The sequence below is a fragment of the Pleurodeles waltl genome, chromosome 12 (assembly GCF_031143425.1).
Source record: "Pleurodeles waltl isolate 20211129_DDA chromosome 12, aPleWal1.hap1.20221129, whole genome shotgun sequence".
Classification (NCBI taxonomy): domain Eukaryota; kingdom Metazoa; phylum Chordata; class Amphibia; order Caudata; family Salamandridae; genus Pleurodeles; species Pleurodeles waltl.
In genome coordinates this window covers 155,234,994-155,379,172 of record NC_090451.1, presented here as the reverse complement: position 1 = coordinate 155,379,172, position 144,179 = coordinate 155,234,994, and the positions used below count along the sequence as shown (strand labels likewise).

Here is a 144,179-nt window from a genome sequence, read left to right as displayed (position 1 = left end):
TCCTCCTAGTGACCAGGCAGGTCACAGGTCAGCACAGCAGCAGCAGTCCAAGGAGGGTCCAGGTGAGTCCTCTCAACAGCGTCCTGTGTCCAATTCCCAGCAGGTTACTGGAGTCCCAAAAATGTTCAAAGAATGTCCAATCATGTCTAAATTGTGGGGCAAATTCCCCTGTACTTATACTAAGTTTACAGTGTGGTTTACAATGGGGAGTAGAGGGGATTCCAACCAGTTACAACTGGTTCTGGGAGTGCCCTTTCTCTCCTCCAGCACAGGCTCCAAACATCAATGGGGGGTAAACGACCCTATTGTGTGAGGCCAAGGCACAGCCTTTACAAATGCAGGTGTGCCCCACCTCTCCCTTCTCTCAGCCTAGGAAGGCTTTACAATATGTAGATGCACCTCTGTGACACCTCCACCCTCCCTGTGTTCAGGCTGTCTGAGAAGTATGCACAAAGCCCCAACTGTCAGTCTGCCCAGACGTGGATTGGAGGCAAGCTGCAAAACACCAAAGTCATAAGCACAGATAAATGCGCACTTTCTAGAAGTGGCATTTCTGTGATAGTAATAAAAAATACACCTACACCAGTAAGCAGCATTTCTCACCACTATCACAACCATACCAAACATGCCTACCCCTCATAAATCAGACAATACCCCTTACACATAGGGCAGGGAATTTCCAATGCAATCCTATGAGAAGGCAGCACTCACAGCAGTGAGACTCCAAGTTAGGCTGTTTGCCACTACCAGGACAGGCCACGCAACATGGCACATGTCCTGCCTTCTACATACATGGCACCCTGCCCAAAGGGCTGGCTAGGGCGTACCTTAGGGTGACTTACATGTAGTAAAAGGGGAGTTCTGGACCTGGCAAGTAAATTTAGATGCCAGGTCCCTGTGGCAGAAAACTGCGCACACAGGCCTGAGATAGGTTTGACAGGCTACGTGAGTAGGTGGCGAAAGCAGTGCTACAGGCCCACTAGTAGCATTTAATTTACAGGCGTGGGTATAGGGATTCCTCTTTACAAGGGACTTATACTAAGTTTACAAATATGCCAATTAGGTATAATCCAATCATACCAATTTTGTAAGGGAGAGCACATGCACTTTAGCACTGGGTAGCAGTGAAAAAGTGCTCAGAGTCAAAACGTCAGCCAACAAAGGTCAGAAAAATAAGGAGGCAAAAAGCAAAATTTTCGGGGAATGACCCTGTAAAAGGGCCAGGTCCAACATAACCCCCTACCAGCCTAAAGCCAGGGGAGAACAATCAATACCTTGATATACTTCCCTGCTTATGGCGATAGAACCAGTACCCTGGCCCGCAACTGCAGGGACATGATCCAGTTCTATGCCAATCTGAACCCAGTTGAATTCCTCTGTCTATGCTCCCAAGATAATCTAAGCTAACCCATGGAGGCATCTTAGTTATCTGTGGCCAGAGCCAGGTCCCAGGCCAGCCCGGGGCCTCTATTCTCTGAAACCTCTCAGAGTGGGGGGTGGGAGCCCCAGGTGCATAGCATCCTGCCTCCACTCTCCTTCCAACCAGTTCAGGAGTTACCCCCTGCTACTGGTCTTCTAGCCTAGGGACTGGTCCCATAGCCTGAATAGGGTCCAGAGGAGAGTGTCTCCTCCTGCCCCTCCTTCTAGGGTTTCGCCTCCTCCTCCGAGGAGTGTACCCCCAGAATCCAGAACTGCCACTGCGCTGGTTACAGTCGTCCTGGTCAGTTCACCCACCGGTTCAGAGGACGCCCCCTGTAACTGGTCTCCCAACCCAGGATCCTTCCCCTCTGGCTGAGCTGGGGTCAGGAGAGAGCCTTTCCTCCTCCTGCCCGTCCTTCTAGAGTTCCGCACCCTCCCATCAGGATTGATACCCCCAGAAGTAATGGTAGAGAGGCTGAGTACAGCCTTCTCCACCTCCAGGTCAAGGGAGCTACCCCGGACCTGGTTCTCCAACCTAGGGTCGGTAACCTTGGGCTGGTCATGAGTTAGGGGAGTGTCCTTCCTCAAACCCTCCCTTACAGGAACTGAATCGTTGGGGATTGCATCAGTAGGGATGCTGGTTACAGCAATCTCTACTCCCAGATCTAGGGGGTTGCCCATGATCTGGTCTTCCAACCTAGGGACGGTACCCTAGGGCTGGACAGTGGTTAGGGGGGTGCCCTTCCTCAAACCCTCAAAAGGAAGCATCCGCACCGCCTTCTGCGGGATGGTGCTGCTGATCTCCAGAGTTGGAGCAACCCTGTTTCCAGGTGTCCCCTCTTTCCCTTTAGACTATAGGGGATCCCTTTTAGAGGATCAGCCTTTTGTAACAACTACCCTCCCACCGTGGGGCGCGGAGGAGGACAGGTCCCTGTGGATCCTGCACCCTCCCCACTCTGAACGTTGTCGGGGTCGGTTAAATTCTCGCCTTGGTGCACCAATAAGGAGCCCTCTAAGACATACACCAGAGAATAGGTCCTTTGCGATCCTACTCCCTCCCTGGTGAGAACTTGGCATGGACTACCCAGAACCTCCCCCACCCCTTCCAGGGGTGAACCTAAGACGGCCTTTGATGTCTGTCCAGTTCCTCTGGCACTAAGCCAGAGGTCAGCCTCCTTTGCAAGCTCCCTGGGGTCAGAGAACTCACAGTGTGCCAGGTGTTGGTGTAGCTCTGAGAAACAGCAACGGAACATGTGTTCTCTTAGAATGAGACTAAACAGCCCTTCATAAGTGGTTGCTCTGCTACCGTCCACCCATCCTTTTAGTGCTTTGCAACAAGTCCCCATGAAATCCTCCCAAGACTGGTGAGACCGCTTCTTGCTGCCTCTGAACCTCAACCTGTAGTCTTCAGGGCTGAAACCATACTTTTCTATCAGGGCCTTTCTGATGTGGGGATACCCCTGCCTGTCACTCCCTTCTGGGGCCAGTAGGACATCCCTTTCCACCTCAGGAATATAGTTCTCTAGGACAGCTCCCCAATCTTTCTCAGGAATCCTGCGCGCAACTAGATCTTCTTCATACTCCCTCAGCCACTGACGTATGTTATCCCCCTCCTTGAACCCAGGTATTATGTCTGTGGGTAGATAAGGATTGTGCCCAACACAACAATTTATGCTGCCACCACTGGACTCCACCTGCAGTACTGATGAGTCCAGATTTGTAAGACTGCGCTCTAGAGCAAGTCTGTGGTATTGTGTTAAGAATACGTAAGGAAAAAATAACTTTCATGTATTTAAAATGTATCATATTACTTGTGTAAATGTATTTCATTGTTTTACTCTTTGTTTATTTGTAACATGTTACTTGGTTTCTTCCGGCCGCCCCTGCTCCATCAATGGGACTGTTTGGAATGTTGGTGTGGACAGTTGGTGAAGGAGCAGAGCAGGAGTGGCTGGAGTTTCCTTTTCTTGGTTTAGAATAATTCTTCAATAAATACAGATGACTATTTCCTGGTTTCCTGCATCCAAATTACTTCAATTTTGGCAACGAGGATGAAGACTTTCAAGCAAGGAAGTGTGAGATCATTTGTTTATGAAGAGAGCTATTACAGGACTGCTTTGGCTGCCTGCCAACATTTCCTCTCAGATCAACACTAACATTGCTAGGCAACACTTTGTGTCTCTACTGGCTGCTTGCCAAAGCTTCTCCGGCACAGAAAAGGATTGCCGTGTGTATTTTGTTTGGCTGCTTGCCAAGGTTTAGCTTAGAGCATATTTTTTAAGGATTGATTTTTGTTAACAATCTGCAGTTTCTTTTGTTTAATTGTTTATTTAAGCATTTTAAATATTTTGGAGAAAGGTTTTCTTATTTTACCTGGCTCTGCTACAAAATATATATATTACTTTTTGGTTCTATATTTTTTTTTTTTGGGACAATTATTGTTAAAGAGGCATACATGTTTTGAGGGAATTGGAGTTTTTTTTTGTTGATAAATTATATTATTGTTGGAAGAAGAAAGCATGCAGAACATTGCACCACCTCCATTTTTTTTGCCTTTGCCTGGTGAACCATCTATACCGTGGAGTAAGTGGAAGAAGGTCTTTCTAACATACATTCGTGTTTGTGGAAGCAATTTGTCTGCAGACCGGAAGACTTATGTTCTTCAACACTGTCTTGGGGCAGAAGGACAGGAAATTTTGGAGAATTTACCTGTTATCAATTCGTCAGATGGTGGAGAAGGGGATACAAACTTGAATGAGTTTGAGTTAACATTACTCAGATTAGATAGGCACTTTTTACCAAAAGTGTCAATTATATTACAGAGATTTTACTTTGGAAAATGTAAACAGGGTGAAACTGAGACAGTAGAAGATTTTGTTACAAATCTTCGCAAATTGGCGGCCCAGTGTAAGTTTGGCGACACTGTAGAGGAACGTATTAGAGACCAATTTATGTTGGAGTGCAGAAGCGACAAGATAAGAGAGGCCTTGTGGTCCAAAGGTGATCCAAATTTGGAAGAGGTTTTAATGGTCGCAAAACAAATTGAACATTCAGAACTCTGCGTGGAAGATTTAAGAAAATCCAAGAATACGTTAAAGTCTGTTCAGATTGTTGAGACGAGGTTGCCAACTAAAAAACACTCTGGTCCGTCGAAAACTAAACTGTTATGTTATAGATGTAATTCATCATCACACTTAGCCAATAGCAAAGATTGCCCAGCATTTAAGGTGTTATGTAAAAAATGTGGTAAAAAAGGGCACTTTGCTAGGTGTTGTAAGTCTGGAGACAAAGGGGTGGTGAAGTTGAATGAAGTTGGTGATGGGGGCAGTGATGATAATGATGAAGAAAGATCATTCATTTTACAAGTTGTAAATGATGTAAACTGTATTGCTAAGGTACGATGTGAATATCCTATTGATGTGGTTGATGTTAATGGGGTCAAGGTTTCCATGATGATGGATTCAGGTGCAAAATTGACTCTGATTTCACAGTCAGACTTTTTAAAACATTTTGAGAACAAGGTTACTCTTCAACCCCCAGATGTTTTGCCTTTTAGTTATGGGGGAAAACCTATTGAGTTGAGAGGATATTTTGATGCTAAGATCATGTTCAAAGGGAATACCATTGAAGGGAAGATTTATGTTCCCATAGTAGGGAATACCATTTTGGGTTGGCCCCATCAGAAATTACTTAATATTGTATTGAACCCTAATGCGGTTCCACAAGTTCAGGTTCAAAAGGTCTGCTCTGGTAGTGATGATCTTATGAATGAATCTCCTGAAGTTTTTTCCGGTAAGATTGGGTGTGTAAAAGGATACAAGCACCGCATTGTGTTGAAAAAAGAAGCTATTCCTGTAGCATGTAAGGTTAGGAACATACCTTTTAGTTTAAGAGACAAGGTTAAGGTGGAACTTCAGAGATTAGAATTGGAAAATATTATTGAGAAGGTGGAAGCTGCAGAATGGGTGGCCCCAATTGTAGTTGCTTCTAAAGCCAACGGAGATATTAGGCTTTGCATAGACTTGCGAAATTTGAATAAAGAAATAGTTGAGGACAGATTTCCCTTACCTAACATTACAGAAATGATAAGTTCTTTGGGCAATGCTCGTTTCTTCACTACTTTGGATCTCAGCTCAGCTTATCATCAGGTTTCACTGTGCGAAGAATCTAAATTGTTGACTTCATTTATCACTCCTTTTGGTGTTTTTAAATTCAACAGGATGCCGTTTGGCTTATGTTCGGCGGCATCCGTTTTTCAAAGGCTGATGAATGGGTTATTAGGTGATTTGCCTTTTGTGAAATTTTTTCAGGACGATGTTCTTGTTTTTTCAGATACTTTTGAACAGCATAGAACATCTGTCAGGAGTTTGCTTAACATTTTCCGAGACAAGGGGATAACCTTAAAAAAAGAGAAGTGTAAGTTTTTTAGAACAGAAATCTCCTATCTTGGTCACATAATTTCTGCGGAAGGAGTAAAGCCTAAAGAGGAGTTAGTTCATACCATTATAAAGCTAGCAGCACCTGAAAGTAAATCTGATGTACAGTCTTTTTTGGGTATGGTGGAATTTTATGCTAAGTTCATTCCTGATTTGGCTAAAAGAACCTGTGCTATTAGGAGTTTACTTAAGAACCGATCTGAATTTAACTGGGACTCTGAGTGTCAGAGAGAATTTGAAGATTTAAAGATGGGTTTGTCTCCAGCTCAATTTCTTAATAGTTTTCAACCAGGTCTACCTTGCTCAATTACCACAGATGCATCTGAGAAAGGATTAGGATGTGTTTTAAGACAGTTTAATGAGGATAAAATTAATACAATTGCTTTTGCGTCTCGTAGTTTACGTGGTGCGGAGTGTAAATATTCGACTATCGAAAAAGAGGCATTAGCAATTTTCTGGGCTGTAAGAAAATTTAAACAATTTCTGTGGGGAGTCAAGTTTGAAGTATGCACTGATCACAAACCTCTACGTGAGATCTTTGAGAAAAAGGGGTTGGATAATGTTTCGGGTCGCATTTGTAAGTGGATTGTTGGATTACAGGATTACCATTTTGATGTGAGGTATGTTCCGGGGTGTGAAAACAAAGCAGCGGACTGTTTATCTAGAATGAAGAATGTTGATTGGGATGGTTATGACTCTGATGATTCCTGGTGGGTTGACGAGGATGTTAAGGTGTGTGCTGTCACTGATGGGTGTGTTACAGAGGATGAATGGTTACAAGGAATGAAGGATGATGTAAATCTTTCCTGTGTCAGAGATTTACTTTTGGATGGACGGGTCTTCAATAAAAATGAGAATATGAGTGAGAATTATAGTAAAATTTGGCATGAATTGTCCATTCAGAATGGGATAGTATTGAGAGGAGAAAGGTTAATTCCCCCGTGTAACTTGCGTGAGCGCATCATGGATTTTGCCCATAGTGGTCATCATGGGATTTGTAAAACTAAAGAAAGACTGAGAGGAGTATACTGGTGGCCGGGTATGGACTTAAATATTGAAAGAAAAGTACGTGATTGTGTGGAGTGTAATGTTGCAGATAAGTCGTTGAAAGTTAGAACTCAACCTATGATACTCAAGAAAGCTCCTAATGAAGTGTGGGACTCAGTATCTATTGATATCCTAGGACCATTGAACTATAAATCACATTAAAAATTTGTTGTAGTTCTTATGGATGAGCTTTCTAGGTGGCCAGAGATCATGATCTCTTCAGAAGTGTCCTCTTTGACTGTGGTAGAATTTCTCACAGATGTTTTTAGTAAAGAAGGTAATCCCAGGTCCATTATGACTGATAATGGGGTTCAATTCACATCTAGACTTATGCGTGAGTTTTTAAGTAAAAGAGGGATTTTGCATAGAAAGAGTGCCTTGTACCATCCTGAGACAAATGGGATGGTGGAACGTTTTAACAGGACATTAAAGGAGACTATTCAATTGGCAAATCAGTTAGGGTATGATTGGGAATTCATGATTAAGAAGAAGGTGGAGGAATATAGGTTCACGCCACACACTAGCACGGGCCAATCCCCTTTTGTCATGTTCAAGAAACGTATACCACATACTATGGTGTATCCTCCATGGGTTAAAGTTTATACTAAGGAACAACTCAATTATGAAATTAGGAGAGATTCAGCAAGGAGCAAACATTTGTCGTGTCAGGAGAAAAGAAAACAAGTGTATGATTTGAGGAAATCTGTAAAAGAGTTACATATTGAGGTGGGTGATTTTGTAAAGGTCAAGTTACCGGGGAAAATTACAGGAGGGCAATCTCACTTTAGTAGAGTTTTTAAAGTTATTGAAGTTTACAGTGGTGCTGTTAAATTAGAGGATGGTCGTGTGTGGAATCTCAATAGAATTGTCAAAGTCAAGTAATGTAGATGCATATATTTTTATTTTTCTGGAAGAGGAAGGTGGTGTGGTATTGTGTTAAGAATACGTAAGGAAAAAATAACTTTCATGTATTTAAAATGTATCATATTACTTGTGTAAATGTATTTCATTGTTTTACTCTTTGTTTATTTGTAACATGTTTCTTGGTTTCTTCCGGCCGCCCCTGCTCCATCAATGGGACTGTTTGGAATGTTGGTGTGGACAGTTGGTGAAGGAGCAGAGCAGGAGTGGCTGGAGTTTCCTTTTCTTGGTTTAGAATAATTCTTCAATAAATACAGATGACTATTTCCTGGTTTCCTGCATCCAAATTACTTCAAAGTCCTTCTCTGGCAAAGGCCCTTTCAGCCTCTGCCATCCTCTCCTGGATTAAGGCATTTTCCACCTCAACCTGTCTCTCTTCTACAGCCAGCCTGGCTAGCTGTAGCCTCAGATTCTTCTCTTCCCGCCTAGCTCTGAGCTCCTCAGGTGACAGGGAATGGGAGGTGGCGCTGCTGCTAGGCAAGGACCCAGTAAGGGACATCCTATCTATGGGGTCCTCTCTCTCTACTGGCATCACTGGCCAGTCATGTTCTCCCTCAGTGTCTAACTCTTCGGGGTCACTGTCCCCCTGGGGTGTGGACTGGGGACCCTCCTCTTCAGAGTCCTCACTACTCTCATGGGTCTCTCTAGGGTCTCCCTCAGAACCATCCTCCCATTGGGCCTCTTCTTGTGCTATAACGTCTGCCTTTTCAAAATTGAACAGGGCTCTCCTGAGGGCTCCTATATTGGATTCACCCTCTATAACAGGTATCCCTCTCTCCCTGTAGAATGCCTTTAACTCTTCTAGAGTGTACCACAATAACTCATCCATGTCAAAGGTAGGCTCCATTTTGTAAAGAGCACAACACTAGCGTAAACAACAAGAGTCCAAAATGTGAGTATACAACACAGGAGTAAAAATAAAAATGACTAGCTTGAGAGAACAGGAGAATAATAACAAAAAAGAGAATTAAAACATGTAATGGTCTAAGTGCAATTTGCGGTGCAAAAATGAGTCACAAAGGTACTGTGCAAGCGCAAGTCCTATCCTCACCACTGACAACCAATGTTAGAAATGGGGTTTCTGGTTGTGTAGGGTATGCACCTCAGCCAGGCAGAACCTACCCACTCTAGTCAGGGCAAGGGAGTTACACGTCCAAGATAACCCCTGCTCACCCCCTTGGTAGCTTGGCACAAGCAGTCAGGCCTAACCCCGAGGCAATGTGTAAAGCTTTTGCACAACACACACAACACACAAGATGCAAAATGTACACCACAAAGTATACACAACACTGAGCAATGTAAAAATAAACTGTATTGCACAAAACATAATTAGACCAACATTACATGTAGAATGCACTGCTACCTTAGCAGTAGTCAGAACGTTACACAAGTTACTAATACTCTGCAAGAATACACAGATGTCACATTAGAACACGTAAGTACTCAGGATTCTGCAACTTAAGCAGTAGTCAGGAATTACAGTAAAAATTCTATGCATTTGCAATGAATAACTTCAGTGGGTTGCGCAAGCAGTGCTGCAGGCCCACTAGTAGCATTTAATTTACAGGTCCTGGGTATAGGGATACCACTTTACAAGGACTTATAGGTAAATTAAACATGCCAATTAGGTATAATCCAATCATACCAATTTTGTAAGGGGGAGCACACACACTTTAGCACTGGGTAGCAGTGGAAAAAGTGCTCAGAGTCAAAACATCATCCAACAAAGGTCAGAAAAATAAGGAGGCAAAAATCAAAAAGTCTGGGGAATGACCCTATAAAAGGGCCAGGTCCAGCACTTAATATAAACTTTTTTGCAATTTTCTTATACTCAGATGCACATATAATGTTAATTATTGATCGACTGTCCAAAACAAATGGTGCTTTGTGAGAACCAACAAGAATATCAACTATGGCTGTCTATTTGATATGATCCCTTTGTGTGAAACATATTTGTTCTGAATTTGTGTCAAGTGTTTCTTTCATTATATTAGGCAATTCCATTGAATTATTTGTTTCTGAAAATTCTTGTACTGACTCCAAAGCAACATGCTCTTTAATTTATCTCATGTATTTGTCACGTCTTTACTTGTCACTTTCTTATATCCTTTCACATCTCTTTTTTATGGTTTCCATTCCTGCTTTGCACACAGACGTAAAGTGATTCATTTTTCCACACTTTCAACATGTTTGTCCCATAGTTGGACAATTTCCTGTGTGTGTGAATTGTAAGCCACATCTGTAACACTGCTTTTTTTCTCCTTTTTGATTTTTATTGACATCCTTCTTTTTGTACTTAGTTGACATTTCAGAGTTGTTTTATTGTTTTCAAGGGTCCTTATTCCATGTTTGCTGCATGGGTCATTGGTCTTACTTCAGGGTGAGCCATCTTTTGTATAGCTGGCAAATAATGCTTTTTCCCAAAATTGTTTCCTGAATTCTGTTAAATGTTAAATTACATCCTCCAATTATAATGACTCTCACAGCTTCTTCACTATTAAACTTGTCAAATGTATAGAATATAACTAGCTTACATAATCTTGTAACAAGATTGTAAATGGATTCATCTTCTGTTTGACATGCAGTATTGAAAGTGTTCCTCTCAAAATCTATATTCAGTTGCGTCAAAACTTTAATTAGGCATTTTATAAGTCCTTTATTAGTTCTTGCAGCCTCATTGAGAAATGTAATGATTACATCTTTCACTTAATCTCCTATTAAATAGAGTAGCAAATCACTTTCTCTTTCATCAGCATTTTTTGGAAATAGCATTCCATACATACTCAAAGCTTCTTCTCCAACTTTCCTACTTTAGAGCTAGGATTTGTTTGCCAGACACGTCAAAACACATTGGCCTGTGAAATATAACAGAAGAAACATTTTCTTGCTCTTCATCTATATGTATTTGCTGTTTCCATCAGCTGTGAGTTGGTGAAGATTATCCATTTTCCTGGAACATGCTCTCTCTTTAAATATATTTAATTTTTCCTATTATAAATTATTTGGAGCCAGAATGTCAGAAACGATGTTCTTTATGCATTACCAGAATTTAACATGGTATTTTCTATTACTCCATAAGGCTCAGCTTTTTTGTCTGACCTAAAAATGGTGTATTGCTACATGCACTACGTGCAAGGTAAACAGTGGTGCAGGGTACATGCACTATGTGCAAGGTAAACAGTGGTGCAGGGTGTGGACCATTGGCCTCTGCTTCCATTGGCCTTCGCTTCCATTTTGGTTCACGACTCTATTTTGTCGAGTCTGGTTCTGTGCGTAAGGCACTGTTCAGTGTTTTTCCACAAGCTTCGGCAAGCTGCAGGGTGGGGTGTTTTTCTGCTCAACTTCGCTCCATCTGCCTGATACGAAGGGTGCTATTTACATTCCACGAGCTATCAGTTAGGACAACAGGGGGATGCGCCTGTACTCAAGGAGAAATGCAAGCTTCACCTTGGAGCCCTCTCCTGGGAACCTGGCCCGTTCTGAGGAGACGTCTCGAAGGGTGAACAAGGTACCGCCGATTGCACAATTTGTAAAGGAGGGGGTCTTTTTCTAGAAAAGACTCCTGGGCGTTAGTAAATACTATAAAGGTCAGGAGCCTGGATGGACTGGTTTAGGAACTCTCTTCTGGGTTGGACGCAACGCCAGGAGGACTGATTGTCCCGAAGGAGACTCCCTGTGCCAGTCGATTTGGGTTCCCCGGCTTGGTGTGCGGCGGAGGGATGCAGAATCTCTTTTCGGTGAAGCCTTTCAATTTATAAGCATTGAAGTATATCGTGTGTGCGTGTGTTATATGCACTTATTCTTGCAGTTATTTTCATGCTATTAAGCATTGAAGTATATTGTGTGTGCGTGTGTTATATGCACTTATTCTTGCAGCTATTTTCATGCTATTCTTCATGATATCACAGAGTGCTTATATTCTCACCATTATTCTCATGTTATTCTCTTGATATATATATATATATTAGTGTGGTTAGTTTTGCCATATGAGAACTTGCCCCTTAAATAAACTTGATTATTCTACTCCCTAAGGTGTCTGAGAGTGATTGCTTTACATTGTGCCTTAAACTATCCTGAAGTGCATAGTTCTGATATTCTGAAGAGTACAAGCAACACAAATGGCCGCCTAAGGGAATTCTTGCTCATAATCTTGTGATACCTTGCAAGTGGAGAAGACATTTCTTTTGCTGTTCTGAGTGACAAGCCTTCTTTGTTTCTGACCTCTCACAAGCAATCCCACTATTTTATAGTTCAGCAATGATTTGCCGATGTGCCTCCTTTGCATCACCATTTGTATTCCAAACCTGATGTTTGGCTTAACTGCCCACTGCAGAGCACACAGGACTCAATTCTTCAAAAGCTGGATTCCTGCAAAAATGATAGCCAGAATTCAGAGGTTATACAAAGGACCCCGCAGACTCCATGGTGTGGAGGGCCCGAGCTCCAGGGGGCCCCTCAGCAAAGTACCCTGGCCTGAAAGCTTGTGAGAATGTCCGAAGGGTGGCTCCTCCATGTGCTTTACGCGGGGGCCCTCAACTTTCGTAACTCTACTGTCAGAAGTGCCCACATACTGTCATGGCTTCACAGCTCATTGTCTCAGGAGCAATACCACATCCTCAGCACATTCTAGGCCCATGCCACTTTCATACGTTTACAATATCCTGGTCTCACAGCCTAGTATGCTCACTATGCCTGTGCCCAGATCATGTAACATAACCTGCACCAAATCCTGAATCAAGTCCTCAATATGTCCTACACCTAAGCCCCACACAGAATTTCATACCCTCACCAATAGACTTCCTTAGATTTATTCACTCTTCCACACCCACATCACATGCTGACTCACACTCTACATGAAATAATCACTAGATTTTTCTTCAACTCCTGACTTCTGCATTATATGATTGGACCAAAGTGCATCTTACCTCATAATCATTGTCACTACAGACTGAATAAAGACCTTCCAACCTTACCCCATCTTTTCCACAAAGTACCATAAATGTAGCACATCATGGCCTCAATCTTAGCATCAGAACACTCAGCAACATAACCCTACATTATACTTTATCACATCTTCACAACAGAACATTCTTTCACAACAGCCTGTTTCAAATCCTCACCACACCCTACTTTCACTTTCTCATCACACCCTGATCCCACACACACTGTTGTATCTCACCTGTCCCATACCCTCACATTCTTACATCCCGTACACTACACCTACCACTCCTATACTCAACACCCTGTATCATAACTTCATGCTACCTTAGTCCCACATTTCGTATTACATTTTCTCCACTCACTATCCCCACACCATGCATCATAATTTACATCACTCGGGCCTCAAAGATTGCATGAGATTCTCAATAGAACTTGTCCCAGAGCCAGAATCATTCCCCATCACACATTAGTCACATACCGTAGCTACATTATCCCAGACCCATAGCTTCCTCTGTTCACTCACTACATGCTGCTTCCTATTCTGACTCTGAGAGTCACTTTAACGAATTTTAAGAAGAAATGAGTAGCTGCTTAAAAATAGGTAGCATATAGGTGGTTTCCAAAAGAGTCCCAGGGCAAGTGTGAGGAACTGTTTTTTCTTTGCAAGTTCAATAACCTTATGGTGCTTATGAACATGTGTATCCATCAGTGAGTGAGGAGGAAAGTGCTTGATAGCCAAGTTATATCATTTATTTTGTGGTATAAGAAGATGATTGTTCACATTGTAACATTGCCATTCAGAATGTGTATTATGCCTCATATGTGAACATGATCAGATGTATTTCTATTATATAAAGTAATCAAGAATCATAAGGCCTCCGACTTAGGTTCATTTTGTGCAAACAATGGTTTATTCCCTACTTCAGAGTCTGTGTATCCAAGCTGGTTAGGCTGGTCTGGCTCAGAATATAATGGCTTGTCTCTAACCTCAGGAAAGGTCAATGGGTATTAACTGCTGACCACTTGTCAGGGAGTAGCTATTGGACAGTGGACAGAACACAAAAGGAGATGAGTGAACTATGAGAAAATAGTTAGGTTTGGGTGGTAGAGTGTTTCCAATCACTGGCTAGTGCATAGGGTAAATTTGGCACATCTACACCACATTCTCAGAGCATTCTTGGACAGGAGAATCCCATGTGAAGAAGATCCTGCAGAAAGAACAATCCTGACTTTTGACTCATGACTCATGCTGGAAGAAGAGGACCGCACAAGGCCTCAGGAATGCCTGAATCCTAGCATACAAGCACTGGACCACTCTCCAAGGGTCAGGTTCTTGATCACCTGTTTACCTGCTTCAGGGATGCAAAACGCACCAGGACGCCTGACTCCAAAAGGACCCACCTGACTAAAGAGAACTGGACACAGCTGGAGAGATACCTGGTGCCCAGAAGCCTATTCTGAGGAGCTAGGAGCTGCAGTACTGACCAAATGTTTTCCCAGCAGATGACCAAGTCTGAAGGTAAACCCTTTATCTGGGACAAGCCACTTGATGTATCAGACCTTCACTCCAACAGAGTCAGCCTGAAATTGTGCCTCGGTCCCAGTTCACTGTAAACTGTTGTTTTTCCATAGTGACTATTATTTTTTATAGAAGCTTTTTTATTTTGTTGATATGCACAATAAGAAATTGAAATGCATAATAACAAAATAGACAAACAATTGTTCTTGTTAAATATAAGGCAATTAAACAATACCACTCACCTGTGGGGCCCTCCACTCCATTGTACAATATTACCCATGCAGCGATTCAGGTTAATAGTCCAACTCTTTATTAACCTTCCAAACCATGAGATAGCCACCATTTCACTCAGATTCTTTCATATTTATGGGGCTAGCCTCTAGCTTCATAAATTGTCTCTTCCAAATTTCTACACCAATCCATGCCCTTCATCCAGGCTGCTACCGAAGGGGCCATGGGGGAAGTCCATTATCTAACAATATCTCTTTTGTCTATCACTGCTCCCAGGCCCACTAGCATCCTGTTCCCTTGGAGCACTTCCACATCATCCAGTATGTCCAGCAGTGCTTTCTGTGGCTCTATGTGAATCCCTACTATGTCAGACAAGATGGACATGGCTGTGTTCCAGTAATTATGCATGACTGGGCACTTCAACACCATATGATAGAAGTCCCCTTAGTGTTCCTGGCACTGATAGCAGGCTGGGAAGTCATGGATGCCAGCTTTTCACAATCAGAGGGGTGTTAGGTAGGCCCGGTGGAGATACTTATATTGCACTAGACAGTCTTGCGGAAGTCATCACTAAGCAGGGTGCCATGCATGTGTCCCTCCAGTCTGCCTCATCCAGTGCGCAAACCCTTCCCTCTCACTTCTCCCTCAGGGGCCCCGTAATTTGGATGAGTGCATCACAAGCATTCTGCAGATCTGTTAGATCCGCCCCTCCTCAAATGCCCATAAGCAGTTTGCCCTCTAGTGGGCTGTACTCTGGGATATTATCCATTTACTCTTTGTAAGCAGAAAGGGCATGACAGAGTTGAAGATACTGGAAGAACTGTGAGGCTTGCATTTGGAAGTCTGTGCTCAGGTCCTGGAAGGCCCACACACGGCCCCGTTCTCAGACATCACCCACCTTCAAAATACCTATACAGTCCCATCCTTTAAAGTATTTTAAGGATGACACCTGGGGCAGACATCGGCTCTCCCACTGTGGAGTTTCCAATGTAAGTTTGCGGTCCCACCTTGTCCACCTCAAGGTGGCTTTCAGTGCCCCAAACACTACTTGTGTTACATCCAGGAGGAAGGCTGGCATGGGTGCCCCGTATAGGATACTTGTTACCTTGTCCAGGCCTAGCACTGATACCTCACCCTGATAAGCAGGGTTGTCCCATACCCTGTGCCTTGAGTCAATAACAGGAAGGAGTTGAGTCACCTACTAACATAGTCAAATGTCTGCCATGGCCAGGCCCCCGTTGTATACCGGGTAAACACATTTGCCGAAGGCCACCCTAGGGGCTTTACCACCCATTTAAAGTTGTACCCCCTGGCCATTACAGATCAAACCAAGCCACTGGATTGTGCACAGGATAATTCTGAAGAACATACCAAAGCCTCGGGAGGATCATCATTTTAAAAGGCGCTGTTCTGCCCAGAAGGTTGAGAAGGAGTTTGTCCTTTCGTGCCACGTCCTCCCAGGTCTGCGCATCACAGGGCAAAGGTTCAGGCTCCATGTAAGGCCCGGCTCCCAGGAGATGTGTATACCAAGATATTCAAAGCTAATGCAGCGTATTGAGATACGGGATTGCCAGGCTTCATCTCTGTGGTTTTCCCTCAAAGAGACTGTGAGAAAACTGGGCTGATTGCAGAGGCCCCTAACTTTTGTGCCCCCATTTTCACTTTTTGCTGGTGTTTTCCTGACTCTGATGGTGCCCTCGGTACTACTAACCAGTACCTGGGCCTGTGCTCTGTGTAAAATGAGTATGCTAATTATTATTGGCAGTATCAACCTATCTATAAGTCCCTAGTATATGGTAGGGCATGTAGGTTTAATGACTCCAGCATAGGTAGTGCACCCATAGGTGCACTGCTGATGCCCAGTGTCATTTTAAAGGGAAGACTGCCTTGCTGGTTGCTTTTAAACTAAAGTTATATGCAAATTCGACTTTGGAATTAAGAGTACTTCCAAAGTCTTAATCAACCTTATACATATAAGTCACCTCTAAGGTGTGCCCTAAGGGGCCCTAGGGTTGGCTGTCATGTGATTATAAGAAAGGAACTTATAAAATTGTTTTTTAAGCCCTGGTGAAGTAAAATAGTCAAATTTGTTTTCCCTCACTGTAGTGAATGGCCTCCATGGGCTACAATGGGAAGACTTTATTTTAATTAACAAAGTCCCCATAAGAGACAGATACCTTGGGTGTGGCATCAAATTAATTGTTATAATAAATCCCACAACTTGCCATTGTTGGATTTAATATAACTAGTTCAGGTAAAGAGTTTTACAACTCTACCTGAAAGTTGCCAACTTCAGCTCTGTAGTGCCCTCCTCTGATTGGGCTGCCTTGATGAGGTGTGAAGTGGCCTGGGCTGAAAAAGGATGTGCCTGGGGGAGGAGTTCTGCCTCAGCAGATGGTGAAATAGGATGGGGAAGAGCAGCCAAACTGGTCTTCAAAGGCAGGGAAGTACATTTGGAGAAGCTCAGGACATCCCCATTTCCTGCAACTGCAGACAATTAGGTGCCCTCTTGATTAGATTAGGAGAGAGCAGGAGAGGGGTGTATTTAGGATTGTTAGCCACACCAGTGGGTGGGCACAGCCAGATCTAACCTCCAGAAATCAGTTTCAGCCATGTTGGATTTTTGAAGAATGTTGCTCCCTGGAATTGATTTTTGCCACACTTCCCAGTAAGTGGTCATCAAAGGAGAAGGGAGCCTACCTGTGATTGGCCTTTCAGGCCCCCTTGCTTTCCACCCAAAGAGCAAGGATAAATATGGCAGAGCTGCACCCACACCTCAGATCCCAACAAGTAACGAGATAAAGAAGAAGAAGGACTGCCCAGCTGGACCCCTGATCTGCACCTGGACACTGCACTCTGAAGGACTGCACTGGTTGCATACTTGGGCTTAACCACTAAAAGGACTTTGCCAGGCTTCTACTGCTTCAGAAAGTGACTCCCTGTTTGCTACAGGTACAAAGCAGCTGCCCAGAGTCCCCTGCATCAGGTCCAGCAATAAGAGCCCAGGTGACCAGCGTCCAGCGGCCATTTGAGGATCCTGACCATATGCATTCTGGGAATTGTATTCCTAACTCCCAAGGAGCAACTCAGAGCTTCTGGAACCTTGGATCAAGTTGTGGACTCTTCAAGGGCCCAAAAAGGACCTCTGGAAGAAGATCCATAAGTTTGGAGATGTTCTGATCAACTCCATAAGTTGAAGAGGTGCATTGTGGGAGTTGTAGTCCCAGATCCCAAGAGGCAAACCAGAGCCTCTGAACCCATGGCTTGTGCTGTAGACAACTTTCCTGAATGAAGAAACACTTCTGAAAGTAAGTGTAATAGTGTTACCTCATGGGTGGCCTGAACTCTGGACTTTGTCCCTGTCCAGTGTGACCTTTTTTAACCCTTTGAGCGCTAGTTGCTTCTATGCGCTAGAAAACATTACATCTTTAAAAATTCCTATCTCCGATTCCCCTTATATGATTTTATTCATTTTGGTGTTATTTTAAAGATAAAAATATAATGTATTTTTATAAATTGGTGTGGATTTTTCTTGTGTTTTGTGTTTTACTTGTCTACTGTTTTGTGATTTTAAAATGCTTTATACACTTGTCTCCTAAGTTAAGCCTTGTCGCCCATTGCCAAGCTACCAAGGGTTGAGCTGGGTTTAATTTTTGGAGACCTAACTGGACCTAAGTGGAGGTTAGTGGCCTATTGCTAAGTGTAGGTACGTACCTGCCTTTACCAGTAATCCACTTTCCAAAAGAGACCAGCAGGGATTTGTCCCAGCTGGCCTTAAGTTCGGAGGCTGCCCCAAAGATTTCCTAGATATAGAGGAGCCTGGGTTGCGACTCAGCTGGGCAGGACAAAAACATCAAGACATTGTTTGACTAGAGTGCTATTCGGTTCGCTGTCAACAGGGCCCAGTCAAGGCCCAAACCTGACGTTCCATTGGATACAGACTGCAAGAGGCTTTATGGCCAAGGCAAACAGGAGAGGAGAGAATGGGCAGCCCTGCCTGGTGCCCCTACCAATTGAGAACCTACAAGGCAATACTTTGCTAACCCATACTCAGGCTTGTGGACCAGCGTAGAGGACCCTAATTTATCCATGAAATTTAGGCCTGAATCCCATCTTGAAAAGAGTTTCTTCTAGGAATAAACAGGTAACCATGTCAAATGCCTTTTTGAAATCTATTAAGAGTAGGACTGCTGGGCTGCCCAGGGCCTGTATGCAGGCCAATGTCAGATACACTTTGCAGATGCAGTGCCTGGTGCTGCAGCAAGGAATAAAAAGCCACACTGGTCTGGATGGGCCAGGTGAGGGATGACGCTTAGTAAGTGAATGGCCAAGAGTTTCGTGTATAGCCTAATCTCAGTGTTAACAAGGGGAATGGGTCAAAATAAGGCAAATGTTGAGGGCTGCCCCACTTGGGCAGGACCACTATTATAACCTGGGCAATATCACGGGAGAGAATGAACCATAGCAATAGCCTCACTGTATAAATTCAGCAGAGGTCGAGAACATCCAGTCATAGCCTGTGCTAAAACTCTACTGGGTATCCATCCGGTCTTTTCAGAGTTTAGGTCCTCCTTCGTCTCACATCTCCTCCACCATAGTTTAAAATTAGTTTATTAGTTAATTAAAACCATAAACATTAAATACACATGCAAATCATCAAGAAAATCCACTTAAAAACGACATATTTAACCTTCACAAAAAACTGACACTATTATCTTAAAAACTATTATTATAAGCTTAAAACCTCCATTTGGTGCCAAAAAGCTCTATCTTTATACCCAATAACACTGCACATGGACACAGAGTGTTAAAGTGGTAATATGGACAACTAATATTGCAGGTGCCGCCTAGCTACTTCGCCTTGATAAGTTATTTGGAGCCAGAGGGACAAAGAATGGGTCCAATGCGCTCCATCGCCCCTTTGTCTCTCAGGACCAGCCAGCTTACTTGTCTTGTGGCTGAAACAGTGGCCGTTGTTTAACAAGATCTTTAAAAATATTTTTAAAAACTGAACAAATTTGATTAAAGGTTGTATTCGCTGGGTTCAATGACTATTACAGCTGCCGTACATGTTCTAATTCCCAGCATCTGAAACTCTCTCCTAACCTAACAAGGGTTCTCCGTGGTTGATCCAATTGGGGGCAGATGTACAGGATATGGGGCAAAGACTCCTTTGGTGACACAAACAACACTCAATATTCCTAGTGTCATCATTTTCTTCCCATTTTGGTATAAAGTCCAGTTGAGGGAATCAGTCCTAGCCTTAACCTCTGAAACTACTGCTTAATTTCCATAGAATATGTAATCTCAATGGCAGCAGAAGCTCTCAGGCTGTTATAGGATTTTAATACCCACCATCTTCTGTGATCGTTGGCCGATGATTGCCTTATCCTCAGCCCGACTTTGCCACTTTACCGCTGTGTTGACTAGACTTTTGAAGTTCTGGACAGTAGTATCCAGTGACCATAGATCACCCAACCCTAGCTTTTTTATGCATCCAGTAAGATAGTATTTGTAAACATCATTTCCTCTTGAAAGGTTAATTTCAGACTAGACTGAGCTGGCTAATGTGCCTTCAGTCAATCTTCTCAGCTAGTAACAACATTTCACAAAAGCTCCTGCCCTGGCTAGATCCTGTCTGGCTAGGGAGAACTCTAAACAAATCTAGTCGGTTGCCACCAGTCTTGTCAGCCAAAATACAGATTTATATATTTTTGTAATGTTTCTCTCCATTATCATAGCGTCAGCACCTGCCATTATTTCTCCCACATTTGTAAAAGTTGGTAGCAACTTAGCCTTCATTACTGCCACAAGGGGTTGGAGTTTGAGGCCCTGCAGGGTTTTTGCCAGTGTTGTGAATGCAAAATGTAGTGCTAACGCTTTCCCCCTGATTGCTTCTTTTTGGGGAACAAAGGTATTCCTAGAGCCAATGTTAATGCCGAAGTGTGTATGAGTTGGCGTTTCCTCTACAATCCCACTTCATACAAGATACTAGAAAAGGGGACATCACCAAGGCTCAGGCGTGTGATATCACCGCATCCAGCTCTGTGGAGGGATCTGAAATATATAGGTTGAAGAGAAGGGGTGCAAAACGCATTCCTGCTTTAGCCCTGATGTGTTTTTCATTGCTCTTGAAAAGTAGGTGCCACTGCTGAATCTAACTTTAACCCAGGTGCTGTAGAGAGCATGATAATGTCTTCTAATGAATTAGGCGTCATCCCCCACTGCTTGAGCTTCGACCATAGTTTGTCACGCGGAACGCTGTCAAATGCCACCTTAAAATCAACAAAACACATATAAAGCTGTGTATGGGTGGCTTTTGCCCTGTTAATGATTAACCCTAGTGCCATGAGATTCATTAATGTGCCTTGCTCACTGACAAACCTGGTCTGGTTCAGTGGTATCCTGCCAGCAGATGCTGCCCATTGCTCCAGATCCTGCAGAAGCAAGGTTGCAAAGAATTTGATCTGCACCCAGTAGTGCTATCAGGTGATAGTTGCTTGGTATGGATGCAACTCCTCCTTTAAAAATGGGGTGGATGATAGAACCTTTCCAGCTTTCTGGGATTTGGCCTTCTATTAGGATGAAGTCATGCTGGCAAAAAAGTTGGCCCACCACGTAATATGCTGTTTAAAGATGGTTTGAGGAATTTGTTTGGGCTCTGGGTACAATCTGGACGAGATTTCTTAATAATTTTTAATATTTCAATGAATGTATACTCGGGTGATTAACCCTCAGGATTTCCTGGCATCACACATAGTCTAAATAGGAGAGAGATGAGCTGGCTGATCAAGGCCATGACGGCAGAGTATCTCCTGGTAATCAACCATTCAGGTTGATTAAACCAGTCAGTTTGCATGCTCTTGTGAGTTTCTCCCCAAGTTTATCTCACCGCTTTAAGTTTGGCAAGAATTGTACCGGAAGCAGTCCTGTGATATCAATATTCTCACCACTTGGGGGATGAAATAGGGTCAAGTTAAAGTCTCCAGTAAGTAGGAGATTGACAGGCTGACATATATTCCTTAAACTTAACATATTTGCAATGAGCTTAGTCACTGAGTTGGCTTTCCTCCTCAGATTGATGTAAATATTTACAAGGACCAGTGTATCCCTTGGTCTCAGACCAATTATCCATGCGCAAGGCCAGGATCCAAGATTCTGTATTTATGTCTACAAGTTTGCTGATAAATTTGCATTAACATAAAATATAAGCTACCCTTAACCCTTCCCTATGGGCAGCTTTTCTGCGCAAACTTGTTGTACTCAAAATATCCTATGGGGGACACTAATTTGCGACCATGTTTCTTTCAGCACTGCTATATCAAAAGAACCAAGAAACCGGACAATAATAGGATCTGCAATTTTTGCCTGTAGCCTGCTGTTGTTCCATGAGCATATGGACAGGCCAGCCCATTTGCTGGTTTGGACTTCAGACATTCATCACTTTGTTTGAGTTGTAATTGATAAGGCTGATGGGAGCCAGCTTCATCTATCCTGCTCCTCCTGCAGCCTTATGGACCTTTGCTGCCCCCTGGAGGAACCATCTCTACTCATTTGAATAGTTAACCCTGGGGTGCATACTCAAGAAGATATCCAGGGCTCAGACTGGTGACCCCCTATCGCACTTTTCAGAACAGATCCAGTAGATCTGGTCTCCTTTTCATTGTAAGACAGCAACAGGTATGGATACCCATCTCCCTGGACAACAGTTACTTCTATTCCCCATTCCTTCAATAATTTCTTATTTTCTAAAGTTTGTACAGTGAAGGCCGATGTTGCAAGCATATCGAGTGTAGGTTCCGTGGACTGAGTCCTTCTAGGTGTTAGGAATCTAATAGAGTAGTTATCGTCTGACAATTCTTCATTCAGCCTCAGCAGCACTCTCAATAGTTTTAAGGTGTTTGCACGATTTAAAACGCTGTGGTTGCCTCTAGACTTATACTCAGAGATCCATCAGAGCCGGTTTTTGTGGCCATTGTATTCAGGATTGCCTTTGCTCATGGCAGGTGTACTCAGTGTGCTCATTGGGATGTCCATTTGTCCAGGGGGGCAAGAGCAATTTGCTATTAGGCCGTCTTCTATTGTGGGCCCTGTAGATATCAACTCACTTTGCTATCTAGTTGATATTCTACCCTTACAAGGGGTTGGAGCCCCACCTGGGGATGGGCCACCTTCTGCCTGAAAGTAATTAATCTCATTGGTAGTTGTCTCTTCGGTGGGCCCAATCACTGAACCTCCAGATTTAATGCACTCTTTGCTGGGGGAGTATTGCCACTTTTCAAAGCAGAGTCCCCACTAGACACTGATGTTTCTATCAGACCCTGATGGATCTCCTTATTGTTTACCTTCACCTCCTCCTCCTGGATGGTCTGAATGGATGCTGGTATTCCAAAACTAGAGGCGCTTTGGTTGGACTTATTCTTGCCCTTTCTTGCTCACTTTCATTCACTCTTTGTTTGGTGCACAAAGAAGAGAGGTGCATCCTGACATTGACAGGGTGGGCAGTCTGTGACTTGTGGCAGATTTGATGATTGGGCCAGCTCCAAATCTCTATCTGCTGTAACTGAATTTTGTGGATCCTCTTTTCTCTCCCACTCAGCTGAGGGCTCTCTGGGAGGCATGGGTCAACTAATTGCAGGGGTATCCAGTAAGGTGTCCAGCTGTAGGCGAGTCGGGCACCTTGGATGCAGAGATGTCTCTTTTTTCCAGCATACTGTCAAGCATAGCCTCTAGCATCCCCAGGAGCTGCACCAGCTTATTGATCACCTCTTTGCATGAGCATATGATGAAATCAGTGTCCTTATCAGCCTCCACTTGAGTGATCAGGGCATTAAGTTTTTCAAGCTTGTCGTCTATGCCCGACATAAACACCACAAGAGTGTTCAATAGATCTATCTGTATGTCCATCTTGTTTGCATGATGGTTAAGGGCCGCTACCGTTGCTTGCATAGAACTCAGTATCAGTCCATAATTCATTGGTGTTTGACATCCGTTGAAAAGTGCTGTTCGTCTTGTTCATTCGTAGACTTGTTTTCATGGAATGAAGACATGACTGGTAGTGCAATGTCAACTTTTCCCTCTACTGGATAGCTGGGGCTATTCTTTTGCTCTATAGACAAAGGCTTTTTTTGACCCTCTGGCAATTCAAGTTTAACTAGGTGTTCAGGGTCCACAGGTTTAATGCTTCTAAATGCCTGGCTGGACCAGTATGAGGATTCAGGGGATGTCGTAGTGCCAGAAGTACGGTCATCATGATGTAAATGTATTCCTGAATCACCACACACCCAAGTGGTTGATTGTGCTATAGGATGATCCTCCCTTTTATGGTTCCAAGCCTATCTCCCACGTACAGCTTCTCCTTGGAGGGCATTGGCCCTTCAAGATGATTATACTGGGTGAAAACGGAAATTGGGTGACATTTCCTTCTACAATCAAATTTTCAACTTTAGGGTCAGCTGAGACCCATGGGTTGCATCTTCACGCGTTCCCAGTGGCTGGGTAACATTGGCTCGGTCTTTCAGGGGCTTGAAAAAGTCAGTTATCTTCTTTGTACTAGCTGGCACCATCAGGCCTGCATTGCTTTCCTGGATCTGGGTAGCTTTTAGCATTTCTGGGATTTCCGGGGTAGCCGGCAGCTCCAGGGTCTCCAGGATTTCTTTATCTGACGGGCTCCCAGGACTCCCTGCCACATGGTGGTACTCCATTTTTTCATGATCACCACTATCGTCAAATTGATGGATCTCTTCTGGAGCACTTCTGCATCTCCTATTTGCCATTGTTCCCACTGATTTGGTCTCCCTTTTCCTTTTATTAGATTGTAGTAGCTGACCCCTAATTTCCCCTGACTTCATCCTCCTGGCAGATGTTGCGGCTCAAGCAGGAATAGTTGTCTTTTCTTAAGCCCTTTTGAAACATTTTGCACCCTTTGAGTCCTTTTATTGAGCTTTTTATCCTTTGTAAACCGTGCTGGGCTGAGCCGTCAGGCCCACAAGCCACTAGACCGCTGCCCCCCCTTAATCCTGAAAGGGGAGGGGCAGAAGTACACTTTTGGTGCTTCCTCACAACCCAGCAGGTCTCTTTGTATTTGCCCAGAAAGGTCTTTTTGTTGTTCAGATGTCCTTACAGGATGGATGGGGAGGGGGAAGGGGCACAAGCACACCGCACCGGTTACAGTGAGTTATTTTGCAGCTCTTGCCCCTGGTGGTACTAATACTCGTTGTGGTGGTTGTGCTGATAATGCCTGTTTCAACTTGCAAGTTGTTGATTGAAACAGAGCTGGTAATAGAACCTGATAACTGAGCAGGTGGCTGGGATAGCTAGGAAGATCAACACAATGTTTTTAATGTCTGTTTTTGGCATGTCCATAAAATGTAAAGCACAGAGCAGCCTGGGCCACACAGTTCGCATAGGGCAAGGGGCATGAGCATGAGGAACACAAGGAAACTGGAGATACTGCAGGTGAGAGAGTTGAGAGCCAAGTCAAGGCCAAGCCATGTGCCTAATACACCTGCAGGCCACTCCCCCTGCAAGTCATGCTCCCATGGCTCCACATCTCAGGTGCCTCCATGTGCTGTCTCCTTACTTTGTGCAGCGGGATGTAGTATGTGCAAATTGGCGAGTTGTGCCTCCTTGCTGCACGGTGGTGGGGCGTGGACCCACTTGCTTCACCTCTACTGTGATGTCCCAGTCTTTGGCAGCCCTGCCAGAGTCAGTTAGCCAAGGTAACAAGAGTTCTGCCACCGAAGGGTCAGTTGATTCGTACTCTGGGTGGGCCCACACTGTGTATAACTCCTGATTATATTAGGCAACTACTGCTGTGATGCCCTGTGAGTCTTCAAGCCACTGTCCAGCCTCATCCATTATGGAAGGTATCACTCTAGTTTCAGAATCTTTTTTAGCCAGCCAGTGCTAAAGCTTGCTGGACTTGTCCCCCATTCATAAACCCGGTGTACGGACACCATCAAACAATTACAGGCCTCCTCCATGCAGAGATGGTGTAACGCTGCTCAGTCAAGTTGCAACAGGTGTCTTATCGATTCAGTCTACTTATCTGGAGCCTCTCTCTCTCACTAGTCAGTATCAAGACTTCCAGGTCGGTGATCGGCTGTGTTTTCTGCTCAAACATATGAGTGGGCAGTACCCCTAATGGAGGCCTTGCAGGCCTCCCACAAGGTTCCCACTGAGTCAACAGTACCTCTAGTCAATTTTAGGAAGGTTTTCAATCCTTCGAGTAGATAATTTGCAAACTGGTCATCGATGAGAGCCAGGTGTTAAGGTGCTACAGGAGGCACGCCCCTGCATGCTTGGAGCTGAAATAGATAGGACTGGAAAATGATCCGACAGCCTGCGTGGGAGGATTTGCGATCCTGTAATGTGAAAAAGGTTGACAGCTGGGAGAAGCAAGTAATCTGTGTGGGACAGCGACCAGTGCGCTGAAGATGCATGCGTGTATTCTAATTTCCCAGGTTTCCATGCCTGCCAGGCACCCTCTGGCCCAATCCGCCAGGCCTCTGCCCCATCGCAATGAACCCTCCCCTGGCACCTTCAGGTCCATCCGCCCCATGACATCATTAAAATCACCCCTCAAAATGGCCAACCCAGGGGACAAGGTAACCACTTAGCCTTTTAGAACCCCAGAGTAGATTGGTGCGCAACAGGTGGGACAAACACACTGAGAATATTGTATGTAGTGCCCTCTAGTGTTCTCTCTATGAGTACATATTGGCACTGTTCGTCCCCTGTGACTTTGGATATAGTTAGAGGCAGTGTTTTGTGCAAAAGGATTGCAACCCCATGGGATCCTCACGCATACCCTGCCTGATATATTCTTCCATATCCTCTGTGGGCCAGAATATTGCAGTGGTGACCCTGTAAGTGGGCTTCCTGAAGCAGCTGGACCTTAGGGTTATTGTGTTCCACAAACTGAAGTCTGCCCCCTATCTTAATGGGGTCTAGGAGACTGTTCACGTTCCAAGTCATAACTGAGTGGGGCCCCTTCCTAGTGGTAGGGAACAAACCAACTGAAGCCCTCTGCATGCTGTTCACCTGCCACCTTCATGGCTGTTCTGGCAGGGTCCCCTCCAATGAACCCACCCCTCTGGGTGAACAAGTGAGATCAGAATGTGTAGCATACCCATTAGTGAAGAGCATAAAATAAGATAGATAAAAAAAAACGTATACATGAACAAAACAAAACTCCATCCCCCAACTCCGCCTCCCTATGCTTCCCACCCAGTAGAAGCATCTGTCACCAATCCCCAACTCAGACTTAGAACTAGCTATCTGTGTGTGTGTGTGTGTGTGTGTGAGTGAGGGGGGTCATGTACTCAGGCAGGCTAACTAGGCCACACATTGGTCATCCCAAGAAGCCCTACCTGTCAATACGGTCTCAGGATACAGTGGTACTTGTGTGTAGTGTAGGATCTTTCAGTCAACAATGGGGATTCACCTCAAGTTTGAGTCTGCCTCTATGACCAGTTGCGACAGCGGTGCAGTATCGGCACTCCCACAGCAGTGTCCGCTCCCCCATCAGAGTCTGTGAAGGCATTCATCTCTGATGGCCCATCACGTCTCAGTCACGATCATTTCCTCTGATGCTCGCCCTTGGCCTGTTCAAGCTTGCTGCCCGATGTCAGGGATGGGGTTGCTGCGTGCCAGGGAAACAGCTGGTTAGTGGCTAGCAGTCTTTGTTCGGTGTGCCACGTCTATGTTTCCTTTGGTGACTTGAAGAACACAGTCTTGGAGTCGCAATTTGGTGGGATATAGAAGAGCTGCATGGAATGCAACTTTAATTTCACTTGACTGTAGGATTTACGCTGTGTTTGGACCTGGCGGTGTTGTTGGGAAAGATCTTTATGCTCCCTGATTGAAACATCAAGGTTCCCCTGAGTCGGGCCACCTTCAGAACAGGATCTCAGTCCCAGTAGTTTAAGAAACACACTATCAATGGTCAGGGCAGGGCTAGGGGTGGGGGCTTCTAAGCAAGGGAGCAATGAGCCCTTTCCAGTATGAAGCAAAGGGACAGATTCCTTGGGTCCATCCATGACCGAATCCATTGCTCAAGTAAGGCCTCAGGGGTTGGGCCCTCAGTCCCCCCCAGAAAACCAATGAAGTGGGGGGCCAGTTTTCAGCATCTTGGGCATGGTCTTGTAGAGCCTTGGCATCCCGGGAAAGATGGCTCACTTCGGATGAGAGATTCTTTAATGGTGTCCTCCAATTCGGATATCCTCCCCTCTGCTTCAGTCACCCTGTCCATTGTATGGCAGATGTATTGGCACACCAGGGTCATGTCTGCACCAACCTCCCCTATTTTTGTCTCCAGTGTGGTCTTGGAGTTTCAAATAGCCTGGAGTTTTACAGAGGTGTGGTTCTCATTTGGCAATGCCCTGGGTCCTTCCTCCAGGGGCCCCATCACTTTCCTCACTCGCAGTGTGAATTTATATTTTTTGGCCTGGCCCGGCGTAACTTTGTTATGGCCCATAATGTCTCCACCAACCAAGTTGCCGGATCAAAAGGTGTGAGTGGAGCAATCACTGATCAGTTTCCTCTCGGGGAGTATCTTTGACTATAGGCCAACCTGGGAGTCTCTCCCCTGGGGGGAGGGGGGTGGTGGAACCCACCCCCACTTGCACCAGGAGCGATCATCTGGGCAGCACAAACAATTTGTTCCAATCCCAGTTCATCAGAAATCCCAGAATTAGGCAGAACAGTTCTCTTGTATGGTCATCGAGGCCGCATGGGGCCCCCACTCCAGGGTGAAGGCCCAATGCCCCAGCCAATCTGCTTCTGAGATGTTTATCGAAAGGTGGTGGGCCAGATCAAGGGGTACAACTGTCACATTCACAACACCTTCAGGTCTTTGGGTTCATAGCCTGCTACCTCCTACAGGGGCCCCCTTCACTGTTTCTGCAAAAGATCTTCCCTGCCTCACGAGAAGTGGCCAGGGGGAGGTGAGGTCACCACAACTAGCCTCTTTAGCAGCCACAAGAATTATCACAGGGCTGGGTCACCTCCCCAATACCAGTGCGGCCCCTCAGAAATCCCACTACTCCACTGAGCTTACTGAAGGATAAGCCAATGGGGTGGCATGTGTTCACTTCATCATTTTAAGCTCATCACCTTCCGCTTACCTTGGTTTCTCCGGAGTAGCTTTTGACCCCCTCACAAACTCCTATGCAGTGGTCCCAAGGGGACAGATCCTCCCAAGGATGAGTGAAATCTATCCCATGGATATACCCTTTTATTGGGCCTATAAAGTAAAGGTTGAAAGTTTGTAATTTTGGTCTGCTGTTTCACTAAATTGGGAGTACAGCTAGGGTTTATTTAGAAGCAGCATCGGTATCATTAGTGCATTTCGAGGGATTGAGTAATACCCACCTCTTTTGCAAAATGTAAGTGCTGAGGAGTAGGAAACAAACTCTTGGGGGTCACAGATTGACAAGTTCTTGAAACAAATATAGAAAAGCCTAGGGATATGATCTTTCAAGAATCCAATATTCTTGTTATGTTTACATGAGTTAGACATTCTGAATAAAGCTACTAGAGCTATTACCAATTCCCTTATCATAGGGAAAATAAGCAAAAAGTGCAGTGCTCTTCATAATTTCATAGGACGATTTAATTGTCACAATATCACCCTTGATTATTTATGTTTCATGTGCAACCAATAGGTTCCTTATTTTATGACCTATAACACTGAATAGTTTGGATTTTTATGTTTATTGAATTAGGCTATTTGTCAAAGAAAACATAGTAATTCAGTGGTATTGTGAGTGATGTCAGAAACTGAAACTACTTGAATAAGGGAAAAGGAATTATGTTCAGGGTTTATTTCACTCTAGTTATATACTGTAATAATTTTTGAAATAGAAAATATTTCCTAAAATTGTTGGAGTAGTTCACTGTTTACATTTCAAGATGGAATAGTATATGAGTACTGTGCTGAACATTATCAAGGCACTCAAAAATAAATCAATATTGAATTTATTGAACATAGCTAAAATCACAAGTGTACCTAATAAACTAGTACGCTACTCCATGGGTAAGACCATGATACATTCCAAATCGTTCTTCTAGGACAACAGAATTCAAAAATATCTGATCTTGATGACAATCCTTATGACTTGTAATATAGCCTTAGAACCCGCCGTAGCGGGCTCTACCGGCTATTAAAGGCCCGCTCCCGCGTTAAATGCCCGAGCCGAAGGCGTATTCTATGTTTATTGGCAGAAGGCTTTCCTAGCAAATGGACAATGACAGTGAATATTGTTGTAAACTGGCCTGCCCTGTAGCCTGTGTAAATTGTACACTACACAAGTGTAGGCAAAGAAAGATTATATGATGAACAATTAATTCTAATGCGGCCTCAAATGAAATGTTTCAAAAAGACTGGGCCACGTGGAAGGACAATGGTCAGCATCAGGCAAACCAACAGTGGACAAACAAAAGCATCTTAAACAAATGTCTGTGTCTGTGGTACTCAATAACTAATGTCTGTGAATAATTGCCTAATGTAAAGAAAACAAATTGTGCAACAATGTGAATGTGGTACAGCAGGGGGTGCAAAGGAAACTAAGGAGTCCCATATTCCTGCCAGAGTTTCAGAAGAACCACTATGTACAGGAGTTCCATTATATTTTTTGCATGAAAATCTATCTGTGAATATCCACACTATCAGGCACAGATATGGCCTACTGGGTTCTATGCTGAAAACCCCTACAATACAGATAATGCCCCAATCTTTCTTTTGCTACAAAATGCCTCATTTGAAGAGAGTTCAGTGCCTCTCAACACAATTGAGAGCATGCTACAGTGCTAAATACTTTGAAATCGCTTCACTCACAATCTCCAAATTGAGGCCAAACCTCCAACGAAAGAGGGCGAGAAAAGTTGATTAAGGAACACTGACGAGTGATTCCAAATCTGGAAGATAAATGTTTCCCAAAGTTGATTTGGGGGAAGGGGAAAAGGAAGTTGGTGCCAGGGTTAACATGGACATATTTACGAGCATGCTAATTCTCCAAGCCAAGCCACAAAGGAATAGACCTGTAAACTGAGCAGTACATTGGATACCAAAACAAACGCTAAAACAGGACTAATGATGAAATAAGAGTAAAACTTGAGAAAGGTTCCTCAGGTCTGGCAAATCCTCTCCAAAAATACAATCAAAGATAATCAAGGTGGAACCCAGTTATCTACATGAAAAATAAATTTTGGAGTGCCAACAGAAAAGCACTGCACAGCATCAGTTTTTAAAAACCTTCTTCGCTTCGTTTTAGCCAGTGTTCTCCAGGACAGTCACACCTTTTATAGGTTGAAGAGAGATGAGTTGGATGCGTTTTGGGGACTACAAATTTTGTTGAGCATAAAGGGGGTCATTCTGACCCTGGCGGTCATGGACCGCCAGGGCCAACGACCGCGGGAGCACCGCCAACAGCCTGGCGGTGCTCCCATGGGCATTCTGACCGCGGCAGTAGAGCCGCGGTCAGAAACGGGAAACCGGCGGTGGCCAAGCAGCGCAGCCATGGTGATTCAGACCCCCTTACTGCCAAGCAGACACTGAAAATCGCGACGGGTGCAACTGCACCCGTCGCACCCCTTCCACTCCGCCGGCTTCATTCGGAGCCGGCATCCTCATGGAAGGGGGTTTCCCGCTGGGCTGGCGGGCGGCCTTCTGGCGGTCGCCCGCCAGCCCAGCGGGAAACTCAGAATTACTGCGGCGGTCTTTTGACCGCACAGCGGTATTCTGCCGGCGGGACTTTGGCGGGCGGCCTCCGCCGCCCGTCAAAGTCAGAATGACCCCCAAAGTGCTTTCTTGTCATCTAAAGCAGGTAAACACCACAAGAATACACTGGAACAAATGTATTTTCTAATATCAAATTAAATTTCTCTTAGAACCATTTCCACTTCTTTATCTTTAATGGTTCTAAATTCCACCAGGTCCATATTATCTTTATGGTTGTATTTTATTTCTGTGTAGTTCCAACCATACAGAGATCGAACACCGTCAGGGAGTTGAAGAGTGCAGATGGATTTCTTCCTAAATAGCGAATCTGGCGATGTTTGGAGAAGGTGGTTTATGACCATGAAATCCTCTATAGTTCTCTCCTGAAGGTTGAAGCGGTAGATTTGCTTGCATTCATCTTTATGCAGCAGATCAGAATTAGATAAATTGTGATCAAGAACATATTGTTTTCTTCTTATTTGATCAAAGTGCCAAACACCATCAATGTCTGTCAAGCGAAATGTGGCAGGAACCTGAGGCTGGTCTTTTCCTGATATAAGCTCCAAGGGTTCCCATATTTGAAAGGAGGCACCAAAACTACCATCAACGATATACACTTGGCCATCAACAACCACTTTGAGCACAAGAAGAGCCATGTAAGAACTGTACATCTTCTGTAATGGAAGATACACATTGCCTCCATGCATTGTGACCTCATATCCCATTGTCTTTAGAACCCAAAACAAAAGATGATTTTGCTCGCAGCACCAACCACCACGTTGCTTTTTTACAATTTTGTTGTATATCACTTCAATAGCCAAGTCAATGGTTTCCCCACACTGGATGCTCAGGCTTTCAAATGGTACTGCCTTAATATGTTGCTTGAAGATCTCTTTCAATGTTTGATAGTCACATTTTTCTGCAGCTCCTTTGTACTGGATTCTTGAGAAATAGTCTTCCAAATTCATTCTTGATACTGTAAAGAAAATATATAAAATGTTCAATTGTGAACAACGAAGTCACAAGCAAAAATTTATTAGTATATTTGTTCTTTTTTTTATTTAGTTTGTTTAAAATAAAACAAGGCAAAGTTTCAATGATGATGATACCTTATCTGGGTGAATGAATGTTTGGTTGAGAGCTTTCAAGTCTGCATAAGCCCCTTTATCACGTCGATTACTACACAAGATAAGTTAAAACTTTTGCAGGAAACCAATTGCATTTTGTAGTTATGCAAAATAGGACATTTTTACTGCAGTATACAATTTTAATAAAAACAGGTAAGGTGCAGAAGTAATTTAAGTGTTATTATGAACTCTGATAGACAGCAATTATCTGCAAGAAATGGCAAGGGGCATGTAAACTGCTCAGTTGTGTACCACATTACATGACTGTCCCAGTTTAAGGTACACCGATATAAATCAGAATTAGTAACCTCAAATATCTCTTAAAGCAAAACTAGTATTTATTTCAAATATAAATGGCACATGCCAGGAATTTAGAAATTGATTAATGTAATTAAGCATTCAATTATATGGCTCGGGAATGCATTGATTCTTCACAATAGGAGAATATAAATGAAGAACGCGAGTGTTGCAACGTGATCTAGAGTGTCACGTGAAGTTCTCGGACAATCATTTTCAATTAATCAGTCTTCTGTCTTTTTGATTTTCTCCGAGTCTGCACTCATAGTGAGTGAAGTATTTTGGTTATGCTCAGAGATTTTGAGTCCAGAAACGGCCAACTCTTCTATTTCCTCTTCATAGAGATGTACATTTGCCCAAATACATGTTTTTAGGTCTTGCGTAGATAGCACACACCCTGTCTCTCCGAGACATTTTGTTTACAGTTAGCGGGCTTACAGCCAGTCCATCGCTTATTTGTTGTGCTGAATGTCAGTTTGAAAGGCTAGCTTTTATGTGGTCATCATCTTTTAGATAGCCTACCTTTTCTTGTGTGATTCCCTTCCTCAGAGTTTTTCACCCAATTACCTGTGTCCTTCCACTTCTTTATTTGTGGGAACTACCTTTTTCTTTTGTTTGAGGAAGAGTTTGTGAGCACATCTTGCTCATATTTCTTATACAGCCAGCTGTCACTGGTTTATTTTTATTTTTATTAAAGCTCTAAAACACCCTGCAGTGCAACTGCATTTTTTTAACGTTTTTCCTAGCGCCCCTTTGTGTTTCGAGATTTTTATGCTTTTTCATTACTACAAAGAAAGTTTGCTTCGGTGCCTGATGATGGCTTGTTTTCTCAGCTGGCTCCCTTGTGTACTCCTCCTCCGCATTCCTTCTGCCCTACCTCGCATGTCCGCTTGCACCTACCGGTCTGCCCTCGTCTTTTTTGCTTGCCACTTCCAATCCGTTACTTGTCCCCACTTGAGCTGTTAAAAAAAGGTTCTGCTTGAGACCTGCAGCTCCGAGTGCGCAGATGATGCTCTGCTGACAATAAATATCGGCAGGCTTTGAGAGGCGAGGGTCCCGCTATATCCGCCTCATGGACTTTCCCCTTGCCAGCTCGTCTCACCACCTCCGCGCAGTAGTGACTTTTTCCATTTGTTTCTCGAGATAATTATTACCCAGATTGAGGCCTGTGTTTCTTCTCTGTTGGAAAATGTGGCAGCAATGATCTGAATGATCCGTACAATGTCACTCTGCATCTTTTGACCTGCAAAGTGTGTTACATTTTGTCCCTCTCTGCAATGTGTTATTTATTGCATTGCTTTGAATGTCCTACAACGATAACATGAAAGATAACTTTTGTACTACACAATAAATGGGTGAAAGCATGTTTATTTGTGCACTAGTTCAAAACACGTACTCATTGGACCACTTTAATTTTCATTGAACGGAGCACGGCTCATCTTTTGTTACATGTTCTCACATTGCAAAATGACATATCAGTGCAGTTCACCCCTCGGCATGACTAGGGTTGCCACCCTTGGAGCCATAATTGACGACTACGGAATTCTTCAAAGCAGTGCCGTCGTTAACACTACCCTACCTACTCAAAAAGTGCATATGATGAACAACGGCGCTTTCAAAATGTAACTTTCCATCTCGCAGAAAGCTTCACATTGTTCTTTGCCGGCCAATGTGAGTGAATGTAGCGGTCACCCAAGGACTCATTGCCTCTGGATATGACAACACACACAACAAACCAGAATTAACCAATGAGGAAGGTGATGCTGTCTATTGGTGGCGTTATTAGCACCTGTTACTTTCACGCGATAGCAGGAAGAGCCATAGGTGGTTCTTGCAAAAGGCATGGTTATATCAATTTAAGAAACACTAGTTTTGGGACAGACAGCTACATTTTTGCACATAGCAAATCAAAACAAATTTTCTTGCCTGCTCAGCTTGCACAAATGTTGTGATCCTCAGCAACCAAATCCACTTTCCAGCATATTGGTTCATTTCATGCCAAATAGTTGCATAATTATATTGGCTACACACAAGCATTAAGCAAAATATAAGTAAATATAACGATATTGTCACTTCTTATAAATATTAGGCAATTTGTACAAAACATTGAACCCTTCCTGTCAATAGAAACCAAAAAACAAAACAACAAAACTTTACTATAATAATTATTTCTACATTGTATCTTGCAGATTAAATTCTTTCTCTAGCTTAAATAGTAATAGATGCTACAATTCCCCACTTCAGTAATATTTATTGTATCAACCTAGGAGGAATGAAAGGATAAGCTGTCCCTACGAAGAATTTGAAAATATGATTGGCAATTCCAGGCTACTGATATAACCACACTTGCCTCTCCCTAATGATCAGCTCTTGGCAAATGGATATGGGTGTGAAGTAACAAGGACATGTTTCGAAGCACACACATTCACACAATAGCACTACTATGGGTGTACAAAATTTATGTAATTTGCTTTTATGTACTTGTTGAAAATTGCTGCTAAAATTATACAAAGTTGCACAAAATTGCATGTAATTTAGCCATGATGCACAATTGGGGCATGATATGTAGCAATGCTAAAAAACACTTGGAGGAGGCTGGCCCTCTATGTAGTGTGCAAAACTAGGCACACTATGCAGGGGGACCAGGCAACCAAACATTGGTTTCCAGAGGTAAAAATTAGACCACCCAATGATCCAATTTTTAAGGTAGCTGGTCGAGCAGTTAGGCTAATCCAGGAGATGTGCTACGTATTTGCGGTACTCACAAATCCAATCATGCACCACACACACTCAATGAATTACTCAAGACCAGATTTTATAAAAATACTTCAGACTTTTATACACATTTTAAGACCAAGATCTTAAGAATACATTATGACTTTTCAAAGTTTTGATAAAGTTAGACTTTGTGTGTAAGTACGCACAATTTGAATCAATGCACAGTCACCTTTAAAAATGCATTAAAAGTCGTACAGTTGAGTTACCAGTCTTTTCTTTTGCACAATGGTCGTAGCAGTCGGTGGACCCCTCCTGCCAACTGGAGAGCCTCGGGCGGCTCCCAGTTCTTGCAGCAGCAGCGTTTGAAAGTCCCTTGGCACAGTGCCACCTGGAGGGGCCACTTGGAAAAGGAGCTAGTTTGGACATTTAGAGATGGTTCCTGGAGGTCCCCTTGGACTGTTGAGGCTGCAATGGCTTGGGGAGCCAGGGCACACAGCGCATTCCGTAATGCAAGGCTCAGGGCGGCCAGGTGCATGGCGTTTTGGAGGTCTTGGATGCTGTGCACAAAGGGACCCTTTGGACTTGGAGGGACTCTGGTGAGAGGTCCGGGGTGTCACTGAAGTCCCTCAACTGGGGCTTCCTTCTGGTCCAGTTGCAGCTCTGAGTGAGCCGTTTTTTGGAGTTGTCCTATGTGCACTGACCAGTACTAGGGATATTGGCACAACTCGGCCACGAGAGGATACTGTGCCACCAAAGTTGGCACACTTGCAGGACTCCTCCGGACTGTCATTGCGACTTCTGGTTGCAGAGATATTGTCCTGTCGGTAAAGTGTCCCTCACCAGTTTGCAGGTTCTTTGCAGGTTCCTTTGGTTTCTTGAGTGGTGCCTCCACTCAGCAGCAAGATCTTGGGCTATTTGCAAAGCCTAGAGGTCCTTGGGGTCTTTTGAGGTCGTTCCAGTGGTCAGCTCCTCTGCAGTGGTGATTGTCGGGATTCTGGTGCAGCAAGCAGGGGTCTTGGAGCCTCTTCTGGTGCAGCTGGTCCTCTGTTCTCGTCCTGGCGGCTTCTTTGGTGTTATCTTCTCTTCTTCCAGATGAACCTAATTTCTTGGTCTAGAGGAGCACACTAAATACTGAATTTAGTGGCCGTTTTAGGGCGAACCTGGTAGTGTCCAATGGGACACCTACCCTTGGGTGGCTACACTCACTACAGTTACCACTTCCTGCAGGAAGGATCACTTCCCTAAACCTCATTTGCTATTTTCCTGCCATCCAACATGGAGGAAAATTAAATGGAGGGTCCACTTCGCCTGCAAGCCCCTAGGGGTGCTGCATGCTCAGTGAGGTCACTCCTCCTACCCTTTGTCTGGTTTGCCTTTGCTCCTGCCAAAAGTGGGCTTTTTCAAAGGGGGAAGCCATCTGCTGCTAGCAGCAGGCCTGGGGCCTCGAGTTTCAGGGGCAGTAGCCCTTTGAAGCTCACCGCCAGGGTGTTGCGCATCCTGAGGGAGGGGTGTTAGCTCTTCCACCCAGTAAGGGCATTGTTTTACAAACCAGAGAGCCGTGGCTCTCCCCCAGGTTTGTTTAGTGGCTGTCTGGAAGTTGCAGGCTGGATGGAACCAGTCGGCAAATATGCCAGTTGGGTTAGCTTTTGGAGGGGACACCTCTAAAGTGACCCCTGGGTAGATTTAGGGTTAAATCCAATACTGGCACCAGTTTGGATTTATCCTTCTGAGTTGTTTGATACCAAACAACCCAGGATGCAGAGTGGCCATCATGTAGCTGGGGAACTCATGTTTGACCAGTGTCCAGTACATGTGCTTAAAATGGCTACTCTGGTCACTCACTATGTCCCAGGTTTGGCAAGGACACAGTGGGGGCATTTTGCTCATGCAACTATGCCCTCACATATAGTATGATGCACCCTACCTTAGGGCTGTAAGGCATACCAGAGGGGTGACTTATCCACATCATATGCAGTGTAGGGTGGATAGGGCACACAGGGAGTGTGCCATATTGAGTTTGCATTTTTAGGTTTGCCCCAGTACACTCAGCCTGCACTGGCAATGCTAGGTGCATCTGGGTGCAGCGCCCTACAGCATGGCGCAATCAGTGATGCTGCCCTCAGGGACCTACTCATACTATCCTGTGCCCTGGGTACTGGGGCACCTTTTTACTAGGATCTTACAGTGATACGTAAGAGTGTATCCAATTGTGCCAATCATCACAATAGATTTAGGGAAAGAGCTCTGGCCCAAGAAACCTGGGTAGCAGGGGCCGTGGGCAGTACCATCTTCTAGGACACATCAACATCAGGCAAAAAGTGGGGGCTAACCATGCATCATGAGGCCTCCTCCCAAACCACTGGCAGAGCCAATAGGTCCCGAATATGAGACCTATTGGCTTTGCCAATTCTTGTTTGAAAATAAAATGTGACAGGCTGCGAAGACATCCTCTGAGAAACTTCCTTGTGAACCAATAAATCCAAAAACAGATAAACCAGAGACAGAATCCAAACTCATCTCTCTATTTAGGCCAGTTCCACTGCAACACGTGATGGTCTTGACTGAATGTAAAAATTCAGCCTGCTCTTCACAGGATAAATGCCTTGTAAATGTTCCTTAAACAATCTTGACAGTAGTTCTTCTTTGTAAGCTTATTGTTTACAGAATCTGTCCATTCTTATTTAAGGCAAGTTACTGCTATCCAGATGCTATCAAAACTGACAGTGAATTCTGACTAACTAACAGAATTTTTTTACTCTTGGGTCATCTTTCCAGCAGCAGATGGGAACACACACATTTCACCATTACAGTCCAGCAAATGCACCCACACAATATTGTCACAATATAGACCTTATGCATATTTAGAAATACCACTATCTTATCAAGAACACCAAATTTGGCTTGATGGCACCCTATCACACATTCCATAGAATGTTAGACTAGGTTCTTTAAGTAATGATGGACCTACATGGCCAGAATTGGCTACCTACACATCGCACCCTAATACATGTACAATGGTGGTAGCAGACGTACATCGCCTATACACTAATTTAGTAGAAATTTATAGACGCTTATTACAATTCGTAATGCTGATCTTAAACACCGCCCAAGCAAGGGCTGCTCCAGCGCAACCACATATGGCCTAAGTGGGAATTAATCCTGCTACTGTGCATTCAATTATGGGTAAAGTACCTATTAAACATAAAGAGATTCCATTTTAGTTAGCACAAAAAAATGGCACCTTGGAAGCTGTGTTTTCCCCATACAGGACCCCAAGATAAACAAAGAATTCTTACAATGTGCTGGTCATTTGGGATGGTTCCCTCAGTGGACAACTGCATCACTTGGTGTGCAGTATTTGCGGCACTCTACACTACTGCACATGGTACACCGACACTTGCGATCTTCCGAAGTGTCAAAACAAATTCAGGATGAATATGGGGCTGCCAGGTCTTAGATCTGGAAATGCAATTAATGAGCAATTTTCACAGTGTCCTCGATAATATTATGTAACCTTAAAGGGTAAGCAGTAGCATTGGCACTACACCAGCAGCTCTGGGATGTTCCTGTACAGGATCAGGAATGCGAGCTGCCAAAAATTATTTCAGAGAAGCACTCTAGAATAGGTTGGGATAGTGTAGGGCCAGACCACGTAAACCATGACTAAAAGGTAAATCCAATAAGGATTCTAACAAGCAAGCGCAGATGATTCTAAAAGATGCCGGGATAAACAAAAACAAAATAAAGATAATGCAAAACAAAGAGGATAATCTCTGCTTTTGGAGACCTCTGAGAAACGTTATAATCTTAGAAATAGGGATAATTTTAAAACTAGTGATAGATACCAATCTAGTGATACACGCCAATCTCTTTCCTTCCATGACTCACCGGATAAGCGCAGTGAGAGGAGGGTGTTCCGAACAACTAAATAAGTACACGAAACAGAGAAAAGATTCACAATGCTCATATGAACCTTTCATAAAAAGTAAGAGAAAGTACCCCAACAGAAAGCACAATTTAAAAAGAAAAAGGTGGCAGTAACTTTGGCAACAAATGCCACACATAATGAGAACTTTACTGAAAAACAGGTCATGGGAACAGACTCTCCTAGACAGTGGAGCTGAGGTCACAATAGTTCGCAGGAATCTTCAACAGCTTCTGAATGTGACAGCAACTAATGACTTTTTAGAAGACTAAACTGTGGACATGCGGGTCTTCCCCTACCCCTCCAGGTAGAGTTTACAAAGTGAAAATACAAATTGAGGGAGACAGAGTGCACGATTAAAGTTATATTCGGGGGAAAATTTACGTTATGTGATGACATCCTTTTGGCAGAAAAAGACTGGCTACCAGAATTTGTCAATAAAATCCCAATAGGGGAAGATGTCACTATGCCATCTTTCTTGGTCATTGTTCCTGAAGGATTCAGGCAGGTTTATGCAGCAGATTGGGTATTGGCACAAGCCCCAGCGTTGTATCACAATCAGCTAGGATGGGATAAAGACTCCTACTACCTTATAATACAGATTTAATCAAGACCATAACAGCAACCACAATACCCCATTAAACATGAGGCTAAAACAACAGTGAGAGAAATACACACACAACTCGAGTACCATGGTGTAATAGAACTGTGCGTATCACCAATGAACAACACTTTGTTCCCTGTAGCTAAACCGGACCAATTCATATTGAATAGTCTTAGACTATAGACATTTAAACAGTTTCACATGCATATTTGTTATACAAAATCCTCAGAGCACAACACTCATCAACAACTTAGTGGGAAAGAAAATACAAAACAACCTTGGATATTTCCAATGGCTTTTTTTCTGCCAAAATACAGCACCTGAAAGCATGGATCTGACCTTCTTCAGTGTGCTAGGCTCACAAAGAAAAATTTGTCTACTCCCACAAGGGTCTAAGAATAGTCCTGGACTCTTCTCAGCACATGTAACATCTATTCTAAATGACATTGACTCAGAGGCGCTGTCTTATGTAGATGATATCTACCTAACAGATGACGACCTGGTCACACGCCTAAGATGAGTGGACCACGTTGTGGTGGGTTTCAACCACCAAATACTATCAAAAAGATACAGTAATTGTTGGGCTTTTTCAATTTTGGCAGAACATACATCCTAGATAATGCACAATGCTTGAAACCACTTTAAGACTTGATACGTCCAGACTTTTCAAGTAAATATTGTACAATTGAACACACACATCCTTACGGCACTGCAGCAAGACATTCTCGAAGCAAAACATTTACACACACGTGATAACAAACAAACTTGGTCATCAGAGTAATTGCTAGGGCCATTGGGTTCACCTATGTACCATTCAATGAAGGTAATACCGTCCCCATAGCATACAGATCACATTTGTATTCAACATCTGAACAACGCGTTGCTCCCACTAAAAATATTCTGACTGCTGTTCAGATGGCTTTCATAAAAGAGAGACCTCTAGCCAAGGGGTAACAAATTGCTGTTGTGACCCCGATACCAGCCTTAGAGGTGCTGACAAAAGCCAAATGCAAAAGCACTACATCTACTTTAGATTCAACGGGCCACAAAAGTTCCTTCAATATGAACTTGAATACCCAATACCCGCAAACATTTTGCCTCTTGGTCAGTATCAAATGATAATCTACACTGATGGTTCAGCGCAACCGGCAGTAGGCACTAAACAGCAATACTCCACTGCTTGTGCGGCTGTTTGCGGATTCATGAGGGATGGCAAGTTCCACCCTCAGAACACATACACACAGACCTTAGGGGACTGCACTCCTGGAAGAGCTTAAGGCTTAAATATTGGCACTGGAACATATGAATCCCGAACTTCTGACACTGATTGTGTGATTTGTACTATTGCGTCCAGTCCTTTAATGAATACCTGCATTACGGGGGTCAGAATGGGTTCAGAGGTTCAAAAGGGAACACCATCAAACACAGACTTCTGTGAAGGAAGGTTGCAGATCTAAAGGAGATGCTAACAAATACCCATGTAGTACATACAATGGGCCATCAACGTGCAGGAATACACTTTGCAGGAAAGCCCTTGTCAAAGGCATATCCCGCCAAATATTCCTATCATTTAAGTGCCAAGAATGTAGTATTTGCATCAGTATCAAGGGTGGGTGATCACGTGATCCCGAACCAAGATCAGATCTAATAAAAGCAGTGCATGAAGGGGTTGCTTTTGCCCATGCAGGTGTGGTGGCTACAGTTTCATTATTGCATAAACGCTACTGGTGGCCAAGTCTGTACAAGCAGACCAAACAGTATGTTCTATGTTGTGACATCTGTCAACAAACAAGAGAGTCTACCGTAAAATGCCCACCGCAGATACCCCTCTTAATTTCCAACAAACCCCTACAATGTGCGTACCTGGCCCATTGTGGTCCCTTAACACCTGATGGTGCATACAAATACATCTTAGTTGCTGTTGATTCTTGTTCCTGATTTCTATGGGTATGGCTACAACAATCAGCTGACACTCAAACTGTTATTAAAGATTTGCAAGTCTTTATATGGACATATACATGTGCGGCATTCCATTCGGACCAGGACCCTGCTTATGCCTCAAGGGCATTCAGGGACACCATGGTGATGATCGGTGTCCAACTCCATTTCTCATCTCCTGATCATTCCAAGGCGAATTTGGTGGTGCAGCAGAAAAACCTAGACTTAAAGCAATCCTTAACAGCAAGGGTACTAGGTATGGGTCATAGTTGGCTTAACCACCTATCTAGAGTCCAGGAAGTATTAAATAATCTGCCCAGAAGGTCCTTGGGAGCGCACACCCCATATGAGGTTCTGTTCATCTTACCTATGTATGTCCTAGATCTTGATGGCCCTGTCACAGTGGCGGCAGACACACCATTTGACATAAATGAACATGTCACTGTCTTGCAGGAAGTACAACAGTTCCATGATGAAAACTCATCTGCATGTGTCACCACCTTGGAAATGAGGGATTCACCAACAACATCCACCAGCTGGATTCCAAAAGTTGGGGCTCTAGTGTGTAAAAAGATTGCTGTAAAAAGGAATTTGGCCCTACAGATCAAGCACCAGTTTCAGTCCTGGGAATACACAGTACCGGAACTGGTATTCTACCACCAATGCCTGGTTCCAGGGAAAACTGATTTGCATTAATTGACAATAACACGTTACACCAGGTGGTCAGTGCTGCACAGTAGACCATGATGACTCCTGGGCAGTTCCCGAACCCCACTCATTGCCAGTCAGGATGTGCCTCTCCAAAATTTAACAAACAGTGATGAGACTTCCTCTAGCTTGGGGAGTGTGGAAAATGAACTTTCATTGGTACCTGTCACTACATCTGTGACAAGAAATGTCCAATGTTCTGAGCTATATTACTCAAATTCAACACAAATGGCTGGAATCATTTACTACAAATGACCAAGGAACATCTGCCAGTTCTCCTTCTCTGACACTGGCTCCAGTGTTTGCCTGAACTTCTTCTGGATAATATCAACCATTCGTTTCAAAATTCTTCAGGATGTTCAACTACACCTGTATCAGTAGCACGTAAGCTATTCAATTGGCTTAGAACTATCTGATTCGTCCATGGAGTTATCTGTGATTCTGTTAACTTAGCTTGCCTTCCTTTTCTGGATTGGTTTTGTCATTGGTTTTTTTGTTGATACTATCTTTCTGAATGCTCCACTGTTGAGCTGGTAGATGAGGTTTTGAATCCTCACTTGTCCTCACATACAGTCCACAGAGATTTGTCCCTAGTGAACATTTAAGCTATACAGATTCCTGATGGGATTGTTTGGGATAAAGAATCATTTGATATCTTAGGGACAAAGGAAATGATTAAAAAGCCATATGTATTTAAAGTTTCTATGAATTATATAATAACACCTGGGGTGGTTTCTGATGTTTGGGATGTGAAAACAGTTGATTCTATACTTTTTTAGCTTGAATATTATACTGTATTTAAAAGTGAAGATGTTTACTAAACAACAGAAAATTATGGGAAAATGTTCTGTTATCATCATCTAGGACACCACTTCATACATAAACCAGAACCCCTAGAACTGTTTACAACTACACACAATGGGAGGATTGTCCGACTCCACCAGTGGAGAGTTCTAAAACATAGTTAGTAAAGTTGCATATTTATCTGGGCATGATAAAAAAATGCTGAATCTCATTATTTTAATTTGCCTCCTACGGAATTGCAGACTATATTGTTGACAGGTACTAAATTAGTTTATTCATATTCCTTTGTTCCCAGTTGGCTATTGAAAGCTATGAGTATCAGTTTTAGTCGATTGACTTAAAGAGTGTGTGTAACTAGAAATTGGCAAATACATGATGGGAAGCTTGGTTTAGAGCATGTCTTATTCTGTTGCAAACTATGGGGGTCATTCTGACCTCGGCGGTAAAAGGCCCTTACCGCCGGTCAGAAGTCCGCCATTCTACCGCCGCGGCCGCGGTAAACCGCCACGGTCATTCTGACCACCAACTGTGAAACCGCCAAAAACCCGACATCCAAGGAAGGCCGCCTCATCAGCGGGCCGCGGAAAACTGGCGAAGACCAAACCTCCACCGTCACGCCAACACAAACACGCCCATGCCATTCTGACCCACGAATCCACGCGGCGGTCTTTCAACCGCGGTATTCCATTGGCGGTAGACACCGCCGCGCTCAAAATACACACACAGCTCCAAAACACAGCCACATTGGACAATTTGAAATACACACACCTGACACACATACAAACAACACTCCCACACATCCAATCAACTATAAAACACACACCCACATCACCCACAAACCCCCACTTGTTGGAAATCGGAGAGAAGGCGATAGAGATAGAGATAGAGAGAGCGAGCACAGCAATCGAAAACCCCAACACACACAGGAACCCAACTTTATCACCCACACCACATTTACGCACACATCACCACATATCACCACGCACATCACCACAAACACCACCCCACACCTCATCCACACCACCCCATGGCACCCCAAAGACACCCCAGGTTCTCGGACCAAGAACTCAGGGTCATGGTGGACGAAATTATAAGGGTTGAGCCCCAGCTCTTCGGCACACAGGTGCAGCACACCACTATAGCAAGGAAGGCTGAGCTATGGCAAAGGATCGTAGACAGGGTCAACGCTGTGGGACAGCATCCCAGAAATCGGGAAGATATTAGAAAGCGATGGAACGACCTACGGGGGAAGGTGCGCTCGATGGTGTCAAGACACAACATCGCTGTGCAGAAGACTGGCGGCGGACCCCCACCCACTCCACCCCAATTCACAGCATGGGAGCAAGAGGTAGTAAACATCCTGCATCCTGATGGCCTCGCTGGAGTACACGGAGGAATGGACTCTGGTAAGTCGAATCTCAACTACTTCACCCCCCCCAACCACCAGCATGCCAACCCCCCCCCACCCCCAATCTCAACCCCCCAGCACACAACCTCCCTGCCAATGTCTCACCAGCACAACCCACCCTAAACAACACCAACCCCTGAATGCCAACACAAACCATAGACAGCCACCACCAAAGCATGACCATTGCACATACCCATACACCCCCCCCCCACCACCCTCACAACACCCCCCACAAGGGAATGCCAGCACTGGGGGACAAGGGCACTCAAAATGCACGCCATGGCACACACAGAAACAATAACCATACTCCTTTACCCCTGCAGGGCCTGAACGCCAACACACCGCCACGGAGGGTCCAGATTTGTCCATCCCACCCCCAGAACAGGCCCCCAGCGAGGACAGCAGCTCTGTCGACCTAGAACCTGATGACCAGCCCGGACCATCGGGGACCTCTGGACAGTCGGTTCCCCACACACAGACACAGGCCACAGCAGACCCAACCCCCTCTGGGAACACCAGCACAGCTCCCACCCAGCGGGCCCATGCCTCTGTCTCCAGGACGCGTCAAGCAGCGGTGTGTCCGCCACTACAGAGCACCCAGGCTGACCCAACAACAACAGGGACCTGGGGGCAGTGGTAGTGGGCACACCGTCCAGGGGACAGAGGCCCGGGGAAACAGGGCAACTGGGAGGGCTGCTGTGCGACAGGGGGGGCAGGACAGGCCCAGGGAACCCACTCTCCAAGAGGCCCTCACCACCATCATGGGAGCATACCATCACTCCCAGGAGACGATGGCGACGGTACTGGCCAGGTCCACCGAGATCCAGGCACAGCAGGAGGAACGGTACATGGGGTTCAGCAATGAACTCAGGAACATCGCTACCGCTATGAGGACCATAGTCCAGGCCCTCAACCGGATAGAAACCACATTGCGGGACCATGTGGCACCACAAAGGGCCCCTGTCACTAGCCAGGAACAGCCTACCACCTCCGCCGGCGCTAGTGGTCAGGAGGCCCCCACAGAACGACGGCCCACCAGAACCCCACCTCCTGCTGAAGAACAACCACCCCGCAAGAGGAACCTGAGATCTCACAGGAAGACAGAGTAGGATGCCAAGACCCCCGCCAGCATAAGATACCCCCTGATGTCATCCCACTGTCCCACAGTGTCACCCTGTCCAACCTTGAACTGCCCCTGCTCCATCCTTCCACAGGCATATGGAAAATGCACCTGTGAAACTGAGAACTGGGCTCTGCCATGGACATAACTCCACCCTCACCCATCACCGTTTTAATTTCATGTACCAATATCAAGCACTAAAAATAAATCACTCATTGCACTGAAATCATTCAGGAGTCAGCCTGTATTATTTACAAATGTATAACACATTACTGATCAATAATGTTCTGTTATTTTTGTGATGACAACATACCGATGTCAATAAGCATTAGTCCATGGGCTAACCAAGCAGAAGTCACGCAGTGGGTCATACAGCACTGAAAAGGGAAGGGAAAATCAAACATCAGTTTAAAAGAACTGGGGGGAAATACACAAAGTAAAGATGCAGGGGGCTTTCAGTAAATGTTAAATGGCGTGGGTGATTCTTACCTGTGTGCTACTGAAAATACTGTTGGATAACTCTGTCCCTGTTGTCTGTGTCGTCCTCTTCGTCTTCCTCCTCTTCACTCTCCGCAGGCTCCACAGCTGCTTCAACACCACCATCTGGACCATCCTCCTGCAGGAAAGGCACCTGACGTCGCAATGCCAGATTGTGAAGCATACAGCAGGCCACGATGATCTGGCACACCTTCTTTGGTGAGTACATCAGGGATCCCCCTGTCATATGCAGGCACCTAAACCTGGCCTTCAGGAGGCCAAAGGTTCTTTCTATGATCCTCCTAGTTCGCCCATGGGCCTCATTGTACCGCTCCTCTGCCCTGGTCTGGGGATTCCTCACTGGGGTCAATAGCCAAGGCAGGTTGGGGTAACCAGAGTCACCAATTAGCCACACACGTTGTCTCTGTAGCTGTTTCATCACATAAGGGATGCTGCTATTACGCATCACATACGCGTCATGCACTGACCCAGGGAACTTGGCATTCACATGGGAGATGTACTGGTCAGCCAAACAGACCACCTGGACGTTCATAGAATGGTAACTTTTCCTGTTTCTGTACACCTGCTCATCGTCTTTTGGGGGTACTAAAGCCACATGGGTCCCATCAATGGCACCAATTATGTTGGGGATATGTCCAAGGGCATAAAAATCACCCTTCACAGTGGCCAAATCAACCTCCTCAGGGAATACAATGTAGCTCCGCATGTGTTTCGTCAGGGCAGACAACACTCTAGACAAAATTTTTGAAAACATAGGCTGAGACATTCCAGATGACATGGCCACTGTTGTCTGGAATGAGCCACTTGCCAAAAAATGGAGGACTGACAGAACCTGCACTAGAGGGGGAATTCCTGTGGGTTGGCGGATGGGGGACATCAGGGCTGGCTCCAGCTGGGCACACAGTTCATGTATAGTGGCACGGTCAAGTCGGTATCGTAGTAGGATATGGCGTTCTTCCATTGTCGACAGGTCCACCAGCGGTCGGTACACGCGAGGATTCATCCTTCTCCTCGCAAGTCCCAGCGGACGGTGCCTAGGAAGGACAACATGGAGCACAGAGTCAAGCAAATCACAGGTACGTTCACCACAGCATGCCGAGCACACGATTATCTATGTATTGAAAGGCGTGTATGTGTGGCAATGCAAGGCCTAGGCCTGTGTGACGCAGTACAAATTATGCCATGTGGGCCCTTGAAATGGCGGCTGCCTGACCTGTGAAGTGGGACAATGGGATGTGAGGTCAATGCGCTGGCGTGGCACACCGTGGCGGTAGGCGGTCGAAGACCGCTATACGAAGCCGCATTGGCTAACATTGAAGCCTATTGGTTTCAGGAGCCAATGACGAGGTGCGCCGGCGGTCGCGGTACGCACCACCGCGGTACGCACCGCCGCAGGCGTGACCACCATTTTCTATCTGCTTAATCACTCGAGACCTGATCATCCACAGGAGAGGACCTATACTCCAAGTGCTGCTGTGACCTCGGTCTGGAAGTGACAATGGCTGCTGCGACTGGGGAAAGGGCCCCTGCCTTCACGTCTGAGGAGTTGGAGAAACTTGTGGATGGGGTCCTCCCCCAGTATGCGTTACTCTACGGTCCTCCAGACCAACAGGTAAGTACACTGGGTGCACATTGAATAGGCTATGCCTGTGTGGAGTGGGGTGGATGTAAGTTGGTGGGGTGGGGGGCGAATGAGGAGTGCAACGCACGACAGATGAGAGCATGTGCCATATGGCAAGGTTGGGGAGGGGGGGCCAATCACATCTAACATGCAGAAAATTGATGAATTTTTCCTTCCCACCCTGTACATGTCAAATAGGTCAGCACCCATCAGAAAGTGGACATTTGGCGTGCCATCGCCAAGGAAGTCCGGGCCCTGGGGGTCCACGTCAGACGGGGCACCCACTGCCGCAAGAGGTGGGAGGACATCCGCCGCGGGACCAGGAAGACCGCCGAGTCACTGCTGGGGATGGCCTCCCAACCTAGGAGGGGTGCCAGTCGTACCCTGACCCCCCTGATGTCCTGGATCCTGGCGGTGGCCTACCCTGATTTGGATGGGCGCTTGAGGACATCACAGCAGACACAAGGGGGTGAGTATCAGCACATTCTGCTATCTTTCTGCGCAGTGGAGGCGTCTGGGTGGGGGAGGAGGGTTGTGGGTGACATTAGGCCAGGGCGCTTTCTGTAGTGTAGTCCTCTCCTTTAGGCATGGCCCTGTGCTCCCGGCCCCCACCTCTGTAGGGTGACAAGTACAGCTATCGATGGTCCAGCATCACACATGTGCGCGTTTGTCGTCTCTAGACCTGTTGTCCTAGTCAGAAGTACTGAGTAGTGTACCCCGAATGCGCGGCTTAGTGCATGAGGCTCCTGTGTCTGTCCTCTCCGCCAACGGTGTTGACATTGCATGCACTCAACCTGGTCTTCGTTTTTCTCCCCCCACCCTTCTTCTTCATCTTCTTGTGCATGTGTGCATTAGCATCATCAGGCGGAGGAGAATTGGCATCGGAGCACGAGGGAGCTGCAAGTCACAAGGCCCCGGTGGGCCCAGGAACAGACACCGAGGGCACCAGTGATCCGGAGGGCGAGGGGAGCACCACAACGGGGACCGGTGGTGACACCAGCGACACCGACACGTCCTCGGATGGGAGCTCCCTAGCGGTGGCGGCAACATCCGGGCCCCCCGCCTCTACAGGTACAGCCGCCACCCAGCGCACCAGCCCCGCCCTCCCAGCAGCCCCTCAGCCTACGCTCTGTGCCCGCTCGCCCAGGAAGGCGGGCGTCTCCTTCGCCCCAGGCACCTCAGCCCCTGCCCCTGTCACCCCTGCTGCCCTCAGTGAGGAGGTCATTGACCTCCTTCAGACCATCATTGTTGGGCAGACTACCCTTTTGAATGCCATCCAGGGGGTAGAAAGGGAGGTGCATCGGAGCAATGCCTACCTGGAGGGCATTCATTCGGGTCAGGCTGCCCATCAACGATCGTTCAATGCTCTGGCCTCAGCACTGACGGCAGCCATTGTCCCTGTTTCCAGCCTCCCTCTTCTGACTGCCTCCACCCTGTCTCTATCTCCTGTTCCTCAGCCTATCCCATCCACACCATCAGACCAGCCTGCACACACCTCAACACCCAAGGGCAGCTCATCCAGACACAAGCACCACAGAACCCACAAGCATTCACGCATGCAACACCCAGATGCAGACATTCCAACAGTCACTACCACCTCTGTGTCCCCCTCCTCCTCGTCTCCCTCCTCCCTCCCTGTGACGTCTACACTCACACCTGCATGCACACCACCATCAGCCAGTGCTTCCATCACCAGCACACCCTCCAGTACAGTCTGCACACGTGCAGTCACCACCCCCACTACCATTTACACGTCCCCTGTGTCCTCTCCCACTGTGTCTGTCACCCCCTCTTCCAAGACACACAAACGCAGGCAGACACCCACCCAACAGCCATCCATCTCACGACAGCCTCCAGCACAAGCACCTGCACCCAAAGACAGCACACCTGACTCTCCTACAACCACATCCTCTTCCTCCACTCCCATCACCACTTCTCCTACCCTTTACCTTGGTCCTAAAAAACTTTTCCTCGCTAATCTTAACCTCTTTCCCTCCCCTGATCCACCCCCTCCATCTGCAAAGAGTCCCAAGAGCACCTCAGCCACCACCAGCCCAGCTTCGAGTGTCACTGTGGTGCATGGGTTCTGGAGTCCACCCTTTGCCAGCAGTGACACTTCAATCAGCAGCAAGGGGACAGCCAGCCCCCCCCCAGGCAAGAGGACCAGGAAACTAAAGGGCCGCCTTGAGAGGACTGACACGGCTGCCCCCAAGGAGCAAAGTTCGCCCACTTCACCAGCCACAACATCTAGGGGAGGCAAGGGCCGAGAGCCCCATCTAAGGAGCGAAAGGGCAGCAGGGCGGAGAAGTCAGCCAGCAGGAGCGCGGAGCAGGAGGGGCCCACAAGCCCCATCCCGGGTGTTAGGGAGGACACCAAAGGGCCCAGGACTCCGTCACCGAAGGGTCCAGCAACAGCACGGTCGGAGGGCGACTGAGCAGGGAGTCCAGGCCAGGTCTGGCTCCCTTGACTTACTGGACGAGCACCGCTGAAGAGGGCCCCGCCGTGCAGAAGAGCACCGCTGAACAGGGCCCCGCCGTGCAGAAGAGCACCGCTGAACAGGGCCCCGCCGTGCAGAAGAGCACCGCTGAAGAGGGCCCGCCGTGCAGAAGAGCACCGCTGAACAGGGCCCCGCCGTGCAGAAGAGCACCGCTGAACAGGGCCCCGCCGTGCAGAAGAGCACCGCTGAACAGGGCCCCGCCGTGCAGAAGAGCACCGCTGAACAGGGCCCCGCCGTGCAGAAGAGCACCGCTGAACAGGGCCCCGCCGTGCAGAAGAGCACCGCTGAAGAGGGCCCTGCCGTGCAGAAGAGCACCGCTGAACAGGGCCCCGCCGTGCAGAAGAGCACCGCTGAACAGGGCCCTTCATGTCAAGCACCGCTCCGCTGGGCCCCGCCGTCTCAAGCACCGCTCCGCTGGGCCCTTCCTGTCAAGCACCGCTCCGCTGGGCCCCGCCGTCTCAGGCACCGCTCCGCTGGGCCCTTCCTGTCAAGCACCGCTCCGCTGGGCCCCGCCGTCTCAAGCACTGCTCCGCTGGGCCCCGCCGTCCCAAGCACCGCTCCGTTGGGCCCTTCCTGTCAGGCACCGCTCCGCTGGGCCCTTCCTGTCAAGCACCGCTCCGCTGGGCCCTCCCTGTCAAGCACCGCTCCGCTGGGCCCCGCCGTCTCAAGCACCGCTCCGCTGGGCCCTTCCTGTCAAGCACCGCTCCGCTGGGCCCCGCCGTCTCAGGCACTGCTCCGCTGGGCCCTTCCTGTCAAGCACCGCTCCGCTGGGCCCCGCCGTCTCAAGCACCGCTCCGCTGGGCCCTTCCTGTCAGGCACCGCTCCGCTGGGCCCTTCCTGTCAAGCACCGCTCCGCTGGGCCCCGCCGTCTCAAGCACCGCTCCGCTGGGCCCTTCCTGTCAAGCACCGCTCCGCTGGGCCCCGCCGTCTCAAGCACCGCTCCGCTGGGCCCTTCCTGTCAGGCACCGCTCCGCTGGGCCCTTCCTGTCAAGCACCGCTCTGCTGGGCCCTTCCTGTCAAGCACCGCTCCGCTGGGCCCCGCCGTCTCAGGCACCGCTCCGCTGGGCCCTTCCTGTCAAGCACCGCTCCGCTGGGCCCCGCCATCTCAAGCACCGCTCCGCTGGGCCCTTCCTGTCAAGCACCGCTCCGCTGGGCCCTTCCTGCATGCACTGTTAACGGTTCACTGTGCCCACCATGCCTCCTCCTTGACCAGTGGAGACTGTAATCCACCTGATGGACTGTGGCTTTGCACTCCCCAGGATGGAACAGTGGGCAACCCACCTACTGTATAGACTTGAGAGACTGTGGCTTTGCACTCCCCAGGATGGCACAGTGGGCAACCCACCTACTGTAGAGACTTGAGAGACTGTGGCTTTGCACTCCCCAGGATGGCACAGTAGGCATGGTGGCCCCTTCGTGGATCTGGCATCGTGGACTCATGTGGCTGTGGTGCCCCCCCCTTCCCTTCCCCCTGAGGTGCCTGTAGTTTTTTCATCAGATGCCCCTGCAGTGTTCTCTCCAAAGGACTCAGGTCTCCTGTGTGGGCTTTGCCCTTGTGTTGTTACACTTTGGCCCACGGACACTTCGATTTTCTTTTGATGTGCAGGACTAATTGCCTCGGTTATCCATTGCACTGTATATAGAATTATTTTGATATTGATTTTTTGGCTAGTTGACCAATACTTTTCAGAGCCTATTATGTACATAAATTTTTATTCACAATTTAATTATGTCTTTGCATTTTTCAGGGGGGTTTGGGTGGTGTCACTGTGACTTGTTGCTCTGCATTGGTGTGTACATAGTTTGGGGGGTGGGGGTCGCATATGTGTGTGCCGTAAGCTTTCCTCCTCCCCCCTCCCGTGTGTCGTAGGTGCAGTACTCACCGTTGTCGTCTGTGTCGGCGTTCGTACTCGTGGTAGATGAGCAGGTAGACGAGAGCAGGTAGGATGTTTAATTCGGGTTCCATGCTGTCCTCCTTCCTCGTGGAGTGCGTAGAGGTGAGCGTTTTCCCGTTCGTAGTCTGTTTCCGCCGTGTTTTTATCGGCGGGGCTCCCGCCCCGGAAAAGGTGGCGGATTGGTGAGTTATGATACTGTGGGCGGTACATTGTCTGCCGCCTGTCTGTTGGCGGTGACCGGCGCGCTGTTTGTCTGTACAGCCGTGGCGGGCGGAGTGTTAATGTGGCGGGCTGTGTTGGCGGTTCCCGCCAGGGTCAGAATTCCATTTTTTGGACCGCCAGCCTGTTGGCGGGTTGGCCGCCGCTTTATCACCGACCGCCAGGGTTAGAATCACCCCCTATATTTTTTAATGAAACTGTACAACAAACAAGTTGTTTAGGCTTAGCAAAGATTGAGGAATTGAATGAGCCCAGTATTTCATCACCTGCTAAATTTGACAAATTGCAACATATTTCAAATGTTACTAAAGAACAGGTCAATGGGTGGGTCCAGAATGGAACATTTAATTTAACACTTTCAGGTCCAAACAGGTGGGTATTGTGGCCATTGGGCACAAATGGTTGTCATGCACGTTTTCTAAACTCCACAGGGGGTTTTATAGTGAGCTGACCTGACCCTCGTTATATGTCACAACACTCTGATATTGTCAGCACATATAGCATGGAGCCAGCTATGTCAACATGAGTTGAAATCTTCCACATTAACAGCCATTATAGAACACCTTAGTCTCCTTTCAGAAAACACAGACTTACAAGATTTCTTGTTAGGTCCTAGAAAACCACGCACAAAGTGCTTCCTATATACAATATATACAGAGATTTGGAAACTTTCACAAAACGAAGCCTCCCTTAACCACATTATTTCATCTGCATTTGACATCATACAAAATTACATTTCATTTTTACTACATGGACAGAGTCAGCTTAGGTCCATTTTGCAGTTAGGTTAAACAAAAAAACTTCTGAAAAGTGGTTGCAAGCCCTGGTAACACGTCATCTCCGGGGAACTGTTTGCCCTGTGTAACTTGCCGCGAAAACAACAAATAATGGCTAAGAAAGAAGCAAGTTACATTTTGTTAAACATCAAAATTTAGAAAAACTGCCTTTCACTGTGGCAGAAATACCATCTGCAGTTTGGTCAATATACAGGGTTATTAATCTGCCCATTTCAACACTACAATTCACCTCGTGTTTGAAGCACATCCCTGTATGCAGATTTGAAAAACTAGGAAACAGCTACATCCATGAGGTGTGGGAGCTATCCTTTACATACAAATGTTTCAATAGCATGAAAGAGGTCTTTATTTGCAGAAGCGAATGCGAGACTTCTCTAAGTCCTTCTATGATTTCCAAACAGCTGTCCTTGCACAGAGCATGTAATGCTTCAGCTATGAATTCAGAGTGTTATGTGAAGGGTATTCCTGGCCCCTTGATTTGGCCGGTGTTCTAGGTGCTCTCAAATGGCAGTTATATGATGTTGAATGAAATAAGCTATTGTGGTATGTGATGCCTATGTAGTTTTGGTCTCCCGAGTTATTAAAATGTTGTTGAAATGTGCTTTTCTCCCCACGTGAGAGATAAAAGTAGCAGAAATTTGGCCTGATATTGCTACTTCAAATGTAAATTTTGACAAGCTGAGCAGACTAAAGGCTCTTTTGTTTCTAAAGCACGTGGCGCTTACATCTGCCCGCGAGACCTATGCTCTTCAAGTGGCGAGGTCACCCACAGACATCCAGTTCCTTTTCAGTACCAACTTTCTAAAATATTTCAGTGAACGAATAGGTCACATTTTTAATGTGTAACACCGCTGGGATTGTATACCTTTTTTGGCTGTTGGTTCTAGTTTTGTTGGCACCTTCTCCTCTATATTTGTCATATTTCAGCTGTACATTCTATTTTTTGAGTGTTTTGAGGGAATTCCTCGTTAGTTTGGCATTAATTGGCGGCATCTTGCTGTTGCTGTTTGTCCTTACCAATGGCCGACCCATCTCAACAAGGAGGACTGATGAGCTTCCACTAACCCAACCATGTTGTGTATGCATGATGCAGTATTTTGGAGTGCCACTCCTGGAAGAACTGGAGTCCAACTGGTCTTTGTCATTCAGACCGGTTCTGAATTGCGTGCAGCCTGTCTTTTGATGTTTGTGGTACCCATTCGAACATGCACCAGAAGTGCATCTTACCATGCAGAGCATACCTTCTTTGGATGCTGGTCTGTTTGTGTTCTCAATGAGGGTTCATTACCAGACATGCACATTGAAATTGCAATTGCTACGAGAAGTTTCTTATGAGCCACCCATTGTGGATCAAGTAGCTGTTGGTGCTACTACACCTGGCACTGCACAGGATGCTGCCACCTTGGCGGGAGTTATTGCTGAGGCAACGGAACATGAGTGATCCCTTGCTTTCCTTTTCAACAAACTGGTTGTTTTAACATCTGCCGAATTGGGGTCTCTCCTGGATTAAATAACAATTGATGACATTGGCAATTTTTTAAAGGATCATAATTATTGTTGATTTGCTGATATTTGGCATCAATTGATGTCCGAGTTTTGAAAATTCTAAAATTCTAAATTGACTGCTCTAATTTGGCTCAAATTTGGTCTGCTTGACAACATTGACATTTTATCTCATTCAGTATGTTTTTGCTTGCTTTAGTTCTTAATGTAGGTAAGGTGATATTAGTATTAGCTTTTAATATACACCTTTGCGCTGACAATAGGGAGGGTGTCATGAGGTTATTTTAGCATTTACACTGTAACATTGTGTAGGTTTGGGTGGGAGGCCTGTGCCCTCTCACCTAGTTACATTTCACTTTTATCCCTTTTATTATTTTAGCAAAGCTTCATTTTAGTGGAAATTTTTATATTCTTTTTATCAGTTGCCCTTCTACACAGAATTTGTTATTCATTTCTTTGCACAACATTTTCATCCTTTGCTCAACCCAAGGCTGTGAACAATAGTTTACCGTGTATTGTCAGTCCAAATAGTACATTGTCTACCCTACACAGTAAAATACGTGTTGTCACATCAGGGCAGTTCTTAGAACCACAGATATGTCATTATAAAACATCATACTGCCCACACCATCTTAGACATTTCAGCCAGTCTGCCATCTCATGCTGTATGTTGACGCAGTTTGTGCTGAAACTCCACGCTTCCTCTTTGTCTACATGGGAGGACTCCCATCAGATTCTTCTTTACTTCCAAACACAGGTATGGGGATGGGGCTTTCTTTGCGGGACTGAATGGGCAGATTAGGGCTACCACTGCTATTTGCTCTCTTGTAGAAAATTAGAAATATAGGTAGGGACATTAGATACACAATTGTAACAATATGGTGGGACTCCTCTTGTGTTTCACTTTCCTGGTCACTGCTGTAATATTGTTGTGTTTCATTATCCTCAGATATGCAGTTTATGCCTTTTTACATAGAACACAGTTGCTTCACGAAAACCTATTGGACCAAATCCTGTTCTGTTTGTCTTTGCATGTATGAGAATTGTATAACTGAGAGAAAGGGGTAAGATCTGTTTTACCACAATTTCCCTGCAGAGTCTTAGAGTGTCATGCGATAGGCTGCCACAAATCACTTTTACCTCCGGTACTTGTGAGTGCTGCTAGCTAGCTGGAAGACTTACGCTGACAGCTGTCACACAGTGTGGGATCAAACTCAGTCCCCCACGCTCAGTGGTGCTGCCGCCCAAAATCCAGCAGTCTTGTTACTACAACCGGACTCTTATGACACACTGAATATGACTTCTTGGGAATATGGACTGAAGAAGAGAATGTTGCAGAATACCTGACTTGAACTGGTGACTATGGGTATTAATCACTGGCACTTATTACCTGTGACTGGGACTCTTTGTCACCTCCCACACTGTGGCGGTTCCTGGATAAACCTGCCTTAATTTAAGAGCAGTGGGGACAGCTGAGCAGTCTTTTTTTAATCCAGCAAGGCCTACAGATTAAAGACAGACAGCAGAATTATACTTTACTAATTGCTGATTTGGCAGCCCTTCTATTTCCAGAACCCGTGATGGAATTTAAAGAATGGCTGAATGTTTTCCTCCTTGATGATTCACATGCTGCAGTATGGCCTGGCTGAAAGTCAACCCAGGAGGATAGCAACTGGAGCCATCCGCGGGACTGAGGAAGGTAAGGCTTTCAACTATCTAGCCCATACCCTCTTCAAGCCACCCTTAAGATAAAGGGTCTAACTTCAGTGTGTAAATTATGGATGTACTTTGAGGACTGGATGCATTATTAATTTGTGCCACCATACAGATTGACAAAAACAAGAGGAATTATGGCTGAAGGCACAGATTTTCATCAACAAGGTGAAGTTTTTCATTAGGGTGTGGAAAACAATCTGAGGTATGTGAAAAGCTGGATAGTAAGTGTGAAAATCAGTACTACCTCACTCAAAAAGTCTTCATTTGTGTTTCTTCAAGATTATATCATCTGTATTATATATTATGTGTCAGAAAATGTGGATTTAGCTAGAGAACAGATGTTTGTTTTGTGTCATAAAACTGCTCATCTTTAAATGCATCTTTCTCAGGTGAGCCCTCTTCTTCAGAAATCATTGCTCACTCTTTTCAGGGAAAGAAGTTTGCTTTGATGGATATCAACCTGACCTCTATGCATTTTGAAATTCTCCAGGTCATTCTCATCAATGGGTACTTCAAGGACAAAAAAAAAAAAACATACACCTACTGATATGCCCTACATTTTGACAAGAGGCAAGTTTAGAAATTCAATTCTGGCTAGATCATAGGGACATCTAGAATGGCAGACCCATCTGTAACTGAGACCTGGGTCTAATTCCTCAATTGGATACAAGCATTAAGTGCTAGAATAGGCATATCTCTCCAGTTCTCAACTGGAAAATTTTAGAACATGGACATATATTGTTTACATTTGTTGCCGTTTTTTGCACTCAGAGGCTTTTGGAAGAAAGGAGTTCAACATACATTTCTTGTCAGGAAGGGTAAAATATCAGTGGTCTGTGAGATTTGTTGTTAGCAACTGTAAGGAAGAGGGCTGTTAATTAGGGAGGATATAAGTCTACCTCAAGTACTAAGTTCAAAAATCTGTCATGTTAAACACACAGTTCGAATAATTTAAAGCTGAGCTTTACCCCTGACAGCCAAAGCACAGACCAGACAGGGTTAACTTAGGGAAATGTGTAAATAATTTACTAGATCCAAACTAGTTAAAAAGTCAACAGAAAATACAATATAAATTCCACAACTAATTTCTAAAAGAAAAATCAAAAAACATTTAATATGGAACATGACACAAAAAGTGAATCCAAAGATAAGATTTTTTAAGGTTTAGAGGCAAAAGATAGCCAGGAAACAGGATAACATTACTAAAACAATGCCAAGCCGATAATGGTTTTAGAATTGGGGGGTCATTACAACCTCGGCGGTCTGCATGGCAGACCACCGAGGTTGCGGGCGCCAGAATACCGCCATTGCTGGCGGTACGGCTGGCTCCCTATTTTGACATTTCCGCTTGGCCAGCGGACGGTCACAGAGTTACCGTCCGCTGACCCAGCGGAAAAGTCACATCAACATTGCCGCCGGCTCGTAATTGATCCGGCGGCAATGCTGATGTGCAGCGAGTGCAGTAGAACCCGTCGCGCATTTCACTGCCCGAAATTCGGGCAGTGAAATTCGTGACGGGGCTATGCCTGGGGGCCCCTGCACTGCTCATGCCAAGTGTATGGGCAGTGCAGGGGCCCCATGGGCCCCCTGAGTCCCCTTACCGCCAGCCTCTTCCTGTCGGTGCAAACCGCCAGAAACAGGCTGGCGGTAGGGGAGTCATAATCCCCAGGGCAGCGCTGCCCCGGCGGATTATCACCGCCGGGGCTAAAATGGCGGTATATCGCCGGCCACGGCGGTGCGACCGCGGCACTACCGCCGCGGTCCAAATATGCCTTGAGACACCGCCAGCCTGTTGGCGGTGCTCCCGTCGTTTTGGCCCTGGCAGTCAAAGACCGCCAGGGTCATAATGACCCCCTTAGTCTTTTTTTTATGGAAGTCAAAATCCTCCAGTGGGCAAGTTTGAAGGCTATATCTGGTGAGATCCACACAAAGTTAGATGGTTTCTGGCCAAGGTCCTGCTGAAGCTGTTGGGTTTGGTGGGAAAGAGTTAGAGTGGAAATTGTGAAATCTTATACCCACCGAAGTCCCCTCCTTTATTGGATACTTTTTGCACCTTTTCAGTTAAGATTTCTACATTCATACTTAGGGCCTGATTTATATATAGGCAAAATCACCCAGTGATATAGATGGGCACATGTAACAAGAAAGATTGCACCAAAGTTGGATGCCTTTGATATGAGGTCACAATGAAAGCACCTGATGTCTGGAAGTAAAATATTTTTAAGTCTGATCTTTTTCCAACTTTTTGGAGTAGCTACTATTCTTCACTTCTGAGGCTTTCATGGAGTTAGAGACAGCACTTAATGGCCAAGACTCAATCAGCAGAAGCCTCTATTAGCGTTCAGTTGTGGTCCAGTTGCAGTTGAACACTCCAGAAAAAGGGCCTCTGGAAGCATTTGTTGTCCCTGAAGCCACACAAGTGGTCAGCCACTTGGCCCTTGGGAGTCCACTAATTAGTCCTAGGTATAAGCGAGAGCAGGTCCAGCCTTACGGGTCTTAGACAGCAGGATCAGTCTTTATCTGTTCATCACAGGCCCAGATGTGTTCTGAGGAGTTTGGGGTCAAGCTCCACTTTTGTAACATTTGCTAGCCAATGTGTAGGGATGACACTCCCTGCCTAATGGGTAAAAGGGTCCCAAGTGCACACCATGCCACTTTTTAGTACCTACTGTTTGCCTTACTTTAAGCTGTAAATATGTCACAATTCCTCGTGAAATCCAACATGGCAGAACTATTCTGCCCCAGGAGGGCGCTGGTGCCACCCCTCCTGTAGGAAAGTACCATCCTGCCTGGCATGTTACCCCCATTTTCACTGTATGTATGTTTGTTTTTGCCCTTGTGTCACTGGCATCCTACTAGGCAGGACCCCAGTGCTCATAGTGTATGCCCTGTATGTGTTCCCTGTGTGGTGCCTAACTGTATCACTTAGGCTCTGTTAACCAGAACCTCAGTGTTTATGCTCTCTCTGCTTTCTAAATTTGTCACTGCAGGCTAGTGACTAATTTTATCAATTCTCATTGGCACACTGGTACACCCATATAATTCCCTTGTATATAGTACTTAGGTACCCAGGGTATTGGGGTTCCAGGAAATCCCTATGGGCTGCGGCATGTCTTTTGCCACCCATAGGGAGCTCAGACAATTCTTACAAAGGCCTGCCACTGCAGCCTGAGTGAAATAACGTCCACGTTATTTCACAGCCATTTTTCACTGCACATAAGTAACTTATAAGTCACCTATATGTCTAACCCTCACTTGGTGAAGGTTAGGTGCCAAGTTACTTAGTGTGTGGGCACCCTGGCACTAGCCTAGGTGCCCCCACATCGTTCAGGGCAAATTCCCCGAACTTTGTGAGTGCGGGGACACCATTACACGCGTGCACTGCACATAGGTCCCTACCTATGTGTAGCGTCACAGTGGTAACTCCGAACATGGACATGTAACATGTCTAAGATCATGGAATTGTCACCCCAATACCATTCTGGTATTGGGAGGACAATTCCATGACCCCCTGGGTCTCTAGCACAGAACCCGGGTACTGCCAAACTGCCTTTACAGGGTCTCCACTGCAGCTGCTGCTGCTGCCAACCCCTTGCACAGGATTCTGCCCTCCTGGGGTCTGGGCAGCCCCGGCCCAGGAAGGCAGAACAAAGGATTTCCTCTGAGAGAGGGTGTTACACCATCTCCCTTTGGAAATAGGTGTGAAGGGCCGGGGGGAGTAGCCTCCCCCAGCCTCTGGAAATGCTTTGATGGGCACAGATGGTGCCCATCTCTGCATAAGCCAGTCTACACCGGTTCAGGGATCCCCCAGCACTGCTCTGGCGCGAAACTGGACAAAGGAAAGGGGAATGACCACTCCCCTGACCAGTAGCTCCCAGGGGAGGTGCCCAGAGCTCCTCCAGTGTGTCCCAGACCTCTGCCATCTTGGATTCAGAGGTGTTGGGGGCACACTGGACTGCTCTGAGTGGCCAGTGCCAGCAGGTGACGTCAGAGACCCCTACTGATAGGTTCTTACCTCTCTTGGTAGCCAAACCTCCTTTCTTGGTAGCCAAACCTCCTTTTCTGGCTATTTAGGGTCTCTCCTCTGGGCTATTCCTCAGATAACGAATGCAAGAGCTCACCAGAGTTCCTCTGCACTTCCCTCTTCGACTTCTGCCAAGGATCGACCACTGACTGCTCCATGACTCCTGGAAAACCGCAACAAAGCAGCAAGACGACTACCAGCAACATTGTAGCGCCTTATCCTGACGGCTTTCTCGACTGTTTCCTGGTGGTGCATGCTCTGAGGGCTGTCTGCCTTCACCCTGCACTGGAAGCCAAGAAGAAATCTCCCGTGGGTCGACGGAATCTTCCCCCTGCTAACGCAGGCACCAAAAGACTGCATCACCGGTCCTCTGGGTCCCCTCTCATCCTGACGAGCGTGGTCTCTGGAACACAGGAGCTAGGTCCAAATGTCTCCCACAGTCCAGTGGCCCTTCTGTCCAAATTTGGTGGAGGTAAGTCCTTGCCTCCCCACGCCAGACAGCAAACCTGTGTACTGCGTGATTTGCAGCTGCTCCGGCTTCTGTGCACTTTTCCAAGGATTCCTTTGTGCACAGCCTAGCCTAGCCTGGGTCCCCAGCAGTCTGTCCTGCAGTGCTCAACCCGCTGAGTTGGACTCCGACATCGTGGGACCCTCCTTTTGTGACTCTGAGTTCACAGATCTTCTAATTGCCTGCTCCGCTACTTCTGCGGGGGCTCTCCGAGTTTCTAAGCGCCCCCTCTGTCTCCTCCTCCAAGGGGCGACATCCTGGTCTTTCCTGGTCCCCAGCAGCACCCAAAAACCTCTACTGCGACCCTTGCAGCAAGGTTTGTTTGCGGTATTTCTGTGTGGAAACACTTCTACAACATCCAGCACGCCGTGGGACATCTTTGGTCCAAAGGAGAAGTTCCTAGCCCTTTTCGTTGTTGCAGAATCTTCGGCTTCTTCCACCCGGAGGCAGCCCTTTTGCACCTTCATCCGGGATTTCCTGGGCTGCTGCCCCCCGGACACTATTGCGACTCTTGGACTTGGTCCCCTTCCTTTTTTAGTCCTCAGGTCCAGGAATCCGTCTTCAGTGTTTTGCTGGTGCTTGGGGTAGGGTATTTTGGACACCCTTACTGTTTTCTCACAGTCCCAGCGACCCTCTACAATCTCCCATAGGTCTGGGGTCCATTCATGATTCGCATTCCACTTTTGGAGTATATGGTTTGTGTTGCCCCTAGACCTATATTCACCTATTGCATCCTATTGTGATTCTACATTGTTTGCACTACTTTTCTTACTGTTACTTACCTGTTTTGGGTTTGTGTACATATAACTTGTGTATATTACTTACCTCCTAAGTGAGGATATTCTCTGAGATACTTTTGGCATATTGTCACTAAAATAAAGTACCTTTATTTTCAGTAACTCTGAGTATTGTGTTTTCTTATGATATTGTGCTATATGACATAAGTGGTATAGTAGGAGCTCTGCATGTCTCCTAGTTCAGCCTAAGCTCCTTTGCCTAGCTACCTTCTATCAGCCTAAGCTGCTAGGAACACCTCTATTCTACTAATAAGGGATAACTGGACCTGGCACAGGGTGTAAGTACCACAAGGTACCCACTATAAGCCAGGCCAGCCTCCTACACCTCCCCCCACCCGAGACTGTCTAGAGAAATGATCAGCCCCTCCTCAACCACATCAAAGTGGTTCCAGGATCAGGTCTCTCCCCTAATGGAATGGCTACAGTGTGCTCTAGTTTCAAAAGGCTCCTCTTCTCCAGGTCCCCCTCTATACCTAACTCTGAATGGGCAAGTTTCACCCTCATCCCTTTCAAGTTAATGAGATTCCTGCACCTTCCTAAACTGACCTTCATGAGACAGTATGAATCACATATCTCATATTGAGGTCTTCCTACCAAAAGGCCCAATCCATTGTTTCTGCTCTGAGAGCAGTTTTCACACATCCTCAAGGGGAAAGCACTGACAGGGGGCCTGTTGAAAGCAAGCCACTAATATGCCTACAGGTGCTTGAGGCAGGACACAATTAACTTTCTAAAGCTTACCTTTCCTGTTTATCAGCATTTCAACTTTACCATTGAAATTGATTTTTAATATATAAAAAAATTAGTGCTGTGGTTTAATTGACTCTGTAGCTTATCCCAGTCCTAGAATACAACAAATAGCAATTGAATTGTACTTAGGCTTTGCTCCTAAGGAAAGCTATTGCAGCTATGCAGTGAAATAGCCTTTGATTGCTAGTCACTGTAGGAACATGCCAACCTTAAATTCTTAAATTGCCCACTTTTAAATATTAGGCAGCCTAAATTTTGGACTAGAAGGCCTATATATTAATGACTTGCTGCATATTTAAAAGTATGCATCCCTCCTGTCAAAAGGGGTTATTTAGACAGGTCAGCCTGAAAGTTTAAGGGCTGCATCAGTTCAGCTACACATAATTTAGTTTAGTGGGTGACACAATATATGCTTTAGTCCATAGGAAACATTTAACTTTCATTCCATTGGTGTATTTTCTGTACCTGTACTATGGTCTCAGAGCAAAAACAAATATACCAACCAGGTATTAGCCAATCTGTCCATGTTTAGGGGTCAGAGCACAACTCCTAAGAACTGGACAATAGTGCCCCAGTGTGCAGAGTACAAAATAATAATAATAATTAAAAAAAACAACAACAACAGCATCGGTCCACAGAAAATGGAGGGGGGAGGAGATGAACACACAAAAGGGGACATTCCCCTGCTCCTAATCTGAGCCATACACCTCCCCAGCTTTCTGAAATTCTCTTGGCTGCTACATCTGTCCTCTTATTTATCAGCCCCTCTGTTTGTTGATTTCTCCCTTCCACACCCCAAGTTCCCATTTTGATAGTCACTCCTGTGTCCCATTAGTGCAATGCGCTCTTCACATTTTCAAGTCACCTAGACTCTTTTCCAGAATACTGTGTTGTCTATCTAAGCCCTTCAACCACTCTCTCATATCTGCTACCTGGCATCCAATGATGTGATTCTGCTTTGTTCACATGTTACGTTACAAACTGACCACAAACTCGTCCTCCTCACTTTAATATCATGCTGTCTCCTAACAATCCAAATTCCCTAGGATGCTTAAACCACTAGCATTCACCACCTGTATGTTAGCAAAATTCAGATCTTCCCCTTCACAAATCTCTCCTCCATCTCCAGACCCAAATATTGGACTGTGATCACAGAAATCAGGCACTGAATTGCTCTCAGATACTAAAGTCATCCCAGACATTGTATAGTTCCCTGCATCCTACGCTGCACTACCCCACCACCTTGCATCGCCTTCTTCTCCAAAATCCTGCCATTCTATCAGGAATATTGGTGTGAAATCAGGCAGCAACATGAGGCTGGATCCTTTATAACCTCCTTAAGGACACTTTTTTAAATGACCAAATATGTTCACTATTTTATCAACATTTCTGTTTCTTTACATGCTAACCCCTTACAAACGCTGATAAATTAATTGACTTGAGTAGTGCAATATGGTATTCCTTCGCCAACTCAGGTAAAAAAGAAATCATGAATTTCACTATAGAACTCTCTTTAATGTCACCAAACACCTGTCACCTCTTCATTACCAAGCTGGTGCGCGGTCATCTAAGCATGGCACTATTTACTGACTGTGGCCTTCAAAGCAGTGCCTGGCAGCCCTCCCACTACCTCTTGCAGACTCTCTCCACAAATGTCTTGATTAGAGCAATGGGATCCAACCAGTGCTTAATTTGTGCTTATTGTTTCCGGTGCTGAGCACCGGCACTTTTTTTTTAGGGCCGGTGCTTATTCTTCTGCCTCAAGCATTTGCTGCGAGCAAAAGACACATTTGGGAAAGACGGAGGAAGAGAAAAACGAAAAATCGTCAAAATAAGAGTGAGCTGAAGGGGCAGAGAGTGGCTTTGGATGTATTGAAGAGGCCCGAGATGGCTTCCGGATTACGCTGCTTTAGTATTTTGTGCTCGCCCATTTAATTGCAGCAGCTGCGTGTTTCAGAGAAGAGCTCCGGGCACCGGCACGTTTTTATTTACAAATTAAGCACTGGATCCAACAGCTTCAAGTACCCATACCCAGTACCTAACTTGAGTCACTTGTTGACAGTGGGCAACCACTGACACACCAGGATCACTAGGACTATTTAGGTCATCAGCAGAGCAGCATCATTGATGAAAAAAGTTATAAGAGCGAGTGTTAGGCTAGGCTTACTTTGCTCGCTGTTACAACACTCATTTTTCTGAACCAGCACCCTTTAAATGGAAGGATTCTGATTCAGTGTGGTGCATTCGGTGCTCATGAAAGCAGAGACTACAAGCAATGATGCCCACACACACATATACTTTTGTGTTTGACTGTGGATGGACGGGATAATGTAATACAAAACGCTCTATCTTTATTTATTAATTTAATTATACATCTATTTTTTAGTACTTTGTAGAGCTCTATTTTTCCTCAAGTGCTTCTTAGCACCGCGCTGAAGCCTCACAGAACTAACATAAAACTTGGAAGGGAATTAGCAAATCACCAAGACTTCAGAGATTTCTGAAAGGATCTAGGATTTTCCAAGAGACACAGACTGTGGTAACGAGTTCCACAGCCTGGCTGCAGCAATGGAAAACCAGCCACTGCGACACCTAGATTTCTTTTGAAGAAGATAAAAGGGGCTGATAATCCCATGCATAAAGGAAGTGCTTTTAATATACATAAACAGAAGTAAAAAAGACCTGTAAATGTAACTCTTGTCGATGGGCAGCGAATGCAGCTTTTTCAAATGGTCAGACATTGGTGTCCAAATGGGGAGTCCTACAAGAATTCTCAATGACAAAGTTTGGATAATCTGGAGTTTCAGTAGCTGACCAATAGCTAATGCTAAATACAGCACATTACAGCAGTCCAACAATGAACCTTTGGTAGCCTGTATCACCGGGAAACAGTCAGATGACAGTAAACAAAGAATCTCCTTCAATACTTTCAGGTGAAAGAAAAGTGAAGAAGGTGACAATCAGCTATTTGTGCAGAGGGATCTAACTTGTTGCCTAAATAAAGACTAGCTTAAATTTGCTGTCTACTGGTGTGGGACATATGTCTATTGCGGATGGCCACTAGCCACTGAACTAGCAATCCTTCAGTGCAGATGTACCTTCAACAATCAGAACCTCTGTGCTCTCTAAATTCAACTTCAGAAAGCTCTTTTGCATCCAGCCTGCTAATGCAGATATACATGTTTTAAAATTAGCTTGGGTCTGGTTTGTTGGGGCCCCAGGACCATCCACTTACAGTTCCACCGTAACCGGCCTCTCCTTTGCGAGGCCCTGGGAGTGCACATGAGCTTTCAATAACTGATCCCTAAACTCTGTTCTGGAATGTCACTGCTGTTGAAGACTGTCCTAGAGATAGGCAGATTGCAGGCACCACCTAGCCGAGCAGTGCTGTGTAAGTTTTCAATTGCTGCCATTCACAGCCGCCATGGAGACAGGACAAGCTGTGTGGTTTTGTTTAGGACCTGGCGTGGCCTCCAATAGCAAAGTTCACTCTTTCCAGTTTAAACCACTTTTTTTTTTTTAAGGTCAAGTATGACAATTTTCGTTGTTGTTTTCCATTGGTGACTTTGACTTCTAACTCAGTTGTCTATTACACTGTGTGATCTTGGGAAGATATCTCTAATCTACAATATGGAAGGTTCAAGGGTCACATGGTGATGATTATATGCCTCAACTCATACAATGAATTAAAACTGGCACCATCACCAACAGTGATGAGGGCACTGAATGCTGCTTATTTAAAATGAGTGGCAAATTCAAAGTATGCGTGCACAACATAAACAGAGTACTGACAATAAGAAAAGGGTGGCATAAGAATGATTCTAAGTGTTAGCAGTGGTAAGTGATTGCTCTGCGATGGAAGTGGGCCGTTCTGGGATCGCCTAAATAAATGTTACCCATAACATTATGTATTGTACAAATTAACTACTGGATGATACTAGTGGTGAAAGTCGGCCCCCGGTTCTGGTGGAAGCGGACAGCACCAGTGGGGGAAGTGGATGGTAGTTTCATTACAACCATTTGAGGCACCAGCATTTATTTTTTATATAAGTTAAGCATGCTAGCGGTGGATTTGCAATGTTATTAAGATCAGAGTTTAATTGCTCTGTTACTGAGATAAAGTGAAAAGTTCCAATTAACTTGTATTACTCTTAATGTTTACCAGTCCATCTGATTTTCATTCTAATAGGGCTAGTTTAGAAAAGCTAAACTGTAATAACACATATATGCCTTGGGTTTTTCAGACAACAATTTTTTTTCCGGTGTTATGTCCGACTTCCAAGAAATAATGCTCAGGTTTCCTAAAGTAATATGCTATTAATTGGAGAATTTAATGCACACCTCATAAAATGTGTATGTACTCAGTGGGTCTACTTGACTTGGAGTTCTGATGGAGATTTGGAATCGTGTTTTATAAAAGATGTGATACAGCTGGGGGGGTGGGGCTCTTGCTTCAAGATTTAGAATTAATCTTGGCTATGATGAATATCGATTTAAGAGGGATTTTCCGGGTTGACACTCTTGAAGCAATAAGGAACTTTGGCCTATATTAGGTCGCAGCCTACCAGACAGCGCAGCTTTCTGGTTTGCTACAGACATCTTGGGGACATTCAGAAAGCTTCCCTGGGAATGCATTCTGCCTGTCGCCTATCAATGGAATTGTGGTTTGCAACTTACATTTTCTGTCTTTCTATTGGCTGGCTTTATTTGTTTTAGGCCGTCCAGTTTGAGTATTTCCCTCCAAATGAGCAAAGCCTTTCCACACTACCTTTCCTTGTTTTCTGCCACTAGTGCTTCTTTCGGTAAACATGCCTGTAAATCTTGTTCTTATCGCATTCACCCACAGAGGTCACTCTGCGTGTATTTCAGAACATGTTAGAAAAAGCACAAATGTAATACACTTTTTGTTAATTCTGAAGTGTGTTGGAACCAAAAACTTTAATATGATCAAGACAAATCAATACATTAGGTGTTGCCATTTCCACAGATTATTTGTTTGTACACTGTATAGTTTTATTAGTAAAACTGCACTTATGTGCAAATGTAATGGTCATTTCAATTACAATTGTGATGTATGTAATGGCAGTGTGATATCATACTATGCATACTCCATTCTACGCCCCTCCGCTTTACTATGCACCACTCTACGCCACTACACTCTACTTTGCACCACTCCACTTTACACTACTCCACACCACTGCACTCTGGACCACTGCCCTCAACCCCACTCCATTCTATGCTATTGCATTCTACACCTCTTCACTCTACGCCGCACTATTCAGCAGCACTCTACTCTATGCCAATACACCCTATACCACTGTACTCTACAGTACTCCATTCTTCCCCACTCTGCAACACTGCACTCTATGCCAATACACTGTACGCCAATGCACTCTACCCTGCACCACTTGACTCAATGCTTTTGAAACAATCTACTCTATGCCACTACACTCTACGCCATTGCACTCCACTCTGCACCACTTTTCTCTATGCCACTGCTCTTTACCCCTTTCTCTTCTAAATCACTGCACTCTATACCACTGCAATTTAAGTCACTACAATCTAAGCCACTGCAATCTACTCTGCATCACTGTACTCTGTGTCACTGAATTCTGCACCACTGCTCTTTACACCACTCTCCTCTGCAACACTGCACTCTCTGCACCTGAAATGTACATCTCTGTACGGTGACTACTGCACTCTATTATAATGCACTCTAAACTGCATCACTCCACTCTGCACCACTCTACATCACTGCACTCTATGCCACTGCTCTCCATGCTGCTCTACTCTGCACCAATCCACTCTACTATGAACCACTCTAATCTACACCACTGCATTCTATGCTGCTGCATTGTATGCCACTGAATTTTATGACACTGCACTCTACACCACTATACTCTCAACACTCTATGCCACTGCAGTCTACACCAGTTCACTCAGCTCTACTCCACTGTAAGCCACTGAACTCCATGCTACTGCATTCTACTCTGCACCACTGTACTCAGTGCTACTGCGCTCTATGCCACTACACCAATGCACTCTCTGCCACTGCACTCTATGACACCCTCCTCTACAACACTGCACTCTACGCTACTGAACTCTGTGTCACTCTACTCTGCACTACTATATTCTGTGCCAATACACTCTATGCTACTCTGCATCACTCCACTCTAAGCTATTACACACTGCAGCTCTCCATTGTATGCCACTGCACTTTATAGCACTATCCTGTACACCACACTATGCTAGTCAATTCTGCACCACTGCACACTCTACTACTGTACTCTACTTTGCACCACTCCACTCTGCACCGCCGCACTCTACTATGCAACACTCTCATCTACACCACTGCATTATATGATGCTGCATTGTATGCCACTGGATTCTATGCCATTGCACTAGACTGTACACCACTCTACGCCAGTCTACTCTGCACCACTGCACGCTATGCTGCTGTACTCTAACCTTCCCCACTCCACTCTGCACCACTGCACTCTACTATGCAACACTCTGATCTATACCACTGCATTCTACAATTCTGCATTGTATGCCACTGGATTCTATTGCATGGCACTCTATGCCACTATACTCTGCAACACTATGCCAACGAACTCTAAGCCTGTTCACTCTACTTTATGCTACTCCACTGTATGCCCCTCTACGAGACTCCACAACTCTCTACTCTTCGCCATTACACTCTACAACACTTCACACCACCCTCCTCTATGCCACTTTTAGCCATGCTGAAGAGCAGCCACATTGGAGTACAACATGGCTACAACACATTGGCAAAGCCAATAGCTCTTGCATAGACTTTGCCAGTGCCTATTGGTTATCTGTTTAGCTCCACGAGGGGTTCCTGCAGATGTAGGTTATCAGGGTAGATTGATGATAGGTGATAATGGTAGATTGTTTGTGAAGTTAGATGTAATCCAGTAAAGGATGCCAGAAATAATAGTAGTCACATTCACTATAGATGTTGTAGAATTGAGTAAATTCTTTAACCCAATATTGGAAATCAGAGATTTAGCAAGTAAAAGTCAAATTGAGGTAAATAGGCCTGAAAGTAATTGTGAGACATGTTCCTACAAAACTGAATTGAGGAAAGAAGAGGGAATAAAAGATGGTTGTCGATCCAAATGGCAAAAGAAACGAAATCTGCTCCTCTAGGCAAAGTAGATTATTGTTTTTATGCCACTCTGCTCGATGGCAATCAGAATAGCTTTAACTTTATCGATCCAGTGGAGAGAAATATTTTTTAAAATATATGTTTCTGCAACACAGGTGATGACTCCATTAATGATGCCAATTTCATTTTGGTGGATTGAATTCTAAAAATGCTGAAAGGAATGAATCCATCCAGACGATAAGGCCCAGGTGAGGTATTGGTCGCAGTATATAAATCAAACCTTCTCATAAGCTGTTTAGCCATGTATTCATAGTATATTTTTCTGTAGCACCACTTCACCAGTTGGTATTATAATACTTTGAATGTAACATTAGCTGCTTATACATAATACCGGTAATATTGCCTAAATTTGACATGCTTTCTCGTTAAATAGAAGGAACCCGTGTTGCCCGTTGTATTAAAATGAAGACGGAACAAACCCATCAAATTACCTTCCTCACATTCTTCTAGATGCAGCAAGAACAATCTATGTGAGATACTTATTGACATTTTTGAAAACATGGAAAATTGATAATAACATTCTGACCATTGAACAGGTGGGATTTTGTGCAGCATGTCCACTGATGGGTAATATCATTTGTTCAAAAGGGCCTTTCTGAATAATATGTATTAGGAAAACATAAGGAACTCCAGGTGACCTATGTATATTTTTACTGTGCCTTTGACAGTGTAGATCGAGGTGCACCACAGAGCAAGCAACAAAACAAATCTGTTTTACTGAAGGGAATTAAGACACTGTACTCACACAATTGTGTCAGGATACTGTTAGGTTTTCACCCCAAATGAGGTCCAGTTCCAATTGAAAGCTTTGGCCACCTATGCTAGTGCCCATAGCTTAGCTGTTTCCAAAACTAAAATTAAAAGAATACGTTTTTCCTCCACAGTTTTATTTTCTCTCTGATAATGGTTAATAAATGATAGGCCACTGGTTGTAGATTAAAGTTACCAGTATGTTGGGGCACTACTGGAGAACAATCTATCAAGGAGCTGTGAAGGCCACTTTGATGTGGCATGGATTGTGTCAATTCTTTAAAATCTTGGGTCAAATGAATGTCCCCTCCTTTTGAAAGTTTATACATGGAAAACTTAATTTTATTGATAGGCCATCTATCCTGTTGGATCCTGTCTATGGAAATTATGAATTTGAAGAAATCTCTGTCGAGTAAGGCCTTATGCTTGGAATTGGACCTCATGGAATTAGGCTATAGAGGTTTTGCTCAGTTGGTTCCCTTAACTTCCTCTGCAGGGCTCCTGTGAGTTTGTTAAAATATAGGAAGATCTGAATGAAGATGCCATGTTAAAGTTCTCCTTCTTGGAATATTGAATTGACGTTTTGGATACGATTGATTAACAAAGTTATTGATACCAAACAACGTAAATAAATAGATCATCTATGAAATCCTGGTTGAAATGCATAAGTATGAAAAGAAGCCACGAGTATGATCTGCAACATCTAATGAGGATTGGGGGAGTTGGTATATCTCTCACTTTGCTTACCCAGGCCCTTCTCGGTTTTAGATAAGGTCAAAACTCGACCCTGGGGTGAGGAAACTATTTGTGAATTTTAAGATGCGAAATTACCATTTGGTGACAATATATGGGTGAAATCTGCTACAGGTAACAAACATCCAGGGTGCACAGTTTGTGCGCGTCCGAGTCAAGATTTGAATCATGGATTGTGTTTTTCTGCATGGATCACTAACTTTTCAACGCAGTGCTTAATCTCAAACGATTTATTTAGATGTTGGGGGGCAGAACTTGTGCATTGTCCAGATTAGGCAGCATTAGTCAAAATTCAATCAATCTATGTTCTCATCGTTTTACTTTTTTTAATCGTTTTTGACAATTTTTAAATATTTTCATATTCAATCTCTATCATGTATTTATGTGGAATTGTGACCAAATATTTTTTTTTTTAAAGGAGCACTGCCTATACCTCCCAAACCACCCTGTGGCCAATTCCGTTTCAGGTTCCCCCAAGCATCTCAGATCCCTCTTGACAAGTTCTGGCCTGAACCCTCCTTTCCACGTTTAACAATTACCTTAAAATCCCCCTCCTCTTCCTTGGATACACATTTACTTGACGATCTCCTCGGCTGAGCCAACCAAGTACTAGGTTGAATGTACTTATGCCGCTTTATTTAACGGGCATTATAGCTCAGCGAGTTGACCACTCCTTGTTGAAACATGACGTGACCTGCAGGTTCTAGGTTTAGTTCCCTTTTTGTCTCGTCTTCCATCCTTCCGAGGTTGGTACATTTAATACTATTGAGTTGGAAATTATATTTTATTTATGTATGTAGAAACGCAGAAGTTTGTTATGAAACATATATACTTGCTATCTACAACTACAATTATTAATATTAAACGTAAGGTATTTTCCCCTTTCTTCGTGAGTCATTATTTATAACCCGGAAAATGTGTTTATAAAAAAGGGGAAAAAAGGGAAAAAAAGAAGAAAAAGGGAAAAAAGGAGTCATTCAAACTACACGCATTGGCCAAGTATGTAGAGGACAATACTGTAGTCGTCTACCCCACGGACTAATTTGCCTGATGGTGCTCGTGAATGATCTCACCATTTCTACCTTTGTACAAGAATACATGATACTACACTGCACGTTTTAAGTAAATAGTGCCTAAAAATAAACTTTAGCAGTGCATAGCTTTCTCTATTATGAGAATGAAAATCCTCGGCAGTCTGCACCTGCACCCCTGTTCTGTGGTCCTCCAAGCCTCCCCTCTCCAGCTCCATGGCCCTGACTCTGCGGCTTCCCTCTCCCTGGGTCAGTTTTCAAATAACACTTGGCAGCGTAAAAGACTCCGCCCCACCCCACTTCATGAACAAAAAAACAGGCAGAGCTGACAGACAGGTATTGCTGGTCCTGAGGCATTGTAGTCCTACGACGGGTTAAGCTATTTTGATTACAAAGTTTGATAATTAATTCAACTTTTAATGCAAGCAGACAGTTCGTAAAATGATGTGTTTCGATTTTATGTAACACACGCAGTTTTAACAAGCATTTGCAATGCAACGGGTCTCACGTTTGCTCATGTTAGAGCTGACCGCGTTGTAAACTCCTAACCCGACTTTTCATCTATCGGCAAAAGTGCTTTTATGTACCTAAACCAAAAAAGTGAAATTAACTGTGTAAAGCGCTCGACTTCTGCCAAGCGAAATCGCGCTAATAAAATAGAGAAAAAGTAGTCCATGATCCGACAGAAAACAGCAAGCCTCGCATGTTTTCTGCACTTGGTCGCTGCGCTCGAGGAGGGCTAACCACCGGAAAAGGCATGACGTGTGCATGCCTTCCTCTAATGAAAGCAAGCAGATTTTACTAGGCAAGCCCACGAACCAAACACACTGATGTGACGTCGACAGGGCTCCGAGCCCTTTTCTGATAACTAAAGCGTCTCGCTGCAATACGCATGCGCGAGCGCATGCAACTCAGGCTCGACCCTAAAAAGGAGATTTTTAGGCTTCGCAAGAGGCTTATTTTGTCAAGTTGAAATGGCAGTTTAACACTGCATACAGGCTGCATTAACAGCCCTGATCCTTGTGTTAAGGGGCTACTTAAGTAGGTGCCACCACCACGTCAGGCCCACCTCTGGGGGAAAACAAGATTTAAAGACCTGGCAATCCCTCTTAGCATATTTCAACTGCACCTTAATATGGGGGGAAGGCTGGGTGTCAGCAAAACAAATCGCATTCTATACCGATGCAGCAGGCAGCCTAGGCTTTGGGGCCCTAGTGAAGGACAAATGGTGCGCCAAGAGGTGGCCCGAATCTTGGGCAACACGGGGCATCACAAAAAACATCACGCTATTGGAAATATTCCCCATCACAGTGGCAATGACAACCTTCCAAGATTAGTTAAAAGACATGAAACTCACACTATGGTCAGATAACCAGGCAGTGGTACTTGCCATCAATAGAGGGGCTTCAAAGTGAACATTAGTCCTAAAATTGTTGAGACTCATGGTGAAAATGCAGCTCAAAAGCAACCTAGACATAAGGGCGAAACACATGCAAGGCACAGTTAACACTAAAGCAGATGTCCTCTCTCGATTCCAGATGGGGAAATTCAGGAGCCTAGCCCTGGAAACAGTGCAGGAGATTACGCCATTCACCCTCAGCCTATGGGGGCTGGTGGAGGGGACCTATCTACACTAATAGAGCACACCCTAGCGCCAAAGACGGCAAGGTACTATGCAGCATGCGCAAATACGGTACTAGAGGTGACAGGTTTAAGGTCCTTCGAGAACCACGACGATGCCCAGAGAGGAGTGGAGAGATTCATACAATGGGCTTTCGCACAGAAGAAAACCAAGTCCTGGGCACAAGCACACTGGACTGCAGTACCACACTTCAGCAAACTGATAACTGGCAGGGATCCCTCCAACTCCCATTACATAAGAGCAGCAATGAAGGGGTGGTGCAGGTTGGTAGGGCCCACGAGGGATCAGCGGCACCCGATCAAATTTAGTATCCTAAAGCAGCTGGTAGGGGTGCTCAATAGCATATGCCAAAACAATTTCGAAAGCGAACTTTTTAAGGCAGCATTCACACTGGTGTTCTTTGGGGCCTTTAGAATAAGCGAACTATTGGCCCTGGCCAGAACCGGGACCACAGACGCAGGCATCCAAAGGCAAGATGTCCAAATAGGTCAAGGAAGCATGCAGATCCTACTAAAGAAATCTAAAACCGATCAACTGGGGAGAGGGGCAAAAGTAGAGCTAAAATGCCTGGACGACCTCGAGGTATGTCCAGTTTGCAGCGTGCAGATGCTCTTAAAATTGAGTCCAGAGAGGCATGGGGCGCTCCTCAAGCTCATGAACGGGGAATGCTTGAGTATATTCCAGTTCAAAGCAGAGATCAGAAGGGCTTTGACCAGTTTAGGGATCTCAGCAAGTGAATTTGGCACCCACTCTTTCAGGATAGAGGCGGCAACCACAGCAGCGCTCCATGGTATGTCAGCGGCAGGCATAAGAGTGATTGGAAACAAATAACTTTCAAAAATAACTCCAAACGATGGAGAGGGTCCAGTGGCACTATCTTCCTGTGTAGAATGCCTGGTTCATAGGGTAGGTGTGGGAACTTTGCCGGGGGACAAGGACCCACGTCCTCCAGAAAGAGAATACAATGTAGAAAAAGGTAAAGTCCCACTGAAGTAGTCTTAATTTAGGTCATGATTTAAGGTACAAACACCATGAATTCAGTAGATGCAATTTAACAAGAGGTACAGAGAGCGTCGTAGTTGAACAAATTAAACTTATTTATTTGTTGTTGAGAAAACGTTATATTTCCAAGACAAAAGGCATCAAAAATGAATCTAGAATGGTAACATGAAGGGTCAGCCAACACGTGTTTCGCCCCCTCAGGCGCATAAGCGGGGGCTTTCTCAAGGCCTGCAGAAAAAGTTCAGCATTGTGAAGCAGTCATTGTATATATAAATTGATATGGTCATTATGCTTTGTCCACCAGCTCCCGCACTTTCCACATGTGGATTGAACCTCTCAGCAGCGACAAGGCGCCTGGGCAACACTGCATTGATATGGTCAGAAATCATTCCCAGACAGAAGTGGAGAGGGGCCACTTCAACAGGGACATTGGATAAGTCACAGATAAAATTGAACCTTGTAGCAAAAAAAGTTTTGCGTTCAAAAGAGCTGGGAGAGCATCAGACATGGGCTTATCAACCTGCAGAGACAGGAATACTTTGGAGAAGATGGGGTACACCCGTCCCTCCAGGGGACAGAGGTCTTCTGGAGTAATTTATGGGCTGCCTTGAGGCTAGCATGCTGTGAATAAATCAGACAGAAAGTGGGGGAGCCGCCCTTGAGCGGTAACCCAAAGGCGGAGTGGGGGAAAGGAGAGATAAAGGACAACTAAGGTCACACCCAACACAGCGGGGTGGCAGGGCTACTTACCTTGGGATGCCTCACGGCATGGTAAGGCAGTCGGGGGAGTCACTCAGAAACACGGCACTCGCAGCCCGGGTCCGCCAGAGAGCTAGACACAAGGACTAAACAAGGTAGCGAGTTAAACCTAAAGGGAAACGAGTACCATCCTACATAAAAAGGAATAATGGCAAAGGACAAAAACGCAAGACTGATTGGTAGCAAAGGAGTGAAGGACAAGAGCAGGCAATGTTAAGATACAAAGCAATGTATGACACAAATGTACCAATGTGAATCACAAACCCAGGGTCTTTAACCTCAGGGGAGATATTGTGATTATGACAACCTCTAATTGCTTGTAACAGTAATATGACATAATGCCCTCATAAAAGCAGGGCAGCCATGCTGTAAACCAACATTAATAAAACTGCGGCCAACATTTCCCAAACAAAATAGTCGACTGTTGTATTATATAAGTCATTGTGGGAATGGACCATCTGGAGGGGTTATGTGTGAAGGCCCGCGACCATAGGGAGCTCGAGTGGCTGGACCAGAAACCACGACGAGGCCCCCGAGCAAAAGCGCGCTGGATGGGGCGCACAAACAAAGAAGAAGTGGGGGGACCGGAAGTGGCCTCCCCACAAAGCAAGCTCCCTGCCCCCCATTTCCGGCCTGCCACGAGTTGGACACAGGGTTGAAACGGAAAAGGGGGGCAAAGAAGGAGCGATGGCCCAATGGGGTCAAAAGCAACATGCCCCGAAGGCAGAAGTGGGGCTTAAAAAGGGGCTGCCCAGCACAGACCCTCTATTCGTATTCAGGGCGGCCAGGCAGCAACTCAAAAGGACACGCTAATCACCCAGATCGTCGCAGGCTGGGTCAAAGAATAAGGTGACAGAGGCGGAAAGGAGAGATAAAGGACAACTAAGGCCACACACAACACAGCGGGGTGGCAGGGCTACTTACCTTGGGATGCCTCACCGCAGGGTAAGGCAGTCGGGGGAGTCACTCAGAAACACGGCACTCGCAGCCCAGGTCCGCCGGAGAGCTGGACACAAGGACTAAACAAGGTAGCGAGTTAGGCCTATAGGGAAACGAGTACCCTCCTACATAAAAAGGAATAACGGCAAGGAAAAAACGCAAGACTGGCGGCAAAGGAGTGAAAGACATGTAACAGGCAATTTATCGTCAAGTATAGGGTTGTTAAGATACAAAGCAAGGTATGACACAAATTTACCAATGTGAATCACAAACCCAGGGTCTTTATCCTCAGGGGAGATATCTGATTATGACAACCTCTAATTGCTTGTAACAGTGATATGACATAATGATTTATTGCCCTCATAAAAGCAGGGCAGCCATGCTGTAAACCAACATTAATAAAACTGCAGCCAACATTTCCCAAACAAAATACCCGACTGTTGTATTATATAAGTCATAGCGGGAATGGGCCGTCTGGAGGGGTTTTGAGCAGAAGTGTCCTCAAATTTTCAGGTGTGGTTCACCTGTGTGAACTAATCCATGCACAAAGAGTACTGGAGGCCGTTGTATTTGTTTCTTGTCTCAGTGAAGTTAAGAAAGCATGACACCTTTAGAGAAACTCCCCCTCCGTCTTTACAAAATACTTAAAACACTGAAACAGTGTTTTGCGGAAAGATGCAACCCGGAAATGTGGGCCACTTCTTTTAGGGTGCCCGGGCCTATTTTTGATCCAAATCGAACCCTGCCCCTGAGAGCAGGTGTGCTCTCGGGACAGGGTTGGGCTCTGAACTGGAAAAGTAATTAGGGGCTTTCAGCCTGCAATGGGGAGGCGGCCGCCGACTGCGGTTACCTTTGTTTGGCTTTTGGGGAGGGCACGCGATGCTGTTCAGCGAGCTGCTTTAGGTAGCGTCTGTACCCAAAAGACCAGCCTTCTGCAACGCCCCGGTCCTTTCCTGTACCCCCAGAGGCTGAGAGAATGATTACCGGTCTGTCAGGTTCGCAACACCATGCCCTGTGGTGGGGGGTTCTGCTGATGCTGCACTGTTAGAGGCAGACACGCTACCGGTGGGCACCTGGAAACTGAACAGCAGCTTCTTTCGAGGATCTTTTTAAAGTAAGTAACTTTACATTTCCACCCATTCTTTGAAGGCTAACATCGGGTGGAAAACTGGTGACTTGTACGGATAAGGGGGCGGGGGGACTGAGAGTTTGGTGTTTGCAAGGGGAGGTCAAATGTGGCAGAGTCCAGTCTCGTGTGCAAAGCTAATGGCGGGAAACAGGATTCCTGAAAAGCAGAAATATCAGGGGATTCCATGTCACCGGGGACAACCTGTTCCGCTACTGGGTTTAATAATGGCATTCGATTCGAAACTGGATACTTTAATATATTCTCTTAATAAGAAGTGAAACCAAAGTACAACTCCAGAATGGAAAATAAAAGCCAGAAGTGTAACGTGGTGTTCTCAGGTGACGTGTCATCTTCTGGTAACCTTAGTGGCTAAAGATCTTAGCGAATGTACCTTTAAGCACCGTGCTTCCTGGGTGTTACCTGACCAGGACGTAGAAATGCGCCTATGATCAGTGCTTAATTTGTAAATAAAAACGTGCTTTAACCTCTTAGCTGCTGGGCCTTTTCCCCCCCAGTGCTGAGCCCTTTTTTGGCTATTTGGGGTAGTTCGCGCTTAGGGCTTCATAACTTTTTGTCCACATAAGCTAACCACGCCAAATTTGCGTCCTTTTTTTCCAACATCCTAGGGATTCTAATGGTACCCAGAGTTGGTGGTTTCCCCTGGAGGAGACCAAGAAAATAGCCAAAATACAGTGAAAATTTTGTTTTTTCCAAAAAAATGGGAAAAAAGGGCTGCCGAAGAAGGCTTGTGGTTTTTTCCCTGAAAATGCCATCAACCAAGGGTTTCTGGTGCTGAAATCACTATCTTCCCACCTTTCAGGAACGGGCAGACTTGAATCAGAAAACCGAATTTTTCAACACAAATTTGGCATTTTACTGGGACATACCCCATTTCTACTATATTTGGTGCTTTCAGCCTCCTTCCAGTTAGTGACAGGAATGGGTGTGAAACCAATGCTGGATCCCGGAATGCTAAACATTTCTGAAAACTAGACAAAATTCTGAATTCAGCAAGGGGTCATTTGTGTAGATCCTACAAGGTTTTCCTACAGAAAATAACAGCTGAAATAAAAAAATATTGAAATTGAGCTGAAAACAACAGCCATTTTTCTTTATGTTTTACTCTGTAACTTTTTCCTGCGATGTCAGATTTCTGAAAGCAATATACCGTTTTGTCTGCTGGACTCTTCTGGTTGCAGGGATATAAAGGGCTTGTAGGTTCATCAAGAACCCTAGGTACCCAGAGCCAATAAATAAGCTGCACCCTGCAGTTGGTTTTCATTCTATACTGGGTATACAGCAATTCATTTGCTGAAATATGAAGAGTGAAAAAGAGGTATCAAGAAAACCTTTGCATTTCCAAAATGGGATCAAGATAAGGTTTTGAGGAGCAGTGGTTATTTGCACATCGCTGAATTCCGAGGTGCCCATACTAGCATGTGAATTGCAGGGCATTTCTCAAATAGACGTCTTTTTTACACACTCTCTTATATTTGGAAGGAAAAAATGTAGAGAAAGATAAGGGGCAATAACACTTGTTTTGCTATTCTGTGTTCCCCCAAGTCTCCCGATAAAAATGATACCTCACTTGTGTGGGTAGGCCTAGTGCCCGCGACAGGAAATGCCCCAAAACACAACATGGACACATCCTATTTTTTTTATAGAAAACACAGCTGTTTTTTCCAAAGTGCCTACCTGTAGATTTTGGCCTCTAGCTCAGCCGGCACATAGGGAAACCTACCAAACCTGTGCATTTCTGAAAACTAGAGACCTAGGGGAATCCAAGGAGGGGTGACTTGCGGGGCTCGGACCAGGTTCTGTTACCCAGAATCCTTTGCAAACCTCAAAAAGTGGCTAAAAAAACAAGTTTTCCTCAGATTTCGGTGACAGAAAGTTCTGGAATCTGAGAGGAGCCACAAATTTCCTTCCACCCGGCGTTCCCCCAAGTCTCCCGATAAAAATGATACCTCACTTGTGTGGGTAGGCCTAGCGCCCGCGACAGGAAACGCCCCAAAGCGCAACGTGGACACATCAAAATTTTTGGAAGAAAACAGAGGTGTTTTTTGAGAAGTGCCTACCTGTAGATTTTGGCCTCTAGCTCAGCCGGCACCTAGGGAAACCTACCAAACCTGTGCATTTCTGAAAACTAGAGACCTAGGGCAATACAAGGAGGGGTGACTCGCGGGGCTCGGACCAGGTTCTGTTACCCAGAATCCTTTGCAAACCTCAAAAAGTGGCTAAAAAAACAAGTTTTCCTCAGATTTCGGTGACAGAAAGTTCTGGAATCTGAGAGGAGCCACAAATTTCCTTCCACCCGGCGTTCCCCCAAGTCTCCCGATAAAAATGATACCTCACTTGTGTGGGTAGGCCTAGCGCCCGCGACAGGAAACGCCCCAAAGCGCAACGTGGACACATAAAATTTTTTGGAAGAAAACAGAGGTGTTTTTTGAGAAGTGCCTACCTGTAGATTTTGGCCTCTAGCTCAGCCGGCACCTAGGGAAACCTACCAAACCTGTGCATTTCTGAAAACTAGAGACCTAGGGCAATACAAGGAGGGGTGACTCGCGGGGCTCGGACCAGGTTCTGTTACCCAGAATCCTTTGCAAACCTCAAAAAGTGGCTAAAAAAACAAGTTTTCCTCAGATTTCGGTGACAGAAAGTTCTGGAATCTGAGAGGAGCCACAAATTTCCTTCCACCCGGCGTTCCCCCAAGTCTCCCGATAAAAATGATACCTCACTTGTGTGGGTAGGCCTAGCGCCCGCGACAGGAAACGCCCCAAAGCGCAACGTGGACACATCAAAATTTTTGGAAGAAAACAGAGGTGTTTTTTGAGAAGTGCCTACCTGTAGATTTTGGCCTCTAGCTCAGCCGGCACCTAGGGAAACCTACCAAACCTGTGCATTTCTGAAAACTAGAGACCTAGGGCAATACAAGGAGGGGTGACTCGCGGGGCTCGGACCAGGTTCTGTTACCCAGAATCCTTTGCAAACCTCAAAAAGTGGCTAAAAAAACAAGTTTTCCTCACATTTCGGTGACAGAAAGTTCTGGAATCTGAGAGGAGCCACAAATTTCCTTCCACCCGGCGTTCCCCCAAGTCTCCCGATAAAAATGATACCTCACTTGTGTGGGTAGGCCTAGCGCCCGCGACAGGAAACGCCCCAAAGCGCAACGTGGACACATCAAAATTTTTGGAAGAAAACAGAGGTGTTTTTTGAGAAGTGCCTACCTGTAGATTTTGGCCTGTAGCTCAGCCGGCACCTAGGGAAACCTACCAAACCTGTGCATTTCTGAAAACTAGAGACCTAGGGCAATACAAGGAGGGGTGACTCGCGGGGCTCGGACCAGGTTCTGTTACCCAGAATCCTTTGCAAACCTCAAAAAGTGGCTAAAAAAACAAGTTTTCCTCAGATTTCGGTGACAGAAAGTTCTGGAATCTGAGAGGAGCCACAAATTTCCTTCCACCCGGCGTTCCCCCAAGTCTCCCGATAAAAATGATACCTCACTTGTGTGGGTAGGCCTAGCGCCCGCGACAGGAAACGCCCCAAAGCGCAACGTGGACACATCAAAATTTTTGGAAGAAAACAGAGGTGTTTTTTGAGAAGTGCCTACCTGTAGATTTTGGCCTCTAGCTCAGCCGGCACCTAGGGAAACCTACCAAACCTGTGCATTTCTGAAAACTAGAGACCTAGGGCAATACAAGGAGGGGTGACTCGCGGGGCTCGGACCAGGTTCTGTTACCCACAATCCTTTGCAAACCTCAAAAAGTGGCTAAAAAAACAAGTTTTCCTCACATTTCGGTGACAGAAAGTTCTGGAATCTGAGAGGAGCCACAAATTTCCTTCCACCCGGCGTTCCCCTAAGTCTCCCGATAAAAATGATACCTCACTTGTGTGGGTAGGCCTAGCGCCAGCGACAGGAAATGCCCCAAAACAGAACGTGGACACATCACATTTTTTCATAGAAAACAGTGCCTACCTGTGGATTTTGGCCTCTAGCTCAGCCGGCACCTGGGGAAACGTAGCAAACCAGCACATTTTTGTAAACTAGAAACCCAGGGGAATCCAAGATGAGGTGACTTGTGGGGCTCGGACCAGGTTCTGTTACCCAGAATCCTTTGCAAACCTCAAAATGTGGCTAAAATACCACGTTTTCCACACATTTCGGTGACAGAAAGTTCTGGAATCTGAGGGGAGCCACAAATTTCCTTCCACCCAGCGTTCCCCCAAGTCTCCCGATAAATATGATACCTCACTTGTGTGGTTAGGCCTGGTGCCTGCGATAGGAATAGATCACACAACGGTCAATGTTGGTCCTTACGTGAGGCAGCTGTTGACCCTGGGGTGATCCATTCCTGACACAGGCACTAGGTGTAGGCACTCAAGTGGGGTAGTGTTTTTATCAGGACAGGTGAGGAGTCACTGGGTGGTAGGAATGTTGTGGATCCCAGCATATTCCTGTAGTTTGTGTGACAGAAATGCGAGAAAAATAGAGTTTTTTCTCAACATTTCAGCTTTGCAGGGTATTCTGGGTAAGAAAACTTTGGGGAATCCACACAAGTCACACCTCTGTGGACTCCCCCGAATGTCTAGTTTCCAGAAATGTTTGGGTTTAGTGTGTTTCTCTATATGGCCGCCGAATCCAGGACCAAAAACACAGGTGCCTGCCTTACAAAACCAGTTTGTTTTGCCATAGACAATTTTGATGTCTCCACAATATGATTTGGGTGGTGGAATTTGGGGCTGAACTAAATTGGTGAGCTCCCAAGAGAGCACTCTCTCTCTGCTTGCCGCCGCATTCACCTGCTCTCTGGGTTGGCCTAACCCACTATTACCCAGTTGCACAAACAGCTTGCGAAGGGACAGCAGGACTGTCCTCATCACCTCCCTCATAATGTACTGGAAGAGGAGTTTTCGAATGGGACTCCTCTGACTGAAAAATCACTCCCAGAGTCTGCGCCATTGTCCTATCCCTCAGATGCTGCCTCAGTATCTGATGTCTCAGTCTCTGATCCTATGTCAGAGCGGTCCTCTATAACCCGAGTGCAGGCAGCAGTCATCCATCAAGATGCCATCTCTGCTATTGGCTAAACTGTTGCTCTAAAACACTAGCCTACGTAGACAGTCACAAAATCGATGGTGTGTGTGAGATACGTGCAACAGTAGAGGCCACCTTACCTGCGCTTCTTCCCTCAATCAGCACGTACTTTCAAGACACTCAAAAAACACCTTGTCACATACCATTCGTCACAGTCTTTAGCACCTCCTGCGCCCAGTCCAACAATCATTATTGGTGCTCCCACTCCCTCCTCCTCGGATTCCCTCATTACCACCCAGCAAAAGTGCCCTTCATCTCTCCATAGACTTTACTAATGTACTCAGCTATTTACATAAAATACAGATGTGCTCTTTGCAGTAGGCATATAAACCTTCTGCGCTTCTTTATGGCACTAAAACTGCCACTAGACAAGTCGGACCCTTTTCCCCCCAGGGAAACCACACACATATTGACAAAAGTGATGTATATATGACAGCCAACCACCTGAAACTCAACTCAAGCAAAACCGAAATAATCCTCTTTGGCCCTCACCAAAAAAACCTGGGACCCCCCATGGTGGCCCACCACGCTAGGCCCTGCACCCACCCCCGCCAACTACGCACGCAACCTCAGCATCATCCTAGACTCCTCCCTCTCTATGACCCAACAAATCAACGCTCTTACCTCCTCATGCTTCAACAAACTCCGTATACTGAAAAACATTCAAATGGATCCCCACAGAGACCAGAAAAACTGTCACTCACGCACTCATCAGCAGCAGGCTTGATTACAGAAACGCCCTCTACGCCGGCACCACTCTAAAACTCAAGTGCAAACTACACGCATCCAGAACTCAGCAGCACGACTCATCCTCGACCTCCACCGACACGAACACATCTCTCCACACCTCAAATCCCTCCACTGGCTCCCCATTGACAAAAGGATCACCTTCAAGATCCTCATCCTCACACACAAATCACTCCACAACACAGGCCCTGCCTACCTCAACGAGAGTCACCTTCCACACCCCCACACGAAACGTCCGTTCAGCTGACCTCTCTCTCGCCTCTGACCCCCGCATCAAACACACCACCACCGGGGCAGATCCTTCTCCTACATTGCACCCAAAACATGGAACGCACTCACAACCCACATTCGCAAGACCCAAAACCTACTTCTTTTCAGGAAGGGCCTCAAAACCTGGCTTTTTGAACAGTGAACCTCCTAGCCCCTTTCCCTCCCCCCCGTCCCCCCCCCCAGCGCCTTGAGACCCTCACAGGTGAGTAGCGCGCTTTATAAATCTCTTTGATACAGATCTACCTATATATATATATATAAATATATATCTACATAGATATATCTATAGATATATCCATGTACCTAGATATATCTATCTACATAGATATATATATATAGATATATACATATATTTTTTTTTAGTTGTTGTATGGTTTCCTTGGGGGCCAAAATGGCCCCCAGGGAAACCCTACAACATCTAAAAAAAAAATTGCCCCCACAGGGGGTCACCCTGCCCACGGGCGACCCCCTGTCATTTCATTTATTTTTTTTATTTTTTTTTTTTAAATCCCCTGGGGGGGGGGGGGGGGGGGCGCGATCGCGCCGCCCCCCCTCCCCAGGGGGCACCTACCTTTTTATTTTTTTAGGAAAATTATCCGGGGGGGGCGGCCCGTTTTCCGGGGGGGGGCTGCCCCCCAAAAGTGAAATCCCTGGTGTCTAGTGGGGTTTCCTGGCCCCCGATCGCAGCTGTGCTGCGATCGGGGGCCAGGAAACCGTTTCAGAAGGCCTCATAAGAAAGGGGAGACTCTCCCCTTTCTTACGAGGCCTTCTGAAACTGTTTCTGGCCCCCGATCGCAGCACAGCTGCGATCGGGGGCCAGAAACAGTTTCAGAAGGCCTCGTAAGAAAGGGGAGAGTCTCCCCTTTCTTACGAGGCCTTTTCAAAATGTTTCCTGACCCCCCCGATCGCAGCTGTGCTGCGATCGGGGGAGCCAGGAAACCTGAAAGTGTTTCCTGGCCCCCGATCGCAGCACAGCTGCGACCGGGGGCCAGGAAACACTTTCAGGAAGGCCTCGTAAGAAAGGGGAGTGTCTCCCCTTTCTTACGAGGCCTTCCTGAAAGTGTTTCCTGGCCCCCGATCGCAGCTGTGCTGCGATTGGGGGCCAGGAAACACTTTCAGGAAGGCCTCGTAAGAAAGGGGAGACTCTCCCCTTTCTTACGAGGCCTTCCCGAACGTGAAAAAGGCCGTTTTCCCCATGAAAGCAGGAAGCGGCCGCAAGGCTGCTTCCTGCTTTCATGGGGAAAACACCTTTGCAAAATGCCGACGCCCGCATTTAACGGGTTAAGCCCTCCTCTTAAACACGCGGCTGCTGCAATTAAATGTGGGAACACGGAATACTGAGGCAGTTAATCCTGAAGCCATCTTGGGCCTCTTCAACCCATTTAAAGCCAATCCCTGCCCCTTCAGCGCACTCTTGCAGCTTTCTGCTTTCACCCATTGTGACGCTTTTTCGTTTTTCTATTCGTCCGTCTTTCCCATATGTGTCTTTTGCTCACAGCAAATGCTTGGGACAGAAGAATAAGCGCCGGCCCTGAAAAATAAGTGCCGGTGCTCAGCACCGGAAACAAGAAGCACAAATTAAGCACCGTATTTGATGTGCTGGGGCTGCCATCTTTTCGAGATCAGAAAAAAAAATCACATTAACGGTTCATATGTAATTTACGGGTGTGATTTATTCCTGAACAGGGCTAATTAAGACTTTTATGTTCCGGAAGTCAAATATGTTACAGCCTGTGATTAGGGCAGAGGTCTCCAAAATGTTTAATGCCGCGCCCCCCCCAGTTATAAAATAAAAATCATTGGGCCCCCCTCAGAATTGGTCACAATTATTTTTATAAACATGGCAATGTTTAAGTATGTCTAAAGCTATTTAAACATTGCAGTTAAGTACTGTTACCTTTTTAGGGTCGAGCCTGCGTTGCATGCGCTCGTGCATGCGTATGGCAGCGAGACTCTTTTGTATTTAGAAAAGGGCTCGGAGCCCTGTCAACTTCACGTCAGTGTTTTTTATTGGTTCATGGGCTTCCCTAATAAAATCTACTTGCTTTCATTAGTCGAAGGCACGCATATGGCATGCCTTTTCCGGTGGCAAGCCCTCCTCGAGCGCAGCGACCAAGTACAGAAAACATGCGAGGCTCGCTGTTTTCTGTCGGGCTCGTGGACTTTTTTTTCACTAATTTACGAGCGCGATCTCGCTTGGCAGAAGTCGAGCGCTTTACATACTTGATTTCACTGTTTCGGGTTATGTACATAAATGCACTTTTGCCCGTTAGGTGAAAAGTCGGGTTAAGAGTTTACAACGCAATCAGCTCTAACATGAGCAAACGCGAGACCCGTTGTTTCTTTTCTTGCTATGTTCGTGTCAGGTTTGTCACTGGGCTTTTTGTTGGGGCAGGGCTGATTTCTAAGAAAGAGGTGGCTGGGATTCGAGGAAGGTGGCCTTTTTGTGGTAATGGGTTTTCTTGTGGTAGCCCCGCACGTGGCAGCGTTAGTTGGGTCGCTGTCAGGTGAACTCTCTCCATCCGAAGACATCCTGGATTGCTTTATCTGCGGCCCCCCTGCATAAACCCCCCAGTTGTAAACTTCTCCCGGTTTACAATCAGTGGTGTCTCTTTTGAGTTTCCTAATCATCCGTGGGTTAATTTCCATCGTGCATCACTCCAGCTGGGGGGTAATATCTGAAAATGTTTCTCCGTTTTACGGGCCAATTCGTTTTTTAGTTGGGTTATTTCACTGTTAAAACCTGCAGTAATCTGGATAATTCTTCTACAATAAATTAAATTAAATCCAAGGAACATTTGTTTAAAATCGCATAGCAGCGTTCAAAGAATCTGGAGTTATTTCTGCAAAGTGTGGGTTTCAGACAAATTCGCAGCCCCCCAGGGGTCCTTTGGACTCCGTGGTTTCTTAACACCTGCACTGACCTCTGGCCTCTGATTTACTTCTGTTTTTCCGCGATAAGCAGTAGGTTAATGCTGTTTTCACTGATCCCGTGGTAGTGCTTGAGGACTCCACCTCCCCTATCAAAGAGTCTATTCGCTGGGCTTCCTCGGAGGGGACACCAGCCTGCGGTCTGTGTTATCTGTGAAGCTGGGAATGCCTCCGAGGACATGCTTGCAATGGGGGCGACTGTCCCCGACCAGCGAAAGTTCTGCAAAGTAAAAGAAGGAACTGGGAATGCACCACTTGTTGCAATGAAGTAAACTCTTTCAGTGAAGTCGGTCTCGCCCTGTGATCCTGGGCGTGTAAATGACTGAGTCTGAACACTGCTCAGAGCACGGGACAGTGCCCCCGGCATGCACCCCGGTGTCTGTCCCATGAATGGGATCGCCCTTAGTCCAAGTACATCATTAGAGTTCTTCATGTGAAGAATCCCGCAGGGCGCCGCCCGCTGCACCAGTGCTTAATTTGTAAATGAAAAGGTGCCGGTGCCCAAAGCCCTCCCCTGAAACATATGGCTGGTGCAGTTCAATGCACGAGCACAGAATACTGAGGCAGCGTAATCCCGAAGCCATCTCGGGCCTCTTCAATCCATATACAGCCACTTCCTGCCCCTCCAGCTCACTCTTGCAGCTTTTTACTTTCTCCCTTTGTGACGCTTTTTTGTTTTTCTCTTCCCCGTCTTACCAATATGTGTCTTTTGCTCGCAGTAAATGCTTGAGGCAGAAGAATAAGCCCCGGCCCTCAGAAATAAGTGCAGGTGCTCAGCACCGGAAACAACAAGCACAAATTAAGCACTGCGCTGCACACTTCACAGACACAGGGTGCACTTTATTTCTGCCAGGCCTGCACTGCCCGCTTCTTCATTCACCCTGAGTGATTACAGGGCAGTCATTGAGTACCGCATCGGTACCGAGCAGTGATGCACTCGCTGAGCAGTGACAGGCAGGGTAGCGCCTATTCCTAGAGCGTCCTCTAAACAGTCATTTCTGGCAATACTCTCACCTTCAATACTCACATCTTCATGATGTTACTTCAGAAGGATCCTGGAAAACGCTTCCTCTTCTAGCGGTGGAGCTCAGAACAGCAGTAGCCATGGCACTTATGACGTCACGCCTGAGATCAGTGTTTCACTGGTACTGAATGTACCGAAACCCTCAGTCAGGGAAGGCTGCTCTCCTTCAATGGCTGCCTGCGGCCGTCACCCCTGAGATCAGGGTTTCACTGGTACTGAATGTACTCTGTATGGTCCATCAGGCTCTGCACCTCCAGGGGCCCTCACTCCTGAGATCAGTGTTTCACCGGTACTGAATGTACTGTGTATAGTCCATCAGGCGCTGCACCTCCAGGGGCCCTCACCCCTGAGATCAGTGTTTTACCGGTACTGAATGTACTGTGTATGGTCCATCAGGTGCTGCACCTCCAGGGGCCCTCACTCCTGAGATCAGTGTTTCACCAGTACTGAATGTACTGTGTATGGTCCATCAGGCGCTGTACCTCCAGGGGCCCTCACTCCTGAGATCAGTGTTTCACCGGTACTGAATGTACTGTGTATGGTCCATCAGGCGCTGCACCTCCAGGGGCCCTCACTCCTGAGATCAGTGTTTCACCGGTAATGAATGTACTGTGTACGGTCCATCAGGTGCTGCACCTCCAGGGGCCCTCACCCCTGAGATCAGTGCTTCACTGATACTCTCCTAACAGACAGCTGACATCTTCCTCTCTGAGATTGGTGAACAGTCGTAGATTCCAGAAGACCAGATGGGGTGGTCGCTCCTTTTCAGTGGCAGCAGATAAATTGTGGAGCCCCCCCCGCACCTCCACGTTGCTAGTTTAACTTCTCATGTGGCCTTTGGGGAAAATCGGCTGTTCTCTCCTCTGTGACTGTAATCTCTGCGGCAGCTTCTTTTCCGTGGTATCGCTTTGACGTCTATGGGCATAAAGCACTTTATAAATAGAAATACAATAAAGTAAGTACTGGGCACTGGCGCAAGTACTGTGCAGTAACGTCAGCGCCTGGCATTAATGCGCGTACCACCCACTGATGGAAGGTCTGGGGGTAATCTCAACATTGAGAGCTTTGGTAAATACCAGAGAGAAGCGTGAGTTCCAGGCAGTGATGTAATGAACGGGCAGGAATGTGAGACTCAGTGCCCTCTTGGAAGCCTGACGCGTCACCTGCTCCAGTTTCCCTCTGTTAATGCATTACTTTCATCTTAGCACAGGCACCACAAGGCCCTCCTGCATCCCTCCCATCCGCAGACTCCCTCCCTCCCTTCCACGGAGCCAGTGCAGTGCTTCTCCAGCCCGCCTCTTCAGCCCCCCCTTATCACTTACTTACATGCACCTGACCCTTTCCCAACCCCCCTTTCTCCATCCCCTCCTCCCATCTCATCTCCCTCTTACGAGGAGCTCACTCTTTGTGTTGTGGTTTGCCCATGTAATGTTCTCTTCTGCGGGTGAGATCTGCTGAAAGGGCCTCACCTGCGTGCGATCAGTCCTGCAAAAGAAAACATTTTTAATTTGGGGTCCAGGCACAAATGCAGTTAGAAGTAAGCCACAGTTGGCACAAAGCTAGAACTCCCTGCCAAGGGGACTTTTCTTGCCTCGGGTTGGATCTGGTCAGACTCATGAACATTGATTGCAGGGCTGAACAGGTGTGAAATGCTGCAGGAGCTGATAACTGGGCATTGGCTTTGGTTTGTGTGATTACTGGTGGCGTTGTGACATAGGATGAGTAGAAGAGAGAGTTGGAGATGGATCAAACTCTGGGATGACTTAGGGCACACTTGAAAGAATTGTTAGAAGGGTGGGTGGAGGACTTTGCCCTTTCTGTAGGAAGGATCACCCCCCCAAACTTTTTGCCCTCGCCCTCTCCTTTTTTCCGAACCCATTTTTGTTAACGTTTAGGATTCTGTGCACTTTACTGATGCTAACCAGTGCTAAAAACGTGTGTTCCCTCCCTAAAACATGCTAAAATTGTCTGCCACTTGATTGGCGTTTTTAATATACTTATAAGTTCCTTGTAAAATCGTATACCATATACCCAGGGCTAGTAAATTACATACTCCGAGTCAACTGTGAAATTCGCCTAGCGAACACTTTCCCCACTGGGATGACTCTTGTAGCAAAGTTCAATTTTCCCTATCAACTCCTGTAGTTCTCCTAGTGTGGCCTTCTGTTTGCCCAGTAAGTGTGTATGTCTTTCAGTAGGTCCTGCACTTTGTCTTGGGGCATGCTGGACGTGCCTGCTTTGGAGTCCAGTTCTATGCCTAGAAAAACCAATTTGGTTGTTGGGCCTGTGGTTTTGTCCTCTGCCAGTGGACCTGCTAATTCTGCTGCTAAGGATTGGAAAGACTCTAATAAATCTTTACACTCTGAGCCGCTGGGTTGTCGCACTAATAGGAAATCGTCTAAGTAGTGCAGCTTCCCACCCTCCGGGTGTTGTTTGTGTAATGCCCATTCCAGGAATGAGCTGAATTTTTCGAAATATGTGCAGGAAATGGATCCTCCAATGGGCAGGGCTTTGTCAAAATAAGTTTCCCCTTCGAACTTGAAACCCAGGAGGTGGTAGCTCTCCGGGTGGACGGGGAGAAACCTGAAGGCGGATTCTATGTCAGCTTTCACCATCAGCGTGCCTCGCCCTTTTGTGCGTAGTAAATCTACTGCGTCTTCAACTGAAGCGTACCCCACCGCGCAGTGTACCGGGTCAATGCCATCATTTACTGATCTGCCCTCGGGGTAGGACAGGTGGAGAATGAGCCTAAATTTGCCATGTTCCTTTTTGGGGACCACTCCCAGGGGTGAGATGATTAGGTCAGGTGAGGTGGGGCCCTGGATAGGGCCCTCTACCCTCCCCAGTTCCTTCTACTTGTTGATTTTCTCCCTTACTATTTCTGGGTTTTCTTTAGCAGAGCGCAGGTTCTTGGGTTCTGATGCATGCGTTTCCAGACTAGAAGGTATTCTAAAACCTTGCTCAAAGCCTTCGCATAACAATCTTGCGTCCCTTTTGTTGTCATATTTGTTGGCCAGTTGCCTCAATCTGCCTGTATTTATGGGGGATCTAGCCAACTCCACTTCTCTTCCCAGCCAGGCTACCGTGTTGGTGTGCCTATTTCTTCTTTTCTTTCTCCCTCTTGAGGTTGCTTCCTCCCCCCTTTTACATTCTGTTGTGGGATGACCCCCCCGCATGAGGAGCACACGTGTCTGAATTTGCACGCAGCCCCCCAGGTGCACTCATCCTTGTCAAACTTGTAGTATACTGCTGTGGTTGTCTTCCCAGTTTGTGGCCCTTTCCACTGTGAGTATTGCAGCAATACTTGTAGAAGTGCTTCACCTTCTCGTGTCTTCCCTTCTGGTAGCTCCCGCGAAATGGCTATTCACCCTTATGTGCCCAGCTCTTGGCCTCCCTTACTATCATCATTTTGCGCATGTACCCTGCTACATCTTCCTCATCCCATGTCTGGGTGGGCTTGCATTTTTAACCTGAAACCTTTGTCGTAATCTAGCCATGCATCCCCTGTAAATTGCCTCTGTGCCTTGTGTATTTTAGATTCATAGAGCCATAAATCTTTTGTGCAATGTGGGTATTTTTCCACTATTATACATGCCATGATTCTAAAGGCATCCAGCCAGTTGTCAAAATTCTTCTCTTTCCTTACTCTGTTTTTTTTGCTCCTCTCTTCCTCTTTTTTTGTCCACTGTGGTCAAATCTAGGCCTTCGATTTGAATCTCTAATAGAGTGAATGTGTCGATAAATTCCCTATGCCATATTCGTTCTTTCACCCCTAATGGTATCATGCTCACCAGCCTTGGTGCTCTTGCTACCATGTAGGGTCTCCCTAGGCTCCCCCTCTTGTATAAGCGTCTGGGGCTAGACTGTCAGCTGATGGGCTGTGCTGCCTGCGTGCATTCTTATCTGAGTCAGTGCCCTATACTTGGGTTGGTGAAGCCATGGTGCTTGTGGCTGCAGCCTCCTCATCCCCTTTATCGTGTGATGGGCAACGTGTGCGTGGCGCTTCTGCTCTGTTTGTCTGTGATCCCTTCCCCCAGGTGTCGCTGCTGGCCATGTCCCTCTTTGGTTCTGTACCCTTGGACCCCTTTGTTGCACACGCTTCCCCAGGATTAGCAAATAATAATGGCGCCATTGATTTGAATCATTCTTGGACAATGAAACTGATTTGCTCACCATTATTTTCCTTCGCTCTCTTGCTCGGTCCTTGCTCCCCGGCTTCAGGAAGCTCGCCTGCGTCTCTCTTGTCACCTTTTTTCTCTCCTCTGCTTGTGTTCCGCCGACACTTTTTCACCTCGCTAGGTGTCTCTTCTTCGTCTTTGGCAGCGCTGCTTGGCCTGTCATTGTCGAGTTCCTCCTGCGCCTGACCCTCAACTGCTCCCAGTCCTCTGATTTGGTTCAGGATCCAGTCCTTGCTGTGTGTTGCCGCGGCTTCCTTTGCTGCCCTGATGATTTCTTCTATGTTGAGCTCCAGGGTGGCGCCGTGGTTCTCCATGCTGACTTGTGTTAATGCCAGTACACTGGGTCGCGTTGCCCTGAGTGAGCTGTCCCCTGTTACTGTTAGTTCCTCTAAACGTGGGTCACGTCGCCCAAAATGGGCTGTCCCCAGTTGAGTTTTGCACTTGCGCTTGCAAACAGGTCACGTCACCCCTTACGGGATGTCCCTAGCTGTTTGTCCTTGCTGCTGATACTTCAAAACGCCTTTCGCGGCTCGGGTATTGTCTGTGACCAGGTCGCATTGCCCAGTAGGCTGTCCCTGGCCTCCTGATCCTCCTTGCACTGTTTGTCTTTAAAAGAAAACACCCCTTATTTATTTTTTATAGTCTTTCTTCAGATTAACTGTTCAAGTTGCCGCTTGTTACTTGATTTTACCCCCCGTGTGGGCTGCCACTTGGTTAAAACGTCGTTTGTCTGGGGGTTTGTCTTGGAGTTTTTTGGCTTTATCACGCTAGCTGCCATTGGCTGAACTGTGCAATTGCTCCGTTGTGTTTGTGGAGGGGGCGTGGTCTTGCCACGCTGCTTTCCCCTTTCTACTGTTTTTTGCCGGGCCGCGTGATGAGCTTTAGCGGGTGGCCCGGTTGTTTGATGAGGCCTGAGTTGTGGCTCGCAATTGCAATGTTCTGTTCTGGTGTCTTTCCCCGATCTTGGGACAAGGGGGAGGTGGCGTTTGCTGCCGCGCAAACCGCTGTCAGTGGCCTTGGATCCCCATCAGGTAGGGGCTGTGTGTCAGCCTTGGGGCGACGCTGGATTAAACAATGGATTGCCCCAGTGCCGCTCCTTCTTGTTGTTTCCGAGCGCCTGTGACGTTGCCCACAAATGCGACATAGTGTTGCGGGTGATTTTCCCCGATCTTGGGACCAGTGGGCGATGGCATCAACCGCCGCGCATACCGGGGGTGGTGTGGTTGCTTTGGGTTCAGAAAGGAATTGTCCCTGCGGCGCTGGATTAGTAAAGGGGTTGCCCCAGTGCTGCTCCTTCCGGTATTATCGAGCGCCACCCCCCCTTGGGGTACCTGACAAATGAGATACAGTCTTCGGCTCTTTGGGGGCCTCCGGTCATCGGCTGCTTCCTGCTCGTGATGACGGGTTGCTCCGTCGATGTGCCGTCTCCTGCCGCCCTTCCGTGAAATCCTCTGCTGCTACTTCTGTGAAATCCTATGTGTCCTTTTGAGTTGCTGCCTGGCCGCCCTGGATATGAATAGGGGGTCTGTGCCGGGCAGCCCCTTTTTAAGCCCCACTTCTGCCTTCGGGGCATGTTGGGGATATTTAACAAATGCTTTTGACCCCATTGGGCCATCGCTCCTTCTTTGCCCCCCATTTTCTGTTTCCTCCCAGTGCCCAACTCGTGGCAGGCCGGAAACGGGGGGCGCAGGGTGCTTGCTTTACGGGGAGACTGCTTCCAGTCCCCCCACCTCTTCTTTGTTTGCGTGCCCCATCCGGCGCGCTTTTGCTCAGGGGCCTAGGTATGGTTTCTGCTCTGGCCCCTCGAGCTCCATACGGTCGCGGACCTTCGCCCAAACTGCATACATAATGGGCCAGCCCAGGGAGGGACTGAGAATGACACCTCTTCCCCCTTGGTAAAAGGGAAGGAATAGAGTCCTATCTACCTCCAGTAAGATGGCTGACGCCCCCCACTGGGACTCTGGGTGCATCTGAACAGCGGCCAATGTGCTGCCCATGAAAGCGGCCCACAGCTGCAACTGAGATACCGGCCCATTGACCGCGTACCCGCTTTACAAATACGAACCTGCTCAGGGAGAGTTTCCGCTCACCTTTGTGTTCTCACAAGATGGACTCTGTTCACCAGGTGCCCCTGTGAGACCCCCATCCCGCCCAACAGGGGCCCCAGTCACGACCCCTTGTGAAAAGTGCTGGTACTGCGTGACAATGACCAGTATTGTTCAGCTTTTTCCAACCTTTAATAGGAACTTTGTGGGGTTTAAAAAAAAAAAAATGTATGAATAGGAATTGTTGGTCTGAGGCCCTACACTACAGCTGTAAACGCCCCTCTGTGACTAGTGAAGTCCAAAAGTGAGATAATGAAAGAGGGTTGAGCAGATGGGTGCAGATACCCTGTTTATCTGCAGTTCTTTCTGAGAGAAAATGTGAGTGGCCCAATTACCTGCTGGTAATTCTTAATGACTATATGTAGAGTTCTTCCTCGTCAGAGTCCTTAATACCTTGGTGGTGAAACAGTGCTCCACTGGCATTTGCCCCTTTGTTTGAAATTAAAAAAATAACAATAATCTCCCACAATGTTGAACTCATCATACTTATCAATCCTTGCACGTAGGCCTTTCTGGGAGAGGGAATTGCCGCAAGTCATGACGCAAGGCAGCAATATTGCAAAACCAGCTCTGCAGGAAGGGAGAATGGGCCTAAAGTGTGCCAGGCAGGTACTGCAGCAAGGGTTGTGTGGCCTCTGACCCTTACTTTTCCCTCAAATTGCAAATGTTGTTCTCAGGGAAATCGTTTGGTGCGCCCTGAAATGGGGAGAACCCGTTTGTCTGTTCACCCTGACCCTGCAGTCTTGGGGGGGATACCCTCACTACTCCCAATGAACAGGCCCCTGTGAGTGGAAGCAGTTATAGGCTTAGCCTTGAAGTACCAGCAATCAAAGCTGATGCCTTCAGGCCTGTCCTTGTAAATGACGTCCAACGGCATATGGTCAATGCAGCCCCTTTGTATTCATTTTTTGTGTGTTTGAAATGTTTCCAACACTATATTCATTGGTTTTGTATGACTGGAAATATGGGAGCAGTTGCACAGTTTGCGTACACTTGCTGTGCATCTGTTGTCATGGGGACCATTAACTGATCACAAAGGTCTTTGCATATGTAAGGATGCCAGGATGTGGTTGTATACTGGCAACAGAGGACTCGGATAGCTCTGCTTCTTCATTCTCTTCTATTTCTTCAAGTTCCATTAAATGTCTGGTGGGGAAATACACTACCAAGTTTCATGTCAGAACAACCCTCTGGAGGTTGTGCCTGGCCAATTTTATGTAGCTAGAGGCACCATAATGCATTCTGGGAAGAGTGAAAGGTGCCCCTTTCCCAAAACCACACCGAATAGGAAAACCTTACTCTAACGCCTGTTGAGTTTTCAATAGATTTGTGTTCAGTTTTTAAGGTAAACAGTCTTAAACTGATAATGCATAGATTTTTACACACATGAGATAGCATGTTAACTAGTCATAATGTACAGATATTCTGCTTTTGTGATCCGCTTGTACACATTCATTTAAGGACTATCGTATATAATAAGATAAAACGTTAGCACATGTAAGAAATATCCAAATAAAAGAAAAAAAAATCTGAACGTGCGGGGTTGTGATGCAAGGTATTTGCTTAAACGTCTTAACATTTATTCCCTAACATCTGTTCAGTGGTGTCAGTGCCTCAAGGCCGCCAGAGGAGTGTTGTCTTAGTCGTCAATGTAGGAAGGATTGGCTCTGTGTTCTGCTGCTGTCCAGTGTTCTAGTTACACTGTTACCTATCAACCCTATGACCTTTTACCATTTCGGGATTACTGCTTTACCTCCGGTGTGCCCAGGAATCAAGGCCCTTGGTACTCGGGTGCAAGGCATTTGGATGTCAGCTAGCACCTCGTCCTGATTACTAATTGCTTTCGCTGTCCTTCCCTTCCCTATGCAGTGCAACACTCTCTCTCTCTTTGTCTGTTTTGTCACAGTAACTCACTATCTGGACTTCCATGCTTTGGTTATGGTTGTTTTCCCAGAGGTGATGCAAGGTCCAGGAATCTATTCCTGACCTTCTTTGAGCACTGGCATGGGAGCTGAAAGGAGTGCACATGTCCTTTCTATCCACGGTTTCAGTGAGATGATCCGTTACCTCTGTCCGGAAGTGACTACTAATGGCCATTCCTATACCATGTGAAAATATCCTACACCTTCATCAGACTGTACTGTTGTCATGTTAAACATTTTCTTGATTCTTTTAGGAGTCATATAGGGCTGTCTGTCAGTGCCTGCCTCAGGATAAATTCCTATTCTCTTCTTAGATCTGATAGTTTGTTACTCATCATTGAGCAGAGTTGTCTATAAATTGAGTCACTAGTTTGTGACTTTCGCCCGATGCAAAAAGGATTTGTATCAATTCTTGCACATCAGGTTCTATGCCTCCCCCCCAATCCACATTGTTCTTGCTTTGAACCCCTTATGGAGCCCTACATCTGGAATGGATCAATTGGAAGGTCATATGCTTCTGTCAGGTCTGTTATGATTCATTTTTACCTGGAGAACAACTGTCGCCCATTTCCAGTTACTACACCTCTGACCAAGACTCCATCTGCTTGATGTCGAAGTACCCATGTGTTTTTGGAAGCCCCCCCCGAGGAGCAACTTTGGAGCATAAAGTCTGCTAGAGTTTTTTTCTGTAAACATCTTATCCAGCTTTTAAGAGCAGCCTTGAGTAAATTAAGGTAGCTGTTGCATTCTTGTCTTTCTCTGCTTATCAGGGGAGATACGATGCCTACTTCTAACCTGTCCATATGTTCCCCTGTTTCTTGTATGTCGACGTCATCCAACCACCTAATAACTGCTGGAAAATGTCCCTTTTTGCGTGGTCACACCTACTTTTGCGCACTTTTATTGTTATTTTTGGACTCTGCCCAATGCTGGTTTGCCGTCACACTGAGTGCTAAGGTCAAGGCGGTGCACTCTGCATGACAGGCTGAACAAAGATAAGAAAAGTCATAAAGATCTTTGTGTGAGTAGGATTTTTCAGGGGTAATTAAACGGCTTAATAACTTTGGCGGTTAATGCACTTGAAGGAGAGATCTGGTATTTGCCCGGTCATGTAGTCATGGTTTTGACTCAGGCTATAGTAGCATGGAGGTTTAATGTTTTACAGTGAAGTACGACATGTGACATACAGATCACAGATTAGTATTTTATGTAGGCAGTTTAGTGGGTTATTGCACTTGTCACAGAGATCCTCTGGTTACTTGGAGTTCAGAAGTAACAATCCTTTTAATGTAGCATGTTGAGATTTGAGCTGGCATTAAAGTGCTGCATGCAAATTGAAAGGCATATGTTTAAATCCTTACTGTTTGTTTTCCCTTTAATCTTTTATCATTCTAAGTTTGCAAAAAATGTTCCTGTGGATAGTATACAATGTTATTGGTTTGACACCCCAAACAATGTGTTACATTTATGGGGCAGATTTAATAATAGTTTGCACCTGGTGTGCATCACAAAAGTGATGTAAACTTGATGCAAAGTGTTGTCTTGAGCTTCCTTTCGTGCACTAATCCTACATTGCACTTGACAGTAGCCCTAAAGTAACACAAAGTAGCACTATGCGCTACTTTATGTCAAGGAGGCATATCATTGCTGCTATATGGACATTCTCATGCACTCACCCATAGATTTTGATGCTACTTCCTATCTACTAGCTCTGGTAGATAGTGATGGGCATAAACAAAAATCACACGTCCTTGATGGAGGCGTAAAGTTTGAAAAAATATGTATTTTCTCCACACCTTTGAACTCTGCATATGTGCTCCACCATACAGCATATATAGAAAGTGGTGAAGTATTAAACTTTGTCAAACAGAATTTTGCACAGGAAGGGTGCTCTTCCAGGGCAAAACCTAAACTTGACATCACTCAAACACCCTTGCACTATGGTGCAAGGGTATGTGCAATGGCACAAGGCATCTTAAAGTACACCAACACTAGAGGTGAGAGCAATAGAGCCATATTTTGATATATATGGTACTATTTTGCTCTCATTTTTACATGCTACAGCACCGCAACTTTGGCCACTGAGCAGCATAAAAACTTAATTCATCTGCCTCTTCTTTTTTCCAGACCAAGCACTCTCAACCTATAATGCCTACTTTTATGGGAGACCTCTGACTTCTACAACTTGTAGCCCTCATTGTCAAGTAAAATTTCCTATTGGTTGACTAACAAACTTGAACAACTCATTGTCTCTGTATAATATGTTGTGCTGTAAAGCGCTGGAAGTCCACATTGGGATGAGGAGAGCTATAAAATATATAAATATGACAGAGGGGCTAAGGATAGATGAGGGGCACCACTGTGAGGGTAGCAGTGAGAGAATCCTTAAAGGAGGAGGCCATTGGAGGGGTGCACCAACAAGGATCGTCATATTGGATGCCACCAATGCTAAAGCTCACCCTGGCTCTCTCTGCGGGAAACTGCTGTCCAGTGCACAGTGCATGTACTCTGCCCCCTAAAACATGGCAAAATTAGCTGTGCTCCTAATTGACATATTTAACTTACTAGTAAATCCCTGGTAAAAGTTGCAAAGTGTACACAGTGTACTGCAACACACGTTGCGCCACCACTAGAGCAACAGCGCAAACATGACTGTGGGCCTACTCGTGTACTGTCTGTGCAGTTTTAAAACTGCAATTTTCACTTTTTTCTATTTTTAAAAGTTGTAGATTTAAAACTAACCCATTTTGACAGGCCCCAAACCTGTCGCGCCGCACCGCGCGAGCCGAGCGTTCGGCACAAGCCGCGCGTTCGGCTCGGGCCGCGCTTCGCGTCTTTAAGACGCGGCGCGCCCCGAGCCTTTCCTGCACCCTACGAGGCCCCAGGGCTTACTTGGGGCCTCGCGCTGCTCTCTCCCTCCGTCTTGTTGGGGTCTCCTGACCCCTCTTACCTGTTTGGGCTCCTTTTCTTCTTTTTTCTGTCTTCTTCCTTTTTTGGGTCTGTTTCTTACTCTGTCCTTTATGTCTTTTCCCCTTCCCAGGTTACCCTTGTCTTCCCAGCATTCCTCCTTCCCTATTCTCTATGGTTTCTGCTCCAGTCTATTCTATCTACTTTTCCCTATCCAAGATGGTGTCCTTTTTCTTCCTGTGGGTCACTTCCTGTTTTATGGTATTTAAGGGTGGTGTTTTCTTTTCCTCTTTGCGCTGCAACACTCTCTGTTTCAGTTAGTGTCCTCGCTCCTGATTTCCTAGCCTTTTGCTCTGGATTTCGCCATTTCTGTATTTTTACGTCAGTTCCTTTGATTCCTGTTCCTCTGTTCTTGTTCCAGGAATCCTCTGCAAATCTTCTTGGAGGTTTTTTCCTCTTCTTCTGAAGGGGTTTTTTCCCTCTGGCGCTACTTTCTCACGGTCACGGTCTGTCCTTGGCGTTTCCTTTGCCTACAGCACCGTGGCTACCAGAAAGAGTCGCCCCTTTTTGGGCCAAAGTCGAGCTCTCAAGATCCACGCCTCAAGATCTGCAAACTCCAGGAGCAAGCAGCACGTGAGTCGTGACAGATTGCAGCGCCAAACCATCCCGACGTCTTCTAACACCATGGAAGACACTGTGGTAGCTGCTGCGGATCCGGATCAAGCTCTGCTAACTACAATTCAGCAACAAGCTCAAGAATTACAGCAACTACGCAGTGAGAATGCTGCGCTGCGACAGGCTTTGGCTTTCCGCAGTGGTGATGTCCCGACGCTCTCCGCCTCTACCCATCGTTTTTCGGGTGAACCAACCAAGCTGCGTGAGTTCCTTGATTCCTTAACAGTGTACTTCGCCTTCCGACCCACCCAATTCTCCCATGACAGAACAAAGGTGGGTTATCTCATTAGTGCCTTATCTGGTCCTGCCTTGGCCTGGGCAACCCCGATGGTATCATCTAACGATCCGGTATTGTCGGATTATTCCGCCTTTGTGAACCGCTTCAAGCTGATGTTTAGTCGTCCGGGATTGGAGGCTTCAGCGGAAGAGGCCTTATGCGATATTCATCAAGGTTCACAAGATGTCCTTCAATACATTACACGCTTTCGTCAACTAGCGGCAGAGACCACCTGGGTGGAACGTACTTTGGTGACTTTGTTTCGTAGAGGACTCAAAGAAGAAATCAAAGACGAACTAGTACATTCCACCAGAGTGGAAGATCTTTGTGGCCTGATGGATCAAGCCCTCTCCATCGAGTATCGCCTTCAGGAACGGAGAGTAGAGAAGAGAAAGAGCAGAGGGTCTTTTCAACCAAGCACCTCACGAGTTTTTCCGCATCGTTCTGAGGAACCTCGCCCTCCTGTCAGAGACACCGAAGGAGAACCCATGCAGGTGGATACAACTCGAGGCCCTCTCTCCGCTAGCGAACGAGAACAAAGACGAAAGAAGGGTTTGTGTTTATACTGCGGTTCTGCCGGCCACATACTGCGTACCTGTCCAGTACGTCCATCAAGGCCATCGGGAAACGCCGCTTCCCGTCCTCTGTAAGAAGGGAGGGGACGGGATTAGCAGCTATACCTTCCATCAGTTCTTTCAATGAAAATACCACATCCTTGTTCATTTTACCAGTAATGTTACAATTAACTGATGGCCGCCAAGAGAAGACTATGGCACTACTAGATTGTGGAGCTAGTGGTATTTATATGGATAAGAAGTGGGCCACCACTCAACAAGTTCCCATACAACCTAAGGAGATTCCAGAACAAGTACACACGGTGGATGGATCTTTGATATCATCGGGTCCAGTGGATACAACTACCCTGATGTTGAATCTACAGATCAGTAACCATCAGGAACACATCTCCTTTGATCTTATAACTTCCCCCAACCATACCATCGTTCTTGGAATCCCGTGGTTCATCAGACATAATCCATATGTGAACTGGGCTACCCGGACGGTTTCCTTGTCTTCACAGTTCTGTCACGAGCACTGTTTTGCTTCAGACAAGTATTGGTCGCCTAAGAGATCAATAATCACGGAGGGTACTACCGGTTCGACCATAAATACAGTCCAAGGAGTTCCTGAACACTATTTGGATTTTCAAGATGTCTTCCAAAAACCTTCCAAACCTGTGTTACCTCCACATCGAGATTACGATTGTGCTATTACCTTGGAACCTGGCACTATCGTTCCTTTTGGCAGGATGTATTCCCTCACGGAAACTGAAAAGGAAGTATTAAACGAGTATTTGGATGAAAATATTCAAAGTGGTCTTATTGTTCCATCGTCTTCTCCGGCCGGGGCTCCTCTCTTTTTCGTACCCAAGAAGACAAAGGATCTTCGCCCTTGCCTGGATTTTCGAGGCCTGAATAAAATAACTATTAAAGATCGTTATCCTTTGCCTCTCATAAGGGACATTTTAGAGGCAGTCAGAGGGGCCCAACGGTTTACCAAACTAGATCTACGGGGAGCCTATCACCTCTTACGCATTAAAGAAGGAGATGAGTGGAAAACGGCCTTTAGGACTCCATTTGGTCACTTTGAATACAGGGTAATGCCTTTCGGTCTTACTAATGCCCCGGCAATCTTTCAGAGATTTATGGACTCAGTATTCTCGGATCTCCTGAATCAGACAGTTGTAATCTACCTTGATGATATTCTTATTTATTCCAGAAATCCCGAACTCCATTCTTCCCATGTGAAACAAGTCCTTCAACGACTCCGGGCACATCAACTATTTTGCAAACCCGAAAAGTGTGAGTTTGATAAGACGGAAGTCAAATATCTAGGATATCATTTAAGTACCACCGGAGTAGCTATGGATCAAGAAAAGGTACAAGCTATCCTAGATTGGCCTTCTCCATCTTCTATTAAAGAAACACAATGCTTTCTAGGATTGGCGAACTTCTATCGACAATTCATCGCAGACTTTGCAAAACAAACTAGCCATATAACTCACACTTTAAAGAAGGAAAATCTTATTAAAGGGTTTGTCTGGACTAAAGCTGCCGAAACAGCCTTTCAGGATTTAAAGAAGGCATTTACACAAGCTCCCATCTTAAGACATCCAGATACCAACAAACAATTTATTGTCGTCACCGATGCTTCTGAAAAAGCCATTGGTGCCGTCCTACTCCAACAACAAGAGGATGATGGTCTTGAACATCCTGTTTTCTATTTGTCTCATATACTCTCTATTGCAGAACAACATTACTCAGTATTGGAAAGAGAATTGTTGGCTCTGAAAACAGCTTGTATTGAATGGAGGCAGTTTCTGATGGGTTCCAAGGAACCTTTTGAAGTGAGAACAGACCATCGAAACTTACAATGTTTACGAAATTTCGTATGCCAAAATAGTCGTCAAGCTCGTTGGGCTTTCTTCTTCAGCCAGTATGATTTCTACATTACATATATTCCTGGCTCCCAAAACATTCTGGCTGATGCTCTGTCGCGTCGTTATCCAGATTGTACTCCTGTCCCAGCTCAACCCCTACTGGAACCTAATAAGATCATTGGGGTAGCTCAGTCTTTTCTGGAGGAGGTACAACTGGAATACCCCAATCTATCTGATGATGAAGTAGAGAACTTAAGGCCTCTTTTACATAAGAGACAAGGATACTATTATTATCACGATCTGTTATTCATCCCTACTAACAGAGTGAGAGAAAAGGCATTACAAATGTGTCATGATTCACCGGTTGCTGGTCATAGAGGCATCAAGGCCACACAAGAACTGTTATCACGATTTTTCTGGTGGCCTACTTGGAAACAGGATATTGAAACATACGTTCAGGCTTGTCCCACATGCGCTCAAGTCAAGATTCCCCGAACCAGACCTGCAGGATTACTCCAGCCCTTGCCGGTCCCGCCAACTCCATGGCACACCATCTCTACTGATTTCATGTGTTCGTTACCACTCTCAGCAGGAAACCGGGTAATCATGGTCACTGTGGACTCCTTTACTAAGATGGCTCACTTCACTGCCTTGAAAAAGCTACCTACATCCCAAGAATTAAGCCAGATATTCATCGAACATATCTTCCGTCTTCATGGACTTCCTCATACTCTTATATCTGACAGAGGACCTCAGTACATTTCCCGGTTTTGGAGGTATTTTTGTAAGACACTAAACATCGATAGAGCTCTGTCATCGGGCTTCCATCCTCAGACCAATGGACAGACCGAGCATCTGAACCAAGGCTTAGAACAATACCTTCGTTGTTTTTGCAACTCAACTCAAAGCAACTGGAACACTTATCTCCCTATTGCTGAATTCTCTTACAATAACTCAGTCCATAGTGCCTCCAAGACCACTCCTTTTTTCTGTTCTTATGGTTTTCATCCTACCTCTTTTCCTACTTCTTCTCTGTCTCCCACTCCCTTGCCCGCTATTACTCATTTTTCCAAACGTCTTCTACAAATCCATAGACTGATTCATTCTAATCTCTTACACACCAAGAGATATATGAAGAAAGTAGCAGACAAGAAACGTAGGGCCACTCCGGACTACCATCCACAGGATAAAGTTTGGCTTTCTTCTAAATTCTTACCCTCACGTCTTTCTCAGAACAAATTCACACCTCGCTACTACGGGCCTTTCCGTATTCTCCAGTTGCTTAATCCTGTCACTGTCCGTCTTCACTTGCCTCACACGTGGAAGATTCATCCAGTCTTCCATGTCTCCCAACTCAAACCTTATGTACCAGATCCGTATTCTCGTCAGTTTTCCTGTCCTCCTCCTGTCTTAGTGGATGATGTTCCTGAATATGAGGTTCAGGAGATTTGTGACTCTCGTCTTTTTCACACCCGTCTGCAGTATCTGATTCATTGGAAGGGTTATCCTCTCAGTGAATGTTCTTGGGAAGATGCTTCTTCTGTTCATGCTCCTCTTCTGACTCAGCGCTTTCACCGTTTATTTCCTTTCAAACCAGGGCCTTCGGGAGGGGGGCCTACTGTCGCGCTGCACCGCGCGGCGCGAGCCGAGCGTTCGGCACAAGCCGCGCGTTCGGCTCGGGCCGCGCTTCGCGTCTTTAAGACGCGGCGCGCCCCGAGCCTTTCCTGCACCCTACGAGGCCCCAGGGCTTACTTGGGGCCTCGCGCTGCTCTCTCCCTCCGTCTTGTTGGGGTCTCCTGACCCCTCTTACCTGTTTGGGCTCCTTTTCTTCTTTTTTCTGTCTTCTTCCTTTTTTGGGTCTGTTTCTTACTCTGTCCTTTATGTCTTTTCCCCTTCCCAGGTTACCCTTGTCTTCCCAGCATTCCTCCTTCCCTATTCTCTATGGTTTCTGCTCCAGTCTATTCTATCTACTTTTCCCTATCCAAGATGGTGTCCTTTTTCTTCCTGTGGGTCACTTCCTGTTTTATGGTATTTAAGGGTGGTGTTTTCTTTTCCTCTTTGCGCTGCAACACTCTCTGTTTCAGTTAGTGTCCTCGCTCCTGATTTCCTAGCCTTTTGCTCTGGATTTCGCCATTTCTGTGTTTTTACGTCAGTTCCTTTGATTCCTGTTCCTCTGTTCTTGTTCCAGGAATCCTCTGCGAATCTTCTTGGAGGTTTTTTCCTCTTCTTCTGAAGGGGTTTTTTCCCTCTGGCGCTACTTTCTCACGGTCACGGTCTGTCCTTGGCGTTTCCTTTGCCTACAGCACCGTGGCTACCAGAAAGAGTCGCCCCTTTTTGGGCCAAAGTCGAACTCTCAAGATCCACGCCTCAAGATCTGCAAACTCCAGGCGCAAGCAGCACGTGAGTCGTGACAAAACCATCCTTTTAAATATTAATAAGCCATCCTTAAGTAGACATTAATGCTCAATAAGGCAGAATGCACAGTATTTAAAAGTAGGACAAGTAAAGGCTTAATGTAAAACATGTCCTCACTACGACATGGCAGAAAAAGATATCTGCACTGCAGCAGGGTTAGCTGTTCCATAGCCGAGCACTGGAATATAATATTAGAATGAAATGTTACATTCGCTCAGGAACTAGCTACAAAAATCATTAGTGAGCTTGGAAAATATTTATTACAAACCCAATTCATTGGTAAAGTCAGATTTGTACTACATGTTTTTAGAAAATACACTTTTCCCTGCTTAAAGCCTCTAGAAGCCCATTTACATGAACTTTCAACTGTTACTCTAAAACGATAACCATCTGGGCAGTGCCCAGGAACTTAATTAAGTTCAAAGAAGCCTATCCTGTAACAGGCAAATGTAGCTAACACTTAGGCCCTCCCCTTCTTTGTCCCTCTAGTCCGCCAGGCACCAGTCTCCCTGGGAGAGGAGCTGCCCTCAGAACTGGTGTTAAGTGACCATAGGGGAGTAGTTCATTTTCTTGGCCACACCTCTAAGACCACACCTCTAAGGTGGACACAGGAGCTCTGCACAGGAGATGAAAGGTTCTGCCATGTTGGATTTAGGTAGAGAGGGGCACTGTGGAATTTTTTGCAGGTGGGTACCCAGGAGCTGCTGAAAAAGTAGGTATGGATATCCCTGAGAACTGTTTCCATATTGGTTAGAGAGGGACCAGAAGTCACTTCCACCCACAGGCTTGTACAGGACATACATGTGCCAATCCTAGGTGCCCTCTTCAGAATACTACTGTATCTGTAGAAGACAGAAGAGTGACCTATGAGGAGAGCCCAAAGGGCTGGACATGCTCCCACTTGTACCCAGGTCAAAGACATTTACTCCAAGGGTCAGTTGGATGACTCCTGTTAAACCACAGTGACACAACAAGATGTCAGAAGCCCTTTTCCTAATGAGCCCAGCTGACCGGTTCCAACTGAACCAGCCCTGAACCATGCTGGTAGTTCTGCTAGAGTGAGTCGTAATGCCAAACTGCTTTTCATGAGGTCATGGGAACCTAGGCTGTGTCAAAGTGTACCACTCCTAACATCCTGAGAAACCTGAACGTAGAAAAGTTTTGTCTTTAAAGACCTTGGGAGGACCAGGATGGTGTGGGTCCATTTTAGCTCCTTGCCTGGGCACAGTATTTGGATTATCATGGGATTGCGGCCTCTGCCCTTTCATCCACATATTAATCTCTGTTTTAATTTATTTGGTTTTATTCATTTTAGCACAGCTTGTTTCAGTGGTAATGTTTTTATGTTCACAATAATTTGCAATTCTGCAAGTGTTATGCAGGACATATTTTCATTGTGTTCTTCTTGCCCGGGTTGACAAGAACAGAATGCAAAAACACAGGATAATATTTGTATATTGCCGCCACAAGACTACACAAACAGTCTACCACTCAGGTACATACCCACGTCAGGTTATTTACCTAGAACAAAACATGTCACTTATATAAACACCTTTATAGGACAAGGGTATTAGATGGGGTTCCAGCCAGGATTTTTCATTTACACTGCATGTCATTTGTCAGCCGACCTAAGCCTTTGTGTCTCTAGGGGTGGGGTGAGCTTCTCACGGACACTGCATGGACAGATTTGGCTTACACTGCCATGCTCCCACTAGAGGCTAGAGAATAGACTTTACGCAGAAATTATATATTCATGTTTATTGCAGTATGTTGTGGTTATTCATCTTTACATCTCGGATCTTCACATTCCTGATTTTTGTTATTTTCCATTATCCTAATCAATGCAGCTCATGCATTTGATCATATGTTGCATTCTTTTCAATAAGTGTATTGAAAACTATGCTTCATCTTCTTTCTTTCCTGTGTGTGTAAGAGACTTGTATTTAGAGAGAAAATGGCAAGGCTTGTGCACCACGATTTTCCTGAGGGGTCTTCAGAGTTCCATGCTCTAGGCTGCCACAAATCACTTTTACCATTTGGGTTTGGGTGAGGTGCTGCTAGAGAGCCGGGAGGAGTTGGCTGACAGCTGCCAACTGGTGTGGGAGTAACAGTTGCCTACAAGCAGAGGTGCTTCTGCCTTAAATCTGGCAGTCTTGTTGAGATATAAGGCTCCTTACGACAGGGCAAACCTGCCTAGTCAATCCAACAAAGGTACATTACCGCTGAGCTAAAGGTTCAGATTGCCCCCACACGAAGCTTTACTGCAGAAGCAAATTATTTTTGAAAGAAAAATCTTATCCAGACTTGTGAGCCCTGTTTCACTACAACTTGTAGCCTTGTCCCACCTGAGGAATCCAAACTCCAAAAAAGTGGCTAGGTCAGAACATAGAAATCTTCAGAGGATGAAAGCACCAAAAGTGTCTGGCCAGTGAGGGACCTTCCGTGGGCATATATTTTGAATATGTCCTGCTCTGAACTTTCTACCTAAATGTCAACAGCTTCACCAGGACTTCACTGACTGACTGGGAGTGAAGCACTAGATTTCTTTCTAGAGGTCAGATAGCCTTCTAGATAGAGCGCCTATCTCCCCTTCTGCCAGAACCTGTTGTACATGCTCTTTGGACCGGGAGTAGATTAATATGTCATCAGTGTACACTATGGCAAACAAATCTATATCCTCCTTCAAAATCTCATTATTAAAAAAACTGGAATGCCTTGGGGTTTTACAGAGTCTGACAGTCATGACATAGTAGTCATATACCCAAACTTGGTATGAAATACAGTCTGCTACTCATCTCCCTCTTGGACTCAAACAGGATTTGAGGCTCCTGGGAAAAACAATTTAGTGATCACTTTGGCTTGGTGTTCCTGATCAAGTAAAACAAGAATCAAGGGTAAAGAGTATCTGTTCATGACTTTTACTTTATTAAGAACATGGTACACCCTCAAGTCTGCTTTCTTTGGGTGTAAAGAAAAGAGGGGAGGTCACTGGAAAGGAGGAATGCCGGTTGAATCCATTTGCCAATAACTCATCTAAGCAAGTTCTCAAATATTCTGACTCTTGTTCAGTGAGAAGATGGATTAGGCAACACAGCCTTTAGAAGCACGTCTGTTGTGCAGTCAAAGTTCCTGTGGAGTGGAATGGTGATGGCCTGGGTTTTATCAAATACACCATAAAATGTTTTATATTGTTCTTGGCAACCTAGGTTTATCTGATTCCATGTTTTCAGTTGCTGCACAACACAGTAGTAAATGTACATAGAGTTGTTTGTGATAACAATTCAATTGACAATATTGAGAATCCAAAATTATTCTTCTAGTCTGTCAATCTATTCCAAGATTGTGAAGGCTACGCCATGGTATTCCCAAAATTGCCCCAAGGAGAAGTGTGTCAAAATTAAAGGTTATGCTTTTGAAGTGTCTATTGTGACGCGTGAGACTGAAAGGGGAGGTTTGATATGTAACTGAACCGGTGTATAATACTGAGCCATCCACGACCCTAAACTTTTCTGATTCCTCCTTTCTAATTACAGGTAAAGACAGGTATTTAGCCATGGTCAAATTAAAAAAAAGGAACAAAAGTGTCAGAATCAATAAGCATTTGAAGGGGCATCTGTTGTTTGGGGGGTGGGATTTAAGAATTCCAATTAGACAATGGAAGACCATATTAATTGCAAAACCCGACTGTGAGGTCTTGAACCGAGCTGGGAATCTCAATATTCCACAGTTTCTGTCTTTTCTGGGTATCTCCAAATAATTTGAGTATTCTTGGGTGTCACCAAACAATCTTTGGCAAAGTATCAGAAATGGCAACAATAAAGACACAGACACAGATTCCATATTTGTTTCTTGTTCTTTTCCTCTTTACAGATTGGGCTCCATTTATTTTCTATCAGACCTAATGATACTTTTTTAACCCATCAAGTGACGCAGAGTAATTATAAAGAATTGGATTCTTAGGCTCCACCAAAGGAGTGGATCAGGTGGCAGCATTGTGATCAAGGTATGATAATATAAAAGCTACTTGAGGGGAGTCAGCGAAAGCATTTGATCTGCACATAAAATGCTACTAGCACTGGTTTAGGAATACAGGATATTTTTCAGAATCTCCATAGCGCCACTCATGCAAGGTGAGATGAACAGGAGGAGATGCAAGAACTGTTTAAGCCACCAGAATTGGATTGGATTTAATGAAGATGGAGTTGAGGTAGAAGTACTTTGCCAAGTTTGTATAGTATTAAGAGGACTGTGAAATCTAGAGGGTTGAGTAATGTCAGGGGTGAACCTCTGTGGGCTTTCTAAATTGCGTAACTGATTAATGTCTATTCTCAGGGCCTGGCTCTCAAACCAAACTACTCTTGGTTCGAATGAGATGTTGTGAGAAAGTGGATTGTTTGCTTGGGTGGATGATAGTCGAACATAAGTAATAATGTCATTATTCTTGTCAGGTCTGGTAAAGGTTTCAGTAATTTAAACAGGAGTTCAACCACTTATAGGTATGGCATAGAACAGACAGGCTTACCTTAAGAAAATGTGTGGGCATTTTTTAAGTACAAAGACTGTTAAGAAGTCAAAAACACAGCACAATAAAAATTGCATTTCAATTTTAAAAATAGAAAATAATTTAATGAACAAAATGAAACCATAATGGCAAATATACAATAAGGAGAACAAAAGATATGAAAGTTTTAAATGAAAATAGGGCCAAAAAGAGGTGAGCACTAACTGCGGTCATCTATTTGAGGCTGACTGAGATGGAGCTTAGCTCGTATATGGAAAACGGGTTTAACCCAATCAGCAATGTTATATTCTGCCTAGGAGGATGTTTGATATCCTGGTGGGTGGAATATACCTTTCCAGGGCGATGCAGTAAATTACTTCATCGCTCTGATGGAGTCACCACCTGCCTAATGTAGAAATGTCTGCCAAGCAATACTAATTTCTGAAGCATTAGCAGGAACCATCTTCACGGCGGTTCCAGTCAATGATTTTTTAAAGTTTGATGCATGGATCAGTCAAAATGACAGACCTGTCCGTCAAACGTTTTTTTTTTGTTCTCCAAAAAGAAAATCCCAAAGCAGGATTATTTTTTTTTTAAATAAAAACAATTCCTACCACTATGAGGTTTATCTCTCATGGCTAGGGGGACATTTGACAGTTTTCACTGCCCCTTAAAGCTGGATATTTCCTTCCAGTGCAAACTAACCTACATATCCACCCATCTAAATTAGGTGTGTGGATATAAAGGTCTGCCTCCAACAGCCCTTACTCCGTCAGGCCATCAAAGGGGTGTAATCATGGTGGAGACAGAGTAGCCTCCAACATAGTTCTGCCAAAGTTCTGCCCGTATCTATATTCAGTGAGCAGGCCATCATATTGGCAGTCAGGATACTCCCTCGCCGTTGCTATGCAGTGTGCTTACTGTCTACATAAATATCCCCCTTAGTTTCTGAAATGGAAGTCAAAAATACTCAGCAGGGCAAGGTAGCAGGCTGTAGCTGAGAAGGGCCAGATAGCTGTCAGACGAATTACAGGTGAAGCAGTTGACTTGGCGGTAAAGCTCTGAGAGGTAGAAATTCAAAATTGGTTCCCAAGGAATATCCTATGTCAGCCATGTACTTTTGGGAACTTCACACAATGAAGATTTCTACGTTCTGACATAGTCACTTTTTTGTAATTTGGATTCCTACAGAAGGGCAAGGCTGCAAGCTGTAAACAAACAGAGCACCACGAGGGGGATACCCTCTCTGCGATGTCCTATTGAAACTGATTTGCTGCTGCAGAGAAGCTCTGAGTCAGAGCACCAATGAGTCTTTTGCCCAGCGGCAGCACACTTTCATCGGAGTGATGTAGAAGACTTGTCCTGGACCTCCAGAGGTGTTTTGAGCCAAATGGTTTTTATGTCCCAGGTTTCTCAGGATATTTGGAGAAATACAATTTGCCACAGTCAAGGGTCACAGGACCTCAGAAACAGCACTCGGGGTCAAGGGTAACTCCAGTAGAAGTCACCAGCAGGGTCCATGAGGGGTCCACTTGGGACAGGAAGCTGGGCTCATCAGGAAAAAGCTTTCTAGTAGCTTGTTGTGTCCCGATAGCTTAACAGGTGGTCAGCGAAGTCAGCCTTGGTGTCCACGTCTTTGTCCTTGGTAAAAATGGAAGTAGGCCCACCCTTTCAGGCCTCCTCATACGTGTCGAGATGGGGCCACTCACCTAAAAAGCAGGATGTCTGCAGGGGCGATGGTATGCCCCTGACCTCCTGGAACACCTCTCGGCGCTTCCTGGCGGACACAGAAACCCCGGCAGGTGTCCCAAAAGGAAAGAGGGAGTGGAAGAGAAAGAGACAAAACACTGCCACGTCTTGCCGGTCCAGCCAGACACCCTGTATCTTCGGGGGAGCAGGTCGTTGTTTGACAGAGTGATAATAGAGTTAGTGCACTCAACTTCCTTGAAACTGAATCTCTCTTCCTGATATGGGCATGGGAGCGGTAGAAGAACACCGGGATGCTCCAGCACTTTTCTTGGATAAACTGCATTACCAAAAACCCAAACTGAGTACCAGAACAATATGTACTGCGACACTAGGGCTGGCTTCACAGAGATTCACTGTTGCACACTACAATTAGAACTCTGGTTGCACTTATCATGCACAAGAAAGACAAACAAGGGCATTAATTATATCACATATAACTTTCCTGCATGCATAGGGTTAAACTAAAAGGAACAAAACCAATCCAAGAAATACAAATGTCCACTCTGGGTTTAAACAGTTAGGGTGGCACAGTTTGGTTTGGTTTCACTGTGTGTGTGAAAAACCCTTCAAAAGCTAATTCCTCAAACCTGAAACCCAGACATGAATGACACAATTTAAATCCAAGAGTTCTGCTATTAGAGAAAGAAAAGTTATGTAAATGCTCTTTTAAAATTGCACTGTCACTTTTTGTAGTACTTGATCTTAAGCAGATTTCCTGAAGCACATTGTGGCCAAGTAACTACAACAATAATGTAGAATGTTCAGAAATGCATTTGTCTCTTCAAGAGAAGCACTCTGCCAAAATACGAGGTCTGAAATACGCCAGCTGTTCTAGGAAAGTGCAGCGCTCAAAGAACAAACTCCCTGGAGAATACTAGTCACTTAGCTGCAGTCTTTTCCGGAGTGTTGGAGGAATGCCTGGTGTCAGCTGGTACAGGAACAAAGAAAAGAATTGCCTCACAAGTCCTGAATACGAGGGTGACAGCAGGGGCTGGACTGCCAAATCAGATGCTGAGATCAGGAAGCAAAACAAAACCAAGCAGGGAGGCATGCTTCACTCTGCTATTTATAGCCAATCAGGAACGCAGTTGAGTTTCCACATGTGGATGGGTCACCACACCCAATTAGAAGCACATGTCTACAAAACACCCAATTAGGAGCACATGTCTACACCTCCTCACTTTACAAAACAAGCATTGGTAAAACAAGCATTGGTAAAACCAATTGTGTAACACAGCACATTATGTTTACTTAGAAACATGAAGGTTTAACCAAGAACAGAGATATGATTTACACCTAATCCCTGGGGATGCTGACAGATAATGCAGGAGGCACTTTGGGGATGCCTGACAATACGTCTCAGCACAGGTCATTGTCATTTAGAGGTCCAGTCGTGTTCTGAAGAGGCTGACACATTTATGCCTGGCATTAGTCTGTGTGTTGGGATGTCTCCTGGCCCCTCTCTAAGAATAAGTTCTGAGGGGTAATCCTACCCACTTTTGCAGCAGTTACTGTGTGCCCTACTACAAACAGCCCCACTGTGCCCGTATCTGCCCAAATCCAAGCTGGTCAAACCTTGAACCCCTAGTCCAAAGGTGTAGCCCAGGAAATGAGCAACCCCTCCTCTGTGGTCACTTCAGATCAGTTCTGACGGCATTCCTGTCCCACCGGGATTGGTACCTGTCTGACTGGGGGATCAAAGATGTACTGTTAACTAATACACTAGGTGTCAACATTTGCTTGTGATAAGGTAGGTCTCTTTGAAGTTAATCAAGTTCCTGGCCACAGCCAAAATATATATTGCAGCAAAACTGGGCTGACTGCAGAAGCCCCCTAACGTTTTGCCCCCATTTTTCACTTATGTTGGTGTTTTTCTCACTGTGGTGCCCTAGGCACTGCTAACCAGTCCAAGGGCCTGTGCCCTGATTAAAATGATTATGCAAATTAGGCTAATTATATTCAACTGTGTCAACCTACCTGTAAGTCCCTAGTATATGATAGGGCATGTAGGTTTAGGGGCACCAGCATAGGTGATGCACCCATAGGTGCACTGCTGTGGTGCCCAGGGTCATTTTAAAGGCAGGCCTGCCTTGCTGGCTGCTTTTAAATTAAAGTTAACTCCAAATTCGACTTTGGAATTAAAAGTATTTCCAAAGTACTTGCGATTGTTGAATTTAATATAACTAACTCAGGGAAAGAGCTTTAAAACTCTACCTGAAAGTTGCCCACTTCAGTCCTGTAGTGCCCTTCTCTGATTGGGACCGCCCTTTTGTCCCCTGACCTGCCCCTGGACACTGCACACTGAAGGACTGCACCAGGTGCATACTTGGGCTTCCCCACTACTTCCCCCACTACTTTGCCTGTCTTCAACTGCTTCAAGAAGGAACACCCTGTTTGCTACAGGTAGAAAATAGTTGACCAAAGTTGTTATAAATGGGGTCTGTGGTTGGCAGTCAATTTGCACACTGTTCAAGCAAGGACCCTCACTCTAATCAGGATAAGGGAGATACACAGCTCAGATAACCCCTGCTCACCCCCTTGGTAGCTTGGCACAAGCAGTCAGGCTTATCACAGAGGCAATGTGTAATGTATTTGTAGAATCACACAAAGTAATGCAGTGAAACCACCACAAAAAGACTTAACACTAGTTTAGTAAAATAGCCACTATTTATCTAAATCAAACAAGACCAAAATGACAAAAATCCAACATTCACAAGCAAAGCTATGAATTTTCAAGGATTAAACGTGAATATAGCGCTTAGAAACACAAATGCTTCAATTTAGAGTCATCACAGAGTCGTGATGGAGTCGTTGGCAACAATCCAACGTCAATGGGGGCGGTCACAGAGTCACATGGACCCCTGGTACAGTATTTCTGGTAATGAAGAAACAAGCTGGTGCACGGAGTCCGGTTGTCACGATCTGAATGCTTCTTACCACGGTTATCTGTCAATCTAGAGGCACTACCTGGTCTCTTGCTGGTTCTGTACTGATCAAAGTAAAGGCGACCGTTTCCAGTAGCTATGGTGCTGCTGATAGTGTAACACCAGGCAGACCATGACCTCCAGAAGGAGTCCCAGAGGAAAAGAAAAACACTCCTGGGTAAAACCTCAGAAGCAAGGAACTACTGAAAAAAAGGTAAGAAACAAAAGAAGCGTAATATGAACTGGAAACAGCAAAAACTGCAGACAAGAAAAATAGGAGAAGTCCAAAACTCACCGGGTACAGAAGCGAGGAGCACCATCAGAATGGAAGTATTTGCAAAGCAAGGAACAGAAGACCAACTGAGCTTATATACTGGCAAACAGGAAGACACCATCTTGAATTGGTAAAAGCCACATTAGAGTGAATGGAAAAATAGCCATGGTCTAAAAGAGGGAGCAAAGCATGCAGGGAAGTAAACACAGACTCCTGGGAAGAAAAAAAGATGGCTAAGAGGGAAACCACAAAGAAAGAGAAAAAGAGAAAAAAAACAGAAAAAAATAGGTAAGAGAGATTATAGGGGCAAAAGGCGCGCGCAGCATGAAGCAGCGCCCAAAGAAAGATGTACCGGTCACGCTGTGGACTGAAAAATAGGCAGCGGCCCAAAACGCGGCTTAAAATGCAACCCTCTGCAGAAACGCCCGTCCAGGACAAGGACCGCCGATCTGACCGCAGTCTGCAAGTGGGGCGCTGCACATCCTCGCGGCGTCACACCGGGAGGAGAGGCGTCGCTGGATCCGGTGCGGCACTGGTTCCTGTTGCACCTGGCTCTTTTTTCAGGGTCATCCCCAATCTTTTTGCCTCCTTCCTCCTAATTTTATGACCAGTTTTTGTTGGCTTTAGGACTCTGGGCACTTTACCACTGTTAAACAGTTCTAAAGTGCATATGCTCTCTGTGTAAATTGTACTGTTGATTGGTTTATCCCTAATTGGCATATTTGATTTACTGGTAAGTCCCTGATAAAGTGCACCAGAGGTACCAAAGGCCTGTAAATCAAATGCTACTAGTGGGCCTGCAGCACTGGTTGTGCCACCCACATTAGTAGCCCTGTAAACATGGCTCAGACCTGCCACTGCAGTGTCCGTGTTTGCAGTTTTAAACTACCAATTTGACTTGGCAAGTGTTCCCACTTGCCAGGCCTAAACCTGCCCTTTTACTACATGTCAGGCACCCCTAAGGTAGACCCTAGGTAGTCCCAGAGGCATGGTGCAGTGTATGTTTAAGGTAGGACATGGGCTAGTGTGTGTTTACATGTCCTAACAGTGAAATACTGCCAAATCTGGTTTTCACTGTTGCAAGGACTATCTCTCTCATAGGTTAACATGGGGGCTGCCTTTAAATAACTTTTAAGAGCAGTTTGCCTTTGGTAGCAGGTACAGATGTGGAGGTTGGTGTCTCTGAACTCAGAATTTAATAATACATCTTTTGGTAAAGTTGGTTTTTAGATTGGCAGTTTGAAAATGCCACTTTTAGAAAGTGAGCATTTTCCTGCTTAATCATTTTTTGCCTCTGCCTGCTTGTATATTCTACATCTGAGTCAGACTGACATTTGGGCTAGTGTGAATTCCCTCTAGACAGTGACAAGAAGGGAGCTGGGGTGCATCCTGCATATCCTAATGGGTCTCTTGGGCTAGAGTGGGGAGGGAGGAACTGACACTTACACCTGAAAGGGCTGTGCCTGCGCTCGCACAATGCGGTCTCCAGCCCCCTGGTGTGTGCCTGGGGCCAGGCCTGGGTAAGGCAGGATCTTGTGAACAACAGAGACTTTCCTTTTAAGTTTGCCTACTTCAAAGGCAGAACCCTGGACACCTCTAGTGCACTTTACTAGGGACTTATTGGTAAATCAAGTATGCCAATCATGGATAACCAATCACCAATACAATTTAGATAGAAAGCACTTGAACTTTAGCACTGGTTAGTGGTGGTAAAGTGCCCGAAGTGTCCAAATCAGCCAAACCAAATTGCAGCACAGGGTCCAAAAACAGGAGGTCAGAAGCAAAAAGTACAAGGAAACCATGCCAAGAGATGCCGGTCTAACAAGAGTCCCCTTCATCAAGCCCTGACGAAACTGACCAGTGTCTAGTGGTCATTTTTGGATTTGAACCAGGTAAATTGTGGGAGTTGGAGTCCTAATCCTCAAGGAGCAACTCAGAGCTTCTGGACCCTTGTGGTGAGTTGTGGACTCCTAAAGTATCTTCAAAGACCTTCTGGAAGATGATCCTGAAGTTCAGAGAGGATTGGAGAACTTTTGGAAAAAAAGCTCCATAAGTGGACCTACCCGTCGTGAGTCAAGCCGTTAGTCAAGCCAGCTTACGTAGACCGCGACCCAGTCTGACTTGAAGGTTCATCCTTCTGAAAAGCTCCGGAGCCCCAGACTTCCAGGAATCCACCAGGGGCTTGCGAAAAGGCAATCCGATGAAGTCGACTCGAAATCGGGTTGCATTGAAGGGTTGTCCAATGTCTGAGAGAAAAAGCTCCAAATAAACAACAAAGTCTGAATGTAAAAGGTTGACTGAGGCTTCCTGCATAGCGTATCCAAAGAGGGCTCCAGGGAGGTCGGATCCAATATCAGCTGCAGCCCGGGGAAGATTTCTGTCACAAACAATTGTCTAAATCAGAAGGTAGAATTCTTCTTTGAGGTCTCCTGCAACCCATATCCGAAGAGGGCTCCAGGGAGGTCGGATCCAACTTGCGACTTCATCCCGGTGAAGAAACTCATCCTGAAAAAAAGACTAAGTCAGAAGGTAAAACTTTGACCGAGGCCTTTCTCTCACTGTATCACAGTCAGCCTCAAAATTTGAGTGCGACCAGATGTCCAGATTGGCGCTTTTAATATCTATGTGCTTAAAAAACATTTATTCTTTAAAAATTCATATCTCAGGTGTCCCTTATCTGGTTTTTGTCATTTCAGTGCCAATTAAAAGATAGATTATGTTTTTATTTTTATAAATTGGTGTTCGATTTTTATAATGCTTTGTGTTTTACTTATTTACTGTTTTGTGATTTAAAAAAAAATGCTTTTCACACCTGTCTCCTAAGTTAAGCCTAACTGCCCATTGCCATGCTACCAAGGGTTGAGCTGGGAATCATTTATTGAGACCTGACTGGACCTAGTGTGGGTTAGTTGCCTATTGCCAAGTGTAGGTACTTACCTGCCCTTACCAATAATCCACTTTCCAACAAAAAATCCTACTAGAGCCACAGAAACACCCACACCCAAGGTGGGAGCAGTCTTCACACCTGATCAGTTGGAGCTCATGTAATTGGAACTCCAGAAGCAGGGAAAAAATAATTTTCTAAAATTAACTTTCCAACATATGTATTACAAATCCAACTTCACCGGTCAATTGGGCTTGTAATAAATACTTAACAACGTCTACAAATGGAATTTGTAACAGTTACCTTACTGGAGATAACAATATTAAAGTTAACATTGTATCCCAATCCTTTCTTAAGCAACAGCCTAACCTGCTACAGTGAAAATCACTCTTGGGGTCTTTTCACTGTAAGGACATGTTTAACTATAAAAATGTATGTCTTAATTTTAAATACCATACACCCAGCTTTATGTTTAGCAAGACCTAGTTAAGAGTGACATTATTATTTAAAAGGAAGGTTTAGGCCTGTCCAAAGGGGTTATTTTAACACGTTAAATTTTCAGTTTTAAAACTTCCACAGCCAGGCTACAATATTAGCCCGTAAGCCATTCCTGCACTGTCAATGTAGTGGGTTGCACAACAGATGCTGTAATTCACAAGTACATTTAACTTGGGCGCCCTGGGTATACTTTGGGGGTCATTCCGACCCCGCCGGGCGGAAACCGCCCAAACACCGCACCGCGGTCAAATGACCGCAGCGGTGATCACAACTTTCCCGCTGGGCCGGCGGGCGATCGCAAGCAGATCACCCGCCGGCCCAGCGGGAAAGCCCCAGCAAAGATAAAACCGGCTCCGAATGGAGCCGGCGGATTTGCTGGGGTGCGACGGGTGCAGTGGCACCCGTTGCGATTTTCAGTGTCTGCTTTGGAGACACTGAAAATCTTAATGGGGCCCTGTTAGGGGGCCCCACGACACCCTTTCCCGCCAGCCTCTTCCTGGCGGTGTAAACCACCAGGAACAGGCTGGCGGGAAGGGGGTCGGAATCCCCATGGCGGCGCTGCATGCAGCGCCGCCATGGAGGATTCCCTGGGGCAGGGGAAAACCGGCGGGAAACCGCCGGTTCCCCTTATCTGACCGCGGCTTTACCGCCGCGGTCAGAATTGCCCCGGAAGCACCGCCAGCCTGTTGGCGGTGCTTCCTCTGACCTCTGCCCTGGCGGTTACAAACCGCCAGGGTCAGAATGAGGGGCTTTGTACCATAAACTAGGGATTTATCGGTAACTTCAATATGCTACTTAGCTGCATACCGATTTAACATGTTTTTGGGGTCAGAGCACATACACTGAGCAATGGACAGCAGTACCCAAGTTTGCAGATTCCAAAAACAAGCAATAAAATGTAGTAAAAAGTGGGAATGACTACGGAAAAAGGGCCATGCTCCTGCAGATGGTGTTTAAGGTTTTGCCTATTTTTTGGACATCTTGGGCTGAAGTATCCATGTCGCTCAGGCAGGGTTAATTGGTATGGGTCTGAAGTTCTGTCATGGCTCTTGACAATTGGATTTGTAAATAAAACCCCTGCAGAGACCAACCTGTAGCTTCTCAGAATCTGCAGGAGTGATTGGAAATTCACCTGCCTAAGCAAGGTATCCACTCTGTTTGAACTTTGGTATTGAGTCAGATTTTGAAACCCTGTCCGCACCTGGTAAGGGGAATTGTTCTCAGGGGTAAATATAGGGAATGATAGAAATTTTAAATACATTTTCTCTAAAGAACAACCCATTCTGTTAGGTGGGAGTAGGTTCCTTTTTATTTTCACTAGCTAAATATGAATCATAGTCGTCACTCTTTAGACTGATTTAGTCCACGGCCCTAGAGCAAACAGTTAACATGGTGGCTTCCCCAATGTCATTTATTAATCAATATTGCCAAAAAAATAGTTTTATATTTAGCCTTTTCTTTAATGACTTTCCTGGAAACGAGTTAAGCACATAGTGATTCCAAGTTGTAGTCAGTTGAAAAGTTGCTTTTTCAAACTGAGCATTACTTTCATTTATATGGAATTTTCGAAATAAAGTCTTGGCTAAAATCTTCAGTATTGCCAGGATTTCCCAAAGTTTTTGCTTGATAAACTTTAAATAATTGGAATCCCATAGATTATTAACAAGACAAATTAGTTTCTGTTGCAATTACTTGTCTCTTCAGATAAGTGAACCATACAATTCTTTTCAGTAATTCCCTTATATTTTTATGTGTAAACTTAGGACTGTTTTGCATCTTTCTTTAGCTGCTCATAGTTTAAAATGACTGCATGCAATGGACATGCAACTCTTTTGTGTGTGGGCACTTTCGTCATTGAATCCAAACTTCTTAATCTTTTTTCTTATTTACAGATTCTGTGATCCAGGACTGCCAAGATGACAAATTGAGTCTGAAGGGCTAAAATGGGATCCTTGCCAATTGAGGTTAGTATAAGGCAGTGGTCGAAGTGCATTAAAAAAGTAGGAGAACTGTGTTGCTGTATGCAATGGGTGCTAGGTCAGTGAGCAAAAGGGTGGGGTCAAAGGTGTGGCTAAAATATAAAATATTCTGTAAGTTTGTTTTGGTCTTTTACCATCAGGTAGCTACATATAAAATACGATGCAGCTTAAATGAAAAATAAATGTAAACAGTTATTACTCATTGGGTAATGCACTATAGTACATTATGAAACCTGTATTAGTTCATGCACTGCAGAGGTCTGTGTGTAATCAGAGAGCCACAGAATTAAGTCTTGGTTGCTGCAGAGGAGAAAAGAGGCATGTATTTTTAGTGCTACATGGTCACAGCCTGTGACAGAATGCACTGTGAATATATAATTCATTATTTTAAAGTTGCATTACACACAGTATGAGATAAACTGCTACAAAAAACGCAAAATGCTTAAGACAAAATGGTGCTCCTAAAATATAGGTGATAGTAATACCCAGAGTGTGCATACTACTCAAATCTAGAATATTCATCCTCATGATCAGTCTCACTATCACCTTTTAATCAACACTGATGTTAGTGGCAAATTGTTGTAGGCTGCTCTCAATGCCCCCACAATGTCCGAGCTTTCAGAGTCATCAAGTTAGCACTACACAGCCCAGTTGTGAACTCTTTGCACTACTGTCCCAAAAGAGTAAACCTTTGTCATCACAAAGCTTCGAGTGATTAGGTCAATTAAAGCAAGAACCATCTCCAAAGCATCCTTTACATTTGCAGATTATCTCGTAGTGCACATTTGCATTCCTTTCAAGCAAGCAGGAGCCCTAGCAGGAAGGCTTGTTAACCCCTCTGCCCGGTTTCAGTTTCACAGCTCAGGAAACTCGCTAAATGACACTTCAGCTGAGGCCTTTGAACTGTTGGAATTAACCATCCCAGTACGGTTGTCTTTTTATAAAATGTAGGGGAATGGTGTTTCATAAACAATAAAAGTATGGGCACGCCATGCCCTTCTGATCCTACCCACTTCAACCACTGGTATAACGGAGTTCCACAAAAACACAACAGCTACTCCAACAATCTCGAGCTGGAGCAGTTCAGGCACAGTTATATAGCAAAATATTCAAAATGACCACCAGGAGCCAAATCTCATGAGAACTCACTGTTTGATTTTTTCCTTTGAACCTCCATTTTATTACTTAGGATGGTCCTTGTCTCTTTGCTTTGTTCAGCCCAATGTGGTTACAAATAAGGCTTGTTTTTTCCATAAATTTCTGCACTGTCGTGACATTATATCAGGGTGAAGTAATTGTTGAAAACTACTGTGTGTGTGTAGTTTCATTGGGAAAGCACAGGTTATTGTTCAGTTTACTCAAAGCCCTTATTACTCTACTCCAACCTGGTTGGCTAGCTTTTTGAACTTTAAGGAATGCAAAGACAGTGGTTGTTAGTAAAGTGGTCTCCAGTTGCCAGGACTTGCTGAAATAAGCTGGAGCCTCACTCTATCTTATTCAACACCCATTAAAATTAAACAGACCTACATGGCCCAAAGAACTTCCGGTGCTTCAAGAACATGGAGCTGACTGCTGGTTGTTTTCTTCTGATTAGGAACAAACCTGAAGCTCTTCTGCCCAGCTTCTGACACTGCCCACGTGGAAATTCCCAAGAAGCAAAAAGGATACAATGACGGTCCCTACCTTTCTTGAAAATCACAGGATGTCTGCCCAAAGAATTAATGGTTAAGTGGACTTGAGGTGAGTGGCAGCTCTGCTTTCCAGGGCCACTCCATTCCTGAACCACCATTTGTATTGTTGTTTATTGAACCCACTCTTTATGTAGACATCCAGTATTCAGTTGGTTTGCATTCTTGAGTCGGGCCTGATGGCACAGTGTGACTACCTGTGTCCTCAATCCATGAGTCTGACTGTGGACTGTACCCTTCATCAATACGTTTTTCCCCACTCTCAATGAGTGTGGAGTCTCTGACCCAAAACGCATATTTATATTGTGTCTGTGCTGGATTTGCGTCATTTTTTTTACGCAAATCCACCACAAACTTAACTCCATATTTATCTTTTGGAGCTAGACATGTCTAGCGCCAAAATATTGGAGTTAAGGTCATTTTCTGCATCCATGAGATGCAAGTTAGGCATTCCAGGGCAACAAATGACTCAAATAATGGTGCAATACTTGCTTTGCACCATTATTCAACAACTGGGTCAGGGCAGATGTTAGGGGACCTGTGGGCCTATTTCCATGGTGGAAAACCATGGAATAAGCCCACAGGTGCCCTCCCCAGGCTCCAGGGACACCCCCACCCACACCAGAGGGACAGTGGAGGATGGGAGACCCCATCCCAAGTAAGGATAGGTAAGTACAGGTAAGTATTTTTTTTATTTTTTAAAGTGCCATTGGGGGGCCTGAAATGGGCCTCCCTACATGGCACTGGGTGCAGTGGCCATGCCCAGGGGACCGTGGTCCCCTGTGCTGTCCATTGGGTTGATGGGCATGACTCCTGTCTTTTCAAAGACAGGAGTCATGTGGTATGGATGGTTTAGCATCAGAAAATTACGCTAGGCTGGTTAGTCTTTTTTTATTTTATTTTTTATTTTACTCTAACCTGCCTAACGTCATTTTTTGGTGCAATACCCCGTTCTTCCATACCGCCAGCCCCACCTGGCTAACGTCATTTTTTTTTTACGTTAGCCTACCATTTGCACCGGCTTGCACCATTCCATAAATATGGTGCCTGGCTAGTGCTCGAGAATGGTGCAAGGCGGTGCTAAACCTTTTGAGGCAAAAGTGCGTTAGCACAGTTTTGCACCAAAAAGTATAAATCAGGGCCCAAATTCACATAATGGCAGAAAGTATTCCTCTTCTAAGATGCATGCACCACCTTTTGTAAGATGTTGTGGTTCTCCATTTCACAGTGTTGCATCTGCGATCAGGTAGCAATTGCAGGTGTTACATGTTTGCAAACACCGCACAAACCATGCTGTCATTATAGCAACTGCATTGGTATGATGCTCAGATTTCACATTTTCAGGTGTGTCCCAGTATTTGCGGTCGGTTTTATAGGTTTATGGTGTTTATAACCAGGATTCTATTTTTATCAATTTAATAGGCAGCATTACAGTTTTATACTGTATTGTGTGTTTTTACTATATGGCCTACATTTACACTCCAAACATATTTTGAGAACGCATCCATGTCTTCCCAGGAAGTCAAGAAAGGCACATTTCTATCACAGATCGAGTGAACAATATCCTCGTTAAGGGAACATCAGTGCTATCACTTTTGGTAGTGCTTGGTTGTCCCTACAGCTGAAGGGATCTTGGAGAAAAAATGACCACGGCAATGCACTAAAAACCCATGTACTGAACATCTTACTATACACTTTCTTTTCCTTTGAGGGCAAATGAGACCGTATTGTTCGGTATTTCACCAGCAATTTTAAATAAAAACGTTTCATGTTTGGAAAAAGTTCATTTTGGAAAAAATATCAATTGCTTTGTGTCTGACGCTAAACTCATAATGAGGCCCATAGTCTGGTACTCTTCTGTACACAGAAGTAGTTCAGAAAGTACGATATTGAAATTTTATGTAATACACCCCTAGGTTTGTCTTTGGGCGCTTAATATCATCCAACTCACAGGTGATAATTTATCTGACCTGTCAAGGATGAAAGTCTTTGTCACCACTGTCATTCATGAGTTTAATACTGTCGCCTATATAGTGAGCGAATAGAAAAAACTCCCTGAGTATCTTTCAGGTCTCTCAAGTGCTAGTGAATGAATAATGTTTATTAGAGCTGATTCTGATCAGAAAATATGGTAACTCATCCTGCAGCAAATGTTTACTTCTACAGTAAGTGCACATTGTGTTTAAGATTGTTACATTTACTAGGCTGTTCAGTGTACAGGGCTATCACTTGCCTTCCAGGACGCCATGTTCTGTCAGAGCTCATATAACTCAAAGCAACTCTGAGACCCCCGTAAGCATATAGTTGTTGTCTTTCACTTATTGTCGGCGCACATTCATGAGTTATTGACAACAACTTGTATAGAATGTATTGTTTCACCTTTTCACTATTTCACCAGCATACGTCATTTATTTAATTGGTCCTGCTATTGTCCTAGGTAAGTCAACCATCCCTGTTACCAGGTAGCCTGTGTGCACCATTCCTCTTGGTATATGTCACTCCTCAGATCCAAAAGAAAATGGCTGTGATGATACACCTAATGTGTTTTTTATAGGATTCATGCCATATATCGGCCACATTTAAGTGCTGAGAAATGTGCGCTTAGAAGGGTGTAATTGCTGTCACTCTTCAGAATATTCACTAGTTAAATGCAAGGGAATGGGTGGTGCAATTTCCACCCGCAATTCCAGGTCAGGCAACCCTCCTTCCCCCATCACTGCTTTGGCAGGCAGAAACAGAGCCATGTGTACTGCATGGTTAGTGGACACTCCATTGACCTTAATCTTTCTAAGCCAACCAATCCTTAACATTCCAGTGCGTTACAGCACAGAAATGAGTACTGTCCTGATGTGGGTCACTTGGGAACTATGGCACAAGCTTTGAGTGTGAAGGTCTGCAGCACTCCATTGTAGGAACTCCTGGTGTGGATGTTTAGGATGTTTTGAGCCACAGCAAATTGTTCAGAGTAGCTGATCCAACTATGGAACACTTCTGGTGCCCAGTGTCATCTTCTCAGAAAACCCAAAGTGAATATACTACCTTGAAACTGTATAGAAAATTGTCCTTATCAATCACTGGTTGAGCCATCCCAGCCCTTGATCAGTGTCGGCAAGGGTATTGTTGGTGAGAGTAGTGTATGCTGAGACAGGGTTCCCCGTAATGTAGACACTAGCTTAGAGATAGTGCTGTGGGACTTTGGATGCCTTCCACAGTTAACCTCTGAAATGCACCTCAAACAGCTGATGTGGTTTGAGGACTCAAGCAATACCTGAATAAGGACTGTGTTTTGCTGCTTCATACAGTGTTGTTGGCTATGTCAATCTCAGTGTCTGGTTCAGAGCTTTGTCGGAAGCCCACTGCATTGTAGAAGAATATTTGAATCATAACTTCATCAAATTCAGAATATCCTTCCCAGTGCACTAACTGAAGTTTGAGTGGGTCTTATCCAAAACATGACAGTGCAGTACCCGCAACCCAGACTGGTCATGTGCCCTCCCCACATTATGCATGTATCCTCGGATCTTACTATATCTCATTCCCTCTTCTTTTAACGAGCAGTCCTATCATATGCACCTCCTTATCTCTCATTCTATCACTTCCCCAATAGGTCTTCCACCGCTTGTCTGATTGCACCTTTACAGAATGAGGCAGTCTGCCTCCTCAACAATTTGGACCTTCCATTACTAGTGGTGCCAGTCACATCAGTTGCTAATATGCAAATTAAAGCACCACGGAGCCCCTCAATACATGTACAATTGAGACAGCCCATTTCGAATGTAACTGTGAAATCCATAGTTAAAGTGACACTGCCCTTATATTGTGTTAGTAATGGAATGATTTGTCATAATTTAAAAGGATTTGTTTCCCCCAGGATTAATTTGTACAAGCCCACTTTCCCAGGAGCATTGGCCCTGGCAAAAATTGTTTTAAAAAGAGGAATTGTTTAATATTTCTTTTTTCACCAAGCTTGATAGTCCATGCATGTTTCTTGTGTCTGCATCTTTGTCTTTCTGTGACTGAAAGAATCTCATCGGTGGACTTGTAGAGTGTTGCCTGGTTTCACCTCACTATGACACCCCTTATTTTCCCAAGAACATTTCACTTTCTATATTTGACCAGAGACGCCTTAGCTTTTTCTCAAATTTCTCTGATCTGTAAAGAAGTAGGGGGGATAGGCTTGCCCACCTTGAGTCATTGGTATTTGTGTCATACACATAATGATCAACTAGCTTTCATCTATCATGGATTGATTGTAACTCTCATTCTTGATATATGCAGATTTTCTCTTCACTGGCATGCATCCATTTAATTGGTACAACAGATGTTTAGTCTGCATGGAGAGAAGCACTATTTGTTATTGTTTGTGTATGTGTTGCATCTTTGCAGCTATAAAGTCCCTCTAAACAGAGTTTACATTTGTCTGCAGGAGGTACTGAACTGGAATTTCCAACTCTGGTCTGAGTCCTTAGTGGCGTTTTGAGAGAGGTGTCCTCTATGACGGGTCCAAGTAAAGGTTAAAATGTGTTAGGGTGCCATGAAAAAGAAGGCTTATTTGGAAGATAGAGGGAGTCAGGCGAAGTGGCTTGTAACTTTGTTAAAGTGATGCAGAATCTGGCAGCCCTGAGATAGCACTGTCCATTCTGCTGCTCACAAATGCATCAGAGGCAACAGTAGAGGAAGAGTTTCATCAGCAAAACCTTTTTCTGATGACTTGGGCGGGATGTACAAATAACTGGTCGCAAGTTGCAACCATTATTTTTGTGGCCAGTAAATACTTTCTATGACATAACCTAGTACTTATAAGCACATTCATAAACTTTCAGATCAGAGTGGGTCACAATTTGACCTACCTAATGAAAATTAATTAAGTAGGTTGCCAATTGCAACTCACATAAATAGGGTTGAGGAGGTGAAACCCTTCTCAAGCAGCAACCACAATTCATCTCAGAGTGAGGTGAAGTGTATTTTTAATAAATAAAAACAAGACTAAAACAACAAAAATCCAATTGACAGAACCAGATATATTTCATTTTAATGATTTAAGTCAAAATAGCGCCATAAGGCACAAAACGTTAATTGTCCATATCTGGTCTCACCTGACTGGGACACAGTCACAGGTTCGGGCTGATTTTATGGAGCACACACCAGCTTCAGGGACCCACTTAGGCCCACAGAACACAGTACCTTGATCCTAGATTGTGGAGCGTTCAGAGTATCCAAATCAAAGATGCACTATGCTGTAGATGTGATGCATCGCTTCTGAGATACAGTGGGGCTGCAATGCAAGTGTCTGCATCATCATAAAGTGTCCCGTCGATGGGGCTTTTGATGCCAAATCCAATGTCAAGGATACAATGCACTAATGGATGGATGCATTGGTTCCGAGGAGTTGCAAAGCTGCAATGCAGAATCTGGTTTTGACTTAGAGGCTGCCATTGATGAGGGATGCGAGGGCCTGGATCGAGGATGCCTAGCGCAGTAGGGGCGATGTGGCGGTTCCGAAGAGCTGTGATGGACTGTGGGTCTTTGCACTGGTCCAATACACGCAGCAGCAGAGCTGCGTTGGTTCTGCTTGGGATTGCGCTGGGCAGCAGAGGTGATGCCTCAGTTTTGCTGGATCCACAGATACTGGCAGAATACCTTTAGCCCACTTCCAAGGGTCCAGGTCTGGGATGGCAGTACTTGGCAGGGTAGGCTCACAGATGGCGGCGTCCAGGTGAAGATGCAAGACTGCTGGAAGCCTTTTATGTCCCTGCAGTTTCAGATCAGGATGCCAGGCAACCAACCCCAGAGTTACTCTGAGTTGTGGTTCAATAGATGGCAGGTCCAGTCCTTCTCACCCAGGCGAGAGGGCAGCAGGGAGCAGGTCAGCACAGCAGGGCAGTGGTTTCTTCAGAGCAGCAGTCCAGCAGAGTGGTAGTCCTTGTCACAGCACAGCAGTCCTTCCTAAAAGAGTATCCCCACGTCCAGTAGTGTAATGAAGTGATGGTATCGGCGGTCCAATATTTATACCCAGTTGTGCCACTGAAGTGTGAGAGAAGCTTCTAGAGGTTTCCCTTTGAAGTCCTCAGTCATCATGCCTTCTCTGTCCTGGCTCCAGACTAACTGCAGAGGGGTCTGTAGCCCTTTTGGTGGATGCAGGACAGAGCTTATTCAGGTGTAGGTGGGGCTGTGCCAGCTCCTTCATACCATCTTGCCAGTGATAACTCATCCAGCCACATCTAAGATCCTTATTGTGTGTGGCTGTCAGCTGCGGCTGGTGAAGTTTCAGGGTGGTGGGGTTGGCTTTGCCGGGGGGGAGGGGGCATTCATTGGGGTTCACATTAGGGGGCACATCATTTTTGGAAAGACAGTCACATTTTCCTGTGCAAATATATTTTTTTTTTTTTAAACAATGGGATAAAATGATGCATTTCCCAGTAAAATGTTTTAAAATAAAATCCAAAAAGGTATAGCTTTGATAAGCTTTTGCACAAGAATATTCAAAAGATCTTGGAAAATACCTGGCTTAGTAGGTAAGACATTAAGGCGGTCATTCTGACGTGGTCCGCGGGAGCACCGCCAACAGGCTGGCGGTGCTCCTTTGGGCATTCTGACCGCGGCGGTACAGCCGCGGCCAGAAACGGAAAGTCGGCGGTCTCCCTCCGGCTTTCCACCGCCCAGGGGAATCCTCTGCGCCGCCATGGGGATTCCGACCCCCATACCGCCATCCTGTTCCTGGCGGTTTCGGCCGCCAGGAACAGGATGGCGGTATGGGGTGTCGTGGGGCCCCCGTAAGAGGGCCCCACTTAGAATTTCAGTGTCTGCTTAGCAGACACTGAAATTCGCGACGGGTGCTACTGCACCCGTCGCACCCCTTCCACTCCGCCGGCTCCATTCGGAGCCGGCTTCCTCGCGGAAGGGTGTTTCCCGCTGGGCTGGCGGGCGGCCTTTTGGCGGTCGCCCGCCAGCCCAGTGGGAAACCCAGAATGACCGCCGCGGTCTTTTGACCGCGGTACGGTCCTCTGGCGGTTCCCGCTTGGCGGGCGGCTCCAGCCGCCCGCCAAGCTCAGAATCACCCCCTACATGTATAGTGCTTCATACACATTTCTCCAATTCCAAAATGCTACAGAAAAAATAGAAGTTACTATTACCAAATATATGATACTCAACAAACCTACCTAAGTAACAGGCAGGCCCAAAAATTCTTTAAGTTTAAGAGATCTCACAGTGACAGTGTATACGCTGTCTCAGATGAGACCAAACAAGGTCTCCAAAGCTTGCACACTTAAAGCACAAAAATAAGGCATCTGAAACATGCAAACTTCGAACAGAACCAAGGCCTGAAAAGCACCTACACACCTAAAAAATAGAAAGGAATATTTTGCACCTTGAACTGGTTTAAACACAGAAACATGGTGCCTGAAGCCCACACACCCACTCTAAAAAACACAGAACGAAACAAGGACTCTGAAACCTATCCACGACTATGACCTGGCCACTGGAATTATGGGGGTCATTCTGACCCTGGCTGTCTTGGACCGCCAGGGCGCAGAATGACGGAAGCACCGCCAACAGGCTGGCGGTGCTTCAAAGCCCATTCTGACCGCGGCGGTAAAGCCGCGGTCAGAAAACCGGGGCCGGCGGTTTCCCGCCGTTTTTGCCCCGGCTGGGCGAATCCGCCAGGGCAGCGCTGCAAGCAGCGCTGCCCTGGGGATTCTGACCCCCTTACCGCCAGCCTGTTTCTGGCGGTTTTAACCGCCAGGAAGAGGCTGGCGGTAAGGGGTGTCCTGGGGCCCCTGGGGGCCCCTGCACTGCCCATGCCACTGGCATGGGCAGTGCAGGGGTCCCCTAACAGGGCCCCGGCCAGCTTTTCACTGTCTGCCTAGCAGACAGTGAAAAGCGCGACGGGTGCAACTGCACCCGTCGCACGGCCGCAACACCGCCAGCTCCATTCGGAGCCGGCTCCTGTGTTGCAGCCCTCATTCCCGCCGGCCCAGCGGGAATGTCAGAATGGGAGCAGCACTATTTTGGCCGCATGGCGGCCAAATGGCGGTTCCCGCCTGGCGGGCGGATACCGCCTCCCGCCAGAGTTGGAATGACCCCCTATGTGTTTATGCAGCTGTAGCGTGTTCTGCACATGTGGATTTGACACATAAGCAATCATCTGCTGAATGAACTGCTGACTGTATATCAAAAACTTTTAGCTCCAAAAGAAGAAAGGTTACTAAATATGCTGTGACTCGCTTTGTTGCACAGTGAAAGGTCCTTCCCAACGGCTGACTGGTCGCCTTTTTTGTTGCTTATTGCTGTTTTTGGCTGGTAAACTGGCAGTACTGGTAGTACTACCCACTAATATGTAAGAATTACAAAATAATGAGGTATCGCTAGCACAAACTGTGTTGTATGATTTACTTTTTATGATTTACTTTTCCTTAATGTTTAGTTGGGTTCTCCACTGTTGCATAACTCCAGAGGCCCTCACTATAACACAGAATGATTCAAGGTCTCTCAAGCCAGCACACCCTAAAACACAGAAACAGGAGCCGAAGCTGGCACACATTGAAAACGCAGAAACGAGCCCCCTGAAACTGCAAACAAACATTGTCTCGTAAGACTGTGTACACCTGACAGACAAGGGGGTTATTACAACTTTGGAGGAGGTGTTAATCCGTCCCAAAAGTGATGGTAAAGTGACGGATATACCACCAGCCGTATTACGAGTTCCATAGGATATAATGGACTCGTAATACGGCTGGTGGTATATCCGTCACTTTACCGTCACTTTTGGGACGGATTAACACCTCATCCAAAGTTGTAATAACCCCCAAATTCTCTAATGCTTGAACCTAACTATAACAAACACCAGGCCTCTGAGGTCTGCACACGCGTAAAACACAGAAAAACGCCCCTGTGGCCTGTCTACTGAATTATGCTTGGTTTCTTACATGAGATCGCATTATGAATTTTTTCAATAGTTTAGATTTATTTTTTTAAAGAAAAAAACAATAAAAGATTAATTGGTAATCTCGGGGATATTTATCATAACTTGCAGAGGCAAATCTGTTTTCTTTAGTTTGTGATCCTAAAGAAAACATTGAGAACAAATTACATAGGGGGTCATTCTGACCTCAGCGGTAATAGCTGCTTACCGCCAGTCAGAAGGCCGCCACAACACCGCCGGGTTAAACTGCCACAGTCATTCTGACCCTCAAGAGGCAAACCGCCAAAAACCCGACATCAACAAAAGTCCGCCACACCAACGGCCAGCGTTAAACTGGCGAAGACCAAATCTCCACCGTCACGACAACAGAAAAACGCCCATGCCATTACGACCCACGAATCCACGCGGCGGTCTTTCAACCGCGGTATTCCATTGGCGGTACACACCGCTGCGCTCAAAATACACATACAGCCCCAAAACACAGCCACATTGGACAATTTGAAATACACACACCTGAGACACATACACACAACACTCCCACACACCCAATTAACTATAAAACACACACCCACATCACCCACAAACCCCTACGACCACTAATCAGAGAAGAAGCCCAGTGAGAGACAGCACAGAATAGAGAACACCATCACACAGAGGCACACTACACCATCACCCACACAACAACCATGCACAAAACACCACACACCACTACACTCACCACACTCATCACCGCAAACACCACCCCACACCTCATCCACACCACCCCATGGCACCCCAAAGACACCCCAGGTTCTCATACGCAGAACTCAGGGTCATGGTGGAGGAAATAGTTCGGGTAGAGCCCCAGCTTTTCGGGACACAGGTGAAGCACACCACCATTGCCAGGAAGATGGAGCTATGGCAAAGAATAGTGGACAGGGTCAACGCTGTGGGACAGCATCCACGAAATCGGGACATCAGGAAGCGGTGGAACGACCTACGGGGGAAGGTGCGTTCCATGGTATCCAGGCACAACATCACGGTGCAGCGGACTGGCGGCGGACCCCCACCTCAACCCCCAGAATTTACAACATGGAAGGAACAGGTCTTGAACATCCTGCATCCTGAGGGCCTCGCAGGAGTAGGCGGAGGAATGGACTCTGGTAAGTCAAATCTCCACTACTTCATCCCCCCCACCCCACCAGCATGCCAACTCATACCCCCACCCACCCCCCCGCCACCATCACACATCCTCATTGCTAATGTCTCACCATCACAACCCACCCATCCCAACACCAAACCCTGCATGCCACCACAAACCATCGACAGCCATCACCTAAGCATGCCCACTGCACATACCCATCTCCCCCACAAACCGCCGTCCCAACAGCCCCCACAAAGGAATGCCAGCACTGGGGTACACGGGCACCCACCCATTTCACGAAATGGCACACACAGAAGCAATAACCAAACTCTTATACCCCTGCAGGACCCGAACGCCACCACACCGCCCAGGAGGGTCCAGAAATGTCCATCCCACCCCCAGAAGAGGCCCCCAGTGATGACAGCAGCTCTGTCTCCCAGGACCCAGATGACCAGCCCGGCCCATCGGGGACCTCGGGACAGTCGGTTCCCCTCACACAGCCACAGGCTACAGCAGACCTACCCCCCTCTGGGAACACCAGCACAGCACCCACCCAGCGGGCCCATGCCTCTGTCTCCAGGACACGTCAATCAGCGGTGTGTCCACCACTACAGGGCACCCAGGTTAACCCACCACCCCAAAAACAACAGGGACCTGGGGGCAGTGGTAGTGGGCACACGGTCCAGGGGACAGAGGCCCAGGGAAACAGGGGAACTGGGAGGGCTGCTGTGCGACAGGGGGGGGAACAGGCCCAGGGAACCCACTCTCCACGAGGCCCTCACCTCCATCATGGGAGCATACCACCACTCCCAGGAGACGATGGCGACGGTCCTGGCCAGGTTCCAGGAGATCCAGGTACTGCAGGAGGAACAGTTTATGGGGTTCAGGGAAGAACTGAGAAACATTAGTTCCGCAATGGGCACCATCGTTGTGGCTCTCAACCAGATTGTCACCACATTGCGGGACCATGTGGCACCACAAAGGGCCCCTGTCACTAGCATGGACCAGGAACAGCCTACCACCTCCGCCGGCACTAGTGGACAGGAGGCCCCGACACAGCAACAACCTGCCACCAGAACCCCACCTCCTGCAGAAGAAGAACCACCCGCAAGCGGGCCTGAGATCTAGGAAGAAGACAGAGTAGGATGCCAAGACCCCCGCCAGGAAAGGATACCCCCTGATGTCATCCCACTGTCCCACATTGTCACCCTGTCCAACCTTAAACTGCCCCTGCTCCACCTTCCACAGGCATATGGACAATGCACCTGTGAGACTGAGAATCTGGACTCTGCCATGGACATTCCTCCACCATCACCCATCACCGATTTTCAACCATGTCCCAAAATTGAGCACTTTACTAAACACACTTATTGCACACAAATAATCTGGAGTCTACCTATTTATGGTTGAAAATATGTATTAGACATAAACGTGCAAAAATAACCAGTTACATTGTGATGACAACATACCACTGTCACACAGCTGTAGTCCATGGGCAAACAAAGCAGAGGTCATGCAGTGGGGCCCACAGCTCTGAAATTGAAGGGAAAGTCACAACTCTGTTAGCATACACGGGGTGAAAAGGACAGACAGTAGAGAGGCAGGAGACTGTAAGTAAATGTAAAATGCCGGTGTTGATTCTTACCTGTGTGTTATTGAAAATACTGCTGTATCACTGTGTCCCTGTTGTCTGTGTTGTCCTCTTCGTCTTCCTCCTCTTCACTCTCCGCAGGCTCCACAGCTGCTTCAACACCACCATCTGGACCATCCTCCTGCAGAAAAGGCACCTGGCGTCGCAATGCCAGGTTGTAAAGCATACAGCAGGCCACGATGATCTGGCACACCTTCTTTAGTGAGTAAATTAGGGATCCACCTGTTATATGCAGGCACCTAAACCTGGCCTTCAGGAGGCCGAAGGTTCTTTCTATGATCCATAAATACAAATAATACACTGTTCCAGTTGAAGAAGGAAAGGATACTAGGTAGGGAGTCCTAATCTTTAGGAGCAGAAACCTCACACATCCAGGAGGGTGTCATGCTTCATCATCGGAGTTGCTCCTCGTCAGACTGGCACTGCAATGTCTGACGGGCACCACCCTAAACGGGGGGCTCTTTGCCGGAGATCTTAATAGATGATGCCACTACCCTATATAAGAGTGAGAGGTAAGGAGATCAAAAAAGAGGTGGATAGCAGTTAAAATTGACTCTCTGAAATCAGAATGAGTGATCTATTTAATAGTCTATCTCGAAGTCAGAGTCCAAGGTTAAAAATAATGAGAGTGAAACAGAGGCAATGGTCAATCACTCTGTAATAAAAAAGAAGAAAAAGAGAGGGCGGGGAATTACCAAGCCGTCCCTCATCAGGGTCAACATGTTTCGCGTCGCTGGTGGCCCAGCTGGGTCCGGTGACGCTTCTTCAGGACCAATTAGCTAAATGTATCTCCAAATCTTAAATACTATGGATAATTAAACACTGCAATTGTCAGTACAAGAGTATCCAGTCACTTACACTAATATGTAGAGGAAAAACTATTCCTATCAGTCGCCCTGTAATACAAAAGTTAAAACAGGTGAAGTATCACTAAATATATATATAGTGACATCTGCATCAGCATCAAAAAAGAGGGAAACAAATGGTAACTGTCCATTGTCTTTCTATGATCCTCCTAGTTCACCCATGGGCCTCATTGTAGCGTTCCTCTGCCCTTGGCCTGGGATTCCTCACTGGGGTCAGTAACCACAACAGGTTGGGATAACCTGAGTCACCAATTAGCCACACACAGTGTCTCCGTAGTTGTTCCATCACATAAGGGATGCTGCTATTTCGCATGATGTACGCGTCATGCACTGACCCAGGTAACTTGGCATTTACATGGGAGATGTACTGGTCAGCCAAACAGACCACCTGGACATTCATGGAATGATAACTTTTTCTGTTCCTGTACACCTGTTCACTTTCACTGGGGGGTACCAAAGCCACATGTGTCCCATCAATGGCGCCAATGATGTTGGGAATATGTCCAAGGGCATAGAAATCACCCTTAACTGTAGGCAAATCCCCCACCTCAGGGAAAACAATGTATCTTCGCATGTGTTTGAGCAGGGCAGACAACACTCTGGACAACACCTTTGAAAACATAGGCTGAGACATCCCTGATGAAATGGCCACTGTTGTTTGAAATGACCCACTTGCTAAGAAATGGAGTACTGACAGCACCTGCACTAGAGGGGGGATCCCTGTGGGTTGGCGGATGGGTGACATCAGGTCTGCCTCCAGCTGGGCACACAGTTCATGTATAGTGGCTCGGTCAAGCCTGTATGTCAGAATGACATGTCGTTCCTCCATTGTCGACAGGTCCACCAGCGGTCTGTACACGGGAACATTCCTCCATCTCCTCGCAAGTCCCAGCGGACAGTGCCTAGGAAGGACAACAGCGAGCACAGAGTCAATCAACCCACAGGTAAGTTCCCACAGCTTGCACAGTACACGATTCTCTATGCATTGAATGGCTTGTATGAGTGTCAATGCAAGGCCTAGGCATGTGTGACGCAGTAGAAATTAAGCCACGTGGGCCCTTGAAATGGCGGCTGCCTGACCTGTGAAGTGCGACAATGGGATGTGAGGTCAATGCGCTGGCGTGGCACACCGTGGCGGTCGAAGACTGCGGCGCAAAGCCGCATTGGTTAACATTGAACCCTATGGGTTTCAGGAGCCAATGACGAAGTGCGCCGGCGGGCGCGGGACGCACCGCCGCGGTACGCACCGCCGCGGACGTGACCGTCATTTTCTATCTGCTTAATCACACGAGACCTGATCATCCACAGGAGAGGACCTATACTGCAAGTGCTGCTGTGACCTCGGTCTGGAAGATACAATGGCTGCTGCGACTGGGGAAAGGGCCCCTGCATTCACTTCTGAAGAATTGGAGAAACTCGTGGATGGGGTCCTCCCCCAGTATGCGCTACTCTACGGTCCTCCAGACCAACAGGCAAGTACACTGGGACCATGCTTTGGGGGCAATGCCTGGGTTGAGTCGGGTGGATGTAAGATGGTGAGGAGGGGAGCGATTGAGGCATGCATCAAAGGACGGATGAGAGCATGTGCCACATGGCAAGGGTGGGGATGGGGGCCACTCACTTCGAGCATGCAGAAAATCCTAATAATGTTATTTCTCCCCCTGTACATGTCACATAGGTCAGCGCCCATCAGAAAATCGACATTTGGCGTGCCATTGCCAAGGACGTCCGGACCCTGGGGGTCCACAACAGATGGGGCACCCACTGCCGCAAGAGGTGGGAGGACATCCACCGCGGGAGCAGGAAGACCGCGGAGGCTCTGCTGGGGATGGCCCCCCAACGTAGGAGGGGTGCCACTCGTCAATTGACCCCCCTGATGTCTCGGATCCTGGCGGTGGCCTACCCAGATTTGGATGGGCGCGTGAGGACATCACAGCAGACACAAGGGGGTGAGTACCAGCACATTCTGCAATCTTAGCGCGCAGTGGAGGTGTCTGGGTGGGGGAGGAGGGCTGTGGGTATCCCTAGGCCAGGGCGATTTCTGTAGGCTAGGCCCCTCCGTAAGGCATGGCCCTGTGCCCCCGCCCCCCACCTCTGTAGGGTGCCAAGTACAGCTATCCATGGCCCTGTGTCACCTATGTGTGCAGTTGTCGTCCATAGGCTTGTAGGCCAAGTCCCAATGATTGAGTAGTGTACCCCAAGTGCGCGGCGTAGTGCAGGGGGCTTCTGTGTCTGTCCTCTCCACCAACTGTGTTGCCAATGCATGCACTCAACATGTCTTTATTTTCTCCCCCCCTTTTTTGTGGTCTTCCTGTTCATGTGGGCATTAGCATCATCAGGCGGAGGAGAAGTGGCATGGGAGCACGAGGGAGCTGCATCTCACATGGCCCTGGAGGGCCATGCAACTGACTCGGAGTTCACCAGTGAGACGGAAGGCGAGGGGAGCTCCACAACGGGGACACGTGGAGACATCAGCGACACAGACACGTCCTCGGAAGGGAGCTCCCTTGTAGTGGCGGCAACATCCATGCCCACTGCAACAACAGGTACAGCTGCCACCCCGCGCACCAGCTCCGCCCTCCAAGCAGCCCCTCAGCATTCGCCCCGTGCCCGCTCACTCAGGAAGGCGGGCATCTCCTTCGCCCCAGGCACCTCAGACCCTGCCCCAGTTACCCCTGCTGCCCTCAGTGAGGAGGTCATTGACCTCCTCAGGACGCTCATTGTTGGGCAGTCTACCCTTTTGAATGCCATCCAGGGGGTAGAAAGGGAGGTGCACCTGAGCAATGCATACCTGGAGGGCATTCATTCGGGTCAGGCTGCCCATCAACGATCGTTCAACGCTCTGGCCTCAGCACTGACGGCAGCCATTGTCCCTGTCTCCTGCATCCCTCCTCCAACTTCCTCCACCCAGTCCCACTCCCCTGTTCCTCTGCCTATCCCAGACACACCTACAGACCAGCCTGCACACACCTCAACACCCAAGGGCAGCCCATCCAGACATAAGCACCACAAATCACACAAGCATTCACACATGCAACAGCCACATGCAGACATACCAACAGCCACTGCCTCCTCTGTGTCCCCCTCCTCCTCGTCTCCCTCCTCCCTCCCTGTGACGTCTCCACTCACACTTGCATGCACAACATCATCAGGCACTATGTCCATCACCAGCACACCCACCAGAACACTCCGCACACGTGCAGTCACCACCCCCACTGCCAATTACACGTCCCCTGTGTCCTCTCCCAGTGTGTCTGTCACCCCCTCTTCCAAACCACACAAACGCAGGCAGCCACCCACCCAACAGCCATCCACCTCACGACAGCCTCCGTCACAAGCACCTGCACCCAAAGACACCAGACTTGACTCTCCTACAACCACATCCTCTTCCTCCACTCCCATACCCACTGCACCTACCCTTCCCACTGCTCCTAAAAAGTTTTTCCTCTCCAAAATTAACCTCTTTCCATCACCTGACCCACCCCCTCCATCTCGTAAGAGTCCAATCTGCACCTCAGCCACCACCACCCCTGGACCTACAAGGACCATAGTACAGGGATATTGGAGTCTACCACCTTCAAAGACAGCTACATCGGCCAGCAGTAAAGGGACAGCCAGCCCACCCCCTGGGAAAAAAAACAAAAAAGGCAAGGCCCGGCGCGAGAGGCCAGAGACGGCAGCCTCCAAAGGCACTACCCTGGCACCATCAGGAAGTGGGGTGCCACCTGGCACATCTACAAAGGGAGGCAAGGGCCACAGAGACTCACAGAAGGATGGCAAGGGCAGCACGGCCGACAAGTCCGGCAGCAGGCGAGCTGCCCAGGAGGGCCCCACCAGCCCCATTCCGTGTGTGAAGGAGGACACCCACTGGCCCGGGACTCCAGCACAGGAGGGCCCCGCAAGCGAGAAGTCGGATGGCGAGTGAACTCCAGATATTGGCCGGATATGGTGCCCTGGAGACACATGTGAAGAACCGCTGAACAGGGCCCTTCAAGACAAGAACCGCTGAACAGGGCCCTTCAAGACAAGCACCGCTGAACAGGGCCCTTCAAGACAAGAACCGCTGAACAGGGCCCTTCAAGACAAGCACCGCTGAACAGGCCACCGCTGTGTCAAGAACCGGTGAACAGGGCCCTTCAAGACAAGAACCGGTGAACAGGGCCCTTCAAGACAAGAACCACTGAACAGGGCCCTTCAAGACAATAACTGCTGAACAGGGCCCTTCAAGACAAGAACCGCTGAACAGGGCCCTTCAAGACAAGAACCGCTGAACAGGGCCCTTCAAGACAAGAACCGCTGAACAGGGCCCTTCAAGACAAGCACCGCTGAACAGGGCCCTTCAAGACAAGAACCGCTGAACAGGGCCCTTCAAGACAAGAACCGCTGAACAGGGCCCTTCAAGACAAGCACCGCTGAACAGGGCCCTTCAAGACTAGCACCGCTGAACAGGGCCCTTCAAGACAAGAACCGCTGAACAGGGCCCTTCAAGACAAGAACCGCTGAACAGGGCCCTTCAAGACAAGCACCGCTGAACAGGCCACCGCCGTGTCAAGAACCGCTGAACAGGGCCCTTCAAGACAAGCACCGCTGCGCTGGGTCCTTCATCTCAAGCACCGCTCCGCTGGGCCCTTCATCTCAAGCACCGCTCCGCTGGGCCCTTCATCTCAAGCACCGCTGCGCTGGGCACCGCTGTCTCAAGCACCGCTGTCTCAAGCACCGCTCCGCTGGGCCCTTCATCTCAAGCACCGCTGCGCTGGGCCCTTCATCTCAAGCACCGCTCCTCTGGGCCCTTCATCTCAAGCACCGCTCTGCTGGGCCCTTCATCTCAAGCACCGCTGCGCTGGGCCCTTCATCTCAAGCACCGCTCCGCTGGGCCCTTCATCTCAAGCACCACTCCGCTGGGCCCTTCATCTCAAGCACCGCTGCGCTGGGCACCGCCGTCTCAAGCACCGCTCCGCTGGGCCCTTCATCTCAAGCACCGCTGCGCTGGGCCCTTCAACTCAAGCACCGCTCCGCTGGGCCCTTCAACTCAAGCACCGCTCCGCTGGGCCCTTCATCACAAGCACCGCTCCGCTGGGCCCTTCATCTCAAGCACCGCTCCGCTGGGCACCGCCGTCTCAAGCACCGCTCCGCTGGGCCCTTCATCTCAAGCACCGCTGCGCTGGGCACCGCCGTCTCAAGCACCGCTCCGCTGGGCCCTTCATCTCAAGCACCGCTCCGCTGGGCCATTCATCTCAAGCACCCCTCCGCTGGGCCCTTCATTTCAAGCACCGCTGCGCTGGGCACCGCCGTCTCAAGCACCGCTCCGCTGGGCCCTTCATCTCAAGCACCGCTGCACTGGGCCCTTCATCTCAAGCACTGCTCCGCTGGGCCCTTCATCTCAAGCTCCGCTGGGCCCTTCATCTCAAGCACCGCTGCGCTGGGCACCGCCGTCTCAAGCACCGCTCCGCTGGGCCATTCATCTCAAGCACCGCTGCGCTGGGCCCTTCATCTCAAGCACCGCTCCGCTGGGCCCTTCATCTCAAGCACCGCTGCGCTGGGCACCGCCGTCTCAAGCACCACTCCGCTGGGCCCTTCATCTCAAGCACCGCTGCGCTGGGCCCTTTATCTCAAGCACTGCTCCGCTGGGCCCTTCATCTCAAGCACCGCTCCGCTGGGCACCGCCGTCTCAAGCACCGCTCCGCTGGGCCCTTCATCTCAAGCACCGCTGCGCTGGGCCCTTCATCTCAAGCACCGCTCCGCTGGGCCCTTCATCTCAAGCACCGCTCCGCTGGGCCCTTCATCTCAAGCACCGCTCCGCTGGGCACCGCCGTCTCAAGCACCGCTCCGCTGGGCCCTTCATCTCAAGCACCGCTGCGCTGGGCCCTTCATCTCAAGCACCGCTCCGCTGGGCCCTTCATCTCAAGCACCGCTCCGCTGGGCCCTTCATCTCAAGCACCGCTGCGCTGGGCACTGCAGTCTCAAGCACCGCTCCGCTGGGCCCTTCATCTCAAGCACCGCTGCGCTGGGCTCTTCATCTCAAGCACCGCTCCGCTGGGCCCTTCAACTCAAGCACCGCTCCGCTGGGCCCTTCATCTCAAGCACCGCTCCGCTGGGCCCTTCATCTCAAGCACCGCTCCGCTGGGCACCGCCGTCTCAAGCACCGCTCCACTGGGCCCCTCAACTCAAGCACCGCTGCGCTGGGCCCTTCATCTCAAGCACCGCTCCGCTGGGCCCTTCATCTCAAGCACCGCTGGCCGATTGGCAGAATGGGCAAGCCCGGATCTGTGTCGGGCAGGGCTGCACGATGCACTCTGGGCACCATGCCTCCTCCAGTACCAGTTGAATCAGTAATCCGCTTGAGAGACTGTGGCTTTGCACTCCCCAGGATGGCACAGTGGGCAATCCACCCACTGTAGAGACTTGTGAGACTGTGGCTTTGCACTCCCCAGGATGGCACAGTGGGCAATCCACCCACTGTAGAGACTTGTGAGACTGTGGCTTTGCACTCCCCAGGATGGCACAGTGGGCAATCCACCCACTGTAGAGACTTGTGAGACTGTGGCTTTGCACTCCCCAGGATGGGACAGTGGGCATGGAGGCCCCTCGTGGATCTGGCGTCGTGGACTCATCTGGCTGAGGTGCCTCCCCTTCCCTTCCCCCTGAGGTGCCTGTAGTTTTTCTATCTGATGCCCCTGCAGTGTTCTCTCCAATGGCTTCGGGTCTCCTATGTGGGCTTTGCCCATGTGTTGAGGCCCATCGGCCCACGTACAATGACTGAAACCCAATTTGGAAAGGACAATTTACATATGTGTATATAGTTATAGATGTATGAAAAAAAAGTTTTACGTAGCCTTACAATATATTTTGCATTTCATGATCATTTTATTTTGTCTTTGCATTCTTCCGGGGGGTTTGGTGGGTGTCACTCTGAGTTGTTGCTCTTCATTGATGTGTAGGTAGTTGTGGGTGAGGGTGGGTGTGTCGCGTATGTGTGTGCCCGTAATCTTTTCTCCTCCCCCCTCCCCTGTGTCATAGGTGCAGTACTCACCGTTGTCTCCTGCGGCGGCGTTCGTGCTCCTGGTAGAGGAGCAGGTAGACAATAGCTGGTAGGATGTGTAATTCGGGTTCCATGCTTTCCAGATTCCTCGTGGAGTGTGTAAAGGTGAGCGTTTTCCCGTTCGTAGTCTGTTTCCGCCGTGTTTTTTATCGGCGGGGCTCCTGCTCCGGAAAAGGTGGCGGATTGGTGAGTTGTGATAGGGTGGGCGGTACATTGTCTCCCACCTGTCTGTTGGCGGTGACCGCCGCGCTGTTTGTTTGTCCCGCCGTGGTGGTCGGAGTGTTAAAGTGGCGGTCTCTGTTGGTGGTTTCCGCCAGGGTCAGAATTCCATTTTTTGCACCGCCTGCCTGTTGGCGGGTTGGCCGCCGCTTTAACACCGACCGCCAGGGTTGGAATGACCCCCATAAACTATATTATTAATTTCAAAGTACTGGATGGAAATAAATACTTTTCTGTTGGTACTCCCATAGAAAGTCTGAGATTCGAATCTGGATTATTTTGCTCCTAATGAGAGCATGCTCTTACTGTTCCTTTTCTATATATTTTTGGGTTATTTTTTAACACTTTTTTAGGCCTGAATTTCACATTGAACCACTCTGGACTGGGGATGCGGTGCCTCCAACGACTCACCTGACTAAAAAATGTTCTCTTGGTAGTTCTGGGCTAACTACTCTGCAGTCAATTAAACGACTCACGCCCCGCTTTCGGTTCCGAAGAGTGTCTGCATAGCTTCCTGGTGAGAGTCCTGCATATTTCTGAAGGTATTTTTTATTTATGGTAGTTTTTATATAGCTCAAACTTGGACAAGGCATCAGCCTTCTTCAAATAAGCACCAGAATACATTACATGAGGTCAAGCTGGGACTCGACCCTGTTTCCCTTAGTTCCAAAATCAGCACTTCTGCAAAGTATATGCCCCGTTACAAGCCTAAAATAATATGGAGGAACTAACTAGCTAAGGCAGGTTGTTAGGTGCGACTTGAGTGACCCTCCCATGAAGTGATGTCATAAACCTAGCACAGTTCCGACCTAAAAGAGGACTTTCCTGTCCACAATAAGATGCTTTCTCTACTTGTATACTGGATAAACGAAATATATGTATCAACTGTGCACATATATTCCCCTAAAAAGCACCATGAAGTTAGTGAAGTTAGTAGGGTAAACATTCTTATGTGGAAATTAGTTGGTGTCACGTGTCAGGGATGAAATGAATTTGGGGTAAAATTGTGATATACATTAAAAATATGACGTACATGAGGTTTATGTTTGTGTGTTGGCTCCGTTGTTGAGAAATCACCCGAATTTTCTAAAAGCTCATAAACATATATTCATATGTAAAACAATGTTGTCTGTAAGTAAAAAAAAAAAGTTTAAAATACCCTAAGGCCGCTTTGCACACCTAAGTGATGGCATTCGCTGTTTGCTAATGTGGCGTCATGCCTAGTCATGTGGCAACAATCCCAACACTTACAAACTCGGCCTCGAGCTGAGAGGGCTTCATCATGACTTCAGGCATGGTGCCTCTGAATATGTTGCATCTTTGACAGTTATGGTCCAGTATAATCTCCCAGCCATCCCTTCAGGCCTACTTCATGCAATGTAGTCATCTGACACCTCCTCCTGATTGCCCTCTTTTTATTTGTTTCTTTGGACTCTGAAGACTGGGAAGGCTCCTTTGCATTACCAAGGAGCACTGGAATAAACTAGATTGCCTTAGATTGCTCCAGTCTGCACATTTCACAGCACTACACACTCGCCTCACTCTCTTACACAACTATGGCAACACACAAAAATTCAGCATGGGAAGCAGACAACTAAAGTTTGTGCGGTGTGCCTTATAAGTTACTGTGCAGACTCAATTTTTCTGCTTCCCAACTCGTCCTGTGAGGAGTTGGGAAGTGTGGGGTGAGCCCCTGATTGACGTGTAGTCCGTGGCACTGCAGGGCTTCAGCCTGGAGCACCCAGGACTAACTTTGTCTACACGTCGTCAGGGGGTGGAGATTAGCCCCTGGAGCTATGCTTTGCCAGGCTGATAACATCACAGACTTCACGACTGTGAAAGTCTCAGCCGACAAATACACTTTGCCACACAGGTATCACGTCTGCGCATGTGTCGACCTGCCTAATGAAGTAAGACGATAATAGTGAGTACAGCAGTTGCAGTCAGTGTCAAGTAAGTATTTGTGCTTGCAATTTAAAGAGTCAACATATTCAGTTAAAATACAGAAGAGGGCGTACCAAAGCTAAATTTGTCCTTGGGAGTAAAAAATAAAGGGGGCAGTGTCCCATCGCCCCTTTAAGAAAACCACCCATAGTGGCTTTCTATGAGGAGTACACAAAGTCCATCCATTAGTTGCAGCCAGTCATGTGACCAGAGACAGGCTACAGGCACTAAATGGTTAAGGCAGGAAAATTTCAACTTTCTAAAAGTGACATTTTCAGATTTCCAATTTTTGATTCAATTTCACTGTAAATTAGGATGTTTCATTACAATTTTAATTACAATTCCAAAGACACCAAAAAAGATCTAGTTGTCAATTTCCAATTTGGAAATTACACTTATAAAATGAAAACAACTGCAACTCCAATGTTATCCTATGGTAACAGTGGCTTTGGATACTCGGCACCAGTACTTTAGTGTCAAAATCAGTACTCATGACGGCTTGTCACATGGGGCACTCTTCGTCTATTGTTGTGATAAGCTCAGCAACAGTTGCATAATAATTAAATAATAAACATTTAAAATGACTAATACCTGCCACCCAAAGCTTTGAGATTAGCTTAGGCGGCAGTTATTAGTCATCTTTACTGTATATTAAAAATCCTAATTGTCACACTTGTAAGAGCATGGTGGTTAGATGTATTGGTAGTGCTGGCAGGAGCAATGGGTGGTGGAAGCTGACAAGGGCCCTGGGACTTATTATTTTACAAGTTAAGCACTGCATGCCATGCCAGAGTCCTGCATGTGCTAATCTCTTCTTCGAATGAAATGAAGTGAATCTTAGTGCTGGTAAGTTTATAGTGTGTGTTTGTCTCATTTCCTATTTTATTTGCATCTCCATCTACCAAGTGGCCTCATGCTATGTTTTGCATCTTTAACCATTGCAGGCTCTTTAGCTAAAAGACTATTTCATGCTGGGATTTTTTAATTTCTCAGGTTTGATTGTAAGGGGAAAGCTAAAAGTCTCTC

The 144,179-nt window shown here is 46.3% G+C and overlaps 1 protein-coding gene across 1 annotated transcript; it reads right to left on the bottom strand.

The window, feature by feature from the left end:
- Nucleotides 1–29,480: 29,480 nt before the first annotated feature.
- On the bottom strand, nt 29,481–94,006 carry LOC138267904 (arylamine N-acetyltransferase, pineal gland isozyme NAT-10-like). Its single transcript, XM_069217165.1, has 2 exons — nt 92,149–94,006; nt 29,481–32,213 (listed from the first exon to the last, which is right to left on the bottom strand). Exons 1-2 carry the CDS (start codon nt 92,465–92,467, stop codon nt 31,393–31,395), a joined length of 1,140 nt encoding a protein of 379 aa, XP_069073266.1. The 5' UTR covers nt 92,468–94,006; the 3' UTR covers nt 29,481–31,392.
- Nucleotides 94,007–144,179: the final 50,173 nt, after the last annotated feature.

Excerpts from the sequence above, each read along its gene's own strand:
- LOC138267904 (XM_069217165.1), bottom strand. The coding sequence starts at position 92,467 with ATGGAGAACCACGGCGCCACCCTGGAGCTCAACATAGAAGAAATCATC. Across the intron at positions 32,214-92,148 it reads GAGAGCGAAGGAAAATAATG|TATCAAGAATGAATTTGGAA; the intron begins GTGAGCAAATCA and ends TTTTCTTTACAG.